Source organism: Chelmon rostratus, chromosome 11, assembly GCF_017976325.1.
Source record: "Chelmon rostratus isolate fCheRos1 chromosome 11, fCheRos1.pri, whole genome shotgun sequence".
Taxonomy (NCBI): Eukaryota; Metazoa; Chordata; class Actinopteri; order Chaetodontiformes; family Chaetodontidae; genus Chelmon; species Chelmon rostratus.
In genome coordinates this window covers 1,494,679-1,638,857 of record NC_055668.1, presented here as the reverse complement: position 1 = coordinate 1,638,857, position 144,179 = coordinate 1,494,679, and the positions used below count along the sequence as shown (strand labels likewise).

Genomic DNA, 144,179 nt, shown 5'->3' with positions numbered 1-144,179 from the left:
CATGTAAAGATGGAAGATTGTACCTTTTATGAAAAAGGGAGGCATTTTCTTGGGAGGGACACATTTGAGTCTGTCCCCCCAGGGATACCCTCTAACACAGGCCTGTCTCTGTTTGATGGTAAGGCTCTGTCCTCAGCTGGGGTTAGGTCAGCTAGTGGTGACCCACCACCCGTGCCTTGCTTGTGGGTTTTTTTTTAATTGCTATAAGTACAGACAATATGTGAGCAGGCACCCTCTGGGTACAAAGTATGTACATGCATAATATTTGTCAGGGCACTTACCTTCTGCAGAATGTTCTTGTACGTGATTTTGACTTGCTGCCAAGTTCGTTTGGGCCCAGTCATGTTTAATCTGAAAATAATAAATTAAATAAAAAAAATGAACAAAGGACACACACACATAATGAATGAAACAACAGAGGAGCAAATACGGAGCTGCATTTACCTTTTTTGACTCAAATCTGGAGTCAGTTTCACTGGCAGTTCCAGCTGTTTCATAATCACAATACAACTACGTTTTTGGGGATGTTGATAAACTATTTGGATTGTAATTGTGATGGTTTCAGTAGAGTCGTGAGTGTGTGTTTGTGCAATACTTACGCATTCAGGCAATCTGCAATGATTAGCCACGCTTTCTCTCGTTGTTTTACGGCAGTGGCGGTGTTTCCTTTTTTTTTATTTGGTCTTTCACCTCTTCATATGGGTCCATAATTATCTCCTGCTCCAACGGGGGGAAGTACGCTGCACGAGATGCCATGGTGAATCAGTGAATCTGTGAATGATTGCTGGCCCTATTTGAGGAGCTGTGTGCTGCAACTTATCCAGGATTGGTTTCACCTGGCTTGATAAATCCGTGTCTACTTATCCTGGCCTGGCGTTTGTGCAACCAATTAAGCCTGAATTCTGTTGTTTTGGATTGGTTGAGCCAGGCTCAATAACTTATCCTGGATGTCTGAATCCTACTTTTGTGCAACGGACCCCAGTACGACCCTTATCCAATGCCAGTATTATCCTCTGTCCTACTTTTTCCAGGTGCCCAATGAAGAAAAAACTCTCTTCTGCTGGGCAATCTGTATTAAAATATAAATCCCCATTCTTAACTCAAACGGTTGGTCCTCCCTGCAGTTGGACCTGGGATATTGTAAAAACCCTCATGTTCTGTTGTTAAAACAGTTTTTAAAATCCCATCCACCTCAATTAGTCACACATTAAATGCATCACCCAGTGAGCACCTGGGTCAGCCAGCTACCGGCCCGCTAGCCTCCTGCCAGCCTCAGCTCTTGAGTCAGCGGGCCACTGGCCTCCTAGCCTCCAGCTATGTCCCAGTCCTGAGCTGGCTAGCTTCCTGCCACCTCTGACAATTCCCAAGAGTCTGGTAGCATGAACCCAGCCAGTTCCCTGCATGATCCTACCCTGGAGTCACCTCCTGGGAAGCCCTCCAGAACAAACCATGGCTTCCACCAACATTGTGCCTCTCAGCTGCCCATCTCCTCATCCTCACTGTTGCCTAGCTCTTTGTCTTTATGGCTGCCCATTGTCATGGAGGTCCCACTGCCCAGTACCATGGAGGTTCAGCTGCTCTGCACCTCAGAGGTTCCACTGCTCAGCACCGTTAGCGACATCTCTGCAGTGCGTGGATCTCATCTCATCTCCAGCCATCTATGTTAGCAGCCTCCAGATCGACCGCCAGAGGGGTTCCCCTTTCACTGCCGGCCTCCTGCCTGGCCCTCCAAGAGGTCCTGTCTTCACAGCCATTCTCACTTGTCTACTCAACCATTGGTCATCCTCAGAGCCCCAACCTCTGGTCGTCCTCCTGAATGTCCTCCACAGAGTGACTTTTGGTATCAACTATACCCACTTCTGGTACTATCATCTTCCATACATAGTCAGATGATTTTGTTCATTGTACAGAAAAAGATAATGCCATCTCTGTGGCATCATCTGTTGACACTCCATTTACTCATAAACAGCATATATTAATGGATTACCCACCTTTTATTTTATGACAATATATCCCCTTTGAGATTTTGGCCAATTACTGTTAATATCTTTAAATTGTTGCCCTGCTCTCTTGCACCCCTGCTCCTCACCCCACACAACAGCAGACTCAAATTTTCTCAAAAAGACTAAAACCATGATTTCCCCACATCCCCTCTAGCAGCATAACTGAGTGACAGTTTGTGTTTCTGGACTTCTGAGTGATAAAAAAAAGAGAATCAAGGGGAATCAAGTTTTTCCAGGAGTCCGTCCAGGTCTGGGAGGTCTCAGTCACATCGCTTCAGTTATTTCACTGTCCAACGCTTTTTCCCATCGTTGTTTCATGTCTGTAGTCCTTTTACCTAAAATAATCATGAAGCAGTAACGTTCTAGGCTAAACAGATCAATGGTAATTAAGTGCATGTGTAACAGGTACCGTAGCAACGGCACTGTGGTTGACAGATAATCTCCTGTAACACTGGGATGCAGGAGAGAAACGAGGAGACGGCTTGTTAGGTCCAAGGATCTTGCAGTAATTTATTAAAGTTTCACTTTCTCAAATACACTTCTTGTTTAAGTTTCTTTCTTTATGATCAACATATTCAGTGTTCAATGTCCTTTAAGCATTTTCAATGAATTTCAGTGTCCATGTCAATACAAAACCAATAATGTCCTTCAGTACAAATTCAAAAAGCAAAATAAATCTCATTTCACCAAATACATGTTCACTTACTCTTCAGCTTAGTATTTTTTAACTTTATCAAAAATTAAATACATAGACAATGGTAATATTAACCAGCTTAATGTTCAAGTTACTTTTAAACTCCTCGTGAAAGTATTTTACTTCATTTTAAATCAAGACAGTACTGCATTTCACCTTCAGAACTGTTAAGTGCTTAAAGTAAACCAAACTTCATTTTTAAACAGTCACCTTTTTTTCTTCCTGAACTCATTGAGCAATAAAACATTTTAAAACTAATGGTAGGGACCTTACAGAAAGCAAAATAAACAGTACACATAAAAATTGTAAGTTTCTAAAGCACTACTGAAGTGTATGTTCACGTGGGAGAAGTGTGTGTGTTAAACTGACTGATTTCTACTGCCATGCACGCCATGCGTGAACACTGCACTGTTATTTGGCTAGGTTTTAGAGATGTGACGTTCGCGAACGAACCCATTCTTTTGAACGGCTCCTAAACATGAACGATGGGAGCCGAGTCGCAGCTGGGGGGAGCCGTTCTTTTTTTCCCTATGCGTGTTTTAAGCAGACGCACACAAATTAACTCCTCCTTCAGTCAATGCATAGGGTCTATGCTCCTTGCTCCTCTGCTAGAGACAGGGGGAGGGGCGCACGCGCATGAGTGCTACTGTTGTGCACGCATTCTTCACGTGAGTGCTCCAGTGGGAAAAAAAAAACAAACTGCGTGCCTCTGTCATTGGGTAGGAGCGGAGCCATGCCATGTCCATGCAGCAATCACGGTTAAAAAAACAACCACACGTGCGAGTGTCTCTCTGTCTCAGTGCCAACGTAAATAGTAGCAGGTTGTTCGAAGGAAGAAGACACACACGCCTAAAAATGAGTCAGAGGAGAAGGAGCAGCATTTGGATACACTTTTCTCGCGAAGGAAACAGTAAGGCTAAATGCAGCATTTGCCAGAAAGCCATTTCATTTAAGTCTGGGTCAACAAATATTTTACACAGGCATTTGAAGACTCAACACCCAACAGTGCAGATCACAGGTTTGAGAGCAGAGCCAGACTCAGACAACAACAGTGACACTGATGTGTCCATTGCCTCCTCTGCCTCCACTTCTGCATCTACAGCAGCCTCTGACCCCACTGGGCCTAGCCAGGCACAACCAAAAAGGCAGACATCCATCAGTCAGTATTTACCTCCTGTCATGACCCCATTAAGACAGGAGAAGATAGATGAAGAGCTGGCAAAGATGATAGCCACTGACTTCCAGCCTTTCTCAATAGTGGAGGACACAGGATTCAAGAAATATTCACAGGCGCTCAACCCCTCCTACATTCCTCCAAGTAGAAAGACACTAGTCAAGAAGGTCACAGATATGTATGACAGGGAGACAGCATCTTTGAAGAGAAGGGTGTCAAATGTACCAGCTGTCTGTTTAACCACAGACTGTTGGACTTCAAGAACGACAGAATCATATATGTCTGTAACCTGTCATTTTATTGAGGATTTCCGTGTGGCTTCCTGCGTCCTGGACTGTTTTGAATTCAGTGAGCGGCACACAGCAGACAACATTGCACAACAGCTACTTAGTGTTGCAGCAGATTGGGGGGTGGACAAGAAAGTAGTGTGCTGCCTAACCGATAATGCGGCAAACGTTACAAAGGCAATACAAAACATTGGATGGATGCACCTACCATGCCTGGCCCACACCATTAACCTGGTGGTCAGAGATGCCCTGAAAGCTACAAAGCCCATCATTGATAAGGTCAAAGAGGCAGTGGAATACTTTCACAGAAGCACTGTGGGGGCACAAAAACTGAAGACTCAACTACAAATGAATATGGAGGAGCTCCGACCCAAACAGGATTGTCCTACAAGGTGGAATTCCACCTACTACATGTTGAAAAGCTTTATTGCCAGTAAAAATGCCATAATCTCCACCCTGGCCATCACCAATGCACCTGTCCGCCACTTGTCCCAGGAGGAATGGACCACAGTGCAAGAATTGTGCACAATTTTGCAACCATTTGAGGAAGTCACTGTGGAACTCAGTGCAGAAAGGTATGTTGCTCAGCTGCTCTGCAGTATATTTCTTTAACATGCATATTGCCTGATAATAAATTATGAATGTTTTATACCATAATAGATATCTGTATAATACAGTGAAGTATATATCATTGTCAGTATATTTCTGTAGCCTGCATGCCAATTTACTGATAATAAATTATGGATATTTGAATATAGATATCTGTTTAATACATTGTAGTATTTATCATTGTTTCAGTTTTAAAATTCTGACACTATTTTTTTTTCTCACTAGCTACTTGACAGCCTCGAAGGTCATAGTGCTGGCCAGGGGACTTCAGAGAGCCACTGTTGATTTTCGGCGAAACACTACAACAGCAGCAGCGCAAGGTGTGATCAACAGTCTGTGTGCAAGTATGTCAACGCGATTCCACAAGATTCATGCCAACCACATACTAGCAGATGCTACTGCACTTGACCCTCGTTTCAAGAGGATGGCTTTCCCTGATGGCAGAACAGCAGATGAGACGTTTCAAAGGCTGTCAACTGCAGCAGCAAGAATAAGCAGTGGCACACCCATCCAGCAGCAACCAGCTGTGGAAGGACCGGAAGGGGCAGGCAGTGCTGGATCAATAGTCTGGAGCTATTTCCATGAGGAAGTAAGGGTGGCAACAATTATTCACATTTTTTTCTCTACAAATCTTTAGAATGAAATCAGTCTGATATTTCAGTCTAAAACTTCCACTACTAGCTGTAAATCACATTTAATCTGTATATAGGCAACTGCACATGCTGTAGGCCTATGCAAATCTACTATTGTCACTTCTAATTAAATGCTAAACTGCATTTCATTACTCAGATCTCTTACACTGTGTAATGACAAAAGTTGAATCTAATTTAATCTAATCACAATCTCACAAAAATGGTATCTCCTATTGTTATATCTCTCGCCCCTATGAGCAGGTGGCTGGAACAGTGGAAGCCAGGAATCCCACCGCCGATGCTGTCATGGAGGTGCGAGCCTACCTGGAGGAGCCTCTTCTTCCAACACATGAGGATCCCCTCAAGTGGTGGGAGAGTCGAGCCCCTGTTTACCCCAGGCTTAGCAAGCTGATGGCCAGGAAGCTCTGTGTTGTGGCGACATCAGTTCCCTCTGAGAGAATATTCTCGAAAACTGGCCAGATCATCTCAGAGAGGAGAAGTCGCCTTAAGCCAAAAAAGGTCAGAGCTCTTGTCTTCCTTAATGCAAATTTGCCCAAGGACAAGAGAGAGAGGCAGAAAAAGCCATAAATTCAGGAAGTGCTTTGTATTTATTTACATAGCATAGGGGCTGATGTCCTTTTTGCAAAGTTTACAGTAGTAGCCTAATAGTAGTAATAGTTGGCTGTATGTTACACATATGACTGATATTTTTTGTTTTCTATCAAAATGTTCTTTTTTGTGATACTGTTTCTGTTGACATTTTTGCACTAAAAGCTGTTCTGCACAGATATTCATTGCAGCCAACTTTGTTATTGTTCATTTAATACTTGAAGGGACTGATGTCCTATTTGCAAAGATTACAGTAGTAATAGTAGACTATATGTAGACATTTTAATTTAACTGATTCTAATTTTATTTACAGTATATCTCTAATATTTTAAATATTTGTTGTTTTCTATCAAAATATTCCTCAAGCAATACAGTTCTTGTAGACATCTTTGCACTAAGAGCTGTTTTTGTTTTTGTTATTGTTCTTTTAAGACTTGTTTCCAAGTAGTAGTTACCTTTAATTTTCTCAAATTTTATCTATTTGTCTAGTATTTGAAATGTCTTTTGTTTTCTATCGAAATGTTCTTGTGTGATAACAATGTTCTTGTGTGGAAGTATTCATAGTAAAAGCTGTTTTGCACAGAAATTCATTGCTTTTAATGTTTATTTGTGAGTAGGTATTGTATGAATAACATAAGTCAGCATAGCTTTACACATACACACACTCACATTGTACTGAAGGTAGCCTAACATGTAAGCCTTAGATGCCACCAAGCTGGATTCTTAAAAATGACTAAATATTTAAAAAGAGCCAAAAGAGCCATTCTTTTGAACGGCTCTTTGAAAGGAACGGATCGGCAAGATCCGGATCCCCTCAAAGAGCCATAAATCCCATCACTACTAGGTTTTGCCTGTGTTTCAAACTTACTTTAAACAAAATCATAAAACGTCTCCTTCAATGATTACTTAACTGATACAGTTCACTAACATCCCAAATACATTTCAGCATGGCTAGTTTCTAATTTCGAAGTGCATTTGTACATTTACCAACCTGGGATGCAGGAGAGAAACGAGGATACGGCTCATTGGGTCCAAGGATCTTGCAGTAATGAAGCAAGATGCAATACAAGACGATCATCTCCCGCCCTCGCCCCCTGCTGGTATGGAGTAAACATTACAGCATACAGATTGAATAGAAACCCCAAACCAGTGCACAAGTAAATGCAAAACTCTTGGGGTACTTTTTCAAAAATAAAATACAACAACTTGCATTCAAAATAAAAGACAATAATTTCTTTTCTTACTCTTGTTTTCACAACACAAATGTGTCACTTTTGTGGTCGTCACACATGCCATCAAGGCCGAGGCACTGCAGGTTTTCTTTTGTACTACATGCTACAGATTCTCTAGATCTCATCAATTAGTTCCTCCTGTCTAATTGAGGTGTGATTGTCTTAAGTTTATGTTTATTGGACAGGTGACCTCCAGCAGCTGTGTAAAAGCTGTGTTGTCTCTCAGGAGCAAGGTAGAATGAAAATTGATGAGTCAACAATGCCTGTTACCTTAAAAAGGGAGACTGCTCATTTTCCCTTTTCTACTGACAGTAAGCACTGGTTAACTATTATTTTAAACTATGACCACAATCTTTTTTTTAACCTTAAACAAGTACTTAACAGATGGGCGAAAAGATCAGTGATATTAACTAAAATATGCCTGAGATAAACAAACACTAAACAGTAGACAATACTGTTTTTGGATCCATTCAGCAGTAGGGGAATTTGGACAGTTGGTTAAAGAGGCTGCCTGCAGCCAAAGTGTTTCTGGTGCAATGCCCACTAACAGCTAACTCCAGGGACTAACTTGAAAAGTAGTTTTTATGAGGGCAAAATCTGTAGTGACACAATTGGCAGTTGTCTGCGATATGTCACAATTTTGCAAATGCCCTGGTAAAGACAGAGTGGTCTGTATGTCTTCATATTTTCTATTCCCCCATCCAAAGCCAACAATCCCCTTCATCTCCATTCATGTACATCCGTGAATCCTCTCTTGCTGTTCTGTCGCTGATGGCACTCTACCCCTCCTTCTCCTTGCTTTCAGTGGATCCATCTTGGTGGCAGATGTACAAAGCCTGGGGCAGCTCCTCTCACTACATGAGGCAGAGAGCTTGAGTTAGCGTTTCATTCTTCTCTCCCCCATGACAGCAATGAACTGCCATGGTAGTCAAACACTCTAGACTGAAAAAATAGCTCTGTCCCCACTTTACCCTCATTTTCTCCATACACAGCAGCACTGCTAAGCTGAAGGCTGTATGCAGCTTTAAGGCTCTTTCCATGTTGGGATTTATCCTTTTTAGTCTTGCACGTTTCTATCAAGATGAACTGCAAATCATATTTTAACAAACATTTCATATTTAAAAGACAAAATGCTTTGTATTTCATTGCAGTACATTGTACAGCTCTATCTACAACGTGGAAAAGAAAAGTACGTTAAAGATCAGCTTTTTTGCTAAGGTTGCTAACACAACACAGCTAAGGTGTCTGTGTGTCTATCAATGCTACACGCTAGCATGTGGCTAATGCTAACACCATTGATCACCCTGGCACTATGTTGGCACATGGGTGATGTAGTTATCATTAATCTCATCAGTGATGTCTTTCCACATCATTTCAAGGCTTTGCAATGATTCCTACCACTAATTTGATGGTAATGAACCCATTGACACACAGTGCTTGATGAATACATTGATGAATAACCTTATGGTGGGTTTTGGACAGGCCACATCTGATCCTATTAGCTATGTGTTGTCTTCTGGGGAATGGTGGTATTTTTTTTCCACAACTATCAAATATAAATGTAGATTTAAAATGAAAAATGATATTTTCTGAAAGTGAATTTAGAACAACCTCTACAGCTGCATCAGTCTGATCCATGTTTGTCACCATTTTTGCATGAGACGCAGGTCATGTAGGATCGACATATGTACTATGATGGATCTGGGCTTAGCGGATATAACACTGTTTGGAGTCAAAGCAGGGGCATGCTCAAAGGCATGCATTTTATGGGCGAAAAAAATAATTAGAAGCAACTGAAGTCCAACAGCTTCAAATGGATTTATGTGACCACATCCAAGATATTCATTTCAACCATCACATTGTGTTGACAGTTATTCCCATGTGACTGCAGTATTACTCCAATGTAGCCAACATATCAAAGGCAATTAGCATTTTATTCATCCAGTCACAACAGGTGGTCAATATCTGAGTATGAGTGGTTGGGGATATCTGCCAACCCTTCCTTATGGTCAATATTTCCTCTCACCAGTCCTCTCAAGTGCTTCTCCCTGGGATAATATGTTTAATGGAGAAGAAGCTCCACATTTTATATCACACTATAGTTTAACATGCTTATCAATTGTTCTAGTATATAAAGCTCTCAGCCCTCAGCAGTCTCATGTTGTAAATTATGGAGTGTTATAGTGACATAAAATATAGTGATGAGTAGAACGAGTAGTTAATTTAAACAAAAGATACTTGTGCTCAAAAAGAGGATTCATTCTCAGTGAAGAACCTTGGAGCTCTAATCTGCTTCTATACCTGCCAAAGAGCAGTGATTCCTAACACGTCTCTGGGGGTCATCAGGTGGAAACCTCCCTTAAACAGTGTTTCACCTACTTAGTCCCACTACACCTCCAGGAGGCTAGGCGGTGAACTCCGGCGTCCCAGAGTCACCCCCCATGCTCCAGGTAGTGGCCAGTACCGATGCTAGCATTTAGCTAATGCTAATGCTAACTGCTACCTGCTAAGAAGAACAGAAGAAGACAATACAGCTAGATTCACCTATACTGTTAATGTTAACTGCTAAATGCCAATGCTAACTGCTAAGATACAATCACAATACCACCGCTTTAGCTATTGTTAACTGCTACAATGCTACCACAGGCCACAGGCCTAGATGCCACATGTAACTGCCAGGTGCTGCACTACCATCATCTACCCCTGCCTCTCACCAACTGCACCAATAAAAGCGTAAAACAATGTCTTAACAGAAAGTTACAGTGACTGATAACAGTATTACTGTGGAATCAGTATCTGAGCACCTATATAGTTTGAATTGAATATATCTAGACTGTCAAGGAGTAGTTGTATTACATGCTTAAGTATACATAAGAGTAGTGCCTCTAACATTTTGTGAGCACTGCACCTATTGTGATGAGGTGTCATGCCTCAAGGACCCCCTCCCTTTGGGAAATTGGCACTTTTTGCATGTTGGGTGCTACATTATATAAATGCTAACAGATATAGCGACTGCTCTGTGGTTGTGCAGCCATATGGCACCACTTTAGAATGTAAACTTACAGGAACCACGTGTGACAGAGCCACAATGGCTACCCAATAGATTAAATAAATTACACTGTTCCTACTGTAACTATTGTATTCAAACGTTTAAAAGATTGTAGTGGTTGACTTGGCCATCTCTACTGCTGGTATCAAGCATATTTTAACACTACAGCAAACAGTTAAGAAACACAGCTGTTTTATCTTTTTACAGGCCAGCCACACACTCAGGTTGTTTTAATAAAGAAGTCAGTCAATGATAAATAGAACCTCCATTTAATTTTATGCAGCACACATAGCCAGTAGTTTTCCACACAGCATTACACAGTAAAATAAATTGGTTGTGTTGTTCAAGAGTTGGAGTTTGCAACTGTTCATCTAACAGCTAACTGTGGCTGCTTGTCGCTCTTCAGTCACTCCCTACCTAAATTAAAAATGATCTGCTGATGAAAAATGACAATTAATGTTGCATTGCACATTTCTCATGAAGGATTGTAGTCAGAATTTACCTTGTAGTAAGGCTACAGTCCATCTTGTGGCAGGTAGGCTTAGGACCCAAATGTAGTACCACCAGCGCACAGAGATAGATTAGATCAGACTTTATTGAGTTCACAATGGAGAAATTCACGTCTTACAGAAGCTCTTCAGAACACACAAGGGGGGAGGGTGCAAACAGCAAATGGAGGTGCAAATAACAATAGGAACAATAAGGTGCAAAATAAGAACTATAAGGGTGCAAATAAGAACAAGAACAATAAAAGGTGCAAATAAGAACAAACAGAGCAAAAAATTACAACTGTAAAAGTTTAAAGTGTCTTTTGCCCTGCAGTAGTGGATTTGGATGTTTGTAATCTGAGAAGAACAGAGGTTATTGTACATAATAACTATACATTGGAGTTGTACAGTGTGACAGCGGTGGGAATGAATGACCTGTGGTAGCGCTACAATAGGAAGAACAACAACAATAAAGGTGCAAATAAGAACAAACGGAGCAATAAATGACAACTGTAAAAGTTTAAAGTGTAGCTATTACAGATTTTAATCTCAGTATCAGTGGAGACAGAATAGCAGCCACACAGTTCAAAGTTAACTGTAACGGGTATTCAAAGTCACACCAAATACAGAAGGGAACAGAACAGAGGCGCAGAAGACAAGGCGCAGTCCAAGGCCGGTTCAGTAACAGAAAGATCAGTCCAAAAGGCAATTCTGGAGAATCTTGCATGAAGGCAAAGAACAATCTGTCACTGAGTGAGTGTGGGAGAGCATCTTAAGTACTGGGCTGATTGGAAATGAAGATCAGGTGAGTGGACAGGTGGGCGTGGCTGGCAAGGGGAGTGAGAGTGAACAAATGAATAGAATGGCAGCAGGTAAGAGACTGAAGACACTGTGACACAGCTCTGATATGGCTGTAGATGAGTGAACAATAAATAGTTATGCTGACTCTCTGGCCTAAGATCCTGTGAATCCATTGCACATGTGAAGGCAGTTTGAATCCAGTACAGGAATGGCGGTCTCCACCATCTACAGTGAAAACTACAATATAGACAAGTAGTTACCAAGTATAAATACACTGAATGGCTGTTATTGGAAAAATGCCAACCCTACAAATTAAAAAGGGCTTTAATGAAAGTTGGAATTTTAATTTCCTACTTTATTATTTTTATTACAATTTCTGAAATAATTCAACTTTGACAATCACATGTGATTATGATTACTTAACTAATCTGTATAGTATAGATAAATACAATAATAATAATAAAAAGAAAAAGAAGAATCCCCATATTTCAGACACTGATCTACATACAGTAGCTTGCATGTTAATTCACTGTATTCCAGTGCAGCGGCCACTTGTGCATGCAGTCAACACAACTGCATCAGCCATCAGATCCAGCCAACGCTTAACAACTCCCATCTGAGTCTACAGCAGCCCTCCAACACTGTGGAGTCCTTTTAGTCACATCATGACACAAAGTGGTGTGTGTAGATGCGTGGGTGCACCACCACCAACCATTTCCTCATTAACCCCATCCTGCTCTCCTCCACCCTTGACTGCTGCTCCCATATGGATGGCAGTCCCCTCTCTACTGGTACTGAGAACTGCTCTCAGTTCATTAGAACAGCCTCCAGCCTGAGGCAGCACACTGGCCTTCTGAGGGCAGCTCAGACTTCCATACATGACTTCAATCAGATATCGTCACATGTGAATTTTTTTTCTGCCATTTTTCAAATTATGAATACATTCAAAGCATTTTGGTTTCTACCTTTAGTCCATTTGTAGTTCAGAATTGACCAATCACATTTCAGCCGGCTACATTAGGCTCCAGGCTACATTAGCCACTACAGCTGCCCTTTGTGTTGCCCTCCTTCCTTCCCTTCTGGGCCATGTTTCAGGTCTTCGGCTGAATGACATTTGCTTCACCACCCCATTTCATGACTGTAGCTGCAAATCAAAAACAAATGATATAATAGATCATATACTGTATGTATAACAGTGATGCGCTGATCAAAACTGAGTGCATTGTCTATAGCGTGCTCTAGATATTTGAAGCTGCACACCTGCTCAAATGCCTTGACATGGATAGAGGTTGGGTTCAGCCCAGTTCAGCTGCAGGTAGTTATCACTCCACCATTGTGTTAAATTGGAAAGTTCTGTAACAGGGTTATTGTCATTGAGAAGCAGTAGTAGTAGTATGTGGTGAAGATCATAACTCATAAAAAAAACAAATAGTCAACCAGACATTTTATAAGTATTCGAACCCCTTCATTTTAAGTCATGAAAGTCCAGATAAGTGATATGCTTACTTTCAAAGTGAAGAAAGGCTGCTTGCATAGAAGAGAAAAGGTGCAGACAGTCTGAGCACGAAAAGGGACTTAAATAATTTTGTTAGTATAAATAATTGTTTATGCTTTTTTTGTGAAGTAAATATACCTGAGTCCGATTTTGCATTTTGCATCAATACAGTATGTGTTTGCTTTTAGTCTGTGGCCCACTATTTTAGCCCTCCAAGAGAAAAAGTTTCCATTCCTCTGGTCTACAGACAGTCTAGTCTAAATGCATGATTTTCCAATGTTAGTATAGTTACTGTATTCAGCTTGTAAATGTAATGGAATTTAAATTAAATGGCATGAAAATACATTACGATGAAAGGTCGTAGTGACAAGGATGTTATCAGACCACTGTCTGTGTTTGAGAAGATGACTCTGCCAGAAGCTGGAGATTGTAAAGTACACACACACACACAAAGTCCCCCAAACCTGTCAGATTTATGTGCCGGCTCGCTGCAGTTATTACACCCACAGCTTATTGGGAAACTGCTACATTATGACAAGTGTCTAACAAATCGCTTATGCTCCTGTAATTGGATTACAGAGGCAGCTAGCCCCCACTGCTGGGACCTGGCAGGCTGCATGCACACACACATACACATACACACACACACACACACACACACACACACTAATAGATTTTCAGCTGTGTGTGCATGTATAATATACATATATACGTGTGTGTACATGAATGTGTGTGTGTGCATGCATGTGCTTGTGTGTATGCGTGTGTGTGTGTGTGTCTGCATTCGTGTGTGCGTGTGTGTGTGTGTTTACAGACTCAGCTGCTCATCAGTGACGAGGTTGGTCAAATGCCAGGTCCTCCCACCATTAAGTCTGATAAAGTCTGCACAAACACACACACGCACACAATGCACACATACACACTGAAGCTGTCAAGCTGTGATCAGTCAAAGCTGGTCCAAACAAAAGAATCACACGTTCTGGACAATAAACTGCTGCATTTGCATAGAAACTGAGCGTGGAGGCTGACAGAGGCCGGCTGCCTGGGACTGATCTATTAAGAGGGCTATAGACACTGATTCTACCCCGATGTGCATCATCACACACATACGTAGACACACAAACTCCGAGCCACTTCATTCATCATGCTGATGTTAATTGATACAGGCTTAAATAAACCTCTATTACCACCTCTTCACACGCATGACCTCGTGTGCACTCATGTAATATCTGTGGGTCTGGAATACTGCAGCAGGGAGTAGAAACATTTTCTTTGTCCGATGTTTTCATTTGATCGGACTGAATGGAGCGTGTGTTGTTCACAGAACTGGGCGAATGGGCTGGCACAAACCCACAGCACACACATCATAATCGCCATGAGCATCATAATCACTCCATTGAATTTTATGAGTGTACAAATGTGCTGCTGCTAATTATACACTATTCTGCCTGTAGTCTGGTTTGCTCCTGTTAGCCCAAAGGAAGTCTGTCTTGTGTTGGATAGACCTGTCAGACAGCATATTCGATGGTAGCTATCAGTAAACTATTCTCCAATTAAGTTTGATTGGTTTGTATAATGATTCTAAACAAAAAAAAAAACATTGTGATAGACTTAAAAATGACATTGTTTGCGTTTGTGTTTTCCAAAAATACATGCGCATTCCCTGCTTGTGGAAGATATTTTTTTTAAAAAAGGATACAATTTTCTAAGTGACTTTCCACTGGACGTTTCTTTCTTTCACCGTTTTCCATTGCCAGAAGCTCAGAAAGTTTTACTTTGTGCTGGAAGAAGCTATGTCAAAGCCATGTCAGATAATGAAAAATAATATACTGAAAGAAAAATGCTAACTGTCACCCATAAATAGTGAAGCAGGGTTTTATTCCATGAAAGTCTTATGGGTTATAACTATATAAAAGAGGGATCAGCCATGTAGTATTTTAGTAAATATGATATTTGTGAGTCAGTGTTCTTAGCCAGTAGACACAGCCATCAGTATTGCTGTCGTAGTTCAAAGCAGCCAGGACCACTATGGAAATAAGTTATTTTAATGTTTGGTGTTTTCTTCCTGCGTCATGCTTCAAGTGCATAACTTTGTTTTACATTCTGTTTATAGTTTGCTGAATTGGTTTTGTGTTTCTATGCCAGTTTCACAATGAATGGCATTTCTGTGCTCGTTTTCTTGGTGAATATGTAACGGCCACTGGTGAGCTCAGACCCAGACGCAGAGAAAAACACAGGAGACAGGTGGAAGTTGAAACAAAAATCACTGTCTTTACTAAGTTTTCAAAAAAAAAAGCCAAACACAAGGAGTCCACTAAGGCAAACAGAACAGACAGGAAAAAGGCAAAACTCTTCAAAAACTATGGCAGGGAAATCCAACAAAGACTGGAAGCCAAACGTCACTAAGCACAAGGAAACATCACTGGGAACAAAGACAATCTGGCAGAGACATGTGGAACTGGTGTGGATATATACACAAAGGGAAGGGAGGGAGACAAATCAGGGGCAGGTGAGTAAGTGGCCTCAGGTGGGGTTCATGAGAGGCGGGAAAACACAGGAAACTGGAATGACACAAGAGGTAGAGTTACAAAAATAAAACAGGAAACATGACAGGAATGTTACAGAATATGAAAGAGTGTGTTATGTGTGTGTTATTTTATTTTTATAATTTTATTGCTTGGTGTTAAACCATGAGCACAAAAATGTAAATATCTCTCAAAAACCTAATTAATTTCCTTTTAGAGACAGAATGCTTGAACTGTTTGTGCGGTCTACTTTTTTACTTCCTCCCTGTATTTGGTTTGTAGACACAAACTTCTACAAAAACTTGAGTAATAAATAGCACACTGAATGTTTTCTGTGTGAAATAGTCACTGAGATTCATCGGGTGGACTAAGTGGTATGTATGTAGGCCTATGCTCTGTCTTTTCCATGACTGGCCATGATGAGTGACGTTTTGTTGAAACAAATGAAAGGCAGGAAATCAAATCGCAGAGCTCACTTTTTATTTAACTTTCCTGTTTGCCAAACATGTTTTCACGAATTCTTTGTCATTTTAAAAGTCAAAATGTGTGTGTGATGGGCAGCTTGTTGTGGATTTCTGCCCCCACATAGCAAAAAACAATGATTCATGCAGCTTTAGTGAACAGCAGTAAAACTAAACTCTTACAGTTTGGTCAGTGAAAAAAACAGAAAAAATAGTGCAAATATTTTTAAAGTTTTTTTTGTTTGCCTGAGTGTGACCAAGTGCAGTGGATACAGACAGTGAACAAATCATGACGTACATGAAGCATGTGACTAATGAGCTGAAACCTCCAGTCCTCTGAAGAGACTAACACTAACAGCAGATGAAAACATGCGATCTGCGTGGAGTGAAGTGTGTGTGCGTGGAGACTGTAACCTTCCTCACAGCAATACATGAAACTAAAAAAAAAAACTTTGACTGGAGCTCTTTTAATGACGTCATCTCCATGTGTCCTCCCATTCTGCAACGGTTTAATAACAGCGACTGGAGAATTTGCTCCGCCCACTGTTGCTCCGTGATTTAACTCATAATAGTGGAGGTGTTGTAATTCACATTTTCTTCTGCCAATTTTATGGAAATTCGGTTAAAATTTATATTATCTTTGGATGGAAACTTGTGGTTATGGTGACTTGTGGTTCTGATGATGTTATATTTCTAGAAATAAGTCGAACATTCATGATATTTGTTTTTGCATTTTTCTTTTATTACAGTTGTTAACAGTCCACTTATGGAGGAGTTAATAGCAACAATCCACACTAAGTCGATTGTTGCTATTTATTCAATAAAGATTTATTTTAATTTAATAAAAGAAAATGCATGAAGAACATTTGTAAGTGTTTGCACTACATCTATCAATTTTTATTTCATATAGTTTTAGGTTAATTGATGAAAGAACACAAAGTGACTAGTGTGGCTGTTTTATTACTACCTTAAGTATTACTGTGGTGAAATGAAAGTGAGTCAGTGAGAGTTATTAACTTTAGTTAACATTATAAAATTGTACTGTGTGTCAGCGCTCTGTAAGGTGATGTTTTATGGGTATTATTGATGGATTTTACTCTTTGGATTCTGAGCTGTGTGTATGTGTATATAAATGAACTGTGCAGTAACATTTGAACTCAGTGCTTTAATCTAATCAGCGTTTTCATTTTAGAAAGCAGCCTTCACTGAGGCCCTGGAGGCCACACACGCACACACGCACACACACACACACACAAACGCACACACACACACACACGAACGCACACACACATACACACACACACACACACACACAGTACATGTTTATGTACTTGTGAGGGCCTTCAGTAACATAATTCCCTCCCAAGCCCTTAACCTAACCGAACTGTAATCATCACAATTACATGTCTAATACCAGCCTGATTCTAATCTTAAAACCAAGTCTAAACCTTTGAACAGTCATCTCATTTGAGGACCAGTCAAATGTCACAACACACAACCTTCAGTCTATTAAGGCCTGCAGGCCTTCCCCTCCTGCCTGTGTGACATTTACCACCTGGATAGGAACAGAAAGTGGACCGACCCTTCTGAGCTGCCAATCAAACACCAAAGAGAAAAAAGGAAAACAGCTCAAGGTCTTAGTCATTTATTTTGAAAATCCACTCAGCTCTCAGTTGATATGGAGGAGCCATGCACCAAACCAGAATACTTTTTAGTCTAGGCTGAGTCTACGCTACTTAAGTTTGGTCCTGGACAAGTCCAAAACCAGCAGCCTGACAAAAATATTGTTGTTTTTTAATAAAGATGTCCTGCAATTATTTCTATTTTTCCATCTTCCATCATTCTGTGAGCAACTGTGATCTGATTTTATGCTGACATGGCATGAATCTACCAACAGAAGGTCACAGTTCAAGAGTTTGTGAACTTGCTGAGAAGTTGGAGGTGTACAGCCCAGACTCATTCAAGTACTACAGAAATAAACAAAGTGCTGAATTTATCTGCCCTTTAGTGTTTTCATTGATATTATACTGGGATGTTCACAGCATTTCACTTTCAACCAGGTATCTGACTCTGACCACCTGACTGTAGTCTCTTAATGTAGGAACTAGTTAACTTGTTGCTCTGATATTTTAAAGCATGTGGTTGGCTGGTGAAACAGCCTAGCCTTTATTTTCATCTGACGGCTCATCGAGGCTGCTTCTTCTTCTTCCCTTTCACCCTGCAGTATTTCAAACTTATCTGCTGTCCAAAAATGCAGAAAATGATCAATGTCTTGTTTTATAGACACATTTTTGATTAATTATAATGATCAGTGCTAATCTGACTGACAGTATGGTGGACACATAACCACCTGGAGCTCCGGCAAGATGTTGGAGATGGTCATGGACTTCTGGAAATACCCATCCTCACACCCCCCACTACTTATCAACAACACAGCCGTTAAGTTGGTGGAGTCCACATTCACTGGTGACCTGAAATGGGAGACACACTCATTTCATGTCATCAGTGAGGTCACAAGAGGATGTTCTTCCTCAGACTGCTCCGGAAGATGAAGCTCTCGCCAAAAGTTAGCACCCAGGTCTGCAGAGCCACCATCGAGAGTTTCCTCACCTCCTCCATCACAGCCAGACAGACGGCCAGTAGGACAGTGGCAGACCCATCACATCCAACTCTCCACCTCTTCAGGTCCGGACCCATCAGCACCAGCAGACACCTGAAGAGTTTTTCTCCTAATGTCTTCTGTTCTGTGAGTGCGGAAGCATCTCCAAGTAGGTGAATGCTCTTTCACTCTGATTCTCCATACTGCAGGAATAATGAGATGCTATATCACTGCACTGAGAGGCCTGGGAGCCTCCTGATTAAAACACACACACACACACACACACACACACACACACAGGCTGTCTCCTAGCATAACGAATGGGAAGGGTTCATGGTGGTGACAGCGAGCGGTGTGTGTGTGTCTTTCTGGGCATTATGGCTGTTACGATAATAATGAGAACAAATGAGAGCCATCCATTTCCTTCCTGGCAGCTGGCCCCTCCCTTTAATGAGCGTCTGGCGACCCGCTGGGTAAGCATCAGCCAATGCAACAGCAACGCTGAGGGCTGAGGACGAGGAAAAATGCACACACGCACACACACGCACACACACACACACACACACACACACACACACACACACGCACACATAGACATATATACAACCATCATGCCATCATGGCGTTCTCTTGTTAATAAGAGTGAAGGGTAACATGTACAGAGAAAATGATATAAAGTTAAGTACCGATCTGTGAAGTACACCATACAAGAGGCAAGTAGGGGCAGACCATCAGTGATCCACTGAAGGAAACTATAAAGGTTGTCTTCTCTGGGAAAGAGGTGAACCATTTAAATGCAGCGCCTGAAATGCCTACCCAGGCGCTCGAGAAGGCACTTGAGAAGGATGTGGTGTTTGACAGTGCTGAAGGTGGCACTGAGATCTAACATCAGCAGGTCATTTGTTACTTGGATTAGTGCAGACTAAGTGCTGTGCCTCACATAGATACTAGATTGAAAAATATTTTAAAAAGAAGTCATTTTCCAATAAGAAAGACTGAAGTTGCTAAGACAACCTTTTCAAGTATCTTGGAAATAAATGGAAGTTTTGAAATTGGTCTCTAATTATGTACAGTGAAGGTCTGAGTTTTTGATGAGCGGCTACATGATTGCATGTTTAAAAAATGCTGGACTAGAAATAACAGAACTACTTATAATAAACAAAATTGAGGGACCCACAGTTTTAAGTTACAGATGACGTGCCTGTGTGATGTGGGATGTCTTGGTAGCTCACATGGTAGACCATGCACCCTGTGTACTGATTCCCTCTCACTCTACCCTGCTTTCCTGTCTATCCTTAGGCTGTTCTATCATAGAGTGAAGGCTCAAGAAAGCCCAGATAAAACCCTGCTTAGATGGGAGAGGGAGATGCTACCAAATCTGAAACATATCTGCTTCTTGCACACTTAGCACCCTCTTGAAAAAGCATTAAGGAATGTTTTAACATCTCATAGAACACTTAATTTCAGTTATTCAGTTATTTATATAGCAACAAATCACAACAAAAGTTGTCTCAGGACACTTTCCATATAGAGCAGGTCTCGACCATATTTTTTTCATGTACACAATTCCCCCATGAGCCTTGGTGCTGTGTAAAACCTTCCTTTTAACCATGATCCACAATCCAGGCGCAGCCATGATCCATGGCAACCTACAAGACAAGAAAGAACAAGGATGCAAGGGAAGAAGCCAAGGTAATAACTTGCATCAATAGGACATGAATCCATACAGGTGGTGAGGGACAGAAGTAGAGAGGAGCCCAGTGCATCATGAGGAACTCCCCGACTGTCTAAGCCTGTAGCAGCATGACTAGAGGTTGGTCCAAGGCAAGCCTGAGCCAGCCCTGAATATAAGCAAAGAGGAAAGTTTTAAGCCTACTCTTAGACATAGAAAGGATGTCTGCCCACTGAGACTGGAAGATGGTTCCACAGGAGAGGAGCTGGATAGTTGAAGGCTCAGGCTCCCATTCTGCTTTTTGAGATATTTTGAACCGCATGCAAGCCTGCATTCTAGGAGTGCTGTGTTCTAGTGGGGTAAAAGAGTACTACGAGCTCTTTAAGATATGATGGTGCTTGACGAAAGGCAGTCCTTGACATGTGTTTTACGTGGGATTTAAAGGACATAACCTGATTAAAGATGACTCCCAGATTTCTTATGGGGATGCTTGAGGCCAGGGCATTGCCATCCAGAGTAGCTACAGTATATCATTAGACAGTGAGTTTATAAGGTGTGTACATGTTTTAAGTCTATCTTGCAGGGCTAAATGAAAATCTTCCATATTGGTGGAATGGCATTTCCTTTCAAGTTTTCACCATGCTTGCTTTAATTTGTTGGGGTGTTGTGTGGGGTATACACGCAGCTAGCCTCCTTTGTTTTATTATATTGTTTTTTATAGAGTCGAGTGTCATATGCAGTGGGCCTGCAGCACAAAGCCTGGGTACCCGTGGTCAAAATTTCTGTTACTTTGAATAGCTGTTGATCACCTTGGGCGGTTTGGATGTTTAACTACACCTGTCACTGACTTGTCAGCCCAGAGGCGGTTCTGGCTAGACTTAGCGCCCTGGGCGAACCATCCCTTGGCCATCTCCTGGTTATCAATTGTTTCCCCCTTTTTTATCCTGACTGCTAGTTCTTTCCATACTTTCATGGAGTTGAGGTGTTCTGGACTGTTGTCGTGAGAGGTGAGCAAATAACTTGCATGTTTCCAGTCTGTCAGGCCTGAGCTTGTTAAATGAGTTGTCCTCTTAGAAAAGAGTTTGCAGCAGAGGCAGAAAATCAGAATAGACTCAGAATAGACAAACCAGCTTCTGGGAATCTTTTCACCATTAACCAATGTCTTTTTGAAATACTGGTGATTTCTGGTGACAACTTCTTCCATCCAACTCATTCCTGGGGAAAGCAAAGTCAGCAGGTGCCTCACTTGGTCCTCTACAAACCAGCTGTCTCTGAATTCTGTCAGTCAGAACTGAAGGCCAGTTAGCAGGGTCAGCAGACAGAGGCTCATCCTCAGGCACAGGATTTGGTGGGATTTCTAATTGAGGCATTTCTAACAAAGAGAAAATTGTTTTGTCATTAGTATACATGTTATTCACAACATTTATAGTGTTTACAAAAGAAAAAGAAATATGCAAAAATGCACAGACACGCACACACACACACACACACCTGAGGACTCCTGCAATGAACATGTGGCTGAGGAGGTAGATGGCTACTCATCGGACTCCAGGACCATGTCTGTGGCTGCTATGCAGGTGTCCTCATTTTGGCCAGTGGGTGCTCCAGCCCCAAAATATTTCAGAATTGCCCCTGAATTTACAATTAAGGTACGACATGCAAGTTAGATCACACTGACATCACACAATTAAAATTACCATAATGCACATTTTATTAACATTTGTTAACATTCTATAAACTAAGCATAACACACTACAAATTATTTAAAAAGCTATACCACATGTAGCTTACAAAATGCCGTGTCAATGTATGTTAGAAGTTATTTAACTTAGTGTGGCGAGCGGACACGTACAAATGGGATAAGGTACAACTGTTAAGATTGGAAACAGCCCAAGAGAGCCAGACAACGCCGCCCAGCGAAATAGTTAATTTGGTACAAACACAAGGCACTCAGGTCCGCTCTACTTGAGGCAAGATACGTGGTTCTGGGTAAATTACAATATTCTTTATTACAAATGTTCAATAAAAATATCTATTTAAAAAAATACCATGCATTCAGGACATGAAGTAACGGAAGGACGGTGACAGGGCTGGAGCTTACCAGTGGAGGGGGACTGGGGCAATAAGGTGAGAGGGATCCCAGGAGAGAAGCACCCCAGTCACTCGTGACACTCACACACACAAACAAACAAAAGGTGAAAATGAAGACCAGGGGTTGCACGGCACACAGGAGGGGGAACACCACCACCAGGACACCAGGACCGCCACTGTAAGCTTCCAGCACCTCAAAGGGAGAGGGGAAATTAGTGGGGTCAACTCAAATGAACCAAATCAAATAAACACACACACAAAAAAAAAACAATAAACAAAACTCTCAAGGGTTGGCAGCAACCAAATACACAAATTAACCAGATTAACAAAATAGTTTGCTGCCAAAGATAATTCAAAATTACAGTTCGAACAAAAACAGAAACAGTTTAACAACTTAATGTTAAAGAAAACAAATTGCAACTTAGTCAGAAAATGGCGTAACCAAAAATACCAAAACACAATACATGAAAAGTAAATTAATTCACTTAGTTAATAACTGAATCAAATGATGGGAGAGGGAATTAACCCCATAGCTTGCACATGTAAAATATGGTTTTAAAGGAACCGGGCCGCCGAGTATGTCAGTCCATGCTTCTCAGTCTTAGCTGCGCAAGTCTGCTCTCCAAGCTAACCACCCATGCAGCATCAACAGAGCAAAGCAGGGAGGAAGCCACGCAAAAGCAGGGCACGGCTAGCAGCAGTGTGCACCAGGCAGAGCAGAGCAGGGCCAAGCTGCGAGCCAGACAGGGACATATGCACGAAGCAGCAGGCACAGACAGAGCAAGCAGAAACCAACAAACAAAACAGAGGCAAAACAAAGACAAAGCAGATAGAGGCAAAGCAAAATAGAACCAAAACAGAGACAAAACAGCAGCGGTTCCTGACAAGCAGCATCACACAGCCCACCAGTAGTATCAATCAGCCGCATCAGACCATATGTGCGAGAGAAGAGGGGATGTCAAAGCGGGGATTCCCGCGAGCTGCTATGTCGGTACGGCGTCCGACAATCCGACTCTGCACCAGCAGCGGTGAGGAGGAAGTGAGGCGACCAGGAAGTAGGCGGGCCTCAGAGCCAAAGAGCAAGAGAACGACAGATGAGCACCGGCTATCTTTATAGCCTCAGAGTGGCCTCAGGTGCCGATTGGCTGATGAGTTAGAGGGAGAGCAAGGTGGCACATTCACTTGCAATGAGAGCAGGGAGGCTGCATCTCATCCTGCTACAATCCACCCCCCGATTGCATCGTCGCCCCGACGATGTAGCAACCAAGCCAAAGTCTAATGATACTATTTCCAGGGTCTAAAGAGGACTGAGACTGCATTCAAGACAGAGTCGATATTTGCAGCCCCAGGTACTGAGTCTCCAGCAGATCTTGGGAGATGGTGGATGTTGCAATGCTGACCTGCAGTTGACTGCAACTCAGCCACCAGCCTATGTAGAGGGGCAGCCAACTGGGTAAAACCTTCCACAAACCGACGGTAGTAACTGGCAAAACCAAGGAACGACCGCAGTTCAGAGATGGTGTTTGGAGGCTGCCAGCTGGCTACCACCTTTGCTGGGATCTGTGGAGACACCCTTGCCAGAAATCAAATGCCCCAAGTAGTGCACCTCCAGCTGGAAAAAGGCACACTTTGTGAGTTTTGCCTTTAGGCCTTCCTGCTGCAGCCGCCCCAGCACCACCTCCAATCTCTCCAGATGTTGCTCGACCGTGGAGGAGAAAACCACGATGTCATCGAGGTAAAGCAGCAAGGATTGACATTGTTGGTCTCCGAAAACTCAGTTGCATCAACCCTGGAAAGTGCTGGGGGCGTTGCAGAGTCCGAAGGGCATGCAATTCCATTCGAAGAGGCCGAATGGAGTGCAGAACGCTGTCCTGGGCCGGTCTTTCTCAGCAACCAGGACCTGGTTGTACCCGCTGGTGAGGTCCATGGTGGAAAACCAACGGGCACCGGTCAGAGCGTCAAGAGATTCCTCGATACGAGGAAGAGGAAATGCGTCTTTTCTCGTCCTGTAATTCAATTGCCTATAGTCAACGCACATACGGAGACTACCATCTTTCTTTTGAACAAGCACGATGGGGGACGCAAAAGGGCTGCTGCTCTCTCTGATTACCTGTGCTTCCAGCAATTGGTTAATATGCTCTTTCACAACTTCATAATCAGATGGAGGAATGCGCGTGTACCGCTGACGGACAGGAACATTGTCCAAAAGAGGAATGTCGTGTGCAATCAAGTTGGTGCAGCCAAGATCCCCATCATGAGCAGAAAAGACAGAAACATATTTTGTCAGGAGAGACCTCACCTTGACCTTCTCTCCAGCAGGCAAGGAGGACAAGTCCATGGTTGCAATCTGCTCTGAAACAGAGACGGAAACAGACTGGAAAGCCACTGTGGCCACGCTAGATGGCACTTCTGTAACTCCAGCAGGCATGCTCACAATGCTCACCTCATCCAAGCTGCCAACAACAGTACGAGGAAAGAGCAGCACGTCAATGGAACCTACATTCACGATGGGAATGTATGCAGTGCCCCTTTCCACCTGAACCAAAGCAGGAGAGGCAAGCAGTCCAGCAGGAAGGCCAGAGTCCAAGGGCTCAAACAACGCAGTGGTACCCGAGTACTGGTTCGAGGGGCCTGCACGGTGGCCTGGTGGCACTTTTGCAGTGCCTGCACAACTGACTCTGGCGCCTGAGATACTGAAGGCAAGTCGAAAAGGGCCAAGTCGTGCTGCCCAAAGAGCTTTTGATAACACCTACGAATTGCAATCATCCCCAAGGCACCAGGGACCTGAGCAGAAACACCACCAGGAGGGTCCTTGACCACTAAAACCCCACGCCGCGGCATCAACTTGCCGCAGGGCTTAATGTCAAGCTCCAAGTAGCCGATGTAGGGAATGGCTAGCCCATTGGCTGCCCTAAGCTGTAGCCAGTGGCAAGACTGAAGCTTTTCTTGCCCCCAAAGCTAAAAATGCTGGTGAAAGAAGCTCTCTGTTACTGTAGACACCATGGAATCAGCAACTAGATGACATGAGCTTGGACACCTCTTCTGAATCACCTAACACAACTCCTGAGCCAGTGGCTGCACCCCCCGAACTGTGGCTCTGCAATTCGGCAGGCACTAGTTTTCCGACAGCTGAGCAGCATGGGGCTGCCGGAACTGTTGCGCAGGTGAAGACAGAGTGCGAGGAGAAGCACGAACCCCATCGCACTCTACAGATAATGGGGCCATGATGTGAAGGGTGACTGCGCTGGTGAGAACCCTGCAAGCAAGAGATGCTTTGGGTGAGTCTGTCAAGCTGCTCCTACTGGTGTTTCAGCATCTCACTCAGCTCCGACACATGGGATGGATTAACTACTGCCTGATGACCACTCTTAACAACATACTGAAGACCAAGGACTGAGGGGACAGAGTGACTTTGGCCCCTAGCGGCTCCTGGCAAACCCTAACGCTCCCACCTAATCGCCCCGCTGCAGACCTCAAGCAATGTGGCAATAAGCTGCCTGCGCACAAACTGTTTTAGTTCACGGCGGAGGGCACCGTCGATAATATGCTCAACAAATTGATCACATAGCAAGACCTCTGCATTTGACATGCCACCAGGTGCACTCTGTTTTACGGATGCCATGAGACTCAACAACGCAAGGGAGAACTCTTGCAGGGTCTCCCCCTCTTGCTGCCGTCTAGAAAAGAAAGCCTCCTGCAACGCTACGTAAGAGTCAGAACAACCGTACAGCTCCTGCAACACAGCAAGTATCTTGGCTGGGTCTCCCCGTTCAGCACTGGAACGGAACTTGATCTCCTCCCGCGCCTCTCCCTCAAGGTGATCGAACAAGAAGAAGGCCTGATCGGATATAGACAAATGATGCGCTCTCATGCAAGCCTGCACCTCTTCAACACTCTGCTAACCCTATACCTGAGTATACCTCAGTTCTTCCCTGAACATGGGGCACTTCCTATCTCTGGGGACAAACACAAGTCTCTCTGTTAAAGGGGCACTAGCAGTGGTAGGAGCAATGGGGGGCACAGCAGAAGTCGAAGGTGCAGTACTAGGACCAGGCACGGCCGCAGCCTGTTCCTGCCGCAGCCTCTCATTATCTGCTTTCAACTGTGCAACCAAATCTCTTAACTCTTGCAACTCTCCCTCCATAGCTACACCTTAACCAAATAAGTGGAGACACAAGTACAGTTATGATAGGGCAGTGGGGTGAAATGAGGAACAGGAAAAAAAAAAAAAAACAGTTTGGATCCTCACCAGGACACTGAACAGTCCACAAGAAACCATCTGCTGCTTTGCCTCTGAACAAAATGTGAAACACTTAATATAGATTTTACCAAGGGCCCAAATAAGAATGTGCAAGGTAAGCCTGACAAGGGTATCACCTTCACCTGGATGTGTGACGTCACTCCCTGAACGGCCAGGGGCTCCAGAAACCATGATAATCCTTCTTCCCTTTCCCCTTCCCAAAAGTTTTTAATCTTTTATAGTAAATAAAGTATTTTTGAAACGAATAGAACCGTCTGATCCTTTCCCTGCACCTCACACAATTTGGTGCCGAAACCCGGGATATAATCCAGCAAAAGATGAGCAAGATTGTGTTGGATTAGGAACTCGACTTGAAGTTGCAGGGACAAAGAAAAGGAGAAGTATGGCTGAAAGCGGTGCGTGGATGAAAAGGATAAGAGGAGCCATGAGATCTGCCACAACCCGGCTACTGAATAAGATTGATGGGGAACTAAGGAAGGAAGAACCAGATCTTTATACTCTGGAAGAACTCAAGGACCAGCTGATCAGTGAGGAACAGAGTTTGATTGAATATGACAGAGACATTGAAGCACTAACCAGTGAAAATGATTTGGATGAAGAAATAAACACTGCAATTGAGTATATGGACGGCATCAGCGCACGGAAGACACTAATCAGACGTGCATTGCACATGGATAGAGAGTCAGATAACGCAAGTACCACATACAGTCAAAGAAAAATTGGACAAAGAATTCATGGGGAAATTAGCGAGTGGCAAGGATTTTGGGGTCAATACCAAACAGCTATACATGACAATGATTATTTGAGCAAGACAGACAAATTCAGTTACCTTAAGTCATTCTTGTCGGGCACCGCCGCCAGTGCAGTGGCAGGTCTTGCCTTGTCTGATGACAATTATGACAGTGCAATTGACATGCTGAAAGACGATTTGGCCGCAAAGATCTAGTGATAAATGCTCACATGAATAAGCTGCTAAACATGATCCCAGTAAGAAGAGCCAATGATGTCGCGTCTTTACGCAAACTGTATGATGACTGTGAGGTGCAGGTGCGAAGCCTAGACGCCATGGGTGTCATGTCCGACACCTATGGGAGTCTTTTATGCCCCATATTATTAAAAATGAATCCCGAAGAAATTGCTCTCGAGTTTACTCGACAGGAAGCAGACAATGTATTGAAAGCACAGGATCTGATGGAGTTCCTGAAACTTGATGTGGAAAGCAGAGAAAGAACAGCAAACCTCACACGGAAAGGAGAAAAACACCAGCCTGAGGAGAGAAATGCTGGCCTCCAGAAGGAGCGCAGGATGAAAAGACCATTCATGCGTCCCACGGCTTCAGCTACAGCCTTCCATACCTGGACCCAAAATGACAACGGTAACTGTTTATTTTGTGGGAGGGGTAACATAAATCATTAGAGTGCACAGAGTTTACAGTTGACATAAGAAGAGATAAATTGAAACGACTTGGCAGATGTTTTGTATGTCTTGGGCCCAGACACCTTGCGCGTAGGCATTGAATGTGGCAAAAGACATTGCAAAACTGTTTGCATGCAACAATCAAAATTTGCACAGAATGATAACGTTGATGAACCCACACCCGCAGACACCGTAGTATCAGTTTCCCCAAGTAACTCTGAAGGCAACACTGTATTGTTACAAACTGCTACAGTGTGGATTGATGCCCCTAAACAAAGCCAATTAGCAAAATGTTTATTAGATGGGGGGAGCCAGCGCAATTTCATTCGGGAGGACATCTCTAGGGCTCTGAATTTGCCTATTGTGGGAACAGAAGTTATAAAGTTACGCACATTTGGATCTGTAACTCACTAAAGAGTAATGGCAAGGAAGGTTACAGCAATTCTGAGAAATTAAAAAATGAATGAAGCTGTGAATGTGGAGTTATTGGAAACACCAACTGTGTGCTCCTCAAAAATACAAATGGCAGATGAAACAAGAAGGTCTCTGGAAGACAAAGGTCTGCAGGCGCTGACATTCTGGTAAGAGGCATAGAAAAGGAAAGTCTGGGAATCTTGATCGGAGGAGATCAATAATGGAATGTGGTGTCAGGACGCACAACGGGCTTGTGGCTGTGGAAAGTAAGTCTGGATGGCTGATTCAAGGTGTTGTCTCCATCCCAGTTATGAATGTTACCACTGAACCTGTAGATGCGGATGTTTTACATCTGAGTGTTGGAGAAGAACAAAATCTGAATGAACAGCTTCTGGGAGACGGAGTCGCTCGGGATTCAGTTGGAACCTGAACGGAGCATGAAGACGGATGCAGTTTGGAGATTCAATGAGTCGGTGAAATGCCAACAAGGTAGATATGAAGTTTGTTTGCCTTGGAAAGAAAATAATGTGAAATTGGCTACTAATTACTGCACTGCACTGAATCGATTGAATAGTCTTGCCAGAAGATTTCAGAATAATGTGCAACAATAATGTGCAACTGTATGATCAATATAATCAGGTTTTCCAATAGTATTTGGCTGAGGGAATTATCGAAGAAGTTATTAATGTTGACACAGAAAATCTGGTATATTATCTGCCGCATCATCCAGTGATCAAAGAAAGTAGAGCTACTACTAAGCTACGAGTAGTGCTTGATGCTTCTTCGCATGAAAAGGAAAGTCCCTCGCTAAACGAATGTTTATTAACTGGACCAAATTTGAATCCTGATTTGTTAAGCATTCTGATTAAATTCCGACAGCACAGAGTTGCAATGATGGCAGACATAAGTAAAGCATTTTTGCAAATTAACGTAAACAAGAAGGACCGAGATGTGCTGCGCTTTTTATGGCTGAAGGAGAGACCAGGCCCCTTTGAGGAGTTAAAGGTGGTAATTATGAGAATGACGTGCGTGCCATTTGGCGCATCTGCCAGCCCCTTCTTGTTGGCAGCAACAATTAGACATCACCTCAAAAAATATGAGCACATCTATCTAGACGAAGTAAAGACATTGGATGAGTGTTTATATGTGGATGATTTTATTACTGGAGCAGAGAGTGACAAAAGGGCCCGAAATTAGCTTGGAGAGCCAAAGAAATCTTGTCAGGCGCAAAAATGAATTTGTGCAAGTGGAACACCAACTCACCTGTGTTGCAAACTGTGTGGAAACAGGAAAATGAAATGGAACAAGTGGAAATCAAGCGTCAAAACCCACTCAAGGTCCTGGGCTTGGCATGGAAAACCGACACTGATGAATTTGTGTTTGAAACTAATGAATTAATTGAATATCTGCAGGACAGAAAGGACACAAAGCGAGGTGTGCTTCAGGCTGCAGCGCGCATCTTTGATTCCATCGGGTTACTGTCTCCATTCATAATTTGTGTCAAGTCTTTTCCAGGAAATGTGGGAGAGAGGAATTGCATGGGACCAAGACCTTCCTGATGATCTGGCGAAGAAATGGCATAAATGGTGTTCAGAAATTCCAGATTTGAGCAACATTGTCACTAACCGACAATATGATGTTGAAATGAACAGTGAGTGGGATAAACAGCCAACAGAGGTACGTGAAATCCATGTGTTTACAGATGCCAATGAAAAGGCTTACTGCGCTGCCGCATATTTGCGGTGCGTAAAAGCGGATGGGCGATGCGCAACAACTTTAGTCGCCTCTAAAACTAAGGTTGCTCCCTTGAAAAAAATGACGCTCCCCAGATTGGAATTAATGGTAGCATTAATTGGAGCCAGACTCGGAAAATTCATTAGGAATAACCTGAATGTTGGAGAAAATGATGTGCATTTTTGGACTGATTCTATGATAACTTTCCATTGGATTCGGAGCAGCTCAAAACAGTGGAAACAATTTTTGGCAAACAGAGTCAGTGAAATTCAGAGTTTGACTGTACCTGGGAACTGGAATCACTATGCTGGAAAGGAGAATCTAGCAGGCCGTGGAACAAGAGGAACGAGTGTGCGGGATCTCAAGGAGGATGATCTGATCTGTGGCACAGGGCGGAGTAGCTGCAAGACGTGAGTAACACCGCTGAAATGATCATTGAAGAGGATGAAATTCATGAATCTATATCTCGTTCAGAATGCTGTGACTGAACTGGACTGTACAATTCAACCTCTCTTTGATTTGAGCAGGCACAGTGAACTCAGTAAAGTTTTGAGAATAACAGTTTGGATACAGTGTTTTGTGCATGCACGAGCCGGAGAGAGACGCACTGGAGAGCTGAGCTGAGATGAGATACAACAAGCGGAGAATTACTGGATCAAGCAGACTCAACATGTCAGCTTTCCAAAGGAGATGGATCACCTGTTAAAAGGTACAAGTTTGGACAGACAATCAAGGATCATTACACTGATGCCATTTTTGGATGAGATTGGACTGCTGCGAGTGGGAGGCAGATTATAGGAGGCAAACTGCTCTTACTCCCAGAAGCACCCATGCATCCTGCCCATAGAGAAGTGATGCATTCGGGCTTACAAGCTACTCTCAATCAGCTCAGAGAAACCTATTGGATTCTTCGGGCAAGACAGATGATGAAGAAGTGCGTAAAATGTTGTTGGATCTGTAAACAAGCTCGAGTTAAAGCTGGACAGCAGGTCAGCGCGCCATTGCCAAAGGAACGTATTGACACCACTACACAAGCCTTTGAAACAACTGGCGTGGACTTTGCTGGACCGTTGTATGTGAAACCAGACAACAAGAATGTATACATAGCTTTATTCACATGTGCTGTGACACGAGCTGTGCATTTGGAAATTGTGACAGATCTATCTGCTTGTGCTTTCTTGCTTGCCTTCAGAAGATTCATTTCCAGACGTGGCATCTGTAATGTAATCTATTCTGATAATGCAAAAACCGTTAAGAGAGCTGAACAAGATCTGAAGTGTTTGTGGACTCTGATGAAAGGTAAAGAGATGCAGGAATTGTTCACAGAGAAGAAGATTTCTTGGAGATACATTGTGGAGCGGGTTGCCTGGTGGGGCGGTATGTGGGAGCGCTTGGTGAGATCCGTTAAGACGTGCCTCCTGAAGGTGCTTGGGAGGTCTTACCTGGACCATGAGGAGCTTCAGACGTTAATCTGTGAGGTTGAGGCTGTAATAAACTCTTGTCCTTTAACCTTTCTTCACACAGAAAGCAGTGAACCCTCACCTCTCACTCCAGCTCATTTCCTGACCGGACGAAGGATTACCACCCTCCCTTCCTATCCATCCCGTGACGTCAGGGTGGATAAAAGCAACGCCACACAGCTCAACAGGAGATGGTATTATCACCAGAGGTTGAGTGATAATTTCTGGAATCGTTGGAGGAAGGATCATTTGATGGAACTTCGTTCTGCTCATTATGTGAGTAACATGAACCAACCAACCAGTTGGAGGTGGATGAACCTTGACTGGAGGATGGAAGGTCATCGGGCTGGAGTGTTGCGTTTGTTGGCAGCCTGACGAGGGAATCACCTTCACCTGGATGTGTGACGTCACTCCCTGAATGGGGGGTTCCCCCGTAGTTAAAGCCCAGCTGTGGACGCAGCCAGGGGCTCCAGGAACCACGAGAATCCTTCTTCCCTTTCCCCTTCCCCAAAGTTTTTAATCTTTTATCGTAAATAAAGTATTTTTGAAACAAATAGAACTGTCTGATCCTTTCCCTGCACCTCACGCAGGGCTGGAGCTTACCAGTGGAGGGGGACTGGGGCAATAAGGTGAGAGGGATCCCAGGAGGGAAGCCCCCAAGTCACTCGTGACACTCACACATACAAACACAAAAGGTGAAAATGAAGACCAGGGGTTGCATGGCACACAGGAGGGGGAACACCACCACCAGGACACCAGGACCGCTTCCAGCACCTGAAAGGGAGAGGGGAAATCAACTCAAATTAACCAAATCAAATAAACACACACAAAAAAAATAAACAAACAAAACTCTCAAGGGTTGGCAGCAACCAAATACACAAATTAACCAGATTAACAAAATAGTGTGCTGCCAAAGATAATTGAAAATTACAGTTCGAACAGAAACAGAAACAGTTTAACAACTTAATGTTAAAGAAAACAAATTGCAACTTAGTCAGAAAATGGCGTAACCAAAAATACCAAAACACAATAAATAAAAAGTAAATTGATTCACTTGGTTAATAACTGAATCAAATGATGGGAGAGGGAATTAACCCCATAGCTTGCACATGTAAAATATGGTTTTAAAGGAACCGGGCCGCCGAGTATGTCAGTCCTTGCTTCTCAGTCTTAGCTGCGCGAGTCTGCTCTCCAAGCTAACCACCCATGCAGTATGGCAGCAGCGTTGCTGCCCCCAACAGAGCAAGGCAGGGAGGAACTAGCACCAGGGAGTAGGGTGACCAGATGTCCCGCTTTGTGCGAGACAGTCCCGCATTTTAAATACTTTTCACACGTCTTGCAAATTGAGATAATGTCCCGCTTTTATTGACAGTGGCACTTGATTTTTTGAAATGCAGTCTCACCATAGGCTATAATCCGGCACTTATCAAACAGCTGTGTGTATGTGATAGGGAGACGGGGGTGGGGTGGGCTCTGGGATGATCTGTCAATCAAGCTAGACGCAGGTGCGCACGCCTGCTGCCCGCCCACACCACCAAAAACAGCGGCATCGCTTCGGCATGTAGCAGGAGACATGGAGGAAAAAGATGAAGGCACGACTCGTAAGAAAAGGAAATGCAGCTACAACAAAGAGTGGGAAACCATTTACTCCTCCTGGTGTGACGGCGGGTGCAGAGAGAGACCCAGGAGCGGAAACGGAGAAGGTTAACAAAAGTTTTATTTTCACAAGAAAGGCAATAACTCAAACAGTCGCTGGCAGCGTGAGGTCCAAACAAACACAAACTCAGAGAGGTCCAGAGAGTGCTGGGCTGTGTGGGCATGGGAGGCACTGGAACGAAAAGAGAAGAGACAAACGATTACTCCAAAAAGGTTTAACGAGATATCAACAAGTACTTTACCACAATAGACTTGAGACCAACTGATACCACGGTACGTGGAAGTATACTCTGGCGTCGAGGAGCGTCTCCGCAGAGGTTAAATAGGCGTCCTAATTTCAGGAAGTGAACTCAGGTGTGCCCAATCACTCCTCGACGCATCGGGGGGGAAGGGAGCCTCAGGAAAACAAAACGTAAAGTTACAGCCAACACAACAGAACACAGGAAGTGGACCTTCAAATTAACAGCACAGACAATACCAACCACCACAGTATCCCCCCTCAACGAACGCCTCCAGGCGTTCTACCCGGCTTGTCCGGGTGAGCGGCATAAAAGTCCCGAAGGAGAGAGTCATCCAGAATGAGCCCCCTGGAGACCCAGGAACGCTCTTCCGGACCGTAACCCTCCCAATCCACCAAGAACTGGAAACCACGACCGCGTGGACGGACATCCAATATCCGTGACACCGTGTAGGCGGGGTGACCGTCAATGAGGCGGGGGGGAGGCGGGGCGGCGGCCGGCGGGCTGAGCTCGCTGGAACGCACCGGCTTCAACAGAGAAACATGGAAGGTGGGGTGGACCTTCATAGAGTCTGGTAGTTTGAGCCTGACAGCAGACGGGTTAATGACCTTCAACACCTCGAACGGGCCGACAAAACGGGGAGAGAGCTTACGTGACTCGACATCCAACGGAAGATCCCGTGACGACAACCACACCTGCTGACCCGGTCGGTACTCGGGGGCGGAGACGCGGTGAGCATCGGCCAGCCGTCTGTTCCTCTCCGTGGAGCGAGTGAGAGCAGCTTTGGCAGACTGCCATACCTCCTTAATCCTCCGGAGGTGCTCCTTCACAGAGGGGACGGACACCGCAGTCTCCTGCTCGGGAAACAAGGGGGGTTGATAACCCAGACAGCACTGAAATGGTGACATACCTGTGGCCGAACAGGAGAGGGAGTTGTGGGCATATTCAATCCAAGGCAGGTGAGTGCTCCAAGAGACGGGATGATGAGCAGCCACGCAGCGAAGAGCGGACTCCAGATGTTGGTTTGCTCGCTCTGTCTGGCCGTTACTCTGGGGATGGTAACCAGAGGACAGACTCGCCGTGGCCCCCACCGCCTTACAGAACTCCTGCCACACCTGGGAAGCGAACTGTGGACCCCGGTCAGAAACCACGTCGAGGGGAATACCGTGAAGCTTGAACACATGAGACACGAGTAGACTAGCAGTCTCGAGGGCAGAAGGCAGTTTAGGCAGGGGAACATAATGCACAGACTTGGAAAAGCGATCGACAATAGTTAGAATGACAGTGTTACCTTCAGATGGAGGAAGACCAGTAACAAAGTCCACGGCGATGTGTGACCATGGGCGGCTTGGGACGGGCAAGGGGTGCAGTAACCCCGCAGGGGGATGATGAGAAGCTTTTCCCCTGGCACAGACAGAGCAAGCGGCAATAAACGCACGGGTGTCACGGTACATCCTGGGCCACCAAAAACTCTGGCGGAGGAACTGAAGAGTGCGGTTGAAACCAGGGTGACAGGTAAGTCTAGAGGAGTGAGCCCACTGGAGGACTTGCGATCGGACAGAATCCGGGACAAACTTGCGACCGGGGGGACCGGAACCCGGGTCCGGTTGTTGCTTCTGCGCCTTGAGCACGAGGGATTCGATCTCCCATGCAGCCATCCCCATGATGCAAGCCGGCGGGAGGATGACATCCTGATGTTCCGAGTCCAAGGGAGGAGCAAAGAGACGGGACAGGGCGTCGGGCTTAGTGTTACGGGAACCGGGGCGATAGGAGAGGGTGAAGTTGAACCGGCTCAAGAACAGAGCCCATCTGGCTTGGCGGGGATTCAGCCTCTTAGCGGTGCGTAAGTAGGCGAGGTTCTTATGATCAGTCCAGATCAAAAAGGGAACCGTAGCACCCTCCAGCCAGTGCCTCCATTCTTGAAGAGCCCAAACCACAGCCAGCAACTCTCGATTCCCGACGTCATAGTTCCGCTCGGCCTGGGATAAGCGGCGGGAGAAGAAAGCACAGGGATGAAGTTTGTGAGTCTGAGGGTCTCTCTGGGAAAGGATGGCACCAGCACCGGAGTCGGACGCGTCCACCTCGACCACGAACTGACGGGCGGGAACGGGGTGTTTGAGCACTGGGGCGGAGGTGAACAGTGCTTTAAGCTGGGCGAAAGCCTGTTGAGAATCAGGAGACCACAGGAAGGGGATTTTAACAGAAGTAAGTCTAGTGAGGGGAAGAGCTACCTTACTGTAGTCACGGATGAATCTGCGGTAAAAGTTAGCGAAGCCGAGAAACCTCTGCAGCTCCTTCCGGGTGGTGGGGACGGGCCAATCCGTGACAGCTTGGATCTTGGCAGGATCGGGTCTTAGCTGACCCTTGGCGATGATGTAGCCTAGGAAGCTCACTGAGTCAGAATGAAATTCGCACTTCTCCGCTTTAACATACAGTTTATTCTCAAGAAGTCTCTGAAGCACTAGTCTGACATGCTGCCTATGTTCCTCTAAATCTCGAGAGAAAATCAATATGTCATCTAAATAAACGAAAACAAACCGATTTAACATGTCTCTGAGGACATCGTTAATGAGAGCCTGGAAGACTGCGGGGGCGTTAGTGAGACCAAAGGGCATGACAAGATATTCAAAATGACCTAACGGTGTGTTGAAAGCTGTCTTCCACTCATCACCCTCCTTTATCCGGACGAGGTGATAAGCGTTACGGAGATCTAGTTTGGAGAAGATGGTGGCGGAGCAGAGTGGTTCGAAGGAGGGGTCGATGAGAGGGAGAGAGTACCTGTTCTTAACGGTGATGTCGTTGAGTCCACGGAAGTCGATGCAGGGGCGAAGGGAGGCATCCTTCTTTTTAACGAAAAAGAAGCCTGCCCCTAACGGAGAGGAGGAGGGGCGGATGAGTCCAGAGGCTAGGGAATCCTGGATGTATGTCTCCATGGCTTCCTTTTCGGGGCGTGACAGGTTATACAGGCGACTCGAAGGGAGAGGGGCACCAGGGAGGAGGTCTATGGAGCAATCGTAAGGGCGATGAGGAGGCAGGGACAGGGCCAACTCTTTACTGAACACCGGGGCTAGGTCATGGTACTCGGGAGGCACGGAGGTAAGGACAGGGGGCGTGGGAGGTGGTGGAGAAACACGTGAAGAAAAGGGGTTGGCCGAACGAAGACAGTGGGCGTGACAGAATGGGCTCCAGGTGGTGATACTGGCAGTAGTCCAGTCTATCTGGGGGTTATGTTTAAGCAACCAGGGGAGGCCCAACACCAGGGGGATCTGAGGAGAAGGAATGACGAAGAATTGGATGTCTTCTCTATGATTCCCGGAAATTATGAGCGTGACAGGGAGCGTACGTTGAGTGACCTGAGCTATACGTCGGCCGTCTAAGGCGGTTACATTTCTGGGCACCGGGAGGGATTCAAGGGGAAGCTTAAGCTGGGTGGCTAGTTCGGTGTGGATGAAACTCTCGTCTGCCCCTGAGTCGATCAGAACTCTTATGGGAAGAGACTCACGACCCCAAAGCAGACAGGAGGGAACAGTAATGCGGGAGGGAGAGCTGATATTAGGGGATGTCTGACTCACCAGTGCGCTCTCCGTCACGGGTGAGCCTGCCCTTTTGGCGTCTGAGGGCAGTTAGCGAGATAATGACCTCCCTGGCCACAGTAGATACAGAGCCGCTGGTTGAAACGTCGCTGCCGCTCGCTAGGGTGGAGACGGGTCCGACCCAACTGCATGGGCTCCGAAGGGTGGGAGGAGGACGTGGAGGGAGCAGCGGAATGGCCGGAGGATCCGCCACTGGCTGAAGGGAGGGCGAGGGAAACTGGCTCGTGAACATGAGTGAGGCGAGTCTGGGCTCTCTCTCTCTGTCTCTCTCTCAAGCGGTTATCTATACGTATGGCGAGGGAAATTAAGGACTCTAAAAAATCGGGCTCATCTCTGGAAGCTAATTCGTCCTTTAACTCACTAGAAAGACTCCGTAGGAAAACACCTCGTAGCTCTAACTCCCCCCACCCGCTCTCTGAGGCTGCGATACGGAAGTCGATAGAGAAATCTGCCACTGATCTCACTCCTTGCGCCAGAGAGAAGAGGCGTTTAGCAGTTTCCTGCCCCTGTCGTGAATGATCAAAAATACGACTAAGTTCCCTCGAGAAACTGTTGAAAGACGAGAGAATGGGGGAGTGCTGTTCCCATAACGCTGTAGCCCACTGCGCTGCCCTGCCCCGTAACAAATTGACCGTATAGGCTATCTTAGCTCTATCAGAAGGGTAACTAAGGGGTTGTTGATCAAATACTAGTGAACAACGCAAAATAAACCCCCCGGCATTACCAACCTCACCTGAAAAGGGTTCGGGGGCCGGCACATAAGGTTCTCGCTGAGAGACAGACAGAGAGGTAGATTGGGCTGAAGCGGTAGCTGGTGGGGGTGGCGCTGGTGTGGGACTGGAGGAGGAAGGCGAGCCACGGGTGTCCGTGCGGCTGAGGTGAGCGGTGAGGTCACGGACTTGGACGCTGAGATTTTGTACTGCCTCCATTACTCCCCGAAGCATGTCCTCGTGCTGGCCGAGACGTAGTCCTTGATGGGCGAGTGCCGCTCGAAAGGGGTCCGGATCCGCTGGGTCCATGTTGGCCAGAGTATTCTGTGACGGCGGGTGCAGAGAGAGACCCAGGAGCGGAAACGGAGAAGGTTAACAAAAGTTTTATTTTCACAAGAAAGGCAATAACTCAAACAGTCGCTGGCAGCGTGAGGTCCAAACAAACACAAACTCAGAGAGGTCCAGAGAGTGCTGGGCTGTGTGGGCATGGGAGGCACTGGAACGAAAAGAGAAGAGACAAACGATTACTCCAAAAAGGTTTAACGAGATATCACTTTACTACAATAGACTTGAGACCAACTGATACCACGGTACGTGGAAGTATACTCTGGCGTCGAGGAGCGTCTCCGCAGAGGTTAAATAGGCGTCCTAATTTCAGGAAGTGAACTCAGGTGTGCCCAATCACTCCTCGACGCATCGGGGGGGAAGGGAGCCTCAGGAAAACAAAACGTAAAGTTACAGCCAACACAACAGAACACAGGAAGTGGACCTTCAAATTAACAGCACAGACAATACCAACCACCACACCTGGTTAAGACCAGTGCAGGGTGACTGCACCAAAGTTTTTTGTGATGTTTGTTACAGCAAGTTCTCCGTTTTCACATTGAGGTGAATATGAACTAACGAGCTACTACCACACTGTGCAAGACTCCCTGTCATACAGGTCAGACGACTGTGGAAATAAGCTAGCATCTGTCATGTTTCCAGACTCTGAGATTGCAAGCAAAATGACATGTACATAGGCAGCAGCCATAGTTACAGATGTGCTTGCACCTGCCTCTGTGGAGACTTGTTTGAGAGAATTAAAAACACCACTGGTTGAAGAACTCTCAAGTGAAAAAAAAGTCCACACACCATTTTTTTTCTGTGGCTTCAGATGCATCTAACCATGGCACTACAAAATTATTCCCACTCTCTTTGAGGTATTGGACACTAGAGCTGGGTTTGAAAGGCAAGATTCTCGACTTTTATGAGGATAGCCATGAGTCAGCAGCCACCGCCAGATAACAGGCAAGTTAGTCGAAAATGGCCTGCAACTGGACTTGATTTCAGCTTATACAGCTGATAATGCTCGTGTAAACTATGGGAAAAACAATTCTGTTTTTCAGAAGCTGAAGGCAGACAACAGTGGCATTATCAAGGCAAACTGCATGGCACACATTGTGCACAACTGTGCAAAGCATGCTGGAGATAGACTTGACATAGACATTGAGTCTGTGGTTAACAAAATATACAGTCACTTTTCAGTGTCTGCACAGCGTACAGAGGAATTGAAAGCAGTGTTTGCCTTTGTGGAGGAAGACTATCTTGCTGTTCGGAGAAATGTACCTACAAGGTGGTTGAGCCTGTGGCCGGCTGTCCAGAGGCTACATGAGAGCTGGGATGCCATTAAGTGCTTCTTCCGGTCATTGCCCAAAAGCACTGTGGAATCTGTTAAAGCAGATCAAGATGGTGAGGGTCAACCACTTCAGTTACAGGCCTACCTGGCTTTTCTCAAAAACACTTTAAAGGTGTTTCATGATGTGATTCTGATGTTGGAGGGAGAATACATGGCCATTTGTGAGCTGTATGGCATAATGCTCAACCTGAAGACCAAGCTCCAACAAAGAGAATCTGATTCCTTTTTACTCAGAAAGTTTCCTGACCAAAAAGCTGCAACAATCAGACAGAATTTCACCAACTTTTACAAGACAGCACTAACATACCTGGAAAAGTGGTACAATTTCACAGATGATTATTATCAGAAGTATGTTTCATCCTTGGCACTGAGGAACAGCTCCAAATTCTCTCATCTCAGTGATGCAGTGGCGGTCCTACAGCTAGGGGGGAAACTGGACATGTGTTACGGCCTTGGCCATATTGTTCTGGTGTTTGTTGCTGTCCCTGTGTTGTCCTTTTTGTTTGTTCCCTGTTTTTGTGTCAGAGTGAGTGTTCTTTCTTTTTGTCACAGCTGTGCTGGTCCTGCCTTCGAACGATTGATGGCGCAATCTGATTGGTCCCTGCAGCTGCCTCCAGCTTTTAAACCAGAGTCTTCCCCAGTTTGCCGGTTGGAACCTCGAGTTGGCAGCAGTGGCGTTTGATTTTGGCATTGAATATTGCAAGCCTTGTCCCCACATCTCGTTTGTAGCTTTGTGTGTTAAATAGCTCTTTGTGGTGTTGTGTTTGTTGAAAAGACTAACTTTAACTTTACTTTATTAACTTTGTTACACTGTATATATATTTGCACTATTGTGGTTCTTTTTCTTTTCTTTATTGTAGCTGTTCACCTGTACATCAGGCCTCTTTTTGTTCAGTAGATAATAAATTTGTGGTTGATTTTTGGTACCTCGTTGAGAGTGATTTTTGATTTGGAGACAAGGTTTGGTCTTTTTTTCGTTCTGTTTTGTGTTGCATCCCTGCTCCCCTAGGCTGGGTCGTAACATAAATTGGGGGCTCGTCCGTTCCTTATTCTATTTAAATAAGTTTTGTGGTAAGTTTGGTTTGTATATTTCTTGTTGATCAGGTAAGATGGCTTTTGATTTAGATGATTTTGTACAGAATCCTGCGTTGCATAAGCTGGAAAAGTGCACAAAAGCAGATTTGTTTCTAATCGCTAATTTGTTTCGTATTGATGTGCCTGTGAGTGCCCATAAGGCTGAAATTAAACTGTATTTGACAGTTCAGTTGGTGGAAAAGGGCATTGTGAAGCCTGAGCATGAGGCGGTTGGTGCGTCTGCTCTTGCAAAGGAGTACGTGGAAGCGGGGACTGCCACGTCTACTGCAACGGCGTCTGTCGTTGCGGAGGAGGAAGTGGGAGCGAAGGCTGCCACGTCCACAGCAACTGTCAGCGCCCAGGTGAAAGTTGGAGCGGAGACTCCTTCAGTTAGTCTGGGAGGCGCAGATCCGATCGCCCTGATCCAAGCCGGGGTAGATACGGAGCATCTGAAGCTGGCTCTCCGCCTGAGAGAGGTGGAGCTCCAGACAAAAACCCGTGAGGTTGAACTTATGCACCTCCGCATACTGGCCCTAGAGCTCGATGCGGTGAACCGCAAAACACCCGCCACCGTGAGTATGCCTTTCCCCTCCACTACCGACCAGTTTGATGTCAGCAGGCACATTGCACTTGTACCTCAGTTTAGGGAGACTGAGGTAGATTCATATTTTAATGCTTTTGAGCGCATTGCAGCTACTTTGAAATGTCCCAAAGATGTGTGGAGTCTTTTGCTACAATGTAAATTGGTGGGAAAAGCGCAGGAAGTCTGTACAACCTTATCTATTGCTGAGAGTCTAGATTATGAGGTGGTGAAAGCCACAGTTTTGAGAGCTTATGAGCTCGTCCCTGAGGCCTATCGGCAGAAATTTCGGTCCTGTGAGAAAACCTCAAACCAAACTTACGTAGAGTTTGCGCGTGAAAAGTCTATTCTTTTTGACAAATGGTGCGCCGCCAGTAAGGTTAGAGACTTTGCTCAGCTCCGTGAGTTACTCTTGTTAGAGGAATTTAAAACGTGTCTTCCAGAGAAAATTGTTGTCCACCTGAATGAGCAAAAAGTGGATACATTGTCCAAAGCTGCTGTGTGTGCGGATGCGTTTGCGCTGATGCACCAGGTTGCCTTTGCACCGGCACAGCGTGAGCACGCTGTCGGCAATGGTAAACCTGTTAAAAGCCCACCTAGAAGTCCACAGCGCTCTGCCGCTGCTAACGGTGCTACCAAACCAACAGGAAAGGAGTGGTCGCTCCTGCTTAAAGGCACAAATACACCCAACCTGATGGCTGTGGCATCATTTCTCTTCAGCATCCCTATTACCAACTGTTATGCCCCTGGTCTAGGGGTGCAGAGGCACAACACAAAGAAAGGCGGAGGAGAAATTACTATAGATAACAGGCAGTTTATTGCCAACAAAAATCGTACTTTTTATAATTTACAGATAAATTCACAAACCAAATGGACTATCAAAAGAAGCCTGGCTTCAGGGTGGACTAATGGCCAAAACAACAAACAAAACAAGCTATCTGAAAACCCCAAAAAGTAACTAAACCCTGGTAGGAACATAAATAAACAAAAAAACATTTACTAAGCCTACCTCCCTAGGCTAAGTAAAACAGGAGAAAATAGTCAGTAACAAAAATGCCAGACCACCCCTACTGCTTCTAAAGAAAACAAAAATACTTACAATATTTACACAATCTAATCCGAATTACAAACAAACAAACCAACTCTCACTAAGCTAACTCCAAATCTCTATGGTCTACAAATTTCAAAACGATTTACACTCAATACATTCAGCAACTACACAGTGACGCTTTCAGGTACAGCTGAGTTTGGCCGACACAAAGTGGACTCCAGTCGCAGGCCGGCAGGAAGAATGGGTTTAAGTACTGCCCAGCTTGATGGTACAGCCAATCATCAGCCTCCAAGTCTTCCAAGGGATGCTCCTGCTCACAAACACAAAGATAGGACAGAACAGAAGAGGTCTCACTCTGTCACAGAAAAACAATCAAAATATTTACGGCAGGGGCCGTAACACCCCCCTTCCTAAGAACAAACTTCTTATAAGTTTGCCATTAGGACAAATACATGCGAGATAGAGCGTCGGCAAAAACATTCTCTACACCCTTTTTGTGTCGGATTTCTAAATTGAAGTCCTGGATTAACAGTGACCATCTCATCAGTCTCTGGTTTGAATTTTGCATTTGTCTGAGAAACACAAGGGGGTTATGGTCGGTGAAAACGGTAATAGGCAAAGAACTGGACCCAATGTAGACCTCAAAATACTGTAGTGACAACAGCAATGCTAAAGCTTCCTTTTCGATGGTACTGTAGTTTGATTGCGAACTACTGAATTTTTTTGAAAAGTAACAAACAGGGTGGTCAATACCCTCGGAATCTTCCTGTAACAGAACAGCGCCTGCTCCTGTAGCACTGGCGTCAACCTCAAGCTTAAATGGGCGACTAAAGTTTGGGGCTGAAAGAACTGGAGTGCTACACAGCAGGGCTTTGCATGCCTCAAATGAATGCTGACAGGATGAGGACCACATAAAAGGCAATTTAACACTGGTCAAACTGGTTAAGGGAGCGACCACATCAGCAAAGTTTCTGCAAAAGCTGCGGTAATACCCAGCCATGCCCAAGAAGCGGCGGAGCTCACGCCGACTTTTTGGGACAGGGTAATCAACGATGGCCTGAACTTTGGCATCAATGGGACGCACTTCACCCTGACCTACCTGTTTACCAAGGTAAGTAACTGTGGCCTTACCAAACTCACACTTGGCTAAGTTTAAAGTGAGATTGGCTTCCTTGAATTTTTCAAATACCACTGTAAGGCTTCGAATGTGTTCAGACCAAGTGTCTGAATAGACTACCACATCATCTAAATATACCTCACAGTTTTCCACACCAGCAAGGACTTTATGCATCAGCCTTTGGAACGTGGCAGGAGCATTGCGCAGACCAAAAGGCATCACAGTATATTGAAGAAAGCTGTCAGGGGTAACAAAAGCACAAATGTCTGAAGCACATGGAGTTAAAGGAACTTGCCAATATCCTTTAAGCAAATCTAATTTTGTTACAAACTTGGCAGAACCGACTCTGTCAACACAGTCTTCCATTCTGGGTAACGGGTATGAGTCTGCTTTTGTTGCTGCATTTACCTTCCGGAAATCAGTACAGAACCGTGGAGTTTCATCAGGTTTGGGCACCAACAAACAAGGAGAACTCCAAGCACTGGAGCTCGGGACTGCAAGACCATTTTCTAATAAGTAGTCAACCTCCTTCTTCATTAAGGACCGTTTTGTAGGATTTACTCTGTATGCTGACTGTTTTATGGGGGAATGATTACCAACATCAATGTCGTGAGACAGAACAGTGGTGCGAGATGGAATGTCTGAAAACAGTGTGGGGTTATTTTTGATTAAATGCCTGATGTCTGCTTGAGCAGCAATATCCAAATGTTGCAGGTGGGCTTCTAAATTCTGCAGAACTTCAGAGTTTTGCAATCTGGTGCTTGGTGACATCTTTATACAAAGACCATCACCTTCAGGAGCATCTGCAGGGGAAACAGAGGTTACAGTGGCGACAGTAGGGGGCGCCACAGTGTCACAACGTGTGAAATATGGCTTTAGCATGTTCACGTGGCAAACTCGTGTTTTCCTTCCCCGGTCTGGGGTACCAATTACATAATCTGTTTCACTTAACTGTTTTTCAATAAGATATGGACCAGAGAACTTAGCTTGCAGGGCAGAAGTGGGAATGGGAAGCAAGACAAGCACTTTGTCACCAACTTGAAATTGTCTTTTAACAGACTTTTTGTCATATTTTTTCTTCATTTCTCCCTGGGACACAGCCAGAGACTCACGTGCTGCTTCGCATGCTCTGTGCAGTCTCTCTTTAAACTTACCCACATAATCTAACACATTATCAACCGGACTACCAGCCTCAGACAGAAACTTTTCTTTTAACAAGCGAAGAGGACCACGCACAGTGTGACCAAACACTAAGTCAGCAGGACTAAAACCAGTGGATTCCTGCACACTTTCTCTCACAGCCATTAGAAGGAATGGCAATCCTTCATCCCAATCTTTCCCACTCTCAAGGCAATATTTCTTCATCATGGACTTCAAGGTCTGGTGAAAACGCTCAAGCGCTCCTTGGGACTGTGGGTGATAGGCACTGGACGTTCTGTGTTTTATGGACAGAGATGCTAAAACCTGAGTGAACAGTTTGGAGGTGAAGTTAGTTCCTTGATCTGTTTGGATATATTTTGGCAAACCAAATGTGGAGAAAAAGTTCACAAGTGCCTTGACAATTGCTCTAGCTTTGAGAGCGCGTAATGGAATAGCCTCTGGATAACGAGTGGCGGTGCACATCAACGTTAACAAATATTGATGACCAGACTTTGTTTTTGGGAGTGGTCCCACACAATCAATAATGACATGTTCAAATGGCTCTCCCAACACAGGAATGGGCTGCAAAGGAGCAGGAGGAATGGTCTGATTAGGCTTCCCACTGATTTGGCACACATGACAGGAGCGACAAAATTGGGTGACATCGGATTTAAGACATGGCCAAAAGAAATAACGCAGGATCCGACCATACGTTTTCTTTATTCCTAAGTGACCAGATGTGTTTTCATGCGCTAAACTGAGCACTTGGGAACGGAACTTTTGTGGAACGACCACCTGCTGAACAGAATTCCACCCTAAATCACCAGCGGCAGGAGGATACCAGTGCCGCATCAGAACGCCACTCACAACACTGTATGCACGGGGCGTCTTCGACTCTGGAGCAGCTGCAGCGGTAAAACACGGAACCAGAGTCGGATCACTTTTCTGAGCTTCAATAAGTGTACTCCTATCCACATCTAAAGCTAGCTCCGCCTCAGCGGGCAGCAGTTTATCACTCACATGTTTCTCTGTTTTGACTGCAGGACCCTCAGAGTCATCGGACTTGTCCTTTTGCGCAGCAGGAGACAAAAATGAATCAGCCAAATCTAACACATCTGCAAACTTACGCGACTGTGCGCGCGTCACCGCGCACGCAGGAAATACAGGGTTGGCAACAGCAGACACAGCAGAATTACAGTCGGGAACAGGTGTATTAACCACCTCAGGTGTGGGAAAAACTTTTTTCCCTGCCAAATCGTTACCAAGGATGAGAGCGACACCTCTCACCGGCAAAAGTGCACGTATTCCAAGCCGCACCGGACCAGAAACCAGAGGTGAGCGCAAAAACACTGTGTGTAACGGCGCTCTCAACGTGCTCATTTTCACTCCCCACACAAGTGCATCAGAACCACAAAATGAACTGTTTGAAAAAGGCAACACGCTCTGCAAAATGAGCGACTGAGTGGCTCCCGTATCACGCAGAATTGTGATCGGAACCTCATCCTCCTCCCTCCCTGTTAAAGAGACTGAGCCTTTTAAAATGAACGGTTGATAACACTCATCGATCTCATCATCACGTTCACCAGGGCTGACCGGAGGCAAAGCAGGAGCTGAATAAATGAAACCCACACTTTTTGGAGCGGACTTTTTTGCATTCTTATTTTGCTCTTTCCGAAGGAGAGCGGGACAGTTGGCGATAAGGTGCCCAACGTCATGGCAGTAATAACACGCACGGTTTTCAGTGACATTACTGGCGGCAGCAGTGGGAGATCGCGGGGAGCTTTTGGATATCACACTTGGATTTTTACCGCTAAGGACTGGGACATGTTCACGACGGACCGACGGAAAAGCAACGCGGTGAGTTAAAATGAACTCATCTGCGAGCACCGCAGCTTTGGACAGGGAGTCAACTTTCTGTTCATTTAAATAAACAACAATTTTGTCCGGTACACATAACTTAAACTCTTCCAACAAGAGCAACTCCCGGAGTTGTGCATAAGTTTGTACCTTGCTCGCAGAACACCATTTATCAAACAAAGTTGTTTTTTCTCTTGCAAACTCTACATATGTTTGGTTGGCAGATTTTTCCCACGAGCGAAACTTTTGGCGATAAGCTTCAGGCACTAATTCATATGCACGCAAAACTGTGGCTTTAACAATGTCATAATCAAGGCTTTCATCTATGGACAAGCTTGCGCAGACTTCCTGCGCTTTACCCACTAACTTACACTGCAACAAGAGACTCCAAACATCTTTGGGCCAATTCAAAGTTGCGGCGATGCGCTCAAAAGCACTGAAATATGAATCTACTTCTGACTCTCGAAACGGCGGAACCAGAGCAATATGCCTGGCGACATCAAACTGCTCAGAAGCAGCAGTGGGAATGTGTGCGGACACAGGAGTGGATGTTCTCTGAGGAGCAGGTCGTTCCAGCTCCAACAGTCTTACGCGAAGGTGCATGAGCTCAACCTCTTTGGTTTTAGTTGCAAGCTCCACCTCACGCAGACGGAGGGCAAGCTGTAGATCCTCAGCATCTACACCAGCCTGAATCAGCGCAACTGGGTCAACGCGCGAGGTTTGGGTTTCGGTAGGAGCCTCCGCTCCCAACGTCACCTGACCGCTGAAGGCTTGTGTGGACGTGGCAGCCTCCGCCTCCACTTCCTCCTTTAAACCTTCAGGTGCGCCACCCCGCTGAGGCTTAAGTGTAATTATTCCTCTTTTTACCAACTCTCCTGATAAACATGCCATAATTTCAACTTTCTTAGCATGTATTGGCACAGAAACATTAAAAATGTTTGCAATCAATAGTAAATCTGTTTTAGTGCATCGCTCTAATTTTTCAAGAGTGGGATTCTGTGCAAACTCATCCATGTCCATATCAAAAACTCACCGTCGCACACTAGGTGAAAACTGCCAACCAAAAATATGAATTAACACACTTACCAAAAGACGCAAGCACGGGCAGAAACTCACAGCAACTCACCTGGAGATTACAAAGAAAACTCTAAGGCCTAGCCAAGTTGTACCTGAAAAGTCTTTGAAAAGAAAGCGGACGAGCCCCCAATTTATGTTATGCCCCTGGTCTAGGGGTGCAGAGGCACAACACAAAGAAAGGCGGAGGAGAAATTACTATAGATAACAGGCAGTTTATTGCCAACAAAAATCGTACTTTTTATAATTTACAGATAAATTCACAAACCAAATGGACTATCAAAAGAAGCCTGGCTTCAGGGTGGACTAATGGCCAAAACAACAAACAAAACAAGCTATCTGAAAACCCCAAAAAGTAACTAAACCCTGGTAGGAACATAAATAAACAAAAAAACATTTACTAAGCCTACCTCCCTAGGCTAAGTAAAACAGGAGAAAATAGTCAGTAACAAAAATGCCAGACCACCCCTACTGCTTCTAAAGAAAACAAAAATACTTACAATATTTACACAATCTAATCCGAATTACAAACAAACAAACCAACTCTCACTAAGCTAACTCCAAATCTCTATGGTCTACAAATTTCAAAACGATTTACACTCAATACATTCAGCAACTACACAGTGACGCTTTCAGGTACAGCTGAGTTTGGCCGACACAAAGTGGACTCCAGTCGCAGGCCGGCAGGAAGAATGGGTTTAAGTACTGCCCAGCTTGATGGTACAGCCAATCATCAGCCTCCAAGTCTTCCAAGGGATGCTCCTGCTCACAAACACAAAGATAGGACAGAACAGAAGAGGTCTCACTCTGTCACAGAAAAACAATCAAAATATTTACGGCAGGGGCCGTAACACCAACGCATCTGTGGAAAGGGTGTTTTTCCTGATGGGTGTAGCATGGACTGATCAAAGGAACCGTTGTTCTGTGGAGCTTATCAGAAGTGAAATCCAGGTCAAGACCAACTTTGGATACACCTTTAAGGAGTTCTACAGCTATGCACTTAAGGAGAAGACACCACTAGAAGCTGCACGCTCCAGTAAAAAGTATAAAGTCAAGTGGAACACACAGGTAAGATAAACATTGTCTTAGAATATTGGGAGCACTTAGCTAGTTTTGTGCTAGATTTTAAGACATTGCTGTATTTTTGTGTTTCACCAGGTGCTTTCTCTTGTGCTGAAAGTGCATTGTTTGTGTGGGTAAGACCTGCCAGTAGTTGCTGTGATGGAGAAAACTGAAAGACTTTTGATGGACAAAATTATAAGAAAGAATATCAGCATGATATGAGGACATGAGGAGGTCGTTTGTAATTTTTATGAGAGTGGTTTCTGTGCATGTCCAGATATCCAGACTGTAAGTGCTCGTAGAGGGAGTTGTGAGTTAAGTGGGAGGGGAGTTGAGATGCTACAATCTAGAATTTTGTGGTGGACCAGATAGATTGTATGGCTGTGGAATCATCGAAGTGGAAGCTCCGACGAGATCCCCGATGGGTATATCTCTGGCGAGGCAGGAGGACGATGTCCAGGTGCAGGTGTAGCGTTACCAGGCAGAACCAACCAAAACCAAGAATCAAAATGTCATCATTATGAATCTTTTGTAGCATGGTGTAAGTATGCAGGCCTTATCTTTTGTAGGCCAACATGTTGGCCAACATTACTTGAAACACTGAGCTTAAACTACATTCGTATTGCTATTGCTCCAGCGGAGAGTCAGGCAGCGGTGAGGGAGATTAATTGGAGAGAGGCAGGCAAAACATCAAAGAGTTAAAAACAGCTGTTATGTCCACTGACTTTCCTCTGGCCTCGTTTTGGAAGAGAGTGAGTTCCTGAATAACCCGCACCTGAACTTTCTCTGATCAGTGGAGCTGTATAGCAACCCCCACATGATATTGGTGGTAACAGCTTCCTCCAATACTCAAAGCTGAAACACTGTCTTAAGAGTCAACTTATCAAACAACACTCTTCAATCTCCTCAAACAATCGCATAACTGAAAAAAAATTTCCTTAAAAAAAAAAAACCTCTTGAGTTCTGTTAAAAACTGATGGCAACCAAAAATAAAAAAATACATCTAATTCTCCATAAGGTCCCACACAGAGTTCACTACACTGAAGAAAAAAATATTGCAAATGACATTTGCAATATCATGCCCACTCATTCAAACATTCTGGACAACTGTTACTCATAAATTATCCTCTACTCTGCTGCAGCAGCTTTCCAGGCTCCACTTCTGCATGTCTCTTGGGAGAACTTTCCTCGGTCGAACTGAAACTCAACCACAAACAACTAGCTTTGATCGTCTTAACAATCACCAAGACAACAATTCTACTCAAGTGAAAAACAGACACAGTCTCAGCATCCCAGTGGCTTGACCTACTATCTGCACACATCACAATGGAAAGTCTCAAAGCAAAAACAAAAGCTGACCAGGTTAACTTCATTCACCTCACCCATCAGTCCTATGGACCGACCAACCCTGTTAACACAAAAACAGTGCAATCGCCCTCTCACATTCATATGCTTTACTGGTAAACAACTCTGCCAACGCAAACCTCACATCAAACCCACAGCCCTAACCTATGGATGAATTCTGGATACATAATATAATAATAATAATAATAATACATAAAACACATGTTATTACTCTTATTATTACATTTCATCACTTTTACTTATTACTACTTATTATTGTTGCTGTTATGTTTTTAGCAACGTAATTCCATTAATTATTAGAGCTATATTTTCTCCCTCTCTCTCTTTTCTTTTTTCATTTTCATTTATGTACTTATTGATTAACAAATGTATTCATTTTGCGTTGTTTATTGTATTTATTTGTGACTGTGGGCTGCCACCTCAGCACTCTGCGCTGACAGAACTGGCTCATACCAGGAGGTTTGCTGCTATAAGGTCTGAAAATGGACCTACATCTTGTCATACTGTCTCACTTTGTGTCTCTGCCTCTGTCCCATGTTAGTTCACTTTACACCAATTACTGCAGCCGGCCTTATCAACAAGGCCTGGACAGCTCTTTTCATTTTGAAATAGATATATTTTTACTTATCATTATTATTTTACAACATCTTATTGTGACTGTTATTCACCAAAATACAAAGGTAAATTTCTGTTGATGTTGGAAACTAACTTCACAATAAATCTGATTCAGATTCACAATGGGCGTACGTTGGAAACACGACCTGGTTGCAGCTGAGGACCTTTGTTGCATGTCATGGTATAATGGATGAAGCAGCATTATTCTCTCTCTGAGTGCTGCTGGGAGCGTGTCGGATTATGTGAGTTTTCTGATTTTTTCTGCTTGTCTTTCACTTCACTTTTTGTGTAGTAGTTGCAGTGTTGTTTGTTCACTTCAGTTTTTGTGTAGTAGTTGCAGTGTTGTTTGGAGAAAGTGTCTTGTGAAGGGGTCGGCTTTGTTTGTGGAGGCGGCGGCTGCCGGTGCGACCGGTCAGCGTGGCTGCGGGCTGAGGATCCAACTTAATGCACCAACACGCCATCAGACGTCCTCTGGCTGTCCCGTGTTCGGTTGAAGAGTGTAGTCTAGCTGTAGGTGAGACTGTGGATATGTCAGAATGAGCAGTGCTGTTGGGATTTTTCTAGACAGTACAGAGGAAGTCAATCCGAGATGCTCTCACCACCGTCTCGTCACTAGTAAGTCCTGCTAAAAGGTCGTTATTTCTAATGTGACACCGTTCCTGAAAAACAAGAGGAAAACAGTGGTGACTGTTATCAGATTAAAGACAAAAATACTGATCACACCGTGATTAGAGTGGCAGAGTCAGTGTTGTGTGATGAGGAAGTCACGATTGATGATGACGTTTCAGTAAAAGTGTCAGTAAAAAGGAAAAATCCAGAAAGCAAGTCAAACAGCAAACAAGCTCCAAACAGATCAACCTGACGAGTTCTTCCTCTCAGTCAGAGGACAGATTCACCTTCATGAGGAAACTCAGAAGGCTCGAGACTAATTAAATACAATGATTTCTTCTTTTCATCAAAAATAATGCACTGGCCAACCAACCTTTACTGAACAAAAGCTTCATAGTCTCAAAAAGTCAAGTTTCAGTGAGTGAACGATGGTGAAGCTCTGTCTGTTTTCCTCTGACCTCACACAGTCCTCTGTTCCTCCGTGTTCCTCTTTGCCTTGTTTCAATGCAGCTTTAACATGTGTGACATAAAGCTGAGCTCTTTAAACATTACTGGTGCCTGGGAGGATGTCAAGAGAGCTTCTCTTTTCACTTTGCTTCATGTTAGGAAAGTAAATGTCATTTTTCTGCCAGCAGTGCTGGAGTTGGTGTCTTGTATTCAGCAGATTTTTTTTTACCCATTTCTTGTGTCACTGAAGAAATTCTTGTGTGTCACTTGTTGAAATTACAAGCTGTGTTAGAAAGTGTAGAAGTGTCTTTCATTAATGTTTATCCTCCAGCCGTAGACACAGAAAGGGTTGTGTTTGTAAGAAGCATCTTAAAAATGTTGAAACAGTGGTGGTGAAGGATACATATTCCAGGGCCTTATGTTGAAGTTTTTTGCACAAAGTACTGGTGATACAGAGATTGAAAGTTTTGTTTATGCATTATTTTAGCATTGTAGTTTTATTAACAAGGTTTTGCAAAGTAACACATGACTCCTATGAGAATAATGTTTTTATTCTTCTGCATGTGTTGGAACTTTGAATTATTTATTGCACTGAACTGAAAATGTCTTGTTCATTTAAAGAAGGGTTTGGTAGGCTACAGTCAAATCAAGATCACTGTTATCACTTTGACACATTGTTCGCCTCAATTAGCTACATTATTTATTCCTGTAATCCACTTTACCATTGCAAATATCCTTTGAATATTATTGGTAAATAATGATAATCATCATAATGTGTTGTCACTTTTCCTGATACAAAACCATTAAGATACTTGTCCTACCGGGTTGGACACACTGTCTACCAAAATACGTAACGCTCTAAATGTAAAGTGCCTGTCCTACCATCAAGTGTTTTCATCTTTAAATACTTAAGCATAAGTTATACAGGAGGAAACATTTTTTTATGCTGCATTTTCAACCTGCCACAAATGCACAGATGATGTTGTATTGTGTACATACGTCAGATCATGCAGACCCTCCGTGAATATGAAGACATTTCCTCTTTCCTGGTCAAAGCTGAAGGGCAAACATGGCAGCATTTCTGTTTTTGTAAAGATTTGTTTTATAGAAAGATGCTCAATTTACAGTTAAACTGCAAAATGTAACATGTTACATGATAAACATTTTGAAATGTGCATGCAAAATAGATTTCAAAGCAAAATGAAGAAATACTTACATGCATGTACACATACTTGTAGAAAAAGTTAAATTATGCATTAAATTAAATATATAAACAAGTGGAATAGTGCTAATGACATTGATAATAAACCTAAGCTGTCATAGTGGAAATATATTAAAATAGTGACAATAACAATAATAACAATAACACCAATAAGAGAGAATATTAAATAAGTATAGAAATAAATATAAATATATAACAAAAACTAAATACATAAAAAAATAACATTTTGAAAGCAACACTCTTAAGGTGTTGTGTTTTAATATGTGTGTAGCAGTTGACAGGAACAAGTGTGGAAGCAGCAGAAATCCACTGGCAGGCCTTGAACACACAAAGGGAAGAGACAATGCAAACCTGTTACCCTGAACCTGGAAAACAAAGAACTTTGGGTTGAAAATAACATTTCTTCAGTAAGAAGCGCCACATTTTCATTCTGGTGTTCAAGATGTTTTAATATATTAACCTGAAGCTAAAATATTAACATCTTTGCTAGTCCTTGTTAAAATAGAACAGCATATACAGGAGAGAAGTAACACAAGCCAAGGAGGTGCTGATCACTGGAAGTGAACTTGAGAGTAGTAAAAGTGTTGCACGCTCTGGCTCCACATACATTACTTTTCTTAGATGACAAATCAGCCCTCAGGCCCTCAACTTCCGCGATCATAGTAAGACCCAGTCAGTGGCCTGAAAGAGGCAACGCCATAGTAATACATCTGATGGTGATCAGATAATCATGTTCCACCTGTAGAGTGAGAAACATCGAGAGGCCTTCAGCAATTCAAAATTGCTTTTTAAATAATAATAGTGACAGGAACTACAGCCAATCACATAACTGCAAACAAAGTGACGAAGACCATCTCGTGCCTCATGAGGAGATTTAAATATTAAATACAAATTTGGTTAAGTACTGTATGTTACCAAAAGTTAAAAAAACATGCATTTTAAATAAAATTCCAATAGATGTATAGAAAAAGGTACTCTTATCTAAATATCTAATAAATATAGAGGTACATAACAGAAAACACTTCAAATCATAATCAGTGACTGTGTGTGTCACTTCTTTTCTACTCTCAAAATCAAATAACTACAAGAGAGGATTCTCAATAACTTTACAACAGAACACATTTCATTCACTTTTACAAACCACAGTTGTTCACAGTGGCGTTTTTGCTAATCCAAGTCTGTCTCATGCTTCTCTTCCCCACAGAGGTGACACGTGTCTGTCAGGTCAAAATGACCTATTCAGGTAACTTTAGAACAATTCTGACAACTGCACAGCATGCTGACAGCTTTTTAAGGACAATTCTTTGGATTGCCTAAACATCCCGTGGTAGCACATTACTCAGCAGTCTTTAGGAGGAGAGTGGTGGTGATTAGGCAGGGGAACAGACAGGGAGCGGCATGGAGGCTGGTGCACGGCAGGTGTAGAGAGAAAAGCAGACTGAGGCAGGAGAAATGGAAGAAACGAGGAAAAAAGAAGAAAACACACAAAGGGCAGTAACTGCTCTGGGCTGATGTCAGATCAAAAACAGAACTTAATCCATGAGTAATATAAAAGTCCACAATATAATCATGCACAAACTATCCCAGAAATCACACAACCTGAAGTACACTCAGTCCAGTCAGAGGTCTGAGAGCCTCTGGTGGACAAGTGGAGAATGGCAACCAAGCAGCACAGAGCCATGTTTTCTTTAAGACATGTACAGAGGGGTGAGAAATTAAAGGAAAACCTGGGACCCTAGACCCTGAAGTGAGGGCATTGTCCCCTGAGAGGGAAGTGTCAGTGCACATCAATACAAAGATGTTCAGAGTGATCCTCTTTATCCTACCAAGAACAACATTATCAGTCCAAGTGTACGCTATTGGGAGGTACTGGACCTATTTCTCTGACAGATTCTAGTTATTTCACTAAAATAATAATAGTGATCCTATAAATTACAATACATCGTTAAAGGTGAACGCAGTGATTCCCAAGCTTTTTGGTTTGTGGCCCCTTACAAACAAATCAGTGTGTATTTGTACACACTGTGTCCCCTGGTCTTGTTTCAGATGTCTCTGGGTTGTTTGCAGATACACCAGAGATATTTGACGTGGTTTCTAATAAATAAACAATAATAAACAGTCTGAGGCTCAAAGAGGTAAAACTCTCCAGTCATTCACGAAAAAGCAAAGATAACAAAAAGTTCTGATCTAATCCAAATTAAAATGAAATGGCAGAACAGTTTCTTTTCTTTGTGTTGATTGTCGTGTCAGCTTGAAGAATAAAAAGCACAGCTCTGTGGACTGTGGCAGGCTGCGTTCCCTGTTTCAGATGTTGCTGTCTGGAAAACATCTTCTAAACACATGTTCATCCTCAGCTACAGATACAGGAATGAAGCCGAGAGTGAAATGTCAGCTGTTTCATTTTGTTTGGGGTCCTCATCTACCTCAGCAGGAGCAATAAGATATGAAAAATCTTTGATTCTTGGTACTTTGATGTGATTCTGATATTAATCAGGATGATGAAGGCAAGATTGACAGTCAATTACAGTTTTTTGTCTCTTAAAAGTGCTTTATGTTCTGTTGTTTTTAAGGTAAATTATGTTTCTGCATTAATTAATTTATTTTTATTCATTTTTTTCCTGTTTTTCAAAATACATTGTCATTGTTTTAAAAAAAACGTTTTTGAGCTAATAAAAATAAAATTCTCTCTCTCACTGAGGGAAGGACACAGACGAGCCATTGGCACCACAGAGCAGTGCTGAAGCTCAACTCTGCCTACATCTGCAGTGAATGATGTTTTATCTGAAGTCCTCAATGATTTCTGCAATCATTCCTCTGCTAAGACTAAAGACTGAGAAAATGAGAGAATGCTTTTTTTTTTTTAACAAGAAGTCCTTCACATTAACTGACAAACACCTCGTTTGTCACATACTCTTGACTGTCTGACCTTTCTTCCAGTGTCTTTGAATTCCCTTAAACAGACAGTGTGGCTGTCTTTGTACATCTTCATCATTTAAAGCTGATTTTTTTCAAGTCCCACTAACTTTTCCATAATTCCTTGTGTCTTCTTGTCCTGTGTGAAATCCTGTGTGAAGTTTGATGTAATGTTAGTTCATTGCAGTCCGTTGAAATGATCCTCTTGTTTTGTCAACACAACATGAGGAATAAAAAAAAAGGACGGTGGTACAGATAAAGACTTGTTCACCCTCGTTATGACTGATCATCTTCATTATCACTCCCACTGCCACTGTCATCTTCCTCTGTGATTTTTTTTTTTTTTGACTGACAAGACAAAAACCTATTGTTTCTTCGTTAAGTACAGTAGGCAGCCACATTTTATTGCGTAATATAATACATAGTAGTAAAGCTGTAACATATGTACATGATAACCTTAAATCTTCCTCTGGCTGCTTTCCTCTCATCTCCTGTGTGACTTCCTCTTTCAAACGCTCCTCCCCTTGTATGAAGACATTCTCCTTCACACACTGCTTCCCATCTCCTTCCCTTTGTGGCTTCCATTTCTTGTGCGTCTTCCTTTGCAAACAAAATAAATCAGAATGATGATCTGATGTTACATCATTATTTACTAATACAGCTTTGGATGAGATGTGATATTAAGGTGATATTAGAGTACATATTTGATTCTTTTGTTTTGATGTGTAGAGGTTGTATTCATTTTCATTTGTTTTTTATGAATAACTCCTCTGCTGTTTGCTTTTGATTTAATCTAATATGACTGCAATGATACCACTTTGATGCCTGGTCTGTGAACCGGTCATTCTCCCAAAACCTTAACAATTCAATTTCACTTCAATTCAGTTTAATTTTTATAACCTAAAATCACAACAGGAGTGGTCTCAGGAAATTTTCCATATTGAGTAGTTGAGGAGCATCCTCTTTATCTACAGAGAACCAACAATTCCCCCAAGAGCAAGCTCTTGGTGACAGTGACAAGGAAAAACTACCTTTTAACAGGCAGAGACCTCAAGCAGAACCAGGTTCTGGGTGGGTGGCTATCTGTCTCAACCAATTGGTTATATAGGGGTAGAGAAAGAGAGAGGTGTAGTAGGAGAGAGAGAGAGAGAGAGATGTCCTCACCGTCTTGACCACAGGCATAGCAGACTTTACATTCTGCTTGTAAGTCACATTGTACAACAGGACCAGGACGATGAACAGTTTTGATCAGTCTGCCCGGCGCAGAAGCTAAAACTACAGCTTCCATATTGCAGCAACAGCCAAATGTGGCCAAGTTGCACCAGAACGTCAACCACAAAGTTTGCTGCATTTTAAATACTACAATGCTACAAACTATACAGAATCACTGTTAACACAGAGCTGTTATCTTAAACTTCAACAGCATTATATAACCTGCATTCCATCAAGTCCCAACCCAAACTGAGAAACACTAAATAAACACTAACATGCGACAGGTAACATCGTATTTAGAATGTTTAACAATTCAAGATTTAAAACAGTGTAATGTGGTTGCATTACCCTTTTTTTTAATGCATTCATCTGTTCACCCCTTTCTCCCTCCCTGAGCAGGTCCTCTGCACGTTTGTGCTCTGTGGAAGTCAGGCAGGTGTTGGAATGCCTCAGTAACACAGGGCTGAGACAGGATGTAAACACTGATCAGAAAAAGGAGGAAAACTGCAAATGCAAAGGCATAAAATGGTTACAGTCAATGAGAATGGACTCTATGTGAGGACTGTGACATCGCCACACCATTGTTTAGGCTGTGCAGACTTTCCCTGATAACCCTGATACATATTCTGTTTGAAAGAGTTGGAAGTCTTGACATTAAAATGATAAAATCACTATAAAAATGCAACTGCACTGGTTTTTTGTTTGTTTGTTTTGGGTTGATTCGATCATAGTGGAGACTTTAATCACAAAAACACCATTTTCCAGCTTCCACCGTCTCTGCTCGAGGCTGCCGGACGACCTGCTCTGTGTGTTTCCATTTAGCTGTGTGCTTCCTCGCTGCCCTCGCTCACTTCTCTTCCTCGTGTCTCAGCTCGTGCCTGCAAGCATGTGAGAGAGAGATGTGAGGAAAAGACACGAGGATGAGGAGCAGTATTCATCAAACGGTGAGTCCTTGCTCACTCCAGCATCTTTTTGTTGGAGAAGTAATTTGGTAAAAGTAAAACGCTTGAGGCCTGATGACTGTTCTAATACTAATTAGACAGTATATATGTATGGGGGAGCAGAGCATCGTAGAATGTGACTGATAGAAATAACACAGACAATTAAAATAAGGTTATAACTGCCACGTGACAAAGTAGGAAGCAGAACTATAAATGTTCTGAATAATATCTGCAGCCTAATTAGTTTGTGACGGTCAACATCAACATCAAACAGGTCAAAAACAAATTTTCCTTCAAGAAGTCACTTTAACAGAAACTGAGTAATCTATCATAGATGTTATTGGTCTTCTTCTGTTTTCGCACCTTTTTGTTTGTTTGTTTTTCTCTATTTTTTGTGTGTTTTCTTTCTTTCGAGGGTTTCTGTGTTTCCATAATGTAATTCCATGTTTTTTGTGAACTTTATCCAGGGCTTACACTTCATTTATTTAGTCTCAGTGATACTGTGTGATTTTTTTTGTATTCTTTGTTGTTGCATCAGTGAGGACCAAAGGAAGACTAGTGACCACTTTCTGGCAGCTAATGGGGATCCTGTAAAGAAGAATAAAGCTGGACAGTTAACAGGAACACAACCCTGGACGAGTCGTTTCTACACACATCATCCACTCCAACCACCTCCTCACAACTTCTGTGTGCTAAAAACAGGCAGCAATGACATTTCCAAAAAACATTCAATAGATAAGCATTTTTCTCACAGACATAGTTGCTGTGATGAATTGCACTACAATTGCAGGGTTGCATGTTTCCTGACTTCCAGGAGGTCTCATGGCCTTGTGTTCACTAGATGAATCCACATGTCACATGAGAAAATAAGAATCTAATCTAGTTACCTGACAGTGCTTGTGTCCGCTCGTGACATACAGTATTGCAGATCTCAGGACAGCTGGTGGACTTTACAGATGTCTTCTTCTGTAATAATAACGAGCATAGTGTGATGAATTGCAGGCTAATAGAGAGAATGTTAGTGCCAAAGGGCAGGATTTTCTCAACAAACCAGCCTTTCATGCAGCAGCAGCAGCAGCAGCAGCAGCAGAGGGGGTAAAGTTACTGGATTAAGAAATGTGTAATGCCGTAGGAATGATTGTTACCCAACGATCAGTCATAGAAAACATTTCCCTGCTTCTGTCAACTCTAAATGATTAAATCATGATCACTGAACGTGTGTGTTCTGAACTGCATTTAACAACTAATCGTCTCACTCTGCAGTGTTGGAAGAAGAAAGCTACTGCAATCAAAAGTTGAGTAAAAAATTAAACTTTTATCTGTACATTACAATCACACATGCTTCATGTCGCAGGTAGCTCACCTGTCACACCTCACAGACCATTCTGGTGCTTTTTACTTTTCTGGATGTGTTTTTCCAGACATCTATTGGTTTCTATTCATCTGTAAACCTGTAAACCTCTTACCTCCCCCTTTTCTCCACTGCTCTAATCTCATTTCCTTTTTATCCCCTCCACCCCCCCTCTCATCTCCCTATTTATTTACTTTCTGCTTCTTTGTGTTTCTTTTCCTGCTCACCTCACCTCCTGTCTTTTTGGTTTCCTTTTCTCTTCCCTTTTCTCACCTTTCTTTTCTCCATCGACTATCCTCCACTCCTCTCAGTTGTTGTCTCCTTTTTGTTGCTCCTCTCTTCTTTTTTGCTACTTTTCCTTCCTCTCCTTTCCCTCTTTGCTCTCCTCTCAGCCTTTGCCTTGCGTCTCCTCTTCCCTCTTTTCCTCTCGTCTCCCTTTCCTCTTTTCTCTTCTCCTCACCTTTTCTCCTCTCTTCTTGTTTTCTCTGATTCTTTCCTCTTTTCTTGTTTCCTCCTCTCCTGTTGTTTCCTCCCCTTCGCTCCTCTCCTCTTGCTTCCTCCTTTCCTGCCCTCTTGGCTCCCCTGTCCTCCATGTCTTTCTGTGTAAATTCACTTAGAGTTAATTGCTTGCAGCAGACTTTTCTCTCAGTCTATCACGCTGCTTTCCGTCATGTGATGACACTGTGTGAGCTTCTTATCGGGAGCTTGTGGACTGCTGTTTGGTGGAGTAGAGGCCCAGCGCGCTGCACATGAACTGGCTTGACCACTTTAACCTGCAGTTCCCGGAACCCTGTGTGACCACGCCTGCTACTACAGCCATGAGATCCTCTGCAGAGTAAAGAGGAACCCTTCTACTGTTTGCAGTTTGAGTCTGGGTGTCAGAGATCTTAAATGGCTGAGGAGGTTTTAATTCCGTCGTCAGGGAAAATCACATCGGTAAGTTCAGGCTGACTGCATGAATCATTCAGATCCGGAGCCAGGGCCGTCAGCTGACTGACCCCACATTGTTTTATAGACTGCAGCAGCTAATAGCATTTACTACCAGCTTTCAAACTTGTAGCCCTGTACCTGGGACAAAGTAGATCAGTAGCTGCACTAAATAAGATCTTATGAGATGTGAATCCAAACATTCAAATTCTAAAAGTTACAATGATAAGCAAAACCTACACTTGATTTGATTTGATTTGAGTAGAGAAAAAAATGAGGACAATTTTTTAATCGTGTTGTAGAAGGTGGGTGAACTTACTGGTCCTTTGAGTAGAGCAGTGTTGCTAATATACACTGGACTGTACAGTTGGAGGACAGCCTATGTGAAAAAGCAATTTGAACCTACTTAAATTCAACATATGAGTCTCATCAGACTTCATTGAATTTAGAAAGATATTTTGAAAATTGTCATCAACTGTAATAGTCACATTGCAATATTTTTATTAACTTTTCTTTTCTGTGTGTTACACCATGTTTATTTTGAATAATTTGTTAGGATTAACATAATTCATATTTTGGCAAATGTCATGTTAAATAGCCAAAGATAAGTGTTGGAGTCACCTTGCCTTGTCCAGACCTTTGTGAAATCTACCCCCATCTCAGTTACACTGCTTTCATTCAGGCGCTGATCACCTTTTTGTTGTCAGGGAAAAATGAGATATAACCTATGCTATATTGAATTTTTCTTCTTCATATGAATCTTATTGTTGTTTATGTGGAGGATAATGGTGGGAAATTAAGCTTGGTTCCCCATAGACTGTACACTGATTCATGTGAGTGTGGACAGCATGTGCAGCAGTCTAGTAGATAATGTGAGGCAGAAGCATGGAGAAGATCCCCATGGATACAACTTTTAAGCAGTCATACTGGATGACTCAAGATGTTGACTGACTAGTTGAATAAGCAAAGACTGTAGGCCTAAGTAGAACGCTGATTGAGTCCTCGCTGTGCAGTGGCAGTATGATAGGTAGGACAGGCAAAATGATGCTTGTGATAAAAGCAACACAAGGGTTTCATTACTCAGTTGACTCATGAACCTTTTGGCTGATGTAAGATGTATTTTTTTAAGGTTAGCTAGATTTTCTGACACAGATGTATTCTGTCCTGATGCCACATTCCCATGAAAAATGACAAATCTGCATGACAGAGGAATCAATGAGGGAGCAGGTCATTGCGGATGGATGGGTGAACAAAGCATGTCATTTTAAAGGTGGAGGCGTCCGCTCTGTTCTTGTTTTAGCCATGCTTGTAGCATGACTTTAGGAATCAGGATGTTGGTCTGTCAGTCAGTCTACTTTGGTGCAGACTTTGGTGATTCCTGACTTTTCATGTGGTGGAATCACATGGATTGTCTGGAATGGCCGTGATCAGCTACGGTGGTCGGTCGCAGAACGCAATACACCCAGGCCTGGTGGAATCTGTGGGTAACCCCTAAACTCCACTGAGCAAGGCCCAGGCACACCCTGTGCAGACTCCTGAATGCATATCAACAATAAACACACTAAAACAGACAAAAAAGAAACAATTTAACTATGTAGCCTACTTACTCATGGTAGAGGCACAAACATCAAGGAAAAACAAGCAAATCAACAAAATGGCAAAAAGGCAAACATTGACTGCGAGTCTGTGCAGGGCGCAAAAACTGGTTTCCTGTAGAAAAAAAAGTCTGATGGGCCTCATGCCCAAACATCACCCTCACCTCAGCTTTACTTTGCTGACTGCTACATAAAGGACACACTACTTCCTCCATTTGTGTGGAAGGTTGGTACTGAATGTAAATATGAGCTCAGTTGTGGAAACTTCCAGGTTGGATGTGATTGACACTTTGCATGGCAGCCTGTTCCATCAGTGTATGAATGTGTGAATGTTGACATGTGCTGCAAAGCCCTTTGAATGGTCAGTAGACTATATATATGTGCTGTATAAATGCAGTCTATTTGCCATATTGTTTTTTTTCTTTAATATCAAGTCAGATATTAGAGTTTTTAGAAAAATCTCAAATTTCCTGTTTGCAGAAAAAGTGTTACAAGAAATGTTAAAATTAAAAATTACAGAAGCTTGGGAAGTGATATGTGGTTTGTGTATAATAAAGAAAACTATAATTCAGCCATATATAGTAGTATAGAGTATTCTAAAGTGGACCAAGGCTCATTCTAATATTGATGTTCTCCAAACTCCTCATATAATCAACATAAGTGCCTTCCAGCTATAAACTTGATCATTTCAGTTTAGTTTCATGTCATGCGTTTCTTGGTTATATATTTCAGTATTTGGGCCACTCTTTCTCTGCGTCACTTTCTAGCTATTATTTTCAGATTTTTTTCTGGGTTCCCCTCATAGTTTATGCCTTAACATTTAAAAGTTTACTTGTATATTTCTTTTATTACCAGATACTGGTCACACTATGGAGAAAAGGTCCCTGTCTTTGCCTTTCAGCTCCTTCAGAATTGGCAGCCAGCCATACCCTTTGGTTTGGTTGTAGTGAGGAATGTGAACAATGCCAACAAGAAAATTAAGAGCCTCATTCCAAATTAAGATCTCCACTATTTAACAGCAACTGGCATTTTCTCTACAAAGGTGTCTATAAGCACAGGGCTTAAACAAATATGGTAGCTGAAAAGTAAGGCTCAGATTTCTTATCAGAGAACTCATTATAGAAATCTGAGGGCCTCAGTGTGCTCTAAAAAAATGCTTGCTTCTTATGTTGGAATCTTCAGGGCTGCTTATCACAATTGTTGTAGCTTTCTGAAATTAACAGTTTGGCATCACGCCCACTTCATACTGTGGTTGGTCAGGTGTGGAGGTGTGGAGAGGGAAACGTAGACAGGGTTTGAACTCTCTCTCAAGCTCAAGTGATATAAACCTCTTAAAAGTTATAAGTAATATAATTATACCATCAGTAATTGTGAACATGCAAACAAATGAATGATTAATGCATAAATAATGAAATAAATAAATCAACTGTTTGTGTGAATGAAGCTTGTTTTCCCAAAACTTGGCACAAGCAATCAAACTTTAAATATATAACTGCTGAATTATTTGAAAGCTATATTTACACTCGCATTCTGCGCAATAATGCATTTTTCTCCAAAAAAGATATCTTTTGATAAGCTTATTGTGCTCAATGAACCCCTCCTCCCACATAATGTGTGCTTATGTTCTGCCTTAACGCCATCTCCTGGCAGTTCCTAACTGGCTAGGATACCTCTGGAGCTCCCCTAAATATCAGCACAGATAAGAGTGATTTCCTAACTCAGGAAAGTGAATCCAATGCTTCTACTTGTCCTAAAAGCAGGTTGAAATTTGTGTCATTCAGAGAATTTTATCTAGTTAGGAGTGATTTAGCTCTCTGAAACACTTACTGATTTCAGTCTGATTTATAGCACAAAGCAGAGACAGGGCACAGTTGTTGGCACTTTATAGGACAACACATGGTGAAAGGACAAATGGCAATGTATGTTACTTTTAGCAAAGTTATCACATTTACTATTTAAGAAGATAAAGAAAAAGGTAAATTTAGCGTGTTTTAGAGAAACATTAGCACTTACAATACAACATGAACCAGTCTTCACTGGTTCTGTGGATGAAACTTACTTTCAGTATTCTGCACTTCCTCACACATCCCTCTCACCCTCTGTCTGCAGCAGCTGACTGGCTCTTTGTTGGCAGTGGCATTCCTTACCTCCTTCGGGAGCTCCATGCTTTATGGCTACAATCTGGCTGTGGTCAACTCTCCTGCTGTGGTAAGACACACACACACACACACACACACACACTCCAGCGCTGGATTATCAACCAGGAAGTGGCCAACTAGTCTGGGGCCATAGACCCCAAGGGCCCCAAAAATCCCAGATTCCCTGAGTGTCAAGAGATTTTTGGTAATTTTATTAATTGCGCTTGTACCACTGGACTTCAATATCAACTGAGACAGACCCTGCAGTTTTATGTCATTTTGCTGGGCTGTCACGTAGAGGAGCTCTGTGCACACTTGGTACATGCTAAGCATTTGATTAAATTACTACAATGTGGGCTGAACAGCAAAGTTGCAGCCGAGGAAGCAGCACAAGGCAAATAATTTTCCCTGTCAGTGCCAGACAGACAGCCAGTCTCTGACATGGGTGATTAGTGATGATTTCGTCCCAGTCAACAAGTCACAGAAGGTTTTATCACCAAAGTGTGGTGTCGTGTGCAGTTTACAGGCCAGTCATCCCTGCCCACTCCCCCCATTTCCACTTTTAGCCTCTGCTATCAATTAAAGAAAACACTTCAGTTGTTGCAGTAACATCAAAAATGAGAACAGCATGTGCTCAGCCCTCATGGGGATAAAACACTGTTCCTGGGAGTACAGTAAAGAGCCATCCACTGGTGCAGATTACTCTTCACATACTTTTGTTGATTTTTTTAATACATTTTTGCAGGGATACACTATCGAGAATTGAGCTATGCCATTCTCCCACTGCTTCCTGCTCATTAATGTGGCCTCTCCACTCTCCAGCATCCCATTGGTGTTTTCCAGTGCTACATCCCACAACAGCTTTTTGCATACTGTAATATCTGCTGATGCATCTGTCATGTGACTGGATGAGTGCCATATGTAATAGGCATACATCTCCATTTCCATACTGCTTCACTCCAGGAAAATGTTTGCTCTGGGGAGGTTTTGAGAAGTGCCACTTTCCTTTTCACCTCTTCTTTGGCCCATATGTATGGATTTCCAAGTGTGCTGAAACTGTGTTGAATCCTCTCAGAAACAGGGGTAAGGCCCAAATATCTCTTGTGATTTTTCTGCGCCTCACTGTCATCAGTGAGATCATGTTCCGACAACGGGGATAAATTCAGTGCTGCGCTCTGCCTGGATTCATGGACTATGAGTGCATGTCTGCCTGCCTTAATTTGAGGCTGTAAATGCAGTAGCTTTGCAGAATCAAGATGGAGCACAGTGGAATCAGATTTATTTTTGGGGGTCTCACAGGCCTGCCTCCTCAGTTCTTGGAGGAGGCAGGCATGGGTGTTTAATCCTACTAGACAGCACTTGTTGCCCTTTTCAACAGCTAGAGGGCTGAGGAGCTCTGCATTATGTCCTCCAACCCTGCTGCTTGTATTTGAGTGGGGATAGGGGTGCAATGAGGGTGCTGGACTTTCAATTCAAGGACAGTTCATTTGCCTTTAAGTCCAGGGTTGTTCACCTGCAATCCCTTTTCTCCCATACCTGGATGAGGGGAGGGAGGCCTCGCTGTATGTCCTGTACATGCGCTCAGCTTCTATAATGGCACAACAGCATGAAATCACCATCCGGCATCTCAGCTTTGTGTGTTGAAACTGTGTCATGGAATAACAGGGTTGAACCCAAATGCTGACCCAAACAACAGCACTGGTGCAACACAATAAATTTATTGACTAAGGTGACAAAACAAACACTTACAAACTGGGAGTCAAGTGAGAATCAAAACCACAATCAAAAGTCCCACAACAAATCCAACAAGCTGGCATGAGTGCAAAAGATGAGAAATTAAAACCTCTGGAGGTTTGCTTGGAGGCAGGTGACAAAGGCCCTTTGGAGGTCTAGCAGGTGGCCAAAGACGGAGGCGATGTCTGCAGAGAATCGTCCAAACAGAAGAACAAGTTGTGTGCAATAGATTCTGTGTCCTTTATCTCCTCCAAACTGGAACTAATGTCTGCTGGGTTTATGTTTATGGTCAGTTCGTACTATTTACGGTTGGGCCAGACAGCAATTGGGCCTGAGTTGCTACACGTATGGACTTGGGCCCAGCTGGGGGTTCATCACATCCCTAATGGCCTTGACTGCCATCAGAGGTTGGGGCATGTACAAAGTAGAAAAAGTAGTTACCTGGATGTAACTGCAGTCTTGTTATTACTTGCAGATCCCTCAAAAGAGAGCCCACTAACAGGTGCGGCGCTGTTTTATAGGGCATGTATGCAACCGCCTGATCGGGCTTTGACTGCAGTGATCTGTCTACCAATAGCGGAACTCCTTTTTTGAGCTCCATGTGGAACTGGAGTTGCATCCAGGTAACTATTACTTCTGACGAATGTGAACTGCATGACATCCTGGACTTTTTGAAATGGAATGCAGCTTCTGGCTCAGCCAGTGAGGATGAGTGCACAGTCCAGACTATTCTGTTCAACACCACGCCTAGAGACAGCTAAAATGTCCACCTGAGGTTTTAATATATATATTTATAAAATATTAAACAATGATTCATTCACTAGCTCAATAAACTATAGCTCTAATAAGTCTTAGATGTAAATGCAATTGTAAAAGTTTATCCCTTATCCATATCAACAGATGCTCTCTTCTAATGCCATTTTTGTATATTTTAGCTGTCTTTTGCACTTTACATCATATATCTCTCATGTTGTTATAATTTGACCAAATTAGACACAGTTTGACAAATGATTTTCATACAAATGTAATTCAGTTCTGTATAACTCTTTCTCCTGCTACTATTGCTGAAGGACCTGTTCCCTGATGTCACTACAAACAGTCCAACATCATTATTAAATCAGTTTGAAAGAGTCCAAGAGTTGTTGGGTTTTTGCAACTAAATTATGACTGGAATGAAAGAGTCCTCGTGAGATATCTGGGATGCGCTTTTTTCTGCCAGTATTCCTCCTGAATTTGGGGAATTGATGCTGGTCCAACAACTCGTGCCATCACATGGTGAACTGATCAGGAGGCTGAGGTCAAAAAAAGACTTGGAGGATTTGATTAGACGAGGAGCTGAAAATGTCAGAGTGAAAAAGGAGAAAGAGATAAAAAAGAGTGTGTTGTTGGTGGTGCTGTGAGCAGGATATCTGAGCCACATGACACACATAGACAAGGTTTCCTCGCCTATCTGGACCGAATGCTCTCTGATTGGCTCGAGCAGGTCAGGTTGAAAATGCTCTCTACTGGTCTAATACAGCATCTGATCTGAAATGATGAAGCGCTAAGTTCCTTTTCACAGTGGTAGGTGTGGGAATGAGTTAACTACACACTTCCCAGTTTAATCTGTTGATGTTTTTTAAGCCGTGTTAATTTCACCCAAAACGTCAAAGGAATGAGTAAATTTAAGGATTAATGTCAGCAGTCAACCATCTAAATCCTCCTCTTCACTAAAGACATATCACTACATTATGTGACATTACAGCTTTTCCTCTCAGGCTAAACCCTGAACTTCTTCTAAAGTCTGTTTCAGAATCACAACAAATAAGGCAGCTTGCCAGGTAATTGGATACAAGTAAGAGGGAGAATGACGGGATTAATGGATTAAAAAACTTATTTTTCATCACACAGTAGACAGAATATTTTTCATCCAGGTAGCTGGAAGAATCTTTGAGGATTCTTGAAACACAAACAAAACAGCAAAAACTGTTGAAATGACCTTGTGTGTTTTTCAAACATTGCCAGTTACTTATCTTTTAGACCAAACAAATGTATATATCTGTGATGTGAATGGATGCTATTACACAAGAAACAATAACGGGGCTTAAACTAGAGTATTTTAGTGAATCGAGCTTCTGTGTGATTCACTGCTCTGCAGGGGAGAGCACAGGCAGCTGCAGCTATGCTAGGGAAGCAAGAATAATATGGTCAAGCTGAGCACAGCCAGTCTATTGTATTACTGTAGAGCCGACTGACAAGGACACTGTAGGAAATATTTATCCTAAGTTCAATTTGTATTTGCTCATGGGTACTCAATAACAACGACTGATTACATTTAGTGCACGTACATTCACTGTCATCATAATTATATGTTGTTTGCATATTCATGTTACTATGCAATTTAATTTTTTGATCTTAAGTCAGTTGTCCCCAACCTTTTTATCACCGTGGACCGGTCAACGCTTGACAATTTTACCACGGCCCGGGAGGGGAGGGGGTGTACGTAGATTGTTTATATTGTAAATATAATAATAAACGTAAATCACTGTGTGCTCGTATGCAACTTTATTAGCAGCTACCTCGTAGCATTGCGCCAACGCCACTGTCTTTTAATCCAGGCTGCTTGGTCTCCAGGTGGCAGTTTTGAGGCTTTATTGCCTCATTAGAGAGCCGGTCATATGATGCAGAGCGGCGCGGTGTGGGAATCACCTGTCGACAAATCCAGATTTCCAGTAGGACTCCTGGTGTTGTCTGTTAAAAGCTTCTTTTTCTTGGAAGTCGTCGGCCCTTCTTCTGTCTCTTCACAAAGAAACTTTCCAAACACGTCTGTTTTTTACTAATTTTGCGAGCTTGTGGGTTAAATTTGAGCGCTCAAGTAACCGAGAGAATCTGGTCATTTTTCAATACAAAAGTTTTTTCAAAATTAAAAGATGGTTGAGACCCAGATAATAAATAAAACGTAAATAATTAATTATTTCTTGTGCGGCCCGGTACCAATTGATCCACGGACCGGTACCGGTCCGGTTGAGGACCATTGCCTTAAGTGACCTGCAGAATGTAATGCTAACACAGTGAGAGAAGTCTGAAGTGTGTGCTGCTATTTGCTGTATATTCAGTTAATAAAAAGGCCAGCAAACTTCAGATAGCAGTGATGTGCAGTGGAAAGTGAGTCAAAAAAGCAAATATTGCTGGGACTGAACATGGACTGAAGCTCAGTGTTAGGAGGAGTTAAACGTGGGCATAAATGAGAGTGACTTCTGTTTTTTGATTCAGTTTCTCCTGAGAGCAACTTGCACTATCACACCTATCACATCAGACTCCTGTGACTGCTACTGATCATTGATGATATTATTGATGTGTGAGCGGGCCTGAACCCATCTGGCCCAGGCTTGGGTACCTTTTCTCCACAACACTGTGAGAGTGTGGAAACAAGTAAACACCTTTTCCACTGCCCTTCTGATAGACACCTGAATGACACATGACCATGGTAATACATAACTGTACATAACAAATATGGTGAGAGCTGTAGCCTGAGCATGATTAGAAGCCATTACAGTTAATTTGCAGAAATGTTATCACTGGCATATCTTAACATACTGTTCTTTTTTCCACATGCAGTTGACGTCACATTCCTTTGTGATTAATTCTTTCATGACTGTTAACTCAGGAAACATGACAGTATTAGTCGTTTAAATGCTAAAAGAGCATCTTTGTCTACATTTGAGGGACACGTGGCTCACAGGCAGTATGAATGCTGACTCTCTGTCAGGAGCAAAGGAAGTATCTTAGTATGGCTTCATTAGAGAGTCAATTAACCCGTGTAGAGGAGGTCAGTATGTGTGGAGACTGCTGTTCATTTCCCAACATTACAGACAGTTGGCATTGCTTTCTTTTAACCATGATTACTGCACAAGAATAGCATGACACACTGAAGGCAAAGCTTTGGTATATCTGTAATTACCGAATTCTCATTCATTCATACATCATGGTTTTCAGTGTTTCTGCCGCAATCTTTTTCTGACCTTCCCTACATCCTATTTCTACTATCCCTTCACCCCTCAGTACATAAAGGACTTCTACAACAAGACAGCAGTGAGTCGTAATGGAACAGGACTCAGTGGGGAGACCCTGACCCTCATGTACTCTCTCACTGTGTCTGTCTTTGCTATTGGAGGTCTGGTTGGCTCCCTCGTCGTGGGCATGCTGGTCACTCGCTTCGGCAGGTAAGACATTTGTTTTCACAGACTGTTCAGCAGAGGATTCTAGATTCAAGACCAGCATTGACCATTGACCAACAGTCAATGTCAGTTTCAGTTGATATACTCCAAAACAGACGTGTGCAAATAGCTGAGCCACACACAAACTGCATTTTAGTGCTACCCTGGGTGTCTGCGTACGGGGGACATGTTCATGTGTGCAAATGGCATGTACAGTCTGTGCAGGTGTAGATTTTGGACTCTAGAAGCCCACACACGCCTTTTACATACAGTATGTATCTTTAAAGTCTAGCAAGCTGATCCTTGGTAGATCAGTCGTATCTCACATTGGCCAGACAAATTTCAACATGATGAGTTTCCTGGGTGGCCACATTACAGATGCAGCGGTACAGTAAAGTCCAATCTCTCAAACCACCCACACATGAAAGCAGCTGACAGTCGGTCCGTTGACTCGATGCTCTGCCAAGCTGGAATTTGTGCACAAACTTAAATCCAACCTACAAATTGCTCTTTAAAATATCTAAATCAGTCTTTCGAAAGAAAAAGTGGGCTACATCCCTAAATTCTACAAAAGTTCTGATTTCTCAATATATATTGATAAAGATCGTAATGTTGCCTCCTCAAACTGATTTTGTAGAGCAAGAAGAGTTTGACACTAAACCGGCAATATTTCTCTTTAGCAGCTCTCAGAGCTGTATTTGGAAATTGGCTCTACTCTTTCCTGACACCTTACCCAATTCCCCCCCTTCAACCATGTGCATGGATAGTGGCCAGTTGGCACTGCCAGCCTGAGAGACACTCAGCAGCATCTGGTGCTGCCACCAACATGAACACCTGAACACACACACCGTTCACACACAGTCACACTAAGGAACATGTAATACACTTTTCAAAATTAGGAAAATTTCACTGATAAACATGGTCCAGTATATGTAATGGAACACATACAAAAGTAAAATAAATGGCTTAGAACAAGATTAGGACATAAGGCATTCAGAGACAGACAGACACGTGCCCACACACACACACACACACACAGACACTAACATCAGCACAAAAGGCACTAGATCAGGGCCTTCATTCAATCACGCCTCTGCCCTCTGTATTCAGAGCTGCTGGTAACCCCTCCTCCCCTGGTGCCCTGTCGTCCTTCAGAGTGCACCAGCATCATCTCGTCCCCTCTGCCCTTCAGAAGTGTACTAGTCCTCAAAGTGGAGAGGAAAGTTTATACTCCGTGCAAAGCAGCAGAAAGCTCCATTCATCACCATTTCATAGAATTTTAGTGAACATGTAAATGCAAATGAAAAGCAAGCAATTTATAATCCCATTTACAGGCTGATCAGTTTCTTTACTCAGCAGTGTTTTATGGCTAATCACAGCTTATGACCAGCCTTGTGGGCTGTATAAGCATTTTATAGTTAATCAGGACTTAAACAGGCACACGTCTATCATTATGACTGTGTGTATATCAGGGGAGGGGGCTACTGCTATCAACCATATACTGCTGCTGTCCTTACTGTTTCATAAACCTCTGGATCATATGCTTTTATGTGTATTCATAATGCATGTCTGCTGTGTGTGTGTGTGTGTGTGTGTGTGTGTGTGTGTGTGTGTGTGTGTGTGTGTACTTTCAGGAAAGGCACAGTGGTAAACACAACAGTGCTGGTCTTTATTGCTGGCTCACTCATGGGCTTTAGCAGGATTTGTAATTCACCTGAGATGGTCATCCTTGGCCGCTTCATCACAGGAATTCACTCAGGTAAGCACACACACACATTTGCACACACCACTGTGCTCAGAGTTGCACCCATTTACAGCTGTATACATGGGGCATGTAAACTATATGGTGAAATGTATGCAGGCGTCACTGTTCCAGTCTAGGGAACGCCCTTTCTTGGTTCAACATGACAATACCCGTGTGCACAGCCAGCTCCATAATACAATGCTTTTCCCAGTTTGATGTGGAAGAACTTGACTGACCTGCACAAAGTCCTGACCTCTACCTCATCCGACTCCTTTGGGATGAACTGGAACTCTGACTGTGGGCCAGACCTGATCACCCAGCATCAGTGTTGTACCTCACTAAGGCTCTTTTGGCTGTATGGGAGCAAATCCCTGCAGCCAGGTTCAACATCTGGTGGAAAGCCTGAAACCAGACGAGTGGTGGAGTGGAGTGCTACATCATATGACGGATACCATTGTCAACTAGATAATGTGGACAGAGGGTGCTGTACTAAAAGTAGTGATACTGCAACAGACATGGAGACAGCATGACAAATTCTGTGAGCTGCCTGGAGTGTGAGCAACTGACTGAGAGAACTGCACAGCTTGAAAAGAAGATTGAAACGCTGCATCAAATATGTGTGAATGAGGAATTCATTGACTTTGTAGCAGCCTTCATACATGTTGCTGAAAACGGACAGATTTTCATGTATAGAATTACATCAGCTGTGGAGCATCCTGTCACAGACATGGCAGACACGCTGCCCAGAATGTGCCCTAATGGCACTAGATCAACCATTTAGGCCCCCAAACCAGTGGTCCCTGTCGGCACCAGACCAGCAGCATCCACCCTAGCAAAGGCTTGGGCTGACTTCACCCACCGCAAAGGCAAATCCAGCAAGAAATCAAATAAAACAGCACCATTAGAAACTGATATAGGCCCCATTCCAACATTGGGTAAAGGAAAGTCTTTTGTTTGCCCTGAATGCATGACTGACATCTGCATGCCTCACCAATGGGATAAAATTTGATGATAATTTTAATATCTTTTGAAACTGTCAAGCTCAATTTAAGTCTGATGGGATACATCCAGACATCACTGGTCGCAGGCTGCTCGGTGTCAACCTGCATCACACTTTTGGCATGTCGTACCAAAACACGAACGCACTGATAAGCATGAAGGACAGCACACACAGGCAGAAGCCTGTATCCCTCACTCCTACCGACGCTTTGCTCCACATTACTGAAGTCATCCAGAGGATGATAAGATATATAAACATATGACAGTCCTGATACATGCCTGAAACTTTTGAGCTTTGCTTCACACTAATGTACTGCTGCACTTCTTTTAAAATGTTAGATTTTACTTGATTGTATGGATTCTATGTACACTATTTTTAATTTCTTTTCAGTGTATTTTATTTTCCATCTAATGCATTCTCTTTATTGAAATGTTTTACACCTTATTTTTATTTATTTTTACTATTCCTGTTTTACATCAATATTGCATCTGTGTCTTTTTTGATGTGAAGCACCTGGTGCATGTGATTTCTTTGTTGTAAAGATAGATAGCTATCTATCTATCTATCTTTACAACAAAGAAATCATCATAGATATATAGATAGATAGATAGATAGATAGATAGATAGATACTTTATTCATCTCCAAGGAGAAATTTGCAGAAGCACTTTCAGCTCGAATTCTTCTACGATAGGTGCTATCCATAGATAGTTTATTATTATTATTAGTAGTAGTAGTAGTAGAAGTAGTAGTAGTCTTATTTTTACTCTTATTTATGTTAGTAAAAGCCAGATAATAGTGAAATACGTCCTCCACAATTTCCTAACAAGTTTTGTCCAACCAGCAGTTCAAAAACCCAAAGACATTTCTTTATCAAGCAGCATATCCTCACATTAAAGAATATGAACCAGGCACATGTTTAGCATTTTTGCTGAATAGATGGTAGAAATTATTAATTGATTATCAAAGTAATTGACAATTAATCTTCCCATGATTAACTGCTTAGTTAATTGACTAATCACTTGAGCACTAGAATGCTACACTAAAATACACATTAATGTCACTGAACTGAATTAATCAGTGTCTGTCTGCTCAGCAGGTTGGATGGGCTGGTAGGGTGCATGCCACTGTTATGTTCTTTTGACTTTTTACAAGGTACCCAGAGGAGCTCTAAATAAGTAATGAATTAGTTCTTATTAATTAATTGAAAAATTGTCATTTAAAACATATATCTTCTCCCTCTGTTTTCATCTCAGGGTGGACCAGAATTCAGATGTTGAAACTGTAAAATGTTTTGCCCCAGTTTGATTTCAGATGTCTAGCCCTTTTTCACCAGGGTTATTGGTAGAAATTTCAGGCATGCACATGCTCTGTTTGAGTGTCCACATACATTTGTCCTTGTGTTGTCTTTCTATTAGCTCTGTTTCCTCAGATACTACATATTTTTTCACTCTATTTGAATTAAATCAAACTAAATCAGTGCACTGTTACATGATCTTCCTCTCTGCATGTCTTTCCTGCAGGAATCTCTCTCAGTGTTGTACCAATGTACCTGGGTGAGATAGCACCTAAGAACCTCCGAGGCTTCCTGGGTCTCATGCCGAGTATCTTTATCGGCACCGGCGTCTTCACCGCACAAATCCTCGGCCTCCATGAGCTTCTAGGAAAGGTAGTCAACACTGCTTTTCAACAACACCCAGTGTGTGGAGAGGATTATAGTAAAGTTCATGTGACCATCTGGTGATGGTGTTGAGCAATACCTTGGCTCAAAGATCAAACTCAAAACTTTTTTTCACAACTTGTATATTTAAAAACAAGTACTATTGCAGTAGACAAGGTAATTGTGATCAAAGGTCAGTTCTGAGGCACAGTGTATGGTAAATGTGTGCCCAGGCTTTCACCCAGACAAAGTGTCCCTCTTATTGCTGTGCTTAGGGTTACCAGTTCTGAGCTGACAAAGCACAGCCTGAGGTTGACCTGGAATGTCCTGAGGTGGCCACCATTTATTAGAATATATTCAGATAAAATGCTTCCATAGACAACCAGTGTAGTCTTTAACTGTAAAATAAATATGTCACCAACCAAAATCTGATCTCTCATCTGATATCTATCTTATAACTTTTGTGTCACTATCTTTTGTACAAATGTAAAATGACATTTTTGTTGCCATTACACCATCAGTGCTGCCCTTTTTAATCAATGATGATGGCAGTAACATTCCCTGTCACTTTTACAGGAGGAGCACTGGCCCCTCTTTCTTTCAGTGGTGGTGGTACCCACATTTATCCAACTGATGCTGTTGCCATGGTTCCCAGAAAGCCCAAGGTACCTGCTAATGGAAAAACACAACGTCCACGCAACCATTACAGGTTAGTGTTGTGGCACTACTGCACATCAACAAGTTGAAGCTTTACAGGAAGAACAGAACACCGTGTAGGTTTAACGTTGCCAATTACATTAGACTTAGTGTGCATAACTGGCTCAATAAATAAATCATTTGTGATTAGTCACAGTTTAGTAAGAATATATTTTGAGACATGCATTCTTTTGTTGCACTGTGGCAGTTGTCTTCACAAGAGAGGTACAGCTGTGTTTCATCACTATAGAAATATAGTGGCACAAATTAAACATGCTGATGACTGATGGAAAAACTGTTATTTGGTCTGACTTTGCAAGTGTTACATGAAAAGTACCATGATTGATCTAACTGTGATGACTTGTGTTTCAGATGTGCCATTGTATCTTTCTATAATGTGCTATTACCATGCTGCTTCTTGTCCCGTCTCTCAGCTCTGAAGTGGTACAGAGCCAAGTGTAACATCCAGGCTGAGATTGAAGAGATGCAGGAGGAGCAGCGCTCCCTGTCGTCAGTGGAGACGCTGTCAGTTTGGAAACTGTTGCTGGATGACACGGTCCGCTGGCAGGTGCTCAGCGTGGTGGTCATCAACATCGGCATGCAGCTGTCTGGCATCGATGCTGTAAGGGCTCCTTAAAAATGAAGTAATGTATACATAGAAAAAGAGGGGGTCAGCATGCCTTTTTTGAAACTACCACTAGTATTTAGTAATAAGGGCAACATTTTCACCACATTTTAAAGTGGTTCCCCAAAGAGAAAATGGCCTGTCTATAAATGTCCAAGCACATATAATGCATCAAACAGTGTTTCAGTTTTAAGAGAGTTAGTGAGGCTGAAATGTTTGTACAGTGGGACAAAGTAAATACACAAAATTGCATTTGATGCACGGTGTATGCAATATTCTAAGATGATAATCACATAAAAGTTGCATTAATTGATTTTTTGCCACTTTAGGAGTTGAAATCTAAGAAAAACACATCTTACATATAATACATTTGGATTCCTAAAGTTGTTAACAAACACCTATGTGTTTATACATCCAGCATACACAAGGGCGAGGTTCACCACTTTGTAAAACAGTTCAAACAGTAAACTCAGCTCATTTGCAAATGATTGCATTCTGTTATATACATTTTACACAACATCCAAGCCTTCTTGGAATCAGGGCAAAAGTTGTAAGATAATGCTTTATTAATTTTTTAATTCCTGATGCTGAAATTCCACTGGACGTGTTCCATCTGTGATGTGTCCCATAGAGCTGGTGGAACTGCCATGATAGACAATGTTCACAATTCCACCAGGCCTCTTCCATACACATTTAAGAACCATATCAATAGCGGCTCTCCACAGAGAATATGTCTGTTCTTGACAGACGACACCTCAAGTTGCACAGAGCAGACTCACCCAGATAGGAGGTCAGACACAGGGAAGGTGTAGAGAATCTGGTAAATTTTCAAAATAAAACACTCTGTGCAGATTCCTGATCATACATCATCAATAAACACAATTAAAACAGCCAAAAAAAAAAGAAATCATGGTCCAAGCATATATGACCAAATCAGCAACTGCAAGTCAGAAAAATCAGGCAGGAAAATGCTAAGCTTTAAAAATGGTCCTGGTGGGGTTTGAAGCCACATACACTACGGTACAAAACTGTGTCACGGCCGGAACATGATGCAGCTGTGCCCGGTGGAATTCCTGGGTGAAGGCAAACTTCTCACATGTGCATATCACATGAAGTGGTGGGATGTTCCTTCTGGCACTGTAATTTTAAAAATAAGAGCATGATGCAACATTTTTTTCAAATCTTGTAGTGTGTGGGTCTGGTCCAGGGTCATGTGCTGTAGTGAGTGCCATGCAAGTGATGACTGTGTAACTGAGATCAGAGAGACTGGGGGTTGGGAGACCATTTGAAAGCAGTGTATGTAATATGGGATTGTTCTTGATGGAGACACACAGCTGCTTTTCGGTCCTGTGAAAGACTGAAAGCTGGTATCAAGGAGGCAAAGCAGATATATCAGCAGAGACTGGAGAGAGACCTCAATACCAAGAACACCAAAGATATTTGACAGACAATACAGACTACTACTGACTACAAAAGCAGCAGCACCCACATCATATGTTAGGCCACATTACCAGATGAACTGATTCTATGCTCACTTTGTTCACCTCTACAAAGCTGTAATGTCAGCTCTGCGTCCAGAAGACCGGCCACTGTCAATATGTGTCGGATGTGAGAAGAATTCTGCTGAGTGAATATGAGTAAAGATACTTGGCCTGATAACATCCCTGGCTGTGTACTAAGAACATGTACTAATCAGCTAGTTGATGTTATTACTGAACCTTTTAACATAAAACAGTCACAGGAGAGCGTTCCCATTTGCTTCAAGATATCCACCATCGCCCCTGTACAGAAAAAATCTGTGGTTTCTAGTTTGAATGACTACCATCCTGTGGCACTCACTCCCATTCTGATGAAGTGTTTTGAGAAACTGGCTCTCCAACGCATCAAACACAACATCTCAGCCAACCTGGAACCTCACCAATTTGGCTTCAGAACCAACAGATCCACAGAGGACGCCATCTCCACTGTACTCCACTCAGTCTTCATAGACCTTAAAAATAACACCTATATCAGAATGCTGTTGATTTCAGCACACCCTCCCCCATGAAATTTTGGCAAACTCAGGACAGTCAAACTTTCCCCACTCTAGTGATGAACAAGGGAGTCACCCAAGGCTGTGTGCTCAGCCCCACCCCCCGTTCACACTGTACACCCATGACTACAATCCCCATCATGGACAGAACACTGTTGTGAAGTCTGCGGACAACACCTCCATCATCAGACGGATTTCAAACAATAATGAGAATTCATATCAGGAGGAAATCAACCATCTTGTGGAAAGGTGCACAGAAAACAACCTACTGCAGAGCCTCAACAAAACCAACAAGCTGATTGTTGGTTTTTGAAAAAAGAGGCATCTCACTCCTCTTAGCATCAGTGGAGCTGAGGTGAAGCAGGTGAACAGTTCTCAGTACCACAGAGAACCTGTCATGGATATCATACATCTCCATCCTGGTTACGAAAGCTCAGAAATGACCATATTTCTTGAGGAATCTTAAGAACCCCAAATTCCCCAGCCAACTTCCACTTTTACAGGGAAGCAATATAAATTACCCTGACTGGACACATTGGCAAGGGATGTGCACGGCTCAGGACAGGAGGGCTCTGCAGTGCTTGAATAAAACTGCTCACAACATCATTGGTACCCATCTACCAAACATCACGATATCAGTGAGGTGAGGTCACGCTGCCACTGTCTGGCAAGCAATACATTGTAAGCCCTGGAGTGGAACTCATTAGCACACCCTTCTCTGGGCTGTATTTCTAGCTGCTAATTAGCTGCACCTAGACAAACCTGAGCAGTACTGAAACATACACTTACTGACAGCAGCACTGAGGATGAGGAGGATTGTGGTGATATTGCTGGTGGTGGTGATGACAATGATGAAAACAGCAATACTAGAACAGAAAGGATAATACTTAACAATATACTGAAATTAATATAAATTAAAATCAGTCAATATAATCGATGATGATGATAGCGATGATCCTCATCAAGGTGATGTTGGTGACCATAATAATGAAGACAATAATGATAACAGAGATGATAATGGTAGTAATGATGACCAAGGTGACAACTATACTTGACAATGACAACTGATGATGATGGTGATGCTAATGATAATGATGATGAAGAAAATGATGATGCTAGTTATTATGATGATGCTGAAGAAGAAAAGGATGATGATGGTGATGATAATAATATTGATGATTGTAGTGATGATGATGATAATTCAGTGAGCTGAATGAGTGAATGTGGCTGACGCTTGAGGTATTTGGCCCTAAGTACATATGACAGTTGGCAAGCCTTGGCACAGTTCTTGGCATAACACAGGGCTGTGTGTGTGTTCGTGTGTGTATGTGCGTGTGTGTGTGTGTGTGTGTGTGTGTAATAGTTAATGCCAGATTTGTGTACTTCTCTACCTGGTCCTCGAATTGTCACTGTCATTAACTGTCCTATTCATGAAACAAAACTTCCTTGAATGGTGGACAGCATTAAAGCTGCTATGATTCGGAGCATGTCTAATATATCTTTCCCCAGTGATAATATCAAAAAAGACACAGTGTTGCAGACAGCAATGCATGCCAGTGGATAATTACAATGAATGAGATTGAATGCTCATGTGCATTTTGCTCAACTTTTTATGAATTAACGTCACCTAATCTTGAAATGGAGCTCTATTTTGCTGTGGGCAGCTCTTAACTGGCAAACTGGTATTTGGGCTAAATTTTATAGTGGTTCCCCAGAAACAAAACATTTATTTGTGAATCATCACAAGGATAACATTTATGCCCTGGGGGCGTTAATCACTTTTCCAACCCAGTTTAGATGAAACCATGCCAACTTCAGTGTGACAAATAAACGGCTGTGTTCCCATGGAGACTGCCCACATGAGGGTCACTCCTCCTCACGAGCCGTAGTATTTTAAACAAAACCATTATCTTTTCCTAGACCTATAACCAAAGCCTGCTGATTCATTGTGAGCTGTAGTTTCCCCAGTAAACACACGGACCTCTTCGGCTATCGCAGCTGTGCTTCTGGGCAGAGTGGACAGGCCAAGCAAAAGGAGGGCAGGTTGCTGCCGAGCTGCCCCTCCACAACCACCGAGCTTGGAAAAATCAATAACCAGGACAGACGATACTTGGTTTCAGTGGCCGCATGGTGTGGTTTGGTTTGACAGCAGACCAGGAAGATGGTGACTGCAGGTCTGCTGAACGGCCTGGCCAGCCAGTCAGCAACGCAGTCGATTGAATCTTTTGCCATTAAGCTCTGGAAGAGGAGCAACCTGCATGAGCGCGGTTTCCATTTGAATGCATCTGTCGAAGCTTTCTTCATGTGGAAGTGGACATGGTTTCTTCTAAACAAAACCATGTGCAGACACAAAAACTGAACCCCAGTTTTAATTCTAGTTTATATGTGGCACCACAGTGGTTTTTAGGTTTAGATGGTTATCATAAAGATAATTGTGACACCCAGATGCACTGGGCATGTCACACTTGACTGTAATTTGTGCAGAGTCGACTGGTTCATGAAACAAGAGGCCACAGTAACTGCAAAGTGAAGCACTGGTCCTCAACATGACCTGACATAACACATAACATGGCAGACCAAGGAAGACCTAATCTTTAAGCCCTTATTTTTCCCACCACAGATCTGGTTCTACACCAATGACATCTTTGCGAATGCAGGTATCCCAGCGCCTGAGATCCAGTATACCACAGCAGGAACAGGAATTATAGAGATCATCGCTGGACTCATTGGGGTAAGCTTACAAGTTAGAAAGGTGCAATTATACTGGAGCTGGTGGTATTTTCATCAATGTTACAGCACCAGTGCATTTTTCATTATTTACCTACATTTACCTACATCGCCGTACCACTAATTCATCACATGTCTGTTAACCATCATCAGCAGTGACATATATTTCAATATTTTCAATATTCATCATTTTTAAATGTCATTGAGAGAACTGATTTTAGGGCTGATATCATAACAGACATGAGAAAAGTGCTTCACAGTAAAGGATAAAAGACAGAAAAAAACAAAACACAAAAGTAATCAACATTTTTCACACTGCTGTGTAGGCCACTAACAAACAAAACAAAACCCAGAATCAATCCAACTGGCTAACTTAAAAATTAACAAACAAACTTCAAAAAATGTTTTATTAGGTAGATTTTGTCTCATCTTCTCATCATATCACATCATATCATCATATCAGACCTTGCTCTGGAAAACCATATGTATTACAAAATGGGTACTTGAACGTGTCTGAAGTAAATGTGATGTCCACACAGTCACTGCACATTCTGTTTGTTTGGAGAGGTTGCCAGAATTGGTATTGTACTGTAAAGTTGTACATGCTAACTATATCTGGCAGCCTGTACATAGTCAGACACACTGCGCAGAAGTCATGTGGTTTTGAAAACTCTGTGTGTTAAATAAACAAGGTGCAATGTGCTAACTAGTGTGCTTTAGAGGTGTTAGTGGGTGTGTTTTTGAACTGGAGAGAGCCAGGCAAGCTATTTCCTCCTGCCTCCAGTCTATGCTAAGCTAGGCTAACCACTCCAGTTCTGTAATTAGCAAAAACAAATGCAATTGATTGCAGTCTCCATATCTCACTCTCAGAAAGAAAGCAAATAAGTGTTTCCCAAATGCTGAGTTATTGCTTTAGATATATTAAGGTTCACTGAGGTATACAGTGTGTTTCTGTGTCTGTGGGGTGTATTCATTCCACAGTGTTTGACATGAGCTTTGTGTCTCCTCCTGTAGTGTTTCACCATTGAGAAGCTGGGCCGGAGGCCTCTCATGATTGGGGGTTTTGCCATGATGGGCATCTGCAGTGCTGGAATTACATTCGCTCTGGTATTACAGGTGTGTGTGTGTGAAGCAGTGTTAGAAGAGGATACGGTCAAGTTTCCCATTAAAGAAAATAACTAAATGTGATGAGACTGAGTTCTACATGTTGTGCTGTTTCTTCTCCCTGCAGGCTCACCTATCATTCATGCATTACATCAGTGTCTGCTGTGTGGTTGGCATCATCGCTGGCTTCTGTATCGGTCCAGGCAAGTTGCTCTGCATGTTGTACTGCATGTTCTTGAGCAGGCATCTCAAACCGGTTCCATAAAGGGCCGCGTGGCTGCAAGTTTTCATTCCAACCAAGGAGGAACACACCAGGCTGGAATCAATTAATCAGCTGATCTCAGTCTTCAGCTGACAACTAAGTGATCCCTTGATGTTGATTGGTTGGCCTGATGTGCTCCTCCTGGGTTGGAATGAAAACCTGCAGCCACGCGGCCCTTTATGGAACCGGTTTGAGATGCCTGTTCTAAAGCTCTAAACAGACACAGCATTTCTCCACATTCCAGGCAACTACACAGTGTGACGCTGTCAGAAGAAGTGCAGGTGTACATGCTTCTATTGTATATGCACAGGGAAGATAAGTCTGACACATAATGAAAACCTTATTATTGTTCTCTGTTTAATAATTATTAGCAGGGAATGCATTAGTACCTCCAGAACAACACAGCCACTGCGATCCACCATCCTGAATCTATGCAAGATGCATGTTGCAAGTGTCAGTAAAGCCCTTCTCATCTGAGATGATTTCAGGCATCATGGCAGCTCTAAGACAAACATGAGGCCGGACACTTACAGTATCTCCATTCAAGGAAAACATTCTAAATCATGATGTAACTAACCTATGTGATCTAATATTTGGTTAAATCTCAGATGAACAGCAACAGCATCATGATACAAGGGATATAATCTACATTTCTTTACTGGATAGAATAAAAAGAACTCTGTTGTGAACTTCAAACCAACTTTGGCCAGAATGATGAGAATTCAAATCGGGAGGAAACTGGAGTAATCGTTGGTTTTAGAAAAAAGGAGGCAAAGACACACACCTGTGTCTGTATCAGTGGAGCAGTCGAACAATTTTAGGCTCCTGTCATCAGCATGACAGAGAACTTGTCATGGACATCACACATCCTGCTAAAGGAAGCAGAAATTTAAGAAGGCAAAATTCCCCTGCCAAGATCTTGTTATGTTTTACAAAAGAGAACTAGAAAACATCCTGACATTACAAAGTGGCATGGGATATGCAGGGTAGGTCATCATCATCACTGCTATGGATTTACTGAGCATCAATGATCTTCGTGAGGGAAGGTGAGTTGAGGTGAGGTGAGGTGAGGTGCCTACACAGAACCCAGAAGGTACTGAAAGACAGTACCCTCCCCAGCCACAGCCTGTTCAAGCTGCTACCATCTGACAAGGGATACATCTGATTTTCTGTCAGTTCAGTAATTATGAATCGATTGATCCAAAAGTAACCATTTTATTATGGTGGAGCAGAAATGTCAGTGAGAGTTATCTCTAAACCCAGACAATTAGCTCCAGTACTAACCCTAACCCTCTGCGTGGAGCGATACCACTGTGGTAGGAGGTGAGGAAATATCTGTGTGCTTGCAACTAAAAAGGGATTTTATTTTTTCGGTACAAGGTTACTTAATCCTGCATTTTCTGTTTGACCTCTCCACTTTCCAGTTGATAAACAGTATCACTGACTTGGTTAGTCTGCCAGGGTTCTGGTTGCTTTATGTTATTAAATGCCTCCCTCTGCAGGTCATACCTTCAAAATTCTTAAGGGGTCTCTAATTTTAGGAATGTTACATTGTAGCTCTAGCTCAGACTATTAATCTTAATATTTACATATAGCCTGACCAATCTGTTAATTTAAAGTTAATTAATAACATTCAGTTTGTAATAGCCATGGGAATCACATACTGTGCATTTAAAAAGATTAGCTGATGTTCCCCTATATTTTATTTTAGTTGTTTCCCACAGCATCGTACATTGAGTGATAAATATGTTTTTATTTTTTCTTTGCAAGTATACATGTTGTGACAGTATTCTCCTAAAATGTTGCAAAAAACAACATTTTTTTTTAAATGCTAAGTGACTTTGGATAACAATTAATATCAATTTCTATATGATGTGACAGCAGACACCATCTCTGTTGTGTTGGGAATATTATACTGATACAGTATAACTGTAGTTCTAGTTATAGAGGCATACATATGTAAACATAACAAATTAAAAACAACACAATTTTTATTTGCTTTGTGTGCATATTTAAAATGACTAAAATGGTATGGAGGGTTTTAAAGGCCAAAGCAAAAATAAATAAATACATAACTAATGAATGCTTAAATAAATGAATGCATAATTATATAATTTAATACTTAATAAATAACACGTGATATTCAGTTTTGTCAGATGGTAAATTTAAAAGAAGGATGGCCAATTCGACTAGCATTGCTGTTGTAGCCCTCTCTCTTCCTACAGCACAGGCTTTGGAAATTGTCTCCATCTGTTCGGCTTCATCCATTAGGTCTGCCATTGTAGCAAGCAAGACTTGATGAAAATCCACACCAAATGCTGCCATCTTAAATTAAGCAAAAGCAGGAGATTCAAGTTCAGCCACCAATCGCAGGTGGAGTCCCTGACTTTTGATGGATGAATTTGACAGATTTATTTGTTTTGATGCAGCAAATTACACTGTGGATAAATTAAAGTATAAATTAGAAAATTAACACACAAATACATTTGTGTATTTAATGTCTGATTTAATTTGTGTTTTTTTATTATATCTGACAAGCTAAACTACATAATTATTTGTTTCATTTATGTAAACATTTTGTTATAATATATTATTTAATATATAATTATTAAGTAGAATTATCTATTTATTCATATATTTAAGCATTTTATGATATAATTGCAAATAAATGTGGTAATTCAATTAAGCATTTAATAATTGCATTATTCATATGTTTAGTCTCTCACATGAGGCCCAATGTAACTGAAGTGCAACACTAAATCTCTCGCTTGCGCCTTTCAGTGAACTCAACACAACATGTTTGTGATTTGTACTGATGTTTTTCTGTCTTTTGCTGTCATTCTGTTCCAGCGGGGGTTCCCTTCCTGATCACAGCAGAGCTGTTTAAACAGTCCCACCGCCCAGCAGCATACATAGTAGGAGGATCACTCAACTGGCTGTCCAACTTCACTGTGGGCTTCGTCTTCCCCTTCTTACAGGTGAAAACTACATGCACAAGCTGTTCTCTATCCTAAATCTTCATACCCATGCCCTGTTTGCTGTTAGTTTACTATCAGAGGCCCCCAGCACTCCTTAGACACCAAGAGCCCTTTTCCACTGCAAGAGACAGGATACCTGGAGTTGAAATAAATGACTGTGTCAGAGTTATGACTATGTAGCTTTCACTTTTTTATGTATATCATCCCTCAAGCCAGCAGGTCACTAGGTTTGTTTTTTCCTAATGAGAGAGAGGAGTGTGACAGGCACCACAGATCCAACCAGGGATGATGTTAGTCATATTGTATATGTCTGAAACACAAGGCCACAAGAGGCCTCTCTTCCTCTTTTATATTGATTGTCTTGGCTGATACAGGTATGTGGTATCACATCTGCTTGACCAATTTTACCATCAGAAACTTGTCACCAAAGTAGAAACAAATGCAGAACCTCTAACATGTTATGTTTCTTTCCTGCACTGGGAAAGAGTTATAAGTGAGCCCACAGTAGCATCAAAGGGGGGCTGAGTCTCGGGCAACTGGGCTTGGTTGTAGAAACTTGTGTTTTGCCGCTCATCCAAATGGCGTCTATTGTAACTGAGCGGGGGTTGTTGTCAAGATCATTGATGGCATCTGGTTCGTAGTGCTCCTGGCTGTTGTAGCGGCAGTCATTAAAGACGTTGGAGTTGTCCCATGAAGCCAGATGTGAAAAGTGGATAAATCTCCTGAAGGGATGAACAGACAGCATTGTAAGTGGCTGATAAGTAGTGTTGTAGACCTCCTCTACTGTTGAGGGAGGGTTCTCTCTTTTTACATAAGTAGTCTCCTTCACTCTTCTTTCAAACTATCTATCCTCCCTATCCCTATGTATGTTGCTGTCCTTGAATGAATGTCCCAAATCTTTCAGGTGTAGGCAGACTGCTGAGTCGACCTGAGGAGTTGGCCCTCCTGTGTTGAACCATGTTTTTTTTTAATAGTTGTTTAGTTTGCACTACAAATAATTCAGTGCATTCTTCACAACATTGGGCTGCTACTAGATAGCTTCTCTTGTTTTTTGTGTGGATGAGTTTGGAAAACACAGCGATGCAGTGAAAATCAAGTTTTGCAGACTGTCCAGACACATATAGCATGACGATGTTGTGTTTATTGTCCTTTGCCTCACCACCCACAGTGTTGGTGTTCTTCTTGGATCTCATGGTTGTTTTCAGAAAGGTCTAGGGTATCCACAAGCTTTAAGTATGTCCCTCACATGTTTGTGGCCCTTCTCTTGGGCCTGGGCACTGGTTGGTACACTCTCAGCTCGGTTTTGCAGGGCCCCGACAACTCCTGACTTAAGCTCCAGTGAGTGGTGAGAGTCAAAGAGTAAGTCCTGGTCTGTGTGCAGGTTTCCTGTATACTCATCCCATGTGAACTTCATGTCTTGTTGATGCTGGTCCTCTTAAGGAGTTTTCAGTGCTCTGCCTTCTACATTCTTGCATACTTCTTCCATGGCACAGCCATGCTTTTGTCTTTGAAGCTCCCCATTGCTGATGATACAGGCAACTGATAACAGGTAACAGGTCTCAGGCGATAAGAGGCGATGCCCTCTGGTAGCAAAAATCATCTCCCTACAACGACATACACATAAAACTATACAGACTATATATAATGGAATCACATAATGTGACTACACAATTCTGTGTGTCACAAATGCACGGGGCAGATGTGACACACAGAGTTTCTGAAAAAAGTCGCCGGCTTCAGTGTACTCACTCTTTCATTTTGTAGCTGGTTCCATGCTTCTTTAAGACCATTCTAGCTCTGTTGCCTTTCACCGTAGAAACCAGATGTTGGCAGTTTGTGTTCTCGGGCTAAACCGTAGGTGGTGTCTATAGTCTGCAATTTTCCTGGTTGTCCTTTCATACTCCCGTACCATTCTGAGGGTATGCTTGGGAAGTCTGTGAAGATTCTCAGTCATCCAGGTCATGGTTATCCAAGGAGGGTTGAATCTTGGTCAACTGCACTCCGTTGTAGAAATTGAAAACATTTGTTCAAGTGAGCTTCAGGTTGAGCCCTACATGGTCCCACCATGAGCATCAGCTTTGTGTGGAGACCACCTGGTGCTAGACAGGAACTGGAGGACATCAAGATGCCATGACGGATCAGTAAAAAAACACTGAGTGATGATGTTTTATTTACCTCACCTGCATTCCAATCATCTTCTCAGAATTCAAATGTCATTTGAAATGAGTATAGTCCAATTCAGGTCAGTGGATGATGCCTAGTTGATTATACCATGTGTGATTATACCATGTTCACGTCATGTGGGATGGGATGGATCTGTATGTTCCCAACTTTCAAGCTTCCATGTCACCTTGAACGGTGGAGTTTGGCTGATGTGATGTGTGCTATGTGCTTGATTTTCAGGCGCTTCTGTATTATGACTCTCTAAATTGGATGAACTTTCAGAAAAGTCTGTTTCCCAGTAGATTAAAACTTGAATGGTCATTGTTTCTGGCCTTCTGCTGCATCATGTCTGCTCTCTATTAACCTATGACAGCTTGAATTCTTAACCTTTTCTTCAACTTCCGTCTCTGTTTTGAGTCCCCTCTGCTTTTATCAAAAATAGTTCTTTAAACTGACAATTCATTGATCACTTCTGTCATGACTATTCACAGTCTGATGTGAGTTCTTCAGAACAGACATGGTGTCAATTCTCAGACCCTCATTCTCATCTAATTTTTATTTCCTTATCTCTCAATCCTTCCAATGGACCTCCATCCATCTGCCACATCCAACAATCAGATGTCAGCAGGGTCTTACTGCTACTTGGTTTTTGCCACCATTTGTATCTTCGTGGCCATCTATGTTCACGTTGTGATCCCAGAGACCAAAAACAAGACCTTCATGGAGATAAGCAGGATGTTTTCAAAGAAGGAGGCAGTCCTAGAGACCCAGGGGATCCTTGGGGACCAGCTGAAGCTGAAGAAGATGAACGGCTACGGTGGTGTTGAACATGCTTCGCTGGAGTTCGACAGCTCTTCTTCTGTTCCTTAACTGAGCTTCTGGTCCTTGCTACTACTGCTACAAAACCATTCATTACTTTCTCTGCTCCATTCCATCCACTGGTTTGATATGTGCACATTAACCAAACACCAACTTACCTGGACTAAGTGAAGCTGGACTTGAATCACACATAGGTTCAAAAATTGCTGAATGTACAGTATGGTTCTGGTATGAACTTATAAGTCTCAACTTAATCAATTTAATGTTTCAGTCTACTTGAGCCATTAAAGAAAAATTCCAGTTAATTTAAAGTTTGGTCTTATTGTCAGAGGTTTGGTCATTTTTCTAATCAATACTAATCAAACTGTATTCACCAAGGTAATAGCTGAGATGGTTTGACAAACTTATTTGAAGACAGTATCTATCTCACATACCTGTCAACTCCATTTTTCATGGGATTCTCCCATATTTTACCTTTCTGTCCCGCTGTCCTCCTGTTAAAATATTTCTCTGTTAATCTCCCATATTTGCAACCTTTTGAAACAAACAAAAAATAGGTTGGCTGTCACATCGACAGGAGGCATAACTGCCAAGTCCTCTGGCGGGGACAGGTGGCAGTATGTACAACATCAGCTGTAACATTGAATGCCGACAAGTCTTTCACTCAAATAGCACCCACCAATAAGACAACAAGAAAAAGATGGATGAATTTCAGAGGGATGGAGTACCAGCCAAAAAGGCTAAAAATGTGTGCAAGTGTCTCACCAGATGGGGAGGGGGCTTGAGCAATGGATTTTAGTCTTTTAATCAGACAGAGGGAAAAGAAACAAATCTGCCAAGCACAAGTGAGTCCAAGAGGCTCAGAAACATGCTCCACCACTGACTGTATTTACACTGTCTCTCCATCAACTTCATCATCACCCTCTGCTTACAGCTGTCTCTATTACCAGCAGCTTCTTGACAGGTATGCTACTCACTTCCTGCTTTGCCTACTGTACTTAATGTAGTTTACACATACAAAGCACTGTTTTGCTGTTCAATGAGGGATTAGTAGCAACATTTAAGGTGCTCTAACTTTCAGTGTGAATTTTGAACTGTGTTTGCGTAACTGCAATAATAAGACATTATTTTTACTGAAACTGAATTATGCTCCAGTAAACTAAATCAAAGCCTTCCATGCAAAGAAAAGTATTTCAAAGGAAAACAATTGTTTCTTACAACATGGCTTTTTCACAAAAATGTGATCAAAGACATCAGAAAAACTGTAGTGGATGTTTATAGTACAGTTTGGTAATAGTAATACAAGCCAGACTGGTTTATCAGAACTACAACAATAAAATCCAAATTGTAAAACAGACACTTAAAGGTGGGTTGGTATTATTGGGGATACATACCTGTACCCATTGTTTGAATGCTAGCAATGCTTAAACTGTATACTTGAGTGTCTCACACGTCAGCATGTAAACAATAAATACATGTCAGGGTCGAGCTTGTGGACTAAGCAGCTCGTGGGAAATTATTGGGTGTGTGTGTTGAGTGCAACTGAAATTAACCTTTTAAAAATGCATTTTTTATATATTTTGTATATTGCAGTAAAAAATGATCTATCATGTGAAGTCCCAATATTTATGCATGTTTGACTGCCATCTTTTTATTGTAAAGTTATATGTTGATTTTGTTTCACTTGTAAATAAATAACAAAAATCCAGGTTGTTCAAATACACTGAAATATGTATTAGAATTTTTGAACTGTTGGAAGATAACTAGAAATTAAATTAAATGGATATACTTCAAAGCTTGGTGTGGAATGCTACACATTAGGACTTTATCCTGAAGTGGGTTTTAGTGCATTTTTGTTTGATTCGTATCAGCTCTACAGTAAGTAACGGGCAAGTTACTAAGCAAGTGAACTCAAGTCTGTTACTTGTTTAAGGGAATGGCACGTGTGGACATACAGCCTCATGATAACATGGTCAGCAGCTGCCTAATAGTTGTAAAATCTCGTTGTTGTGAGCAAGTCCAGAACAGCAGTGCATGCATTTACTCTTTTTCACATGTCAGAAGTGTGTGTGTGTGTGTTTGTGTGTGTCCTCTGCCAAGTGGCTGTCACTGGTGCTGATGGCATTACAGCAGGGTGGCACAGGACAGTTACCATGCAACAAGGCCAGAGACAGAAAGAGTGTTGCCAACATCACTGAGTAATAAAACCAAATGGATGACCCAGCAGCAACAGGTCCACTACAGTCATGTACAGTTGCTGTAATAGGACCAAAGACGAAGAAAGGGTGGGGGAAACTGGGAAACAGTCATGTGGGAAAAGGATACAGCACAGAAAAGGTACAAAAATATCACAACAATGTTAGACGAATGAACTTAGCAAAAATGCATGTCTGAAAAGGCTGAAAAAGACAAACACACACAAATGATGTAAATGCTCAGTAGTGTTGCTTCATCCCAGAGAGGAATTATTTAGATTTGAAGCTTCACCACCTGTCTACAGCCGTAGACCATAAGGCCATCTACTCCCTCCATCTGGGATGAGGAGGTACGCTCCGTCCTGCAGGGGCTCACACAGTGGTGCATCCTGGTGGAGGAGCTCAGAGGAACTGACAACTATCAGTTACAGATGACTGATGGACATGTGCACAGACCCTCACTCAAATCACTGCTTTATACCCGTGAAGCCAGCTGACAGCATAAACATTAAGATAAATGACAATATCTAAAGGACCAAATGAACAAACACAGAGTTGGGTTTGCAGAAATACAGTGTTCATCCTCATCCGCATGTTTTCATGCTTTTTTCTCAGACCCCATCAGAGTTCAGACATAGTCAAACTGCATTTATCGTCTCATCAGAAAGGAAAAACATGTTTCCTCATGTGTTCATGTCACTTTACTCTGAAAACCATTTTGACAAAAGCTGACAAACACACCAATTTAGTGCAGGTGTTACAGAGAAGGTGTGCTTTCTGCCCCCTCCTTTTTTCTGTGATCCCCTAGACTGAATTTTAATGCAACTGAATTTATCATTCATTTATTTTGTGTGTCTTTTTTAGGTTTTTTATGTTTTATAGTAATTTTATTTTAGTTTTTAAACAATGCCTGTTAATCAGATGAACAGTAACGCCAGTGTCGCTGCACTGAGATGACAGCTATATTAACATTTAGAGTGAGTAATCACAGGTCAGATTAGAGTACACAGAAATCCTTATATTATCGCCACACAGCCCTGAAAGTGTCTGAGCAGGTGCACTCATTGTTTTCCAAGGTAATGATCCATTCAGCATAAAAAGGAAAAAGGCATCATCCAAATGTGATGCTGGATGTAATGCTTGAATGTAATTGTGCTGAATGCTCTCTGTATACAGCTTGTAAAAAAGCACAGTTGATGTATGGTGGCGCAGCTAGAATAGCATCACTGCTTTGCATCTCTGAAACAAGGAAATCTCTCTCGTGTTTCCCAGATTTCCGCCTTTATTCTCTAATAATATAGCTAAACTCATATACAAATCACTCCTCAAGTTTTGTAGTTCCTCATTATGTGTCACTTTTTCTCTGTCCTCATCTCTCTTTTCATCTTTCTCTCCTCCCCTCTGTCTCTCAGAGCTGTTGATGGTGGGCAGTGGCGTCGTTAGGCCTATTTTAGGGGGGCTTCAGCCCCCCTAAAATATTCTTAAGCCCCCCTAAATAAATTTGGGTTGTTTTATTGAAAATAGTAATGATAATAATAATAATAATTTTAACCAAAAAATGCCCACATATTCAATACAAAGTGGTGAGAATGAGTTTAAATCAATAATTATATAACCTTTTATTATTCACTTAAATATGATCATAAATGTCATTTCATAGCGTAAGGTAGAGAGAGCCCCTTCAGTGCGTCGTTATCCAATCCATTCCACTTTTTCATATAGAGAACGCCCCCATCACTGAAATCCAGTCCACGTTTTCCCTGTGACCTTGCTCTCAGTCGGTAACTGCAGCCTGTGTTTGTCCCTCTGAAGCACACAGCGGCAGGAGCAGAGCGTGAACGGAGGGGTGAAGGATGGACATAAGGTTTTTCAAGAAAGTAAGCATTCATCACTGCTGGTAGCAACAGTTAGTTAGCTCAAGCCCCCAGCTGACAGCAGAAAGTCCCGTGTAGTTAATAAACCAAATGCTCCGTGTTTGACAAACAAAAACCTGGCTTGCGCACACACTACAGACAATCTGCGCACGTCTTACCTTTGTTGTTTTGCGGTCAAAAGTTACATCCCAGCTCTGAAAGAACGCTGCTACTTAGCTGCTGCTAGCTAGTTAGTCTGAAATGCATTGTGAAGGTCCTGGTTGTTTATAGAGTTAAGTATGCACTCTTTTTTTTACCACTATCGTTGGGGTGACTTCCTTCTGGAGCATCAGCCATCAGCCGTGTTTCTCACTTCACGCATGGAGCTGGGCTCATTCACATATGATTACCATCAGTGGATAATAATAATACACTAATAATTATCACTCCACCACCTCTGTTGACGTGTAGGAGTCACAACCTCCTTGACTCAGACATGTTTCCCTCTCTGAAGGCAACCATCCAAGTTGCCCTAACAGTGCCTGTAAGCAGCTGCTGGTGTGAAAGGTCCTTTAGTGCACTGCATCGGCTGCATTCCTGGCTGCATCAAACAATGGGTCAGAAAAGACTTCACAGTCTTGCAGTCATGTCAATTGAAAAAGACGAGCTTCAGCATCTGAGTCACAACAGAGTGATAGACCGATTTGCCACCCTTAAAAACAGACGACCTTCTTTGATGCTTCCATCCACCAAGTAACTCGCAAGTGTAGCCATTTTTCATCAGTGATGTAAACACACTGTTACTGTGCAAACCTCTGTTTGTTGTTGTACTGTATTAAACACAGACTGAAATAATATTAATGAATAATTTCTCAGTCTTTGTTGGCTGAAGTTTTGTACTTGTGCACTACATTCACTCACATCCTGTGCATCTCTTGGGGGCTAAGCCCCCCTTGTTCTTAAAACCTAGTGACGCCCCTGCCTGGTACTGTCTGTTAAATGCAGCTTTCATTTTCCAGTTAGTCATACCCTCTTCTGTCTCCTTGTTGGGCCGTTTCCCCTTTGCAAAGAAGCTCTCCAAAGACATGTTTTTTTACTCATGTTAGCGAGCTTCTGGGTATCACGTGTACGGAGACAAGCCTTGACATGCGTGAAGCACAGACAGATGTAATTGGAAGTAAAACATCTCTCAGACTGATCAATAAGGAAATAAAACAAACATAACTGATAAGAAATGGAATAAGTTTAGTCTTTTTGTGCGGACCAGTATAAAATGACCTACAGACTGGTCCTGGTCCTGTGGTTGGGGACCGCTGTTTAAAGGATGCAACTTGAAATGTTTCTGTTTAAGCTGCAGTATTGTTGCCCTGCTCACAACAACTAAACTGAAGGGAGCTAGCGCTACATTTGTTTGACCCAGCGACAGCAGCGTTTGCTAAGGGTGAAGAGCCACTGAACACACAGCGAAGCTCCCCTATTTTCATTTACTACCACTGGTACACTCTCAGGCCACAGACTGGCCCTCATTTTCTGCTCTGGCTCTGTGTAGTCTCAGTCTGACGGGTGTAACCACCACCTGAAGCATTTATTGTGCGACTGAAAGCAAACTTGTCTTCAGTCCATTTCTTTCTTAATACTTATTCTTTTCCTTCTTCTGCATGTTTTTTTTTTTGAATCACCTCTATTCACACATTTTTGCATACAGAGACATAATTCCAGTTTTCACATTGAAAGCATGTGTGTCTCATTGTGGCTTTTACTTTTATTTTCTGTAACAGCTTTTGAGACATTAATTTTTGACTGTAACATTTTTTCAAATGGCCGTCTGTTGGAGTGCTGTTCAATTCATTAATATATCCTATATTATATGTGTTAACATGAATCAGAACTTGTACAGTACAATTCAACTAGAACTGACTTTTCCTGCTCTATCAGCACAGAATTTTGTGGAAAATATATCTTACAGAATTCGATTGTTGTACACATCAATCACCAGAAACAGCAGCAACATTTCAGGAGTCGACCAAACATCATGGAAAGCAGTCACAGATGGAGGACCTGACCTGCTGCTGTTGACGACCACTGACTGGACTTTAAATGTTCTTCTTTAGTCTCTCCTGCTCAGTTCAAGGACTTCACCTCTGCTCTGAACAGTCGCTTCAAGCTTTCCAACTGCTCAATTCACACACTGTCACAAAGTACACACAGTGCAGTACACTGTGATTATCCTGTCTTACACACAGACGCAAAGACTGAGGGTCATGACCTCTGAGTCCATCATCACCTGTCTTCACTTCAGACTTGTTTCCAGAGGAAAGACACAGAAAACCTCGATGTCCAACCCTCTGCACAGCAGGACTACAGGACTGGAACATCTCTGGGCAGATGATTTCATTTACGCTTCACCTTTTGAGCCTTGAGGGCCTGCAGCTGCTGGTTCTTTGGACCTGTAAATGTTATTTTTCTGTCCGCTGGCTGTTGTGTGACTGTTTCCTCTGGTTGCTCCAGTCTGTGAACGATGAGTTCAGCTGGGATGAGATTGTAGATCAATATGTAGCCCACTTCTCCCGAGAACAGCAGAGAGGGGCCCTGAGTTCGTAAATAAACCTATTGTAACTGGCAATAAACTCTCTGAAATAATATACGGGACTCTCCCCTGATTAGTATTCATTTTTTGATTGTCCTGTGTTTCTTTAATCTAATGTCAATAACCTAAATGAGAATAATAGTGATGAAAACCCACTGGCAAAAAGATTACTAACTACACCTTTAACTCAAGAAATGATAACAAATATTACACCAGACTCTGTTTAAAAAAAACAATAATCAATTATTTACTTTCACTTAAATGTAACAAACAAACACTTCATGGAAAAATATCTTCATGTCCTTGTTCTCTTGGTATTCAGAAACAATTCATGCACAAAGAATCAGATTCACTGTCAAACCAATATTTATGCTTTATGCTCAAAGAAAATACTTATTAAATATCAAGGAAATCACCCTTTAAGTATAAATGAAATATCTTTTAAGTTTAAATAAAATTAGTTGACTCTAAATAAAATTACCCCCAAAATTTGAATAAATGAACCTTTAAACCATTTGTAAGTACTGTTTAAACACTCAAATAATTGTATTCCCTCTGTAATAACTCACATTCAGTGGGCCCACACCACGCACACACACATACACACAGCCGGCAAACCCGAAACAAAGCACGTTGCAGGCCTGAGAGATGAAGCTTGAGTGCGGGGCAATCCACAGGTGGTCCACAGCAACGTCCATCCGACCGACGTCTCACACTGGCAACGATCCAGACGAATCCTCACAGTCCGAGAGGAAACGGCGATGCTCTGCTCACAGCGGCAGCTGCTTTAGCTCCACAGCGCGGAGACCATTAGCACACTCACTCTGCTAGCGATGCTAGCTACTCCGATGCAGCTACGAATCCGACTCGTTCACAACAGTACAGAAACTCCGAGTGGAGGTGTCTCTAGTTGTTCAGTCACGTTCAGTTATCCAGTCCCAGAATATCAAACCAACAATCTTCTAGACACTGAAACTACTACTTCTCAATTACATGCTACTCGCCAGGTGACTCGTCGTCCAACATCTCGGTCTTTTTTCCTCTTCTTTATTTTTCTTTAAAAAAAACTCCGCATTCGCACCATCTCACTCTCTCTTCCTGTCTGACCCATCAATCACACCTTTTGACCCATTACAGACCAGGATTACACCTCTTTTCCTCTTTTCAATCAGTACTTCCTCTTTCCCTAAGAATTCCTTCAAAATAAAATGAAATATTTCACAATACACCTCAATGTCTTTTAAACATTTTAAACTTATTTGTTACGTTTTAACTTTTTTCATCTAACTAAACTATTTAAACCACTTAGTTAAATCTAACTATTTTAACCTTCATGAAATATTGTTTTAACGCTTTTAATAAAGGCTTTAACCAAAACATACATATCTATTCTCTATTTAGTATTCATTGTTAATATTATGGATAAGGATTTCAACAGGGTTACAAATAGATATCTCTGTCATCTCTGTGGTATCAAAAAGCTTTACTGGACAGATGTTTTTCTTCTTTTACCATCGTTTCACACTTTATCTTTTTGTACATGCCGATAATCGGAGCTGATATTCGAAATTTTCTCGTTATGACAGGCTCCGGAGAGCAAACTCATGTGTCCAAGGTAAACGCAGAAAACTCTCCCGAAATTATAATAAACATCCCAGTGCTCTACATCTCACAACTACTGCTAACGTTACAGTGCGCAGCAGAGTAACGTAAGAGCGGAGTGAACATTAGCGGCAGCTTCTGGATCTCTGCTCTAAAATGTGCATACAGCCAGTCACGCAGATGCTGTCATTAACCTGCACTCGTGCTGATTTGGTCAGCCGGGCTGTCAATCACCGCTGTTCTCAACACACCAAAACAACCACTGGAATATAAAGTAGTCACATCTGTGACCTTTTTCTTCCTCTTTATAATTATAAGACACACTTTGGTTTTTCTGCTACAAGTCCAATAGCTTTATTACGGGCTGTTAACAATCCTATCTACACAAACAAGACACTTTTGCCACCACCTAATTCCATCAAGTCAAATACAATTTGTATTGGGTTTATTTTAAATTTGTTTATTTTATCGAAATGATCCGTTCTTTGGAGTTACATTTCATTTTGTTGTTGGAAAAAAAACATCATCAAATTTCAAAAAATAGCCTCCTGCAGCTCTTCTTCTTTGTCTTCTTCTTCGTCGTGAGTTGGATGTTTTCTTGCGTCGGTTGTTGGATGTCTTCGTTCCTTGCTGCCTCTTCGTGGGCCCATATTTGGTCTTTGACCAGCAGCATCCGTTCCAGCTCTTTCTTTTCTTTTTCCCACTGCTCTGCTCTTCTGGCCCAACTCTCTGACAGTGTGGACAGCTCCTCTTTGCACTTGTCTCTGTCGTCTGAGAGCTCCTTTCTAAAGCTCTCCTCTCTCTCAGAGAGCTCCTTCTGGTGTCTTCGGTCTTCTGCTGCCAGCCGCTCTCGTAGTTCTTCGCAGGTCGCTTTGCTCTGATTTAGAGCCGACTCTGCGTCAGTCAGCTGTGCCAAGGTGACGATGTAAGCATTGGTTCGAGCTCGTCTTTTCTTGGTGGCCCTGCTGATCTGTTTGTCTTTCTGCACGAGGACCTCTTTCAGCTGGCTCACTTCTGCCTGCCACTTCTCTTTCAGGGCTGTCACTCCACTGGAGGCTTCGAGCTCTTCTACAGAGGCTCTCATCCTCTCAGGTTCGTCTTTGAGGAGGTTCTGATTAAGAGAGACCAACTCCTCAGCTCTCTTTTTCAGGTCCTCCTGTAGCGCCCTGCGCTCGTGGTTCCAGCTTTCGATGGCTTCCTCATGTGTGCGCTTCAGATCGGTGACACGTTGTTGCAAATAGCCGATCCATTCGTCCCTCTCGCCGATCCCCTTGATGGCATTCCGGAGATCGGCCTTTAACTTTTTGTTCTCCTCCTCTGCGCTGGAGAGTTTCTCCCGCAAGGTCCTTCTGTCTACCCATCTGCCACTGTCCTGTCTACTTGCCATTGTGGTTAATGTTGTTCTGAACTGATGATCTGATGTTCTCAAAAAAAAAGCTAAACTGTCTCTTAATCCAACTAGTCAATATTCCAAAAGTGAGGGACTGACTTCTTGGCTCTGGGGTGCCTAAGTATAGACAGTGACAGTGACATCAAAGATCAAGGTATGCCCATATATGGAAGTTGACTCCGCCTTAAAAAGAATGCACTTTTTTTTTTTTCAAAAGTGCATTCTTTTTAAGGCGGAGTCAATACCTTGAGGGCATACCTTGATCTTTGATGTCACTGTCACTGTCTATACTTAGGCACCCCAGAGCCAAGAAGCCAGTCCCTCACTTTTGGAATATTGACTAGTTGGATTAAGAGACAGTTTAGCTTTTTTTTTTGAGAACATCAGATCATCAGTTCAGAACAACATTAACCGCAATGGCAAGAAGACAGGACAGTGGCAGATGGGTAGACAGAAGGACCTTGCGGGAGAAACTCTCCAGCGCAGAGGAGGAGAACAAAAAGTTAAAGGCCGATCTCCGGAATGCCATCAAGGGGATCGGCGAGAGGGACGAATGGATCGGCTATTTGCAACAACGTGTCACCGATCTGAAGCGCACACATGAGGAAGCCATCGAAAGCTGGAACCACGAGCGCAGGGCGCTACAGGAGGACCTGAAAAAGAGAGCTGAGGAGTTGGTCTCTCTTAATCAGAGCCTCCTCAAAGACGAACCCGAGAGGATGAGAGCCTCTGTAGAAGAGCTCGAAGCCTCCAGTGGAGTGACAGCCCTGAATGAGAAGTGGCAGGCAGAAGTGAGCCAGCTGAAAGAGGTCCTCGTGCAGAAAGACAAACAGATCAGCAGGGCCACCAAGAAAAGACGAGCTCGAACCAATGCTTACATCGTCACCTTGGCCCAGCTGACTGACGCAGAGTCGGCTCTAAATCAGAGCAAAGCGACCTGCGAAGAACTACGAGAGCGGCTGGCAGCAGAAGACCGAAGCCACCAGAAGGAGCTCTCTGAGAGAGAGGAGAGCTTTAGAAAGGAGCTCTCAGACGACAGAGACAAGTGCAAAGAGCAGCTGTCCACACTGTCAGAGAGTTGGGCCAGAAGAGCAGAGCAGTGGGAAAAAGAAAAGAAAGAGCTGGAACGGATGCTGCTGGTCAAAGACAAAATATGGGCCCACGAAGAGGCAGCAAGGAACAAAGACATCCAACAACCGACGCAAGAAAACATCCAACTCACGACAAAGAAGAAGACAAAGAAGAAGAGCTGCAGGAGGCTATTTTTTGAAATTTGATGACCCTCCGTCTCATAAATTACCTTTACATTTTTTTCCAACAACAAAATGAAATGTAACTCCAAAGAACGAATCATTTTGATAAAATAAACAAATTTAAAATAAACCCAACACAAATTGTATTTGACTTGATGGAATTAGGTGGTGGCAAAAGTGTCTTGTTTGTGTAGATAGGATTGTTAACAGCCTGAAATAAAGCTGTTGGACTTGTAGCAGAAAAAACAAAGTGTGTCTTATAATTATAAAGAGGAAGAAAAAGGTCACAGATGTGACTACTTTATATTCCAGTGGTTGTTTTGGTGTGTTGAGAACAGCGGTGATTGACAGCCCGGCTGACCAAATCAGCACAAGTGCAGGTTAATGACAGCATCTGTGTGACTGGCTGCATGGACATTTTAGAGCAGAGATCACAGTCTTTCAGCTGAAACACATGCACACTGCTTAGGTCGCAACCAAATCGACATGAATGAGTTACTCTCATTGCAACTGGATGGAGGTCAGCATTCAAAATGAATGAAAGGTGCAAAAAAGACAATGGGTGAAAACACTGAGTCTTATAGATCAGCTCAGTTATTGCAACAGGTGTGTCGTCCCAAGGTGAGCTGTAATCATAATATCATCACGTCAACAAGCTGAGAAGGTGAAAATGTCAGCAAGGAGTTGCCTTTCAGGCAAAAGTCCAGGAGATTTAAGATGCCATAGGTGTTGGCATACGACACTGACTTCCACACTACAGAAAAAATGCATGTATCATAATAATAATAATACAACAATTAACTTTATTTATATAGCACATTGGAGCAGAAAAAGCTTTACAAAATCAAACTCAAAATAAAACCAGATGAGGCAGAAATGTATCAAACATTTCCAAAAGCTTCCACAAAAAGAAAAGTTTGAAGATGAGATTTAAAAGAATCAAGAGTTCAGGAGGCAGCAAAGTTCCCTCTAATTTTTCATGTGTCTGAGCAGACACACAAGCTCCCTGAGCACACTGAGGACCACCGTGAGCAACATCAGATGTGTACGCTGTGGCCACACACCAGTATCACGCCTGTTCAAAACCTTGGATCATAGCAAGTTACATGGCTTATTAAAAGAATCAAATTACAGCAGCAATTTTCATTAGTTTACTTTTAATATAATTGATTTTGCCCACATAAAATGAAAAAGACAAAAATATCGTTGTTCATGAGATGTGTATGTTATATGTGAGAGTCCTGCTTTAACCATAGGAAGAGTCCTGCTTTGGCCTGGGTAAGGTCCAGTTGTGGCATGGGTGAGGGTCATGTTCTGGAAGAAATAACACATATACACCTCTCGGACATAAAGTTTTGTTCACATTAAAACATTCACATTTTGCACAATGTATATACATATACATATATACATATACATGTATATATATCCATTTAAAATTGTTTTAAATCTGGAAAAAAAAATCATCATTCTGAAGGCGTGGCGGTGCGACACGATGAATTACATGTAGCGGAAACCCTGCCCATACATTATCAAATAGTAACAGCATTTAATGATTAATACATATATGTCACTAGAATATGCACAAATCTGTGTTAAATTTTACTTTATTGTTCGCATCTGTCCTTCTCGCTTCTCCAACGCTTGTACACTTTGTCCAGGTCGATGACTGACTTTGTGCGCATCAGCTGGTCCAAATGTGCCACTTCAAGACGATTTCTGGATGCTTAAAGAACCGCATGTCTTTTTTACCTTGGCTTGATGAGTTGATATGTCGCTGCCCGTTCATTTCGCCTCGATAAGGGCTTAGCATTTGCGTCTCTTCACTCCGCTGCACTGTTGTTAGCTGGGCAGGGCACATAATGCAAACACTGTCAATGCTATGATTGGCTGCGTAGCGGAAGTGAACTGTATGGTATTATTGGCTGGACACCTGTCGCTCATTGAGTTACGTTGCAAAATGGTACAGAAAACAATATTATTGGTCTAATTAACTACATTATATCAGTTCTAAAAATAGATATTAATTAATACGTTTCTGTTGAATTTTATTTTGTGCACTGCATAGATTTTCTTGTGCGCTGAGTATGTTCAAGCAGTGCGCGATTGCACAAGCGCGCAGCTTAGAGGGAACATTGGGAGGCAGCAAGTTTCATAGTGTGGGGGTCTGATCGCTAAAGCCCATCACCCTCACTCAGTGGCGTCATTAGGCATATTTTAGGGGGGCTTCAGCCCCCCTAAAATATTCTTAAGCCCCCCTAAATAAATTTGGGTTGTTTTATTAAAAATAGTAATAATAATAATAATTTTAACCAAAAAATGCACACATATTCAATACAAAGTGGTGAGAATATGAGTTTAAATCAATAATTATATAACCTTTTATTATTCACTTAAATATGATCATAAATGTCATTTCATAGCGTAAGGAAGAGAGAGCCCCTTCAGTGCGTCGTTATCCAATCCATTCCACTTTTTCATATAGAGAACGTCCCCATCACTGAAATCCAGTCCACGTTTTCCCTGTGACCTTGCTCTCAGTCGGTAACTGCAGCCTGTGTTTGTCCCTCTGAAGCACACAGCGGCAGGAGCAGAGCGTGAACGGAGGGGTGAAGGATGGACATAAGAAGGTTTTTCAAGAAAGTAAGCATTCATCACTGCTGGTAGCAACAGTTAGTTAGCTCAAGCCCCCAGCTGACAGCAGAAAGTCCCGTGTAGTTAATAAACCAAATGCTCCGTGTTTGACAAACAAAAACCTGGCTTGCGCACACACTACAGACAATCTGCGCACGTCTTACCTTTGTTGTTTTGCGGTCAAAAGTTACATCCCAGCTCTGAAAGAACGCTGCTACTTAGCTGCTGCTAGCTAGTTAGTCTGAAATGCATTGTGAAGGTCCTGGTTGTTTATAGAGTTAAGTATGCACTCTTTTTTTTACCACTATCGTTGGGGTGACTTCCTTCTGGAGCATCAGCCATCAGCCATGTTTCTCACTTCACGCATGGAGCTGGGCTCATTCACATATGATTACCATCAGTGGATAATAATAATACACTAATAATTATCACTCCACCACCTCTGTTGACGTGTAGGAGTCAGGGCGTAGTGATAGTTAGTAATATTAAGTATAGGATGGTTGGCAATGGAAGATTTTGCAGTGTAGATGCAGGGCTACTAAAAGGCATCCAGGCATGCAGTCCTAAATGTGAGAACTTCTTGAGTGAATCACACTTGAATGAACTTGCAAAGCACTACAGCATTGAGCTGAAAACAGAGAAGGTTCTGGTGGCCAGAAACTTTCTTGCCCGGAAAACAGAGGCTGGATGTCCACCAGAAGATATATTGTCTGTGCACAACCTCCTTGACTCAGACATGTTTCCCTCTCTGAAGGCAACCATCCAAGTTGCCCTAACAGTGCCTGTAAGCAGCTGCTGGTGTGAAAGGTCCTTTAGCACTGCGTCGGCTGCATTCCTGGCTGCGTCAAACAATGGGTCAGAAAAGACTTCACAGTCTTGCAGTCATGTCAATTGAAAAAGACGAGCTTCAGCATCTGAGTCTAGACCGATTTGCCACCCTTAAAAACAGACGGCCTTCTTTGATGCTTCCATCCACCAAGTAACTCGCAAGTGTAGCCATTTTTTTCATCAGTGATGTAAACACACTGTTACTGTGCAAACCTCTGTTTGTTGTTGTACTGTATTAAACACAGACTGAAATAAGAATAATGAATAATTTCTCAGTCTTTGTTGGCTGAAGTTTTGTACTTGTGCACTACATTCACTCACATCCTGTGCATCTCTTGGGGGCTAAGCCCCCCTTGTTTTTAAAACCTAGTGACGCCCCTGATGGTGGGTGTTTAAATGCTCTGGCAGATAGCTGATGAATATGGCACTTATCTGCTACAGGCTCTAAGTGTTTCGAGTGTCTTACGACTGGGCGGGCCTATTGTTTATGCTTTAGCGCCATGCTGCCACACAAACAGCTCTGTGGTCATGCATGTGTTTTCCCCCTCACATGCATCAACATACAGGCTGAGGATCATCATTCAGGGAAGCTGCAGTCAGTTCATACATGTCAGCTCAACTTATACTTTTATGCCGAAAGGTGTTTAGAATTTAGATTACAGTTATGTTCAGAAATTGACATACCCTGGCAGAATTTGTTAGTTATTCTTTAAAGAAATCATTGTGATCATTCAAATAATTTTCTTTTATTTCTAATGGAAGTCAAATCGACCTATAAGGCATCACAGAATCATCAAACAAAACACAGCAATACAGAAAATACTGAGAGGGTCCCTGTTCAAAAGTAGCATACCCTTAGTTCCTAATGCTGTGTGTTGCTTCCTTTAGCATCAGTGAAGGCTTGCAGTCTTATGGGATATTGTGGCTCAGGATGTTTATTTTCTCAGGTGGTAAAACTGCTGATTCCTCCTGGTAAAAAGCCTCCAGGTCCTGTAAACTCTTGAGTTGTCTTGCGTGAACTTTGAGATCCACTGAAGGGTTGACTTGGCCTTGTGTCTTGGATCAGGCCTAAAGGTCCACAGTCCTTCTTGAGGCTGATGAATGCAAATGATCCTCCAGTATTTTCTGATAACATGCTGCATTCATCTTTGCATCACTTCTGACTAAGGTCCCTGTGCCGCTGTAGCTCACACACTAATCAGACACTTTGCAACAGTTTTCCTGGCAGCTGTGGCAGAAACCTATGTTGGTCTGCCTGACCATGCCTTGGTATCAACAGAACCCTTATTTTCCACTTCTTTATTAGAGTTTGAACACTACTGATTGCCATTTTCAAATCTTTTTCCTGAAGGTTCAACCAGCCTTTCTTGTCCTTTGACAGATCTTTTGCCGGCCCCACGGCTCAGTATCCAGCAAAGTCAGTGCAGCCCTGGATGAAATGTGCAGGTCTATCAAGAGCTGTTTATACACAGTCACTAACACAGACACTAGGGTAACCCTAACTACAATTAAACGAGTCACTGGAGTGGAAACGTACCTTTACAGCCATTTAAACCTGTGTGTGTCAACTTGTGGATATTATCAGACCAAACATTAAAGGAAAACTTTGGAGCAGGATGATTTCAGTAATCGTTATGATTCTAAAAGGGAACATACATTTATATGGTGATAAATGGCTTCATCTGACCACCATCCCTAAATGAAAGATATTTTCCAAAAAATGGCCAATATTTCACAAATTTGTCAGGAATATTTACATTTCTGAGCACAACCTAACCTGTAAATCCCTCTCATTTCATTCAATATGTGAATAATAATAATAATGATAATAATAACAATTATTATTATTATTATTATTATTATTATTTATATACAATTTTTCTTAACAATGTTAGAAAGTGCTTCACAAACTAAAATAAAAATAAAACCAGACAAGGTAGATAAAATGAGAAAAAGGTCAAGGACATGAACAAAGAGGAAGTAAAGACAATAAAAGTAAAAGTATAAGAGAAAATAACTAGGAATAAAAACAGTACAAATAAAACATCTATCAAACAAAAGTTCTAAGAAAAGATTTAAGGCACAAACTATGTCATTCAATGAGAAATTTATTTCAAAACGTTTAAGGCCTTAAAAGTTAGATAAAATTTTAAAATCAATTCACAATTCAACAGGGAGCCAATGTAGGAAGGCAAGCACAGCGGTGGTGTGATAATGAATCTTTGTTCCTGTAATGAGTCAAGCAGCAGTGTTTTGTTCCAGCTGGAGATGGTGGAGGGGGTCCTGGCTGATACCTGAGGAGGGTGCATTGCAGTTGGCCCTCTATGCTGTGACTCGACATGCCGACACATATAAAAGCAATGGTGCAATGGAGTATTTTTAAAGCTAATATCATATAACAGAGTGGACCCACTCAAGCATAAGATCACACAGAATTACACTTAAAAATAAAAAAAAATTCATGTGAAATGCTTTTCAGTTTTACCTCTTCAGGCCTCTGAAAAGTTGAAAAGTGAACCCCACTCTTTGGTTGAACTGCTCACAGCTCACTGACACATGAGGAATCGCAGGTAAGCATCTAAAGCATGTAATACACAGGCCACAATGGGACTCAGAGAGCAGCCACATGAAGCCATTGACCCTCCATTCAGACTAGAATGCTGTTTTTCTGTTTTTTCCCAAAGCCTCCAGACTGTGTGAATCTTGAAATGCAGCTTGATGTGCAGCGGGCATGGTAAAAGGAGCTTTTCAAAAACAATGAAGTTGCTCTGTGAGGTTCAGGAGCTGAATGACAGTAAAGTTAACAAGACAACATTTAGTCACCTCTAACTTTCTCTGTGATCAGTCATTTTAAACCACAGTACAGCTGAACACAGTGACTGTGACCAGATGCAAATTGATTCACACAAAACAGACTTTTAGTTTAGATGGCTCACGGCAGTTTTAGATATACAGTCCTGAACCTTTTTTGACAGGCGGACCTGATGAGCTGCCTCTCGGACCTCTTCCCTCAATACACTGGAGTCCGCTGCGACACATTTGTGACCTGCCTGTACATAATGTAATGCATGTAAATGTTAAGCTTGTTGAATACATATGGAGACAGCTGATTGTAGGAGAAGACATGATAGAGCTCAGGGAGGAGAGGGCATTTTTCAAAACCACTACTCATTGATTATATCAACTATTTCGAGTTCTCTTTTACCTGGTGCCACATATCCCACGAGTACGTGCTCTTTCCATAAATATGCTGCCATGTCTGAATGAAGCCATAAGGAACATTAATGTAAAAGTCACCGATGTAAAAATGACAAAAAGCCATCAAGTTAATGGTGCTATGGATGAACACATCCAGCAACATGGAGGACTGCAGCTTTTGCTCATGCTGTTTTCCCTCTACAGAAATAGCAAGCTTAGCACCAGGCCGGTCTAATCAGTGTCAGCCTGTGTCTTGAGGAATCAATCATATGCCTCGTCCACACATATACTGGTATTTTTTTAAAACAGTCTTTCCTTCTTCGCTCTCAAAAGAACCTGCCCACACAAACTGTTTAACAAAAATCTGTGTTCATATGAAAACACAAAAACACAACTGTCAAGAGCATGCCAAGCCAACAGGTGGTGGTAAAACCCTAACCGTAAAACCAAAGCCGCCTGCAAATACAGGTCCGACCACTAAATTACGAATCTTATTATGGTGAAGGCATGGCCCACCCTACCCTTCCTCTGATTGGCTGGTACTTGTTCCTTTCGAAGCCAATCAGTTGGGCGGGTCATGCCCACTCTGACCCACCCTACTCTGACCTGTTCTGACCCATTCCTACCAGTGCAGGAACAGCAGTTTTTGCCACTTCCACGCTGGCTTCCTTTTTCATTAGTCACAAACAGGTGAAAGACCTCACGCACTTCACTGATGGCAACAGTTCCTCAATGGATGCAAAAGTCACAGCTGGAGGATACACGGTGAACATTTTAGCATTGGCATTTAGACCACAGACTGTGTGAAACATGTATGTAGTCTCTGTGACATCACCCACAGGCTTCTGAAGAGCCATGTTAAGCTCAGTGTGGTTGCGGCCTCTTGGCCAGACTCTGCCAAGACTCCCAGCTTATCCAGAACTGGGTAAAGAGCTGGAGCATGGGTGGAACTGAGCTGGGCTGAAGGAAGCTAGGTTGCTGAAACATAGCAGCTAGCTCTCACTTAAAGCTGCCATGCCCTTAATTATGGATAAATCTAAGCTTTAATATGATGAACGTGAACAGGAACATTACCTAGAGAGACCAAAACTGTTTTTGTACATGCTGTAAATATGATCCAACCCTTATCACATCATCATATCAGAGGCTGTATATCCCAAGATATATCCGTCTTCCAGGGCTGAGGTGGAAGGTGGGGGTGTCACGGGCCTGTTTTAAATGTTAATCACCCCTGCCTTGCCCCGAGGCTACAGACATGGCCACAGATGCTTGAATGCTAACGTGGAGGGCCAATAAGCATCTGAGCTGTTTTCCAGAGCTGAACTGGTTTCTACTGACCACTCCACTGCTCACATGTTTATTCTCCCACATCATTAAAGGCAGTCATATGTTTATTGCAGCCTTTCATTCTTCAATGTGTATGTGTTAGGGCGTTTTTCCATTTGTCGGCTTTGATGTGGATGAGCAGTGCATGTGTGGTGTAAGTGGAAATGTAAGGCTATTGTCAGGGTCAAAGGTTAATGATTAACCATTTAATAGTGTCCTGACCAAACTGATGTGCATGTTGTGGAGCACATTTTTAACATGATAAAATTACCAGAATGAAATCAGCAATGAAAAGTTATTTAATAAATAATCACTTTAATAAGTTTTGTGTCCACACATGTTGTTTCTAAATGACAATTGAGAGGGTTAATATGACTGAATTGCAGAACTGCACCGTGCATTCATTTGTTATTCACCAGATTCCAGTTTCACCACATTACACAAACGATGAACTGACTTGAAGATCCTTATTCCAAAAAGCCAGTGAAATACGCCATAGTCAAAATATGAAAATATGCAAAAATAAATTGCAATATTATAAATTATAAAAAATGAATGAAAGCATCAAATTATAATACATTTATTTACATCCATAATCTGTTCAGTTGTAAACAAAGCTTCTGACATCGAGTTCCCCACAGCAGGCTTAAACTAGAGCTTGATAAGGAATAATATTAAAATTTATTCTCATAACCCCAACCTATTCTTTATTTGTGCATTATTACACAGAGCCTAATAACTAATTCCTCGCAGGGTATTTATCATGAAAGCTGGAGTCTCCCCAAAGTACTCTTTGTGTTGATGTGACAGATGGACCTCTTGCTCTGCAGCTCTCCTCTTATGGAAGCTACAGGAGTTGTGACAGTATTGGCAAGAACTATCACATGCTCACGATAAATCTTGATACTTACAAGATAAGACAGGGGGTATGCTGTTTTTGTTCTTGTCAGCACATCCAGGGTGCAGACTTAAACCAACAAAGAATGTATCCTACACTAAGTTCTGTGATTGATGATATTTCTTGTTCCTCTTTGCCACATCAATAGAAGAAGGTAATGTCAATGCTAAATGTCAAATTTATGCATGCTCACTAAAGTTTTCTCCTGGACTGCACTTAACAGACACTGCCACTAGAGGACACTAGTGATGCATTCAAGCCTAGCTTGTTGCCTCATGAGACAGGGCTGGAACAAAACAGCAGGTGGAAGGAAAGACGTGGTAATAACGGCTCATCTTTAAAGTTCACTCAGACTGTGAGTCTGTCCAGAGCCTCAGACTCGGCCAGGCTCCCATGCAACTTCCCGTATGTTTGATCACAACATTATGGCTCTGCAGGGTCACAACAACATCACCCCGGCCATCCTCCATTCACTGTCCTTTCACTGGCAAATGTGACACAGACATGTTATTACTCTGTTCATTTACGACTCTCAAAACCCCGAAAACAACAAATCACCAATACACGGCTCAATACGCAAGGTGGCCGCCAGTGTCTGTGACTTGACGGGCCCGAGCCCTTCTGTTGTGCAGAGGCAGTTTACCTTGAAACTTATTTGAAGTCATTGTACCCTGGTGCAGGTCATTGTGTACTAAGCCCTCATCTCAACAAGTAGCGACAGTTCGCAACTACCTGTAATGCTGGATCCCCCAACTGCCCTCAAAAGGGAGAGTGTCTGCCTCTGCGAATAACAATGCAACTGTTTCCCAGTTGTGGGCCCTGCGTTTGCTCCCTGGGATCCCACAGTGGGTCTATTGGGCCCTATGAAGGCTCTTTATGGTCACTAATACACGAAACACAACAATAGCAGCTTCTCCAGATGCTACTATGATTGGCTGAGCTGTGACTTGAGACAGGGTGTAAAAATACAATCAGGTCTTTGGGTTTTGAAAGCTCAATGGCTGTTTGATGGGGTGTTAATAGTGGTTAGGTTACCAGAAGTTTTTTAATGATCAGCTTTGCTGATTCGATGGCTTGGGTTTCTGAGTAGTTAGGACCAATGTCTATGTGTTTAATGTAAAGTCAAAGTTCGATCTTTGTGTGGTGGTGAATTTTCTGTAGTCCTTTGGAAAACTGGTTGTATGATGAAGACATGAAAACACATCAGGACATTTACAGCACAGCTCAAGCTATCGCAGAGCTTCGTCCTAAAGAGTGGAAGTAAAACCAAAACTTCTGTTCAAAGACCTCATTCAGAATTGTTCAATGACATTTTTGACACAGTTTCTCAAAATCCAGAGAGAAGACAACATTAGGAGACAGTGTGTGTGAATGCTATGCTAACAAGAAAAGGATACCATGATGTAGAATACGCACACTACCACACCAGTGAAACCATAGTTTCCGGAATACCAGCAAACTTCTGTTAGTAATGTTGTTAAAATCACAAGGGTTAACACTCTAGGAAGCTCTGTTGTTAATAATCATATATTATTTAATGTATAGAACAGTAAACTCCAGAAACATGTTTCCCTTTTTCAGAGAAACAGATGAAACCCTCAGTGACAGACTGAATTTAATTCCAAATGATAGTGAAACAGTGGCTAGACAGGAAGTGATGTCAGGAATCCTCTGTACTCTCCAGGCAGAGAGAGACTTCAGAAAAAAAGGTATCAATTTTCTCCACGCACAGTCTCAGTAAACTAGGATGTGTGACAGCCGCAAAGCGTTGTTGTGTTTTGAGCCAGGATGCAGGTCATACTGGGAAAATGGAAACCACTAACTGAAATAGATGCAGTCCAAACAAGCTGAAGGGAAGTGGGTGCACCAAATCAATTTTCTGCAGCACTTCATGACATCTTGCGTACTGAAACATGTCGACTATTGAACAATTATCAGAGTATCGCTTCAACAGGCAGCAAGTTTCCAAAGCAGATTTCAGGTTTACTGGAGTCAAACATGAACTCTTACAGCTGGTGCATTAATCCATGTTTCACAGTAACATTTGGTCTGTAGGAGAGCACAGCCAAGGTGATAACGCCTTGGTCTGACTGCGCTTGGCCACAGGAGCTGTGGTCAGAGGTGTTTTCCAACCTTGCTGGGTGGAGCTCGGTCCACGTAGAGCCCAGCACAAACTGACCATCTGTAACCTGTGATTTCAGCAGCGGCCACATTCTGGAACTAGCCTCTAAGATACAGCTCTGATATGTGAGGTTGACCTCGGTCAACTTTTAGCCCTGGAGCCCTGGAGTCTTAAACTTTTTACTGAACACTTTTGTCGCCTCTGTACGAGGCCCCATCAGACTGTGTAGCCTGTGAGAAATGTGTAACATCAGTTGTGGAAAGCAAACACCAGACCAAGCTTTCAGAATACAGATAAGAGACACACAGCACTGAGGACACCAGACCCAGTCTTAGCTTTGGACACCTTTGACATTACGACTAAGATGTAATATTCTTTAAAGGTCACATAAAGGGGAATTACCAGTGCGAATGTACTATTGTATTGTTTCTAGCATTATTATCAGCAAATTACCCGCAAATTACAACACCATAGAGAAGTTCTCAATGAAGTAGAATGCAAAATATAAGAGAAGCTTTTGTTTCCAAACTGCTTCACAGTGCATACACCAACATTTGAGTCCATGAACAGGGCAGTATCTTCACTAGGATCATCCAGCAGACTGGTTGAGTCAGTATGCATCTGCAGACGTCTTGTGTATTCACAGCTGATATGAAGTCTCAGTCAAAGACTTGCAAGGCAGAACTAAACAAAACCTAGGAGGCGTTGAGAGCAGACATGTAGATATTTCACCAATACACCGATGGTATGTTTTTCATGCTAATGAAAGGGAGAAACTATGCCCTTCAAATCAGTTGTGGCACCTTTGGTTTCATTGTAAGATACTCAAGCAGATGGATATCTGGATACTGGATATTACAGTATGCTTTTCAAAATGGAGTCCTTTGCAGTCCTAAATAACCAGAAACCAGATACAGTAGCTCCTTTCTGATCAGCTGAATCAACTCTATTAGTGTTCATATGGGATTTTATTTAGCTGCAGCTGCCAGCAATGATGGCTGTGCAGCCATTTGTGCACACCTCTTGTAGATATAGAAAACTAGCGAAACTTAGTTGGCATTACGTTTTTTTCTCACATGGCTTAACTATGGTCTGTATGATACAGTCATACAAGTGGAAGGACACTGAATTAGCACATTAGCCTAGCTGACCTTTAAATGCATGTGATTGTTTGGGTCAAGGGTTAGATTTAGCTTGTTTAGCTCCAGGAAATGTCTGTCTAATCTGCGAGTAAGGTGTCACGAGACTCTGCTTCACTTTTTGAAACATATTTCAGAGGCTCACATTAAATGCCATTATGAATGTTGCAGTGTTCTGTCAGACTATTCAGTACAAACTGTATGACCACATTTGCATGACTTATGTCTTCTCTACAACAACCACAAAAACCAAAGTTTAAAAAGACATCACATTTCCATCTTCCACTGACAAAGAATATTTCCCTTCCCTTTCTAGTCCACGTTCTTTTTTCCCGATCCAGCTCCATGTGTCCCAACCAGTGTTTTTCACCCTTGGAGACGCGAAGACATCTCATCGCAATTTGTCCAAATCACAGCACAGCCCTTGTTTAATGTGTGGGCCACCACAGCTATGATGATGAAAGCATCAACTGTGGCTCACAGGCCACAATAATAACAGGTGGGAGCTGGAAGGACGGGCAGGAAGAGAATGAGAGCAGGAGAGCATGAATGGAAAGATGAAGGAGAGAAATGCATTCTGTAGGAGGTGCTTTGCTTGTTGCTTCTGCTTTCAGGTTTGTAATAATAGTCTCCAAATCCAACATAATCTGTGATATGTGTCCAAATTATTGTAAAGATTATTTCTAAAAACGAAGTGGTGTGAATCCATGCTGTGTATATTTGAGATGCAACATGTGGTAAATTCAGAGCTTCCCTTTATGCCATCAGCTGTGCTGCGTTCATGATGAAATGACAGGGAACTGATGGTTCATATAAATGTCAGTTGAACTGTCACAGGCACAGCTAAGCATGTGGAAAACTCTGATTGACAGGTCAAAGAAAGATCAGAATGAGACTGTTTAGTATTCTTCAAAACATAAAAGAGCCAACAGTGACACTTGATCAATTCAAAGCTTTGGAGGAAGAGGAGGTGAGACACTGGGAAGGAGATGAAGATGAAGAGTGAGTGACAGAGAACAGAGGAGGAATGGATGGAGATGGAGAGATAGAGTCAACCTGGACAGAGAAGGAAAATCCACAGAGGCTGGTATGGCTCCAAAGACTGGAGACAAACAGCACAGAGTGGCTGTACCTCAACACAAACACATGACCACACACACACACACACACACACACACACACACACACACACATCTACGCAGCGTTTCCGACACAAACAAGACAACATCAGCTATTTCAGCTATGTATGCTATGTTCTGTGTCTCTCCTCTCTCTCCCTCTCACTCTCATTCACACACACACATACACACACACACACACACACACACACACACACACTGCAATTCCATTCTCTCTCTGGCAGTCACACTCACAGACACTTTTATACCCATTCACAATTCACTGTGCTGACAGACTTGGGGCCACACTTTATGAAGTATGCTCAGTAGAGTTATGAAAGTCACACATTGAAAAATGACATTTAAGGAGCAAGTCAACCCCAGATTTCTGAAGGAAGAGAAACACGCAGTAGCTGCTCTGGCCCTGAAAGGCATACGTCAGTTGAAGCTCTGAACACACACAGCGTCACAGCATGTGTACAGGTGTGGCATGTTGTGCTTGTGACCACACCCAGCTGTGATGCATCTTGGTAATGTAACGCCACCGTACATCACTGTTATCACAAGCAGTGCAAGACAGATTATGAGACTGTGAAATTAATCTTTAAAAAGTTATCTTTCTCGTGTCCCCTCTCTGCATAAACCACAGAACACAGTGTCAACACTTTTCATTTCAGTTTAGTTTTATTTGTATAACACCAAATACAACAGAAGTTGTCTCAGGACACTTTCATATAGAGCATGTCAGGACCGTACTCTTTACACTACAGAGATCCAACAGTTCCCCCATGAGCATGGACTACTTCGTCCTCAGTCAATCCATTCATCTGACTCATGTTGGGCCTCTATAAAGAACACGTTCATATTCTCATCCTAAACCTCTCCGACTTTCTGTGAGGTTTACTTGTTTTTCGAGTCAGATACACCAGACAAAGAGGCCATAAATTGCTCATTTCAGCCTGATGAGTGCCACCTGTCTCCATGAGGAGATGTGTGACATTTGATCATTAGCAAAATCGACACCCCTAAAACCTGCTGTGCTCCATATGTTGGCAGGCTTCATTCACAAAATTGTTATCAAAGAGTTCAAGGAAGAATTTCAGAGAGAAGAGCTTCAAGTCATGCTGTCACGAATCAGCAAGCAAAGTTAGCAGTGTCAATGAAGTGGAAATTAGAGTACCTGAAAGAATCATAGTGTGGCTGCCAACAAAGTGATCAGACAGAAATAAAGAGGGAATGATTTAACATGAAGATAGATGATAAAAACATGTTTCTAAGACAGAGCGCTGACTACTATGAGAGGTGGTCATGTGACAGGCACAGACATATTAGAAAGGATGACATCATAGTTTATATTACACTGATGGATTTAACAGAGGATGATGCTTGACAGCATCTTGCATGAAGACAGAGGCATCAGAGTGTGGAGCGACTTTCCAACAGCTCCTATAAGCTTCTGTGCCATCCCGTACGTTTTTTTTCACAATGTGTGTTCATCGGCTTGATGACTCTTCTCCCGTTCTGATCATTCCCAAACTCCTGATCATTTTTCTCACAGAGAACACATGAGCAGCAGCAGCTGAAGTGTGTGGCAGCAGTGATGCAGTGACTCCTCTCATTAGCATACAGCTTCAGCAGTAGATGGATTGTTCTTCTGTTGGTCTCATCCTACAGGTGATTGATCTGTTAACAACTATTTCCCTTACAGACCCTTGATTGAGTGTTGCTTGTCTCTGCATGAAAGCACCAGAGTGTGTGTGTGTGTGTGTGTGTTTGCATGCGTGCACGTGTGCGTGCATGCATGCGTTTGTGTGTGTGTGTGTGTGTGGTTGGAGGCCGGCCCAAGGCAGCCCCAGCTGGGTGTCTTTCAGCTCTCTATTTATGAGCTCTTCTTTACATATTCATTCTGCTACTGTTAAACAAAGCCCACAGGTTGCCTTTCTCCCTCTGTGACTGTAGTGCAGTGTGTCAGTGTGTGTGTGTGTATGCGTGTGTGTGTGTGTGTGTGTGTGTGTGTGTGTGTGTGTGTTGATGACAGAGAAGAATGAGAGAAAAGAGGACAGAGACACAGGAGACCATACTGCTTTACCTTTTTAACCTCTTCCATCATTCACTTTTTGGTCAACTGAATACAATCAGGGTTTTATCCTGATCTTTGTGGATTCTTGTTGAGATTATATTTCAGACCATATTTAAATCAGTTCTTTGTTTTTTCTCCAGATTTGTTATTGGCAGAGTAGAAAAGCATCTGAACCAGCATGCAGTAGATGATGAGACTTTGGGTCATCAGCTTGCTATCTGGGATTCACTCTCGTTTTTGTCCTATGAAGCTGCTGATGAAAATAAAAGCCCAGTAGCTTTACATACTGGCAAACTGATTTATGCAGCCATCTTTGTTTTGATTGGATGAGTGTTGCGGTCTCCTCATTGCTCCACACAGGTCTGATGTTTTTGTCTGCCACTGTTTTTAGTCTCCTCAGCAGAGTGGAAGCTCAGGTCGTCAAAGTCACAGGCTTCATATACGCCATCATCAAAAGCCTGTTTCCATTTCCTTTGTCAGGGTTTTATGCTTTTATTGACTCACTAATATTTCCACCTCAACCAAGCATGAAAAATTTTCTTTTAACCAAAACCAGAATTACACAGATAAACCTACAACCACAGGTGAGGGTGGATGCACTGACTATTTTTGGCTGATGAGCTTGTGCAAAGTGTTCATTTTGGTCACTTCTATTAGTGTGCAATATGTCCACCTTTGCCTGCACTGCTATATCATCCACTTCCAGTTACAGTTTGGTATGTCCTCCACCTCTGACGTGATGACTTTAGATCAGTTATCCATTAAGGTACAAAACTGGAGAGTGTTTGTTGGGAGTCTTCACAAGTACACATCTATATACTCAGTGGGGCTATGGACCAATCAGCTATGCTGATTTATTTTGTCATTAGTCATTTTTCACGCTTGGTATCTCAGGAGTTTCTAATCAGATTTGATAAGGATACATTGCTTCTCACCGCAGTACATTTGTTATTGAAGGCCAAGAGGGAAGCTGTCATTTTCTACTCATATTAGTGTCATCCTACTGTGATCATAGTTTCTTCATTCTCTGTGTTGGATGTTTCATCCCTCTCAGGTTCAAACTCAGGAAGGGACAGCGAGAGAGAGAGAGAGGGGAAGAGAGGGGGAGAAAGAGAGAGAGAGAGGGAGGGAAAAAGAGGAACAGCGAGAGAGATAGAGAGGGAAAGAGAGGGACAGCGAGAGAGAGAGAGAAATAGAGGGGGAGAAAGAGAGAGGGACAGAGGGAGGGAGTGCGAGAGAGAGAGAGAGCGAGAGAGAGAGAGGGACAGAGAGCGGGACAGAGAGAGGGAGCACAAGAGAGAGAGGGAGGGAAAAAGAGAGAGAGAGAGAGAAGGGGGAGAGAGAAAGAGAGAAAGCAAGAGGGAAAGAGAGAGAAAGAGAGAGAGAGGGAAAGAGAGAGAGCGAGAGAAAGAGAGGGAGTGAGAGAGAGAGTGAGGGAAAAAGAGAGAGAGAGAGAGAAGGGGGAGAAAGAAAGAGAGAAAGGGAGAGGGAGAGAGAGAGAGCTGACAGCTGCATAGATAACAGGGCCCTGGTTGCCATGGTGAGGGGATTTGATTGGCGGCTGGGGGGGTTGATTGATAAGGACCCCCCTGCTATTCCAGTGACAGCTGCTGTCAGAGAGCCAACTCCTGTCACATCAGATGTATCAACTGGTACAGGTCTTTCCCACCCCCAACACACACAGTCTCACACACACACACACACACACACACATTGAGGGAACAGCCAAAACATTTAGCTAACCAATCCCTTGCCAACCCATTTGATTAGGGGTTGGTGAGAGAAACCTGCTTTAGTCTGTGTCATAGTTTAAAAGGGGGATGACACCAATTTAAGAAATCTTATGTGTTCATGCTGAACAGATTGAGGAATATTGACTCATTGATTCTTTCCTGCTTCAATAAATGTACCCATGGACATCAATACTGTAATGATTCACAAATAATGTGCGTACACTGGATATCCATTCCATGTAGTTTTTTTAATGCGGGTTTGTACCTTTTCTCGGATTAAAGCATGTTTTAAGTATTCATTGTTTTTCCCCATAATGTTCTCCTCACCAGACTACAGACACAGCATTTAGACCATAGAGGGACAATAAGGCTGTCCATTAAAGCAATGGCCATTGTATAAGAGCTGTTTAAGAGCAGGTGACCCATCATGCAGAGGGGAACTCTATTACACATAACATTTCATTTAATAATAGATAAGAAGAATGGACAATTCAGTGCTGAACAATTCATTTGAGATTAAAATTAGCAAAAGGTTTTAGATCAGTCATATTTGAGATTGGGGATACTGAGCAGCCAATACCTAATGTTGCATTAAAGAATCAATGTTCCCAAAACATCCAGCACACCAGTAGTGAGTGCACTAGCTTTGAGGCCAGACAGGCCATGTGTCAAACTGAGCTTCTTGTTAACCCTGGTAGCTATTTCAGTCTGCTGATAAGCACAAACACATGCAGAGGGTCCTACAACTTGTTCTGGGAAGGTGAAGAGAGTTCACCGTCTAAATTAGAACAAATAGGGTGAAGACAGACTCAGTCCCGCTGCCATTCTAAATCTCTTTGTTGGCCCACTATTTAATCATGATGAACATGATCAGTTTCATCGTTGTGCATCCAGGATGCAGACAGCACCAGGGTGTGTTTTGCTTAGCTTCATACAACAAAATTAAGAGTCTACAGTCATACTAGCATCTTTGTGGGGCTGGACATAAGCATGGTGGTGCTCTGAGTGAAATGCTAACGTCTGCATGCTAACACACTCACAATTCTATGCCATTTCAAAATAAACTATCCAAAAAAAGAAAATAGACACATGAAGAAATCATCATTTTCATCATCATCATCATCAACTACTTATTACTGATACAAGGCTCTCTTCGTGAATGAGATGCCAATTTAAATGTCTCTTTTTCAAACAGCCATTGAAGTGTTATGAATCACTCATCATCTCAGTCATAGAAAAAGTTCCCAATAACAAACCAAAAATAAATAACAAAATGATACTAATTTCCAACGTCCCATAAATCACACAGTGGACTTATTTTCCCTCAAACAATCAGACTTAATTTCACAATAAGTATGCAACTTTGGTTTACTCCAAATTGTGCTTGCAGATACAGCATCAGTTTTCTGCAACTTAAAGAACACTCCCACAAACCCATATTTACAACATGTTATACATATCCATCGGCCAAGGCGATTTTGATTGGCTTGCCTTGTATCTGTCATAGTAATTAATCTGTTTCATGGCCTGTCATTACCAACCTTCCATTGAACGTCATAGAGTTCCCTCCCCTTATCTCCTGTGACTGCTAGCCTAGTAGCAAATCTATGACCATCCAGGAAATACCCAGTGGCTCAGCTATGAACACAGTTTAGCATGTTAGCATGCCAACATTTGTGAATAAGTACAAAACACAAAGTCCTACTGCGCCTGATGGGCATGCAACTAGTTTTGCATGTACTTGGTCATAAGCTAAAGTTTACCCCCCATATACTGTCAGTGAATGTAATCCACAGTTTTACAGAATCGTCCAATCACGACCTTGTATCCAGCATTTAAAACCCTGCCTTAACACAACTGTGTGTAAAGCACAGTGTGCTTGAAATGTCAGAACGAACGTGGTCACTCCTCCAAAATGTGAAATATCTGTATGAGCCTTTTAAAACGTATAGTTTGATTTAGACTTCCATCAGTTCATTCACTCCCACACCAAAAAGGAAAGAAAGATGAGAGGCTATGTGTGGAGGAGTGAATGTGCTGTCAGTCCATCTTGCTGGACAGCAAGGATCTCTGCTCTGTGGATGCTCTGGGTTATCAGCCTTTCTCAGATATGAGCGACCTTCTCTGTCACCACCCGGGGGTGATAGGCTCGCCGACAGGGTGGAGCGGAGATAAAGCATCCGATTGACAGCCACGTCTTCCCCCGCTAAACTGTAGAGCTCCTACCCTGCGAACCTCCCACACCCTTCAGGCATCCCAGTACCACCACAGAGCACTCCACTTTGCCTCTAGTGCTGCCTAAATACGGACTGGTGACCAAATAGGGCATCAGAGGCATGAGGAAAATAATTCCATAATATTATGTAATATATTCATAATATGTCTGTAGTATACAAAAGGCAGAGAGGTGCTTCTGATGGATTTAGCACTTAAATGACACCTCAGTTTCCTGTGGGTCACACTACCATGCAGGGGTCAAAGGTCAAGGTTGGACAGGCTACTGAGCATATCATCATCATTATCATCATCAACTTTATCTTTTATTTCAATGTTATCATATTTATTTATATTTAGCTTTTGTAAAACAAGTTAAAAATCATTTAACAAATGTTAATTCACAGCAAAAGCAAACCAAGCTGGTGCAGAAAAAGAAGCAGAAAATTACATAACAAATTTATTTATGTGTTATTTAAAAGTTTGAATTAGAATTAAGACATTTAAATTACATGAGCTCATTGCATACTGTCCCCCAGGGACAGTTGACCAGTCTGAGCTGTGAATTTCAAAAGCCATGTGGCTGCAGATTTTCAAAACCCATTGTGTCGCACCTTGTCACCGCTTCACCGAACTCATTCTAAACACACACTCTGTCCAGTGGAGCTCTTTTAGTCTCTCTGTCATCAGCATGCTGCATGTCTGCAGGTTCACCAAGAGTGCCATACCGAAGCCGCCTGCTAAGTCCTGTCCGGGCCGTCGTGATCCTCAATCCCTGCAGCTCCAGTTCTGCAGGTACTGTGCAGTGTCGTGCTCCAGCTCTAACCCCCAGAGCAGCGTATGGTAAAGCCATTAGGGTCAGAGTCCCTTTGAAGAGGGGGTCCGAAAGAAACACAACAGCTCTGAACACTACGCTGCGTCTCACTCTTCCACCAGCCCATTTTTTTTCTTTTCCTCTTCGAAAAAATTCCAGCAAGACCCTGTATTACTCTCTGCTTTTTCAATTTATTTCCCCTCTTTGCTCACTGCCTGATTTCTCCCACCCTCTCAGACTCATTCCATTTAACCCTAGCCTGCCTCTTGGTTCGTCTCTCACTTTCTGCCTCAGCACTTTACTCATAAATGCAGATACTGAAAGTTTTTCATTACAAGTCACGCAGATCTGCTGTTTTGTGATCAGTGTAAACAGCAAAAGGCTACAAGGAGTCACAGATTTTCACTTCCCACATGCACTATAAAATCACATAACAGCATCACTATGGAACACTTCACATTAGACCAGTTTCTCTTGTTCCTAGATGCACTGGAGCAGAAACTAGAACTGCACAGAAGCACTGCTTTTGACAAGTGCTCAAAGTTGGTGGTACTTTAGGTGAAGGGGGTTAAAATGCACTAATATGTATACATTTCCAAAACAGAAATCTGAACTAAAACAAACACCTGGACTTTCCATTAGTCTTTAAGAAGACAGCCAAGACGAAAAATATCCCAAAACCTCAAAATTGACCAATACACTGAAAAACAATGTTCTTGCCCACTGTGTCTAGCCCCACTTTGTGTGTGTGTGCGCGTTTCTGTGTGTGTGGTGCGTCTGTCAGAGATGTCACACATGCTGATCCACTCAGCATCAGGCCCATTTGGTGGTCGCCCTCTCAGGAATGTGAAGACTGCAGTCACGTGATGTTGTCCTGTATGGTTCGTAATGTCATTGTCATGACACACGGCCATATAAGGCCACACTTATACATGTAAGAAAAGTTCAGGATGAGATGTCAGTATCAGTGCTAAAGATGCTGCTGATTGCTTGCTTTTTGTGCTGATATTCACTGTGTTGGAATTTGGACATTTTCATCATCATTCAATCATCATTCATTCAAAAATAAAACACATGCAGAGGGAATAAACTTGGATTTTTGTATTTTAAACCAAAACTGTCTGCACAGATGAAACTCAGTGCAAAACAAAGGCTGATGTAGAAATTTAGGCTATCACACAATGAATTCACAATGTGCCTCCCGAGACCCAGATAATGCTTTTCAGCAGGGGCATTTTATGGTAACAAGCTTGGTATGTCATTAACAATATGCAGTTATACTGTATCTGAAGGTAAATGAACATTTGATCAATGTTTTAGGCACTTTTCAGTGCTATGTTCTACTCATTCCCCTCCACATACTGTATGTGCAAACACCTTTCTCACACATGGCAAAACACCTGCAACCAGTGTTTTTTATGTACAGCTGCAGAATTGATATGCATCTACTCTACTCATCAGGATAAACCACTGTCCTGTCTATAACGGACAACTGTGCTCCTCAGAAGTAAGGCTCATTGCCAAGGTTCAGGTTCAATGCATGAAGTAGTGCATACGTTTTACAGCAGAGTAAGGTGCGGTGGTCAGGGTGGTGGATGGGGCAAGTAGCACATCTGACTGTCAAGCTGGAAACACAAGTTTGTATTCCATCACATTCCAACATTTTATTTGCTTTTTTAATCACAGACACGTTTTTTTCCAAACACTGTCGTTTCTGTGAATTGTAGAGAGAGAGAGAAAAAAACAGGCTTATCCAGACTGAGCCCCAGTTACTATTTGAACACAGCATCATCTGTCAAATGCACTGGCAGCCATGTTTTGATTGTATAAAACATCCACTATTTAGTCTCATGATTAGGAGACTGTCACTTTTCTTGGCACCATGGTAGCATGTAGTTGGCTTGAAGTTTTCAAAGAACAGTGGAAATCACTGCCACCCAGAGATAAGCAACTCTGACCTCTCTTAAAACTTCAGGCCAGGGTGTTCATACGAATACACACAGAGGACTCATGAGTGTCACCTGTGACCTCTGGACATCCGTCTCTCTGTCCTGCTCCTCACTGATCAGATGTTGTGCTCTGAGCAGGATGTTGGAGAGTGTGTGCTGTCGGCTTTATGCTACCGTTAACCTTCACATGAACTTATGAATCCCACCACGTGTCAAGCCCATAATGCATCTGTCAGTGATGTTACACACACACAGGTGTGATAATGCTTGATGACCTCAGATTCCACATTAGGTGTACTCTGTCCTGGACACGCTGTAATCTGATTTCATACACAGAGCGCAGAAAGGGAGGTGTTGAACTGCAGCTGACAAAATTAATCTCTAACCCAATTATCAGTGTCAGTGTTCATACACAGGCTCACTGAATCGATTCGACTCAGAGGTGTGTGTTGATCAGAAACAACACATCTCCCCCTCTCTCTCCCTCTGCAGCACACTACACACACATGCGCAGAGCTACAGAAGGGAAATTTAGGACCATTTGGGATTCAAATCAATTGGCTAGACCCCACCTCTCTCACACACACCCGCCTCACACCATGAGTCCATCGGGGTGAACTGAGCACCTTCCGCCGTAAACCCACGCTGCTCTACTCGCCAACTGTGGGAACAGTTTCCCACGCTGGCTTAGACTTGTCTGCCCCGCCACCTTACCCATGCCTGCACGAGTGTGTGTTTGGGCGGTGGGTGTGTATAGAACTATGTGTATGTGTTTTTCAGTTCTATGTTTGAGTCTTTGTGTGTATTTTAATTGGAAATTGAACATGTTTGTCTAGATGCAATGGTTGATTCTTTATTTGTGGGAATCATCTATATGTGTTTCCCTGTGCATGTGCACATTTAGAAGCATCCTAGTATATTATGAAACAGTTTACACATGTGTGTCTGTGTAGATTTGAGTCTGTGTGAGACTGTGCATGTTTATGTTTTTCTGTGTCTTTGATAATGCATATTCATTTGTTCCCATGTACATGGTTATGTGACATTCATGTCACATTCATTCAAGTGTGTGGTCGAGTGCATGTGCCCACAGTCTGGACACTGCAGCGCTCTCAGACATTCACTCAGCTCAGCTAATTCTCGACAGCGGCAGGTTGCCAGGTATTTTTACTGCCTCACCTCTGTGTGTGCCTGTGTGTGTGTGTGGAGGATGTGAAAAGCAGCCCAGTGACTTCCAGAGGACTGAAGTGAAGGCAGAGACATGGCAAAGCCTGAAGCAGATCCAGAGGCAGCTGTAGTGGGAGGGGTGCGAGACCCCGACCACTGACGTGCATTCACAAGAACCACAGTGCAACATGCACAACCATTCTTGTTCATGTTCAGTTGTGCAGCACAATTTCATAGAAATGCATTTAATTTGTGTTGCATTCTGTACGTCCTTTACATGGAGATATAACACAAAACTCCAGAGCAAGTGTTCAAGTGTGTGTGTTTTAGGCTTCTAATGAAACAAAAGTTGTATTTTCTGGTAACGTTTTTTTTATTCTAAAATCGTCTTTTTGAAGCATTTAAAAATGAATTGGCTGCCTTTCATTCAGTATTGATGGCAGTCATGTTCTCAGGTGTATGGTAATGAACTAATGTCATGTTCTACGGATGTCTGTTCCCCCCTTGCATGCAGTGGGTGCCTAGTCCCAGAACCTGTGTAGTGCACGCCCACGCACCCAGACCTGGTGTTGTGGGTGGCCCCTGGGGGCCAGGCTCACCCATCCTAGAAAATACATCAGCATTATTATTGTTATCATATATACTGTATATTTTTGGGGGGCGGTTGTGATTTAATATTATCATTATTGTTGGATGTATGGGTGCTTTGTCAAAATTTGTCCACCAAGCTAGCAACCACGGCAGTACAGCCACCAATGAGCTATTTCTCCCCCCCACTCTCCTCCACCTCCACCACTACTGCAGCCCGGGTCGCCACCAGCAGCTTCCGCAGAACTGGATGGCAGTTGTGCATCTGTTAGCCCAACCCAACCCTCATCGTGGAGAATTAAGCATTAACATAAACAGGGTTAGGGATACTGCTGGATACTTTTCTAGTTCGGCTCATTTAATTCAGATAGTTGGACAGATTCAGCTTTTGAGAAGGACCTGACCAACAAATGCGAGAGGGATTTGATTCATCTGGGAAACAGTGGCTGCAGTTTCAAATATTCTGTCTTTTTCAATGCATGTTTGCCAGCATTGAGTAATAAAGTAATAAAGTAGAATAAAAAGTCCCCTGAGCTGCACGCTGTCGTAGTCTTACTTGTCTGATTTGCAGTGCGGTCTGTGGTGCTGATGCAACTGTTAAAGTCGTTGCTTTACACTAATAAGTGACAGGCCTCTGGCCGTTTATCTTGTAAGGTTTAATTGTGGAGTGAGACTACACAACTTTAGCAGAATTTACTTCTTATAAATAAGAGGCTACTGTGGACAATCAGGTTACATTTAATTCATATCGACTGAACCAAATTTTGAGTGTCATCATTAAGATATACAGTAAATACGCACATAATTTTTAAGTATTTGATATGAATTCTTTCTTGCATTAAAAGGTATGAAGAAAAAATGACTTTGATTGTCAGGGCCCATCTATAAAAACGTAATGTCTGGCCAGCTGCTGCCATCTGGCACTGTGGACTGCACACACAGCAACGACTTGTGGAGCATTGACAAAGCTCTGCAGAGATGTACGTACAGTCCCGAATTATGTCATCAGGAGCACAGGCACCATATATTGTCGAGCCATGTCCTCGGTTTCACCCTTGTCTTGTTTTCACATGTTAAGCAGTTATGCATTGCACAGCACAGCAGCATTATACACAGCTAAAACAGTGGTGTGCTCACCTTTAACAGCATTAAACACATCCAGCAGCAATATGCACAACTTTAACAGCACTTCATTCAATTGGATTATTTTTGTTCGCACAATTTTTGAAGAAAAAACAGTTAAACAGAAAGAAAATAAATGTAGTGTTCATTTTGTCAACAAGATTATGACAGAAAATCTTAGTTGACGACCTTTTTTGCCACAATGAAACGAGACTTAAACTAAATAAATCCTAAAGTATGACAAAATGTTTTACAATTTTTAGCAACAAATAAAAACAAAACCAATGTGTGAGAGGTGGACAAATCAACAAATTACAGTTTAAGTAAAACAGTGGACCCAGTCTGATGTCTAAAATAGGTGGAATTCTCCTTTAACCAAGTAGTTCTTCTTTGGACCATAATAACAAAGGTCCCCTGACCTTAGCATAGTAGATGTTTTTAACCCGAACCACAATTTTATCTTCTCTTTAAATAAGCAGTTTTGGTGCACAAACCCAACCCAACCTTAACAGTGGAAGCAGCAAATAAGGATAAATCATATGAATCCATGTTGTGATTTGTAATAGAAGCCACTAACAAATCATGTCAACTTGCTAATAGGAGTGTCTAAAAGTATCAATTCTAAAGGTTTGTGTCATTTTCAAGGTTTTGGTTTGAAGGACCTTTTGGCCGGTCAGATATGAAGGACAGACACAGTAGAGCCAGGCACTCAGCTGGATTCATCAAGGGGTTGTATGATCTTTGGCCCCATGAAGAAGATTTGCTGTGGGTGTCTTGTGTTTAGGCCTTTCTGGAAAAGTAACATTAGCCAGTACCTCAAAGTCATTAGACAAAGTTTTCTTACAAAAACATGTTTTTTCTTCAGAGCCTCTTTTGAAGTGAATTCATTCACATGTTTTAATTTGGCTTTCTGGTTACATACAGACCACTCACTATTGATTGCACATTCTGTATCCTGTCTTACTACCACTAGGTCAGCACTTGACAGAGCCAGCAGAAGATGCTCTGCAGAATCATCTCCTGTATATATGGCTTCACTGCCAGACTCAGTGTTGAATAGATCGAGGCGCCAGAGCACAGGCGAGCAGGGGTTGCTGCTGAAGCCTCTGCTGGGTTTAAGTGGTCATATGGTATGGGTATTACTAGCACATGTTCCTTGAAGGAGGGTATATTTGGTCAAACCCAGCAGGGCAATCAATCGGCCTGGATTTGAGGCTGGAAATGTCTGTAAGTTCATAGATGCCAGGCTCTCTCTCTCTCTCTCTCTCTCTCTCTCTCTCTCTCTCTCTCTCTCTCCATGCATCCAGATGGATAAACAGTTGAAGGCACACAGGCCTAATGACTGAGCCCTGAGAAAGTGAGTGGACGACTACAGAGTTACTTGAAACTTATATGCTCAGCTCTGTCTATTGTTTGGATGGTTCTAATTGTTTCTGAGGCAAAGCAGAGCAACAGAACACATTTCACCAAGTGAAGTGAGCTGAGCTCTGTGTAGCAGAAAAGTAGAGAAATCATTAATGTAGTATCTCCCAGTCTGTTCTAAATCATCATAACTACTATTTAGTCCCTGATTCAGTTATTCAGAAACTTGAGGAATGTGTCAATAATTCATCAAATATCAGGCTGCTTGTGATCCAGACAACACTCTGTTTTGTAGTTTGAAGAAAACATACATGATGGAAACTTGCTGTGCACCTTTAATACATGTTAAATATAAGTCATGTTGTTTCTTTTCATAGTAATGAAAGCAAAGCAAGCCACAAAGATTAGTATTGTATTCAGGTCGAATTCAATTAATTCACGTATATTCACTTATGTTTCTAAATTGGACCAGTTTCAACTATTTTAAAGTGGAATGTTTATTTCTAGCATGAGCGTGACACCATGAGGTCTACTTGAGTATTAGCTGTGTGCAAGAACAATACCAAAATTCATGAGAACTTGGTTTAAAAAGACAAATAGCATTTTGATATAGTTGCAGATCCATGCAGATTATTCCCTGTGAACATTCGTCGTCTCGAGATCATTCATCCATACAGTTTCTTCAACAAATCATTTTGTTCAGTTCATTACAAAGCATATCATAGACTATGCAAACCTGCTAACTCGTTGCCTTTCAAGTCAGGTCAAGACAAGTCAGTTTTATCTATGTAGCCCATTATCACAGATCACAGATTTGCTTCAAGGGGCTTTAATCTGCAGTGTACAACATCCTCCACCCTTAGACCCTCAGTTGGGTTAAAGAAAAACCAAACAAAAAGAACAGCTCATGGGGAAAATTTAAGAAACCTCAAAAATGGTAACAATAGGGATCCCAGTCCCAGAATGGACAGAGATGTAAGAGATGTTGTGTGCACAGACTGGACCATCATACGAGCAACTTCAGGTGTCACCATAGAGCTGAGTCACATGACTTCTCCACCATGGAAACAGGGCAGACTACACAAACACAGCAGCAAAGCTCAAGCACACCATTCACACAGACAGGGGAAAGAAAGAAACCCACAGAGGGGGAGAGGCGAGGACAACATGCACTCAGGGGACAGAGACAGACAGGAGGACAGGCTGAATCCTGGAGGACAGGATCCAGTGGCAAAACATCTGTAAAGACACACCAACAGAGATCCCAGGATGGATAGAGGGGGAGAGAGAGAGGAGAGAAGGAAAAGAAAGAAACTCAATACCGTATTAGGATTAAAGGACCAGTGTGTAGGACTGAGTGGCATCTAGTGGTGAGGTTGCAGATCGTGAATATGCTTCACGTCACCTTCTAGGGAAAGGTGGCTACTAAAACATGAAAAACATGAAAGGTCTTCTCTCAAGCCAGTGTTTGGTTTGTCCGTTCTGAGCTACTGTAGAAACATGGCGGTGCAACATGATGGACTCTGTGGATGAGGATCCTCTCCCTCTGTAGATCATTCTTAGATAATGAAAAACACAATGATTCCAGGTGATTATGGAGTGATGGAGACATAACTATCAATATTATCTTCCATTTCTACCAATTGATGCCCCTAAATCCTACACACTGGACTTTTAATTGATAGTCTCAATTAATTTAGACTAACCTGCCGAAAGGATAATGATTACAGGTACAAGGCCTGAAGCGATCAAAGTAAACTGAAATCTAAGGTGAAAATTAGTTGAAGGCCTGAAGATAGTCAGACAGGCTGAGGTTGACAGGGAGGTTATTCCAGAGGAATAAAACTTCACTGAAACCTAAGATTTTGAGACAACTCATAGTTCAGCATCAATTATGGGGTGCAAGTGATCTACTTTTCAAGGTTTAGCCAGCAGTGAATGATGCATGTCAAACCTTCATGCCTTTTGTCCTTTATTTATAGTCCTGCCCTTCATTGTTTTCTAGAGATGTGTGTACTGCTCAGGGAAACAGCACATTTATCACATTTGGATTGATGCAGCCAGAAGGAGGACGTAACAGCAGAATCTTCAGTGTGGCCATTGACAACAGGTAGAAACTTTGACTTCAGACGTGGTTGGACGACAAGTCATACAAACTAGTTTATTTGACTCTTACTGAGACCTTGAAACTAAAGTCCACCTCAGCTTAAAGAGATGAGGGGAAGCACGAGAGAGAGAAGTGATGGAGGGAGGAGGAAGAGCAGAGGGAGGAGGGGAGGTGGCAGATGGCTGCACATGGAATGCAGAGCAGGAATGATGGAGGGAGAGAGAGGTGTAACAAGGTAGTGAATCCAAGAGAGGGAAGTTAGAGGAGGAAAGGAGGATGACATCTAATAGAAGGACAGCAATGTGCAACTTCAGTGTGAACACATTTCATTGGAAGTGCATTCTGCCGCAGAAACAGTTTGAATGAAAACAGTTTTCACTGTGTCCTTGTGGTTCATCCATAGTGAGTCAAACACTGTTTCTGGAAGGAGAAATCGAATTTTTAAACGTCGCTTTTCAATACTGTGCACACCACAAACTAATTTCCACTCGCCTCCATTGTACTGTGGTGAAGGCTGAAATCTCAGAGTTCGCTGTCATGTTTAGATGTGTGCTTTTCCACCTTCTGAGCAGCCAGCGGTTATATTTAATATCACAAAAGCATGACAGTCATTTTGCAGAGACTGAACTTCCATCACAGTCAACATTACGTCTGATTTTATTGCTGTCAGTCAGATGGCCTATCTCAAGCCAGTTTCAAGTTTCTGCATGGTGATTTTTATATGATACTAAAATGAATGGAAATCAATGGCTGTGAAAAGTCCCATGATGGTTCAGATGCTTTTTAGAGGTGTTTGCGGCCTATCAAGATTATAATTGAGATTGTTTTTTGACATAAATATGGTCAAATATGATTTTATTTCATATTTTCATTGTAGAAATATGTTTTTCATAACCCAATGCTGGTGGAGCTCTGGTCATGAGTGGAGGAACAGAGAGAGGGGGAGTGGGAGCAGAGGGGGAAGGGTGTTTGCCCCCTGCAGGGCTGCTGATGGATGCAGAGCTCCTGGGGTTAAGGGGAGGGCAGCCAGGCCCTGAGCCAGGGTACAGAGTGGCAGCTACCTGCCGCTCATCACACACACACACACACACACAAACACACACACTCTCTCTCTCTCTCTCTCTCTCTCTCCCTCTCTCTCTGTCTCTCTCTCTCATAGCTGTGATTACAGTTTTTAGTCAAAGACTAACACTCTTCTCATGCATCACCTTATGCACACTTACCAACTTCATATCTCACATGCATCCCCCGCCCTCCACACAGACACACATCAACACACACACACTGATGCTAATGCTAATGCTAATGGGAGGAAGGGAAGGAAACGGGAAAGCAAATCATCTGGCAACATGAAGCCTGTCAGTGGAATAGATAACAGATGAAGTGACTCCAGCATATGATGGAGACAAAGCAGAGCTCAATTCACAGCTCCACACTGTCTTTAATGCCATCATATTCCACCATCAAGGACACTGGGGGCGACTGACTCTGGCGACACCTAATCATCTCCTCTGCAGCGCCCACTGGTGGGTCAACAGTGTATGACAGACTGACAGTGAAACCATCCTCTGTGGTGGCAGGGAGGCTGTGGGTTGTTTGAGATGTCAGTGAAACAGTTTGGATATGGTTAGGCTGATAATTCTTCTCAAGAGGTATTGAAGCTAATATAAACATTTAGTCATAATTTAGATCACTCTTTCATAAAAAAGGACCCACCAATCTTAGCTCTGCTAGCCTCCACCTTCCAGGTGCTGTAGCAGCTGTGACTCTTTTTACACTACAAACACAGATGAGTGATGTTCTCAGGAGTCCTCAAGCCTTCACAGCTAATTGAATGACACCTTAAATGTTGTTTATTAATCAGACTGTGCTGAGTTTCTGTGTCCTTGTTGTGGCCGATACTGAGCAGACTAATTAATGGTCAGGTCAATCAATAAAATCTAACTGATGTAATGGCTGTGTTGAATGGCTATTCTACAATAAAAGGGGATGGGTTGCAGATAATTAATGTGGCACATCTCTCGAGTCAAAAGCTGAATGGGCCTCTTTAATGTCAGTGGCCAGGCCGTGATGTGTGAATGTCCCATAGGCCTACTGCTGCCTGCTTCATGATTCACTCTGCCATCTTCAGCAGCTTTGCTATGCAGAAGTTTGTTTGATGTGTTTCTCTGGATCGTTCCAAGAAGAAGTCTTTAAAAACCTGTTTGACACTACAGCTGAGTTCAATCTTACAGAAAGAAGAAGCTGCTCTCTTTATCAAATAAAGGGCGTGGGGAGGGGTTAAAAACGCTAATCGCCTGTAATCCTTTTAATGTGTCTCACACTTTGCTCTGTTAATACACAACGCTGAGTCGCTCCAGCTTCGCGGAGCGCATCCCAAAACTGGAGTATTACAGAGCATTACCGGGCATGAGAGCAGAGGAGCGATGAGCAGCGGGGTCTGGGGGGGGGTCATGAGGTTACAGCTGACCATTCATCACAAACAGCTGATGTGCTCAGGAGTGTGTCATCATGAAGAGAGGCGGTCATTTTTTCATTTTCGTGCTTTTTCTCAGACTTGTGGCGGCATTGCGCGGGGCAGACCAGACTCCTCCTCGCCTCTTCCCCCCTGCCAAGTGTGGACCGCTCCTCAGGTAGAGATGTTTTAAATGGGGGGTGGGTGGGGTGGGGGGGACTGGGGTTGGGGCTGTCCGCTTTTGTTCTGCAGAAAAAGGGGGCTTGTTCTTAGCATATCAGCCTGCCATTTTAACCGGGGGTGTGTGAGCGCCGAACCAGAGGCTTAACACGGGAGTGGTGTGGGATGGGAGCAGAGAGAGGAGAGAAGGAGCGTCCTGCCTACAGTCCTGCCACAGCCGAGCGGTGCAGCAGCATCGAGCCATAGCGAGAGCGCCGAGGAGCCCGAGCCAGCCCCGTCCTCTCTGCAGCGGGATCACACACACCTGAAGGAGTAGCCCACCACAGGGATTACAAACTGGGACGAACAGTTTGACAGCACGGACGAACTTGTTCGTAAAAATAGAACAAAACCCTGCAGCGCCTTTCCCCAAACTTCAACGCACAGCTCCGCTTCTGCAAGTGCACTTAGACTTTGCGCAGCCGCCTGACAGACGTCTTTATTTTCTCGAGAAACGGTCATTAATCACTGTTCTTCAGTGGTTTCAGCAGCAGGAGCTTCCCTGTGATGGACAGTGATTTGATGAAGAATGTGTCCGCTGTGCGTGCATGAGCCTCTCTGTCAACACCTCTGACCTTTTAGTGGATTTTTGATTTCTATCGAGATCAGCTTTGAAGGGCTCGTGGTCAGAATTAACTGGAAGAGCTTTCACCTCCATCCAACATGCGACCCATCCCATCCAGACTCAGCTATCTGTAAGTGCTTTTCCACCGCCACTTCCTCTCTTTACGCACTGTTAATGCTCTCTCACGCAGCTCCGAAGTGACTTAATGCATGTTCTTATTCTTCTTTGCAGGTTTCTACACTTATTTGCATTTTGCTACTATGCTCAGGTATGTCACCACTTTTATTTCTTTCACATGAATGTTTTTGGAATGTGCCTTCTTTAAATTTTGGGTGCTAGAATAAGGCTTAGCTTCAAAAATCTCTTAAACATATGGCAGTCAAAGCTTGTACAGTAACAGCGAGAGGAGGAAAGGTGAGGGATCATCATAACATTATGTGATACAACAATATCGGATGGCTCCCACGGTGCGACGGGCAGCAGGGCGCGCGGCCTGCTGGCAGGTTGCTGATGAACATACCGGCCCTGGCACATGACGCGCGGGCACAGACGGGGCATCGGGGCAGAGGGAAATGCTTGCAAGTCTTGTAAAAAATGTCGTGGGGTAAAAAAGAACCAGGGCCAATGTTTCCGACAGCAGCAGTCATTCCATCACTGCGGAGCGCGGCGGACAGACAGATCGAAGTAAAGAGAAATAAAATAAAATAAAAATCAGACTCAATACATTGTTAAAGTGTGTTCTGTTAGTTCCTACAATGAAGATGGGAAGTCGAACATTTATCCGGCTCACAGTGTGTTTTTGCTCTGCGCTGTGGCGCACATTCTCCTGTACGCACAACCTGTAATCACACCGCGCGTCTTTTTTGGAAGCTGATAATTTCATTTGGCAGTGACTCTCCTGGAAATTGTTACACTTGTCATTAGGAAAAAGAAAAACGACAACAAGCTGTTGTTGCGTCGGGCTATCTTTTGCCTCTGTGTTTAAGTACTTAAATCATTTCCTACAGTAACTACAGGACACACAATTGACTCAGTACTCCAATCCTGATTTTTCTGCTTCCTGGTCAGTTTAATGTCGGCAAAAGTTAATAAATAGACAAATAAATAATAACAATAAATGTACATATACTGATGATTGTGATGATATCTAATTTCTGACAGGTAACCAATCAGTCCCCGCCTAATTTCACGCAGCATGTAAGCGAGCAGAGCAAAGTGACGGACCGCGTGAGCCGCAGGTTGATCCGGATATACCAGCTGTACAGCCGGACCAGCGGCAAGCATGTGCAGGTCCTGCCCAACAAGAAGATCAACGCCATGGCAGATGATGGGGATGTACACGGTAAGAGAAGACACCAACTCCTTCTGTTGTACCATCACAAAAAAAGATAAAAAGAAATTAAGTGCAATTTTCCGAGATCCCTGAAATGTGAACGGAAAGAGGATCAATTTGATTTCGTTTCTAAACATTTTGCAGGGGTAGTTTTCAATTTTTTTTTTCTTGAAATTTCGCACCAATACAAAAAACTGTCTGGATTTATTTCACATTAATTTTCCAGAAGTAAAATCCTACACTTTGTGCACACTTTGTGTTGGCTCACTCTCTCCGTAGGGCAATAAATGTATTCTATTTTACTATTCAATTTTTTAGTTCAATAATGTATCCTTCTTATTTTATCGTTATTACAATATAGATTAATTTCATTAATTTTATTTCTGAAAGTATTTTTTACTTAGTCATTAAAATTATTCTCCGCATTTATTTCCCGCCCTCTCATGGCTCAAGGCCAGTATTCTAATGTCACTAAAGGCAAGCATTTAAAGAGCAAACTACCTGTTATGTAGAAAATATATCAAAAGTAATTCACCTTAAAAGCCATATATTTAATTCCAATGTTTTTATTTCTTTCATAAAGACATGTAAACCCAGTACAACGAGGGATGGTCTGCAAATCAGCATATTTGCAGAATTTGAATAAATTCTAATTCATCATTCATTCATTCAGTCACTCAGATTTGTCTATTACTGTCATTTCAAGATGCTGAAATTTCCAGACAAACGTGAAACCCCCTATCAGCAGCAATTTATTGCAGCATTTTCCCCTTAACCAAGCAGTTGACTGGTGAAGGTGGTCGACCTTTGCACCATATGTGATCCCAGTCTGTAACATTGGAGGGGAAGAGGCTTAGAGCTCAGAGAAACTGTCCGGTGGATTGTAGATGGTGCTGGAGGTGATCCTCCAGAGATCCTGCAGGTCTGGAAGAGCCATTGGAAGAGTCATCTTACTTCTACCTCCTGAACATTTCCTGCATAGCGCCTTCTCCCCCCTCCACCCCACCTTCAACCCCTCTCCGCCCAGCCTCAGAACCACTCATTGAGCTCTGCAGCTAGTCTGGCCTACAGCTTTTGTTGTATTTAAAGTAAACTGAATTCCAAATAGAACACACTCATCCCAGAGCAGAGCTACTGATAGTGGTGTGTTTGCTCCTGCTGCCTGTGCAGGGAGCTCAGTGGTTTAAGGATGTAATTGTGTGCATGTGTGTGGCCTCAAAAAGAGTGTGCAAGCTATTCAGGTCACCTGAAGTCAGCTTCTCTGAAATGAGAGAGAGGGGACTATGAAAGTGTGAAAGGGGTGTGTGTGTGTGTGTGTGTGTGTGTGTGTGTGTGTGTGTGTGTGTGTGTGTGCGTGCGTGCGTGCATCCCACGTCTGAAACAAACCTTGCCCCTCATTCAGCTCAGCTGTAGTTGTTGGTTCTGACCACATATATAACTCTCAGACGTGTCGTGGTTAGTCATTGGGTGGGTTGAAAAGGCCTGACCATCCTCAGAGACCCCAGTAACCCTGTGGCCGACGCCATGGAACCGGTTTTATGAGACAACGTGGATTAAAATGGAATTTGTAAAAGGTCATCTGCTTTTGGCATTAAATGTTCTGGATCAATATCCAGAGAGAATGTCAAATCTCTGCAGTGCAAACACATCACATGCAGCAGACTGAAAATGACCTGACAATAAATACTGCCATTCTGCAAAAGTTAAAAAGCAATGAAATTCACTGTCTTGTTATTTTCTGTTGTTGAAAAGCAATGGATAAATGCACAAAACTCCAAAGTCATGCTCTGTGAACTGTCTATATTTCCTGTTTCTTTCAGTACGTCTCGGGGTATAGAGATAAATGTGGAGCTTTATGTGTGAGGTCAATACAGATTTATTTGAAAAGGAATTCTTGATGGGACGGCCAGGATCGCCTCTTTAGCTTTCAAAGAATCAAGAGACACGTGGTTTTATCATTTTGCAAGAATTTCAGCTTGCATAAATCCGCAGGAATGGTCCCATAGGTTTTGGTGTGTGTGTGTGTGTTTGGTTGTCAGGACTGAGAGTATGCATGCTTGGAAACACAGCATTTCTGCATATGTTGTTAATGCTTGTATGTCCACTGCACTTATGTGCTCTGTTAAGTCAGTCATTGAGGACAGGCACTGAAAAGACACCTTTTGCTGAAATGACATGAACCTTTTGCCAACCATCATGCTCTCAGCTGCAGTTGCTAACAAAACTCTTTTCGTTTGATTTCTTTAGCTAAACTCATCGTGGAAACGGACACATTTGGGAGCCGAGTGCGCATCAAGGGAGCTGAGACGGGTTTCTACATCTGCATGAACAAGAGGGGGAAGCTCATTGGCAAGGTGAGGAGAAAAGTTGACCCCAGCCACCAGAAGCAGAGGCTGGCAACCTTATTGTAGCTCAGGTCAAAATGTCAACTGCTGTAGCAGCACAGCTAGAGGAGTTAGAGGAGGATTAAGTGTGTGTCTTTTGCACTTCTGTGTTGAAAAGCAAATTGTTGAGAGCAGAAGCTGAATTGCTGAGGCAAAGTGTTGAGAGCAGAGACATCAAAATGATCCATTAGTGGTTCATTAGCTTTGGTGCTCCATGCAAACATCTCAGACTACATTTTGTGAAAAGTAAAAGAATGTCATAGAAGCTCTAAACCATAATAAAGGATTCTAGAATGATCTGCAACTAAATGTACGAGGTTTCTGTTGAATAGAGGACAAATTCACAGTAAGCAGGAAATTAACATAATTTTGAACAAGATGGGATTATTTATGACCATATGAATCAAACGACAAGATATTGTGTACGGCTACGTATCACTGCACAGCAGATGAATACATTATTCCTCACCTAAAATATAGATCCAAAAACAACCCGAGGTACATCAGCTTTCATGAGTTTATGAAATAAACATTAAATAAGGTTTATATAAATCCCTATAAAAGTCAAAGCCTGGTCAAATTGAATTGAACAGCATTAACAAGTGAAGCCAAACCCTGATGCAGCTCTTTCATCTTCCCAAATGTGTATTTGTCCGCAGCTGAAAATAGTCCAGAACAACTGCACTCTTTCCTCCTGAGTAACATTTGTTAAAAACTATAGTGGCCCGCTGTTTTATGAAATTCCTCAGCCTTTTTTTTTAAACTATAGACAACATATGTGCGCACTTAGGGCTTCATGGGATTAATTGGCTATAAGGAAATTCATGAATAATTCCAACCTGCAGATCATATCTTCAAATCCACTGGTAGCTTTCATCAGATGACAGTAGTAGCCTATTATTCTATATTGACATTTGCACTAGTTTAACTAGTTTAACCTTTGAGATATGTGTGTTTGCGTGTGTGTGTGTGTGTGTGTGTGTGTGTGTGTGTGTGTATGTGTTGCTGTCATGAGCAGTAAGAGAATGTAAGGTGTTTTCCTTCCTTGCTAATCAGACTGTTTTGGGGCTAATGTGCAGTAATGAGAGTAATGTGAGAGCTAACCTTACACAAATTTTGGATTAGTTTTGTACAATATAAGGCTTCAGGTTAGGGTTTAGTCATGCTGCTGTTGCTGTTATGTGAATGTGTAGGTGTGTGTTTCAGGCTTATCTCACTGCCCCTCTCTCACTGTGACGACTAATAAACAGAGTTGCCAGCCTCTCTGCAGCCCCCCACACACACTCCCCTCCACCCACCCAGCACCCTGCCTCGTACACCATCTGCCCCTAGCTACCGGCCCAGTCACAGCCTGCCCCAGCCCCACTGTGTGTGTGTGTGTGTTTGTGTGCGTGTGTGCGTGCACGCGTGTGTGCTGAAGAGAGAAAGAATGAGAGTGTGTCTTCTGGGTGTATGCATGTGCACATGGGTGTATCATGACTATTTTTAACACACAGTTTTGTCCAAAAAGGTGGGAGCTTGTTACAGTAGGCTAGCACTGTGTTTCCAAGTCCAGTTAATACTGTGTCAGCTGACCTTACTGTACATTTTGTCACTGATGCAAGTTGTATAATGTTTTTATTTGAAATCAGCGATTGGAGGTCACACTTCACCCACCTTTGCCTCCGTTTTATCCCTGAGCTGAACTGTTGCCCAAAGTCAGCAACCTGATCTATTGGGGCCTTAACTGAACACGGCAGATAATTGATGAGATGTATTTAAGGATCTATTGATTGATATTCAATTCAGGCAGACACGGTCAGTTAAATTTAGCCACAATTGCAACAGGAGATCAAACCAGAAGTGAAAGTGACACTTGGGGGCTGATTGAGGCTTTATGGCTAGAGGATCTGTCCTGCAGCTCCTGACACCACAAGAGCTGCTGGATGTTTTCTGAAGGGGGAGAAGAGTCATCGCTTACTGTCATCCCCCTCTCTCTGATCTGTAATGACTGTAGCATATGCTGCATGTATGAGGGGGGGGGCTGAGTGTGTGTGAGTGTGTGCACATGCAGGGGGCAGGCTGCACAGGGAAACCTCTATACATCTGATATTTGCCATCTGTAAATCTTCATCGAGGATCTTCTCTAAACATTCCCACTAACTGTTTTTTGTGCGTGTGTGTGTTTTTGCAGAAAAACGGACAAGGCCGTGACTGTATCTTTACTGAGATCGTTCTGGAGAACAACTACACAGCGCTGAGGAACGCACGCTACGAGGGCTGGTACATGGCCTTCACCCGCCGCGGGCGGCCGCGGAAAGGCTCGCGAACGCGCCAGCACCAGCGCGAGGTCCATTTCATGAAGAGGCTGCCGAAGGGGCAGCAGCCCGCCCACCCGAGCCACCACCGCCCTTTTGACTTCATCCACTACCCCTTCAGTCAAAGGACTAAACGTACACGATATTCATCAGAGCGCTGAGGAGGGGGAGGAAGATAGAAAAGACAGAGAGAAAGAAGAGAAACTGACAGACTGACTGAAATACCAGCAGCCGACACACTCCTCTACTCTCCAAAAAAACCTCTAGAGACATTTTTTATACTGAGTATTACTATATCTTAATGTGTAGTTTGATTTCTATTTTTTCTCAAAGTAAAAAAAAAACTGTTAATAGACAAAAAACATGAGAAATCTATTTTTGTACTCCAGACTTAGTACTGACCTGTGTAAAAAAAGACAAAACAAAAGGAAAAGTTTGTTCTTAGATGCACATTACTCATTGTCTGACTTATCGGGGACATCTTAGTAGAGTGCATTGTGGTGTTTTTGTTTTTTGTTTCTTTTTGACCAGTGGAGTCATTTTTTTGGACTCTCGCCTGCTGCTCAAGGAGACTTGAAGGGCCTTGACTGACCGCACTGCCAGTTAACGTTGCATTCAGAGACATAAACTGTCACACACTGCGTTGGAGAGCACCAGGGTTCAGTAAATGTTGCATAAGCATGCGGTGGTACATCTGCAGTGTTTAAGCTTTCTGCTGGATGCTGGGTAACGTCTGGGACCATTCTCTATCTTTCTCAAACAGTTCAAGCAAACAGAGCTTTAACGGCATCTGATGGAACAATGTGGCAGCTATATTTGATAATCACAGGTTTCCTGTTCTGACTGTAATGTTGATTTGTACAAAATGCATTGAAGTGTGAGGAACCCCTTAACTCACCCACTACCCCTCACCCTCGTGTGTTGTCGTTGCCCCCTGAATGTCTGTTTTTATACATATATAAATATATTTTTATTTGAGGATGTGTAAAATAATTTTAAGGATGGAATATTTATTTAAAATGTGTAATAAATGTACATTAAAATACTGATATTAAACTCTTGTTTGGTACATTCTTGCTTTGGACCTCTCTGTGAAAGCCTGAAAAGACACACAAATTTGCTGAGCAGCTTTATCCTCTATGCATATGTACTTATGTATGTAAATATGTTTTAGCTTAGTGTTTAATAGCACCTACACCAAGCCTGCAAGATCTACAGGAAATAAAGACAATACATTTGTGCACACAAATTACTTATTTATGCTATTAAGTGGAGTGCAAAACAAAGCAATAAATAATATTGTTAACATTTAAACGTATGTTTATGGGATATAATGGAATGAACATACCAGCACAATCTGAAATAAATGACAGGTGTTGGACCATGGATGGACAGTCTCATCTAAATGAACTGCTTGGATTGAATACAACATGTTTGAAGCTATTATCTGTTCATTTCTGTGCACAAATGATTAATTCACTGACTGCTCACTAATTACATGTCTACAGCTGTGCACACTAATTATCAAATGGAGAGAAAGATATATTTATTTGTGTGCACAAATTTTTTTTTTCTCTGTCAGGCTCCCATACATTTGCTGCTCGAATTGCTTGCTGTGTATTTTAATACCTGTTTTTAATATAAAAAGTTTACCTTGAAACAGAGGCTGGAAACTGTTAGGAAGACTAAAAATCACTGTGAATTAACAATTACTGCATCATTTCCTGGCTATGTGTTGACAAACAACATCCATCCACCCAGTACTTATGCATGCAGAGTCTCCAGCTATAAAGCAAGTTGCCAGATTGCCAGCACAGGTTTTTGTCTCTGTGCAGACCAAAGGAAACTAAATTGTGGCGTCAAACAGGAAAAAAATGTGCTGCCCACAATAGAAGAAAGAGATCCATGATAGACTTCTGGAGCAGGTACTGAAAGGGATTGAGATAACAATCCTCAAATTGAACAGAGCTAAATATAAGTTCAAAATGCAGCAGATTTGCTTCTCTGGGCACATTTTTGATGAGAGTGGCATGAGACCTGAGTCAGACAAAGTCTGGGATAGAAAATCTAGCACAACCTCAAAACAAGCTCTAAAACCATGGGAACGGGGTAAGAATTCTACCTTTTCTGAACCCAGGAGACAGTGTTCTCATGAAGCACTACAATGAGAAATAATGGACATCAACAGGTACTGCCCGAGGGGCCAGTTCCATTCCTAGATCTTATGTGGTGAACATGGCTCAAAGTCAGTACAGTGCGGGTGAAACCAACATCATCTGTTGAGTGCCCCACAGTACTGACACACACACCTACTTCTAAGGAATATGCTATTGTAGAGGTGTTTGATGATTCTGGCACTGAAACAAACAATGATCACACAAACACAGACACCTTGGCTGGAGCAGCTGTTGCACACACAAAGGGACAACTACGATAGACTTGAAAGGGGAAATGTGAAGTAATCAATGGAAGTAACATGTAAGGACTGTCAGAGAGAAGAAAAAATGGTTCATTTTTACTTGTAGTAATTTTGCCAGACAGAATTTTAATTGCATTAGAGAAGATTGTTTGGTGCAGGGATGTTTAAGGAACCCTCAGGAATAAATTCCTGTTGGATTTTGTGTGATAATTGTTGTGAGAAATATATTTCTGGGGGGTGATGTAAGGAATCAAATTTTTGACAGCAATGGTGCTTTGAAGACATCAGTGTAGTTGTGGCGATTCTTTGAGATATGAGATGTTGGCAGCAAGACAGGAGTGGTGTGTTTTTGGTGTTGGAAACTTGCAGGGCAGTTAAATAAATGCAGCTGAGTGTTTAGAACGTCCTTGTTTTTCTTCTTAGTTAGATGTCAAGCAGACACTACCGAATCAAACCTAGCATCTTAACTGTAATGAGAAGAAATCAGGCAGTTGCACAGTCACTGCATCCTGCTATTGTTGGACGCAGAAATAGTTCCTGAATGCAACCCCCCTTAAAACATAAAATATTTATTTTACATTTCCTTTTTAGTACAGTTTAAACAAACGAGACACATGATAATTAGTGATCTTTAGAGGTGATCGGACAGTAGCTGGATTTTTTAACTTTGGACAGAGACAGGCTAGCTGTTTCTCCCTGCTTCCTGTCCTTACACTAAGCCAGACTAATTTTACCCTGACTCCAGGTTTGTGCTTAACACACACTGACACCATCTTTTCATCGGCAAATAAGCATATTAAGAAAAATGTTGAATAACTCTGAAAATAGATCGCTGCAACTTTATTATAAACACACTTTGTGACATGTGGATAAGAGGAACTGTCCTGCAGTCGCTTTTATCCAAACCTCCAGCCCTGTGATCAGCAGATGACCTTCTCCTGAGCCACAGCCACTCTGTTATTATGCACTTAAAGCTGGTCATAAAACCAAAGCAAAACACAAATCCTTATCTATCCTGTGCAAATGAATAGATATGATTAACCCCTTTGTACAATTTTTACAAGTGTTGCTTTATACTACCTTCTACCTACTACCTACACTAAGTCATGACATCTGTGTACAAGGCAATAGCAGGTTGGCTTTTAGTAATGATAACTATGCTAGCCTCGGCTGTTAAATAGTGCAGCATGCAGGCAACCCCTGCAAATCTGACACCACAGCAATCTACATCATGGTTAATTTATTTAGTGTTTACATAATGTCAGCATGTTTGTTAGTTAGCTGTATGTGGTCAGCTATCCATCACTGTCTTCCTGACTTCAGAAGCTACAGTAGAAGCCAGAAGCACTACCAGTACACAGGTCTGAATATTTGCTCCAGGCTTGTAAATATTGTATCTGAAACAGAACTAGTATAAAGATGCAAGCCCAACTTGAACAGAGCAACAAGTAGACCCAAGCTGGAAACAGGAGCCAAACAGACCTGTGACCGAAGTCCAGCAACTGTGGTTGCCGATGCTCTTCCTCCGGTTAGATTGAAGTCAAGCATGTACTCACTTCTTGTTTGAACTGAAGGTTGGCTCCACAACAACATTATGTTCTCTGTTCCCTCCAGTGGTGGTTACCATGCAAATAGTTTAGCTTTTTTTGTTGTTGTTTTTCAGGTTTTGAGATATCTGTCAATACAATGAAGGGCAATAGAATAAAATTTATAGTGCTCAGAGTATTGATGTATGAAATTTATTACAAACATTTCTTCATCAAAATCATCAACCTGTATTTTAGACCCCCATCCCAACTGTAACAAAATACTTGTAATAAAGCCTTTTCTTAAAAAGCCTACAATTGATCCAGGGGTTTTAGCCAACTACAGACCTATATCTAACCTCCCCTTTCTCTCTAAAATCATTGAAAAAGCAGTTACTAGTCAGTTGTGTGGCTTTCAACATAACAACAGTTCATTTGAGGATGTCCAGTCAGGATTTAGAGTCCATAACAGCACAGAGACATCACCGATTAAAGTTGCAAATGACCTTATAATTGGAACAAAGGACTTGGCTCTGTACTCGTCTTGTTAAATCTTAGTGCTGCGTTTGACACCATTGAACGTGGTATCCTATTACAGAGACTGGAACACCTCATTGGCATTAAGGGAACTGCTAAATCCTACTTTTCAGTATGATTTCAGGTTGTACAGGTTAATGATGACACCTCTGTATACACTAAAGCCTGTCATGGAGTTCAATCCTAAAGTCCTCCTAAAGGTTCCTAAAGTCTCTAAAACCAGGATGGGAGCCAGAGCCTTTAGTTATCAAGTTCCTCTCCTGTGGAACCATCTTCCAGCTATTGTCCAGGAGGCAAACACCCTCTCTACATTTAAGAGCAGGCTTAAAACTTTCCTCTTCGATAAAATTTTAGAGTTAGGGCTGGCTCAGGCTTGCCTTGGTCAGCCCCTGCTTATGCTGCCATAGGATTAGATTGTCGGGGAACTTCCAATGACACACAGAGATTCTCTGTTCTTCTCTCCCTCTCCATCTGTATGGATTTATGCCCCTCAAAAGCATATTACTAACTTGGCTTCTACCCCGGAGTCTTTATACTTTCTCGTCTCGCAGGTCCCCATAAAGAGTGGTTGAGCCTGGATTATGGATTATAGCTACATCTCCTGTCATGACCCTGCCTGACATCCACTGTAACTTGTATTAATAGTAGTTATACTACCATTACTATTAGATCCATAGTGATGTATTATGTCAATTTATTATCTGCTATTAATATGTACATCACATACATAAATATATCACATATGTATATACTATGATAATAACAGTTCATATAGCTACAAACCTATTAGAGCTGTCAATGCTGCTATGTTTGCATTTCTGTCCACCCCTGACCCCTCCCTCTCCCAACTGTTCGAAGCAGATAGCCACCGACCCAGACCTTGCTTGGAACTGTTGGGTCTCTGTAGATAAAGAGTTTGGTCTGCACCTGCTCTATATGAAGAGTGTCCTGAGACAACTTCGGTTGGGATTTGGCACTATATAAACAAAATTGAGTTCCTGTTAATCTGGATCAGAGTGCAGGGTCTTGGTGTATCAAACTCTTTTATTAACACATTGAGTTTGTTTCTGTGGTAACATGAAGAGAGACATGGTTAATTGTTGACATGTTATTCCCTGAGTCCGGGATGAAACCACAGTGATCAGTACAGTCTTCCCCCCACCCCATAATAGACCCAGTTTTCCAATCTATGTGAGGGTTGTGTCTGCGCAGCCAAGGATAACCGAGAACCAAAGTCTGAGATGGTGACTGAAAAAGTTCCTGAGTTCTGTATGACCATGGATGTGCACTTCCAGAGGTTCGGTGGTGTGAGTGATGGTAAACAGTTCTTTACCGTAGGGAGCTCTGGCTTGAACCAGAGTTACCAATGGCTCTGATTTAAGTTCCAATTTGGCTGCCAAACCCCAGGCCATCAGGCTCTCATCAGGTCCTGAGTCTATGAGTGCTCTGAGGTTAGTGGTGGTGGCGTGGTGTGTTACCTTGACGGGTAATAGGACTTGTGAAGAACGGTCAGGAGGTGTGAGTGAACTCACCGTCTTGGGTCTTTTAGCTGGACAAGAAGCAACAACATTATTTGACTCCCTGCAGTAGAAACACCGGCCCTCCAGCTGTCCTCACCATCACTCCTCCGGTGTCAGCACTGCCGAGTTGCATGGGTTCAGTTCCCCCTGCTGTGGAGTAAGGTGGAAGTTGATCTGGGAGTGAGTGTAGGGGCTCCAGCCAGCCGGGTGCCAGGGCAGGAGGTGGTTTCTCCGCTGAGGGTCTGTTCCCTCGCCGTTGCTTAAATTTGCGGATTCGGTTGTCTGTCCCAATGGCCAAGGCGATGAGAGAGTCCAGGTCCGGAGGCAGATCCAAAGGGACCAGCAGCTCCTGTATGGCAATTGACAGTCCCTTCAGAAACATGTCGTAAAGTGCTATAGAGTATCAACCACTCTCAGCCGCCAGGGTGCGAAAGTGGATGGTGTAGTCACAAACTGAACCACTGCCCTGTCTAAGCCCACTCAATTCTCTAGCCTTTTCCCTATCTGTGGAACCGGATCAAAAGTTCTCATGAGAGCAGCTTTGAAGTCTTTATGGGAGCTGCAAAGTGGGAAGTCACGATCCAACTCCACAGTCGCCCATACTCCCCATCTTGCAGTCAGGTGTGAGATCATAAAGACAACCTTGGCTCGATCTGTGGGAAATACACAGGGGGAATGTTCAAAATGAATAGAACAGTCTATCATGAAGGCTTTGCACTGCCCAGACTCCCCGGAAAATCATCCCGTGGTGCTCGTTAGTGTGAAACGAGAGTAGAGTTAGTCTTTCAAAATAAAACAGGAAATGAAAAGACAGAAAACCCAAGATGAGACAAACCTCACCACCGTGTGACAGAGTTCCCTGAAAACCTGAAAATCAAATTCATTGGAAGTATCATAATTAAACATTTCTACTTTCCACATCCTGGTGGCTACGTGGATCGAGAAGGACCATGTGACGTTAAATTTCATCATCTTCCCATATCCACTTGGGTCTGCACAGTGAGAAACACGTGATAACATGTATGTGTACACAGACACCTGATGTAGTAAAGCAGAACCACATGTGTATTGTTCGACTATTACTGTTTTTGCGGTGTCACAAAATGTTAAAAAATTAACGTATCAGCAAAATGTCCACCGAAAACATATTTCTCTTGCAACTCTTGCAATACCATATCCACTCATACCAACTGAAGTATAATTATTGTACGATTTATATATTTACTTGACAACAATGTCACAATAGAGTGCACAAATGTTCAGAAAAGGTCTATTGTTGTCTGAGGCTGGTTAATTCAAGGAAAGCAGCCTCCAGACCAAATCAATCAGTAAATTGTTGCATTTTGCCCAAAGATGGAGGGTGTGTTGCTCAACCTCTTCACATCTCCAATCAAAGTTTTGCACTGACCCTGGACCCATAGCAATTCAAGTCTGTACCTGACCCACTGAATTCACAACCCATTGTATACCTCATCTGTCTATTCACCTACTTACAACATTATTGATAGGATCTTTTGTTTTATTTTTTTAGGCAGGTTTGCTGAGAAATAAACATGTACTTCTTCTCTAGTGTTGGTGTTGACTTTCTTAAGCCAGTACCTCTTAACTGAACAGAAAGGAAACACTATGGCCTTTGGTTTTTCCCCACATGAAACCTGACCAGGGAAAGCTAACAGGGAGGGTATTCTTAGTCTGATCCCAACAGGGATAACAAGGTCATTTGAAGTCATGAAGAAGACACCCCCCTCCCCAGCAGATAGCAGCATGTCAGTGTCAGGGTGCTTTGCTGTTGTGGGGATGATACCGCTGTGTTTGTTTTTAGGCTTTAGCTTCCTTCAGGTTCTGTAACTCTCAGTATCTCCACTGTTATTCTTTAATCACCTACCTTTTAACACCCCGGCGTTTTAATCTGATTGAACAATCCCAGCGGGTCATAATGGCCTCTTAATGGTCCACTTCGTGTCATCATTCAACATTCATCATACTTTAACCTGAGCTAAATAACAGTCAGTCCAAGAAACACCATGTCTGCTGA

The 144,179-nt window shown here is 42.6% G+C and overlaps 2 protein-coding genes across 2 annotated transcripts; both read left to right on the top strand.

Annotated features, from left to right (window-relative positions):
* The first annotated feature begins 60,033 nt into the window (after positions 1–60,033).
* slc2a15a (solute carrier family 2 member 15a) lies at positions 60,034–89,247 on the top strand. The gene is made up of 12 exons (XM_041947561.1): positions 60,034–60,148; positions 63,844–63,942; positions 69,648–69,808; positions 71,437–71,561; positions 74,068–74,213; positions 74,781–74,913; positions 75,335–75,522; positions 80,178–80,288; positions 81,299–81,400; positions 81,516–81,591; positions 84,501–84,628; positions 87,410–89,247. The coding sequence occupies exons 1-12, from the start codon at positions 60,104–60,106 to the stop codon at positions 87,659–87,661; spliced, it is 1,566 nt and encodes a 521-aa protein (XP_041803495.1). The 5' UTR covers positions 60,034–60,103; the 3' UTR covers positions 87,662–89,247.
* Positions 89,248–130,226: 40,979 nt separating this feature from the next.
* Positions 130,227–136,303, top strand: fgf8a (fibroblast growth factor 8a). Its single transcript, XM_041947639.1, has 5 exons — positions 130,227–130,258; positions 130,360–130,396; positions 131,290–131,470; positions 133,709–133,815; positions 136,019–136,303. The coding sequence occupies exons 1-5, from the start codon at positions 130,227–130,229 to the stop codon at positions 136,301–136,303; spliced, it is 642 nt and encodes a 213-aa protein (XP_041803573.1).
* Positions 136,304–144,179: the final 7,876 nt, after the last annotated feature.

Coding starts and splice junctions, on each gene's coding strand:
- slc2a15a (XM_041947561.1), top strand. CDS start 60,104: ATGGCTGAGGAGGTTTTAATTCCGTCGTCAGGGAAAATCACATCG. Junction 81,592..84,500: donor TGGCTTCTGTATCGGTCCAG/GCAAGTTGCTCT, acceptor ATTCTGTTCCAG/CGGGGGTTCCCTTCCTGATC. Junction 84,629..87,409: donor TCGTCTTCCCCTTCTTACAG/GTGAAAACTACA, acceptor TCCAACAATCAG/ATGTCAGCAGGGTCTTACTG.
- fgf8a (XM_041947639.1), top strand. CDS start 130,227: ATGCGACCCATCCCATCCAGACTCAGCTATCT. Junction 130,259..130,359: donor CCATCCAGACTCAGCTATCT/GTAAGTGCTTTT, acceptor TCTTCTTTGCAG/GTTTCTACACTTATTTGCAT. Junction 133,816..136,018: donor GGGGGAAGCTCATTGGCAAG/GTGAGGAGAAAA, acceptor GTGTTTTTGCAG/AAAAACGGACAAGGCCGTGA.